The sequence below is a fragment of the Myxine glutinosa genome, chromosome 6 (assembly GCF_964187855.1).
Source record: "Myxine glutinosa chromosome 6, kmMyxGlut1.1, whole genome shotgun sequence".
In the NCBI taxonomy this organism is placed as follows: domain Eukaryota; kingdom Metazoa; phylum Chordata; class Myxini; order Myxiniformes; family Myxinidae; genus Myxine; species Myxine glutinosa.
Window position 1 is genome coordinate 33,632,896 of NC_136266.1, and position 110,904 is coordinate 33,743,799.

At 45.4% G+C, this 110,904-nt stretch overlaps 1 protein-coding gene across 1 annotated transcript; it reads left to right on the forward strand.

Moving 5' to 3' along the window:
- The first annotated feature begins 41,756 nt into the window (after positions 1-41,756).
- VPS35 (VPS35 retromer complex component) lies at positions 41,757-110,258 on the forward strand. Its single transcript, XM_068119812.2, has 17 exons — positions 41,757-41,898; positions 43,070-43,144; positions 43,358-43,454; positions 54,415-54,538; positions 54,797-54,979; positions 55,406-55,619; positions 56,661-56,744; positions 57,637-57,746; positions 60,726-60,822; positions 61,155-61,303; positions 69,524-69,731; positions 70,511-70,666; positions 71,845-71,967; positions 72,089-72,268; positions 97,191-97,430; positions 103,210-103,353; positions 108,903-110,258. The coding sequence occupies exons 1-17, from the start codon at positions 41,896-41,898 to the stop codon at positions 109,080-109,082; spliced, it is 2,367 nt and encodes a 788-aa protein (XP_067975913.1). The 5' UTR covers positions 41,757-41,895; the 3' UTR covers positions 109,083-110,258.
- Positions 110,259-110,904: the final 646 nt, after the last annotated feature.

Here is a 110,904-nt window from a genome sequence, read left to right on the forward strand (position 1 = left end):
AGACATATAACTCAGATACAGAAGAAGGTTTCTCCCCATGTATGTTCTTGTCACAGAAAACTTTCAAGACACTGCACAACACAAGTGAGACATGTCTAACTGACCTGTTGCTTCCGGTTTCAGCCATCACAGCATCACCCAACCACCCCATCACGCAACCACTCAACCACCCCTGCAGCATCACCCAACCACCCCTGCAGCATCACTCAACCACCCCATCACCCAACCACTCAACCACCCCTGCAGCATCACCCAACCACCCCTTTCACATTTCTCACATCGAATCATTAACTCTCTGTATATTTTTCCCATAAAATGCTCGACAAAACTTCTATCCTTGGAAATACTTTCAAATAGTGAATTGTAAAAGAAAATTGCTCTTACGTTTACATAAGAGCATTGCTTTTAGGTATGACGTGTTCCAGTGGCCAACTGTAAAAGCTTGCCAGGCATTCAGCATGATTAGCAAATCAGCAGTGGTTACCAGCCGTGCTAGGTGTTGCACGCCATCAATAGATGGAGCAAAAGGGTGCTAGCCGTGTGAGGTCCAGCTAGATGTTGCACTTCCATCAGAAAAACCTCGTGCGAGTAGCCCAGGTCGCCAGCTCGACTCAAAAGAGAGTTGGCAAATTCCTCTGAGTCAGGCAGGAAGACCCAAATATAACACATGCTTAATCGCAGTGAGGTTAAAACAAACAAACATTATCTTGCTGATCAAGTTAGTTAGGGTTAGCGGACTAATGAACCAGATCTGCATCCGGACATGAACCAAAATTGTAATGGCTGGTTCTTGTCACCTACCCAACTCATCCAACAAGTTTTGGCATAATCCGTCCACAACTTTTTGAGATATTGTGCTATACAGTACATATCGTTTTGGGCCCCATCTCTCAATGGTGAAGAATCACATAAAAAAATTATTGTATCCGGATCCAGATCTTCACCAAAATCGAACCAATTTGCCGTTGTCACACACCCAACATATCCAGCAAATTTCGCCCAAATCCCTCCATAACATTTCGAGATATCCTGCTCACAGAGAGTGAACGGGAGAGACACACACACACACAAATAAAGACATTGTACCAAGGAACACTCCCGGGGTTTGAGGGTAGTGGAGTAGCAGCTGAAACCCAAATCCTATCCAGGTTCCTCCTGATGGCTCCATCATTGTTCTTTACTTCTGGTTCATTGTGATGTCTCCAAGGCAGTATTTCGTTTTCCGTTTCATTACGATTGTACCATATCCTGATGCTGCGTGGACTGTGCTTCCCCGCTGACGGACCTCTGGAACCTTGTACCTGTTGCTATGTTTGAGCCTGGGGAGTAACAGCTGAAATATATCTATTTGGGTTATTTCCGCCATCTTTCTTCTTTGTTCCTTTCACACTTCTTTATACTTTTTCACATTTCTCTTTATTCATTCTAATTTTTGCTTTTTCTTTTCTTTCATCTCATTCACTCATTATTTCTCCCTTTATCTCTCTGTCCAAGGAGAAGTGAATTCTTGCTGAAAGTTTTCTGTAAGACTCACTTGGCTGCGCCTGTATGAGTTTGAGGGTCGTGGAGTAGCGGCCAAAACCCAAATCCTATCCAAGTTCCTCCTAATGACTTCATCTTTGCTCTTTACTTCTAGTTTCTTCTGATGACTCCAATGCAGTACTGTATTTGATTTTCTGTTTGATTTAAAAAACAACAAGCATAGGCCCTAAATCAGGGAAAGGTAAAATAAAAACATCGTCCTCCTCCTAGTGCAGCTATACAGTCGAGGCCAAAAATATTGGCACCTTGCACTTTTTTCAAATAACTCACAATTTTCTCGAAAAATAAGTTGAATTTGACAAAGTATTTGGTCTCCACAATTCTGTATTTCACCGTTAATATTACAGAACATTTGTTTTTGATTCAGAACTTAATATATCCTTTTAAATCAGAAAATAAAAAGAAATGGCATTGACAAAATTTTGACACCCTGGACTTAATATTTGGTAGCACACACAGCCAAAATTGACAAAATAACTGCAGTCAGGCACTTCCTATAGCCATGAATGAGCTCCCTGCACCTCTCTCCTGGCAGTTTGGCCCACTCTTCTTGTGAAAACTGCTCCAGTTCTCCCAGATTTGAAGGGTGCCTTCTCCCAGCTGCTGTTTTCAGATCTCCCCATTGGTGTTAAATGGGATTTAGATCTGGACTCATTGCTGGCCACTTCAGAACAGTCCAGCGTTTTGTCTTGAACCATTCTTGGGTGCTTTTAGAAGTGTTGTTGGGGTCATTGTACTGCTGCAAGACCCATGACCTTCGACGAAGACCCAGCTTTCTGACAATGGGTTGAACATTGCGCTCCAAAATGCCTTGATAATCTCCTGGTTTCATCATGCCATGCACACATTCAAGGTACCCAGTGCCAGAGGCAGCACAGCAACCCCAAAACATCACTGAACCTCTATGTTTGACTGTACGGAAGGTGTTCTTTCCTTTGAAGGCTTCATTTTGTTTTCTGTAAACATAGAGATGATGTGCTTACCAAAAAGCTCTAATTTGGTCTCATCTGTCCACAGGACATTCTCCCAGAAGGATTTTGGCTTGTTCAGGTTTGTTTTGGAAAACTCCAGTCAGGCTTTCTTATGTCTCTCTCTCTCTCAGCAGTGGGGTCCTCCTGGGTATCCTACCATAGAACTCCCTTTCATTGAGTTGGTGATGGATGGTGCGAGTTGAAACTGTCGTACTTTGTGTCTGAAGGTCAGCTTGAATCTGTTTGGCAGTTGCTTGAGGTGTTTTCTCCACCATTCGAACAATCCTTTGCTGCAATTTTCAATTAAGTTCTCCCTTGTGGCCACGTCCAGGGAGGTTGGCTACAGTGCCATGGGCCTTAAACTTCCTGATAACATTGTGTACGGTAGACACAGGAACATCAAGGTCTCTGGAGATGGACTTTTAGCCTTGAGATTGTCCATGCTTGGCTATAATCTTGTGTCTGACTTGAAATCTTGTGTCTGATCAGAAAATTCTCTGGTTTTCTTTCTTTTCTCCATGCTCATTGTGGTACACACAGTGACACAAAACAGCAGAATGACTCCTTTTCTCTATTCAAACTCGCTGAAAGAGTGATTTTTATATCGCAGGCACCTGTTCAATGTCACAGTGAAGGAGAATCACCTGCTTGAAATCTAATTAGCTCCAACAACTTCTAAAAGGTACCAATAATATTGTCCGGGGCATTTTAGGATTTCTGTGTGCAATAAGCTAAGATTTAGTAATTTTTGTACACCGCTCCTTTCCTATGCCATCTCCAGGCTCTGCATGACGTCATTGCCGAGCACTGAAGGCAATGACGCGCGCTGAAAGAGAGTACTCAGTTTTCACTCCGGTTTCTTTCTTGTTTGTTTGTTTTCTTGTTTGTTTGGTTGCCCGGGTGATATCTCAACCATCCTTTGAGCTAGGAAGCTTAAATATCGGCACAATCGTGAGCAAGTCCTTTGTCAAAAACGATATTTTTGGTTTTTTGATTAATCAATTAATTGAGGAGTTATTCAATTATTAGCGATTAATTAAGTACTTATTTAATTAATTAAATTTCCTTTATCTTCTGACCATTAACTCAGGCACCTTTTGAGTTATGAAGCTGATATTTGGACATGCCAATGACCAAGTGATTTGGCTGTAAAGGCTATTTTTGATCTATTGATTAATTATTTAATCGGTTAATTATTTAATTATTTGATTAATGACTTAATAAATTATTATTTTTTAAGTTACAGATTCTGATGAAACGATGGTGGTTTAGGTATTCTATTAGCCAATTGATTAAATAATTGATTATTCTATGATTATTATTTATTTATTTTCATTATCAATCATTTATTTATTTTCTTTCTCATCTGGGCAATATCTCAGTCACCTTTTGAGCTGGGAAGCTGATATTTGGACACGACTATTTTCACCCCGCCCTGCTCACCGAACTCTCCTCGTATGGTATCCATGGAAACCTCCACGCATGGCTTTTCTGGTCGCAGTCAGACCGGTCGCAGTTCGCAGTCGCAGGTCGCAGTCGCAGCTTCCTTTCTGGTCGCAGTCAACCTGACAACATCCCTTCAGCCCTGAATGGAATTCTCTCTTCTCCCCTTCCTGTTCAAACTGGAGTTCCTCAAGGCAGTGTGCTGGGTGCTGTGCTTTTTCTGGTCTTCATTAATGATCTCTCCGACTCTCTGGAAAATCCTCTCTATCTCTTTGCTGATGACTCCACTCTCTGCCGCTCCATATCCCAACCCTCAGATCCGCAGGCCTCCACACTCTCTGCAGACCTGAATAAAATTACAAGCTGGTCAAACATGTGGAACATGTATTTCAATTCCGACAAATCTCATACTCTCACTATGTCTCTCCGAAAAGACCGTCTGTAAACCCTCCAATCTACTTTCTCAACAATCCTCTCGAAGAAGTTCTGTCACTCAAGCTTTTGGGTCTCACTATCTCCCATGATCTTTCCTGGGAAAATCACATTTCCAAGCTGGCCTCCAAAGCCTGTCGCTGACTGGGCACCCTCCATCGTGCGAAGTCCTTCCTTGGCACAACTGAGTGACTCGCTACTTACAAAGCTTTCATCCGCAATTTGATGGAGTATTGCTCTCCCCTCTGGGCTGGTGCTCCTGCCTCACACCTAGCTCGGCTTCATGCTGTAGAAACTAAGGCTTTCAGAATTATTAGTATCTTCCACGATGAAGCTGATTCTGAGGGCCTTTCACTCTTTCACCGCAGGCAGGTTGGCGGTCTTTCTATCTTATACAGAACTCCTCTCCGGCCTAGCGCCCCCTTCTCTGTCTGTGCTCTGACCCCCAAATATCCCTGCAGGACGCACAAGATCTGCCAGCAACCCTCTTCTTGTGCAGCTGCCAAAATGAAGACTATCTGCTCACTGCCTTCACTCTTTCACTCATCTTTCTTCCCACTTCTAGAACAAACTTCCATGCTCTCTACAATCCCACGCCTCCCTGCAGGTCTTCAAAACAGCTGTTCACCATAATCTCACCACCATCCCCCATTCAAAACCTTGATCTTTTTTACCCCTGTCAATTCACCCCAACCCCACCTCATTCAAATTCCCTGTTTTCTTTCCTGAAATCCACTGTAGTGTCCATATTGTTTATCCTGTGTACCCAGCTCCAGCCCACTCTCTCTTTCACTTATTTCGTAATGTCCCTGTACCCTACTGTTGTTGTGCTTCCCTCTCTCTCCCCCTCCCTTTGCCATATGTTCCATGTGTTAGCTCTCATACGAGCCTAGAATAAGTATATAAAAAAGAACATGTATATAAGCTAACTAACATTCGCAATGCATTTCTATCGACATGAATATGATATACAGTACGCGATCTTACTAGTTAAATATAAAACTAAGGAATAACTGGCTTGAATCTACGTGGATGCGCTTTGTCCTCCCGGGGCTCATAACTGTGGCAATGTATACACTGTATATAATTTTATCATGGAGTATGGCAGTACTCCATATAGGATGATCATGCAAAAAAATAGCCACTGCATCAATTGTGTACAAAGTGATATGCTGAGTGGATATTATAGAGTGAGGATACAAGCCTTTTAAAAGCCATACCTTTTATTCTTGAGAATTTTCTGAAATACCACGACTTAAAAAGGAGCCAGAATACATCGCTAAAGTACATTGGGAGATGGCTAAATCGTGAAATTGTACCTCTTCTTCTACCATCTAAAAACAATGTTTTAACTTACTTTGTCCCTGGCCTATTGCATGCAACCCAAAATTTAACGAGAACAATTCGACGGCCTCCGCATAGTCCCACAATGGGTAGATGCCATTGTTCACTGTCCTAAAAATAAACAAGTTTGATTTGAATCCCTTCAGCTGTTTTCAAGGATCACATTTTCACCAGCCATGACAGGTTTCACATCGATCCGTGAAGCAGTCTCAGAGAAGGGATTTTTTATAAATATTGGCTTTCAAGCTAATATGGCTGCCACACCATGTGCCAAATTACCTTTAAAAATGTACACTCTGCATATGTATGGGTAGGGGATCTCATTTGTGAAGTTTCATGTTGATCGGATAAGGTTAGTTTTTTTATCCAATATGGCTGCCAAACCACGTGACCTATGACATCATCATTTTCGAACTATATGCAATAGTGGTGTTAGATGATATTTGTAAAATTTAGCATAGATAGGGTAAGCGGTTTCAGAGATATAATTATTTAATATTTTCCTTCAATCCAATATGGCTGCCACACCATGTGACCAATGATGTTTTCGTGATCATCTTTTAATCGCCATGCCTCGTCAATGACACACGTAAAGTTTCGAGTCAATCTATTTGGTGGTTTGGGAGAAGATATTATTTTAAAGGTTTTAGTTTAAATCCAATATGGCTGCCAAACCATGTGACCCATGATGTCATAAATTTAATATTTCAATACAAATGGGTCATAAATCATGAACATGCAATTTCAGATTTTTTGGATAAGGAATTCAATTAAAACATTTTTGGCAGGTTTACCACTTCACCTATGATTATATCATCATGCTTTTGTTCCCCATTGGGAGTACTTGACAATGTGGCAAGTTTCAAATTTTTCCATTCAGCGGTTTCCGAGAAATAATTTAATTATTTGCGTTTAATCCAAAGTGGATGCCATACCACGTGACCTATGACATCACAATTATAAAAACATTCTGCATGGGTGTCACTCCTACCCTGAAAGTTTTGTCTCAATCGGACATAAGGTTGCTGAGAAAAACGAGGTTTAGCCCGTACGGACAGACGGAAAACCTGAAAACATAATGTCTCTGGACACCTGCGGGGACGGAGGCATAAACATACATAAAACATTGAGCCAAATTTACAAAAGGCATTATAGAGTTAGACTCACGTGACATCGCTAATCGTGCGATGATCTGGGTGATTATTGATTTTTATTATTGATTACTCCCGCCAGGGAGTAATGCATTCGCTCGTGTCTGTCCGTCCGTGTGTGTTCGTGTGTTCGTGAACAAGATATCTGGAAAGGTTCTGAACGGATTTGGATGAAAGTTGGTGGGATGATTGCCCTTTGAATAAGGAAGAATTGATTAGTTTTTGGTGAAGCTCAGGATATTATTCCGGATCCAGGAATTTTTGAAGGATTTTTTTTACCATTGGAAGATAGGGCTCAGCAGCGGCCACCCACGGCGGGAGTATGCGCTCTACTGAGTGGCGTTCTAGTTATTGATGGGATTTCAAAATTAATCGGCGAACGCTGAAGAGTGTTTATCTAATACGGAAGAAAACCTAATCACAAGCGTTTAAATAACAAATAAACTTTTACACGTTGGCGATGGCATGTTTACTCCCGCAGGGAGTAATGCATTCGATTGTGTCCGTCTGTGTGTGTGTGTGTGTGTGTGTGTGTGTGTGTGTGTGTGTGTGTGTGTGTGTGTGTGTGTGTGCGTGCGTGCGTGTCCTGCAGTTTCCATAGTAATCGATAGTAGTTTATAGATTAAGGATTTGGAAACGCTCTGCGAGCTGCGACCCTCCCAAAGGTCTGCATAAGTGTTCCATAACTCAATAAGCTTGAAAAGCGTTCGTCAAGTGGCTCCCCTGATTTTAAACACTCAAGCAAGCACTCCAAAGAAACGGTTTATAAGGAACGGCTGGCTTGGCAAGCGATACCAAGCTCATTGCTAATGGCAAATACATGATGTTCCAAAGCTTGGTTGTTGTTAAGGACGCGAAGACTGCCTGGAAACGGAAAAGCCACGCCCCTCGCTGACTGCGTTTAAATCGTTAAGCCACGCCCATCGCTTTGCTTCGACTGCGTGGAAACCGATAAGCCACGCCCCTCGCTGACTACGTGGCCACCGATAAGCCACGCCCCTCGCTGACTGCGTTGAAATCGTTAAGCCACGCCCCTCGCTCAGTTGTGTTTGTAATGACTCGAAATCGATGAACCAGTGAAAGTTAGAAACGTCCAATTAATTGCTTAACTGTGAGTTGTGTCGTCCTTTAAAAGGAGCAAATATCATATGTAAACAGAGGTGGTTTGATCGAGAGGAAGGAACGAGGTCAGAATACTTTGAAGTGTTAAATGGCTGATTTGAGTCGTGATTTTAACAACTTTTGAGGCTGTTTGAAGATAATGAAAGGAAAGTTATTCGAATATTTCCTTTTGGAGAATTACACAAATAAATCCGCAATGAGAAAAACTCGAGTGAGCTCGATGTGACGCTGAACGGAGGGTTGGAGACGGTAGCCTACAGAGAGGGAAAGAAAGCACAAATGTTGGGATGGGTCAGAAGCGCATGTCCTCTACGAGGTCCGCCTCTCCGATATATAAAGAGGACATTTCAATCACTTGATTCGGGCAGTGAACGGTCACGACCTCGTTGTCTCTTGTTGTCCCGTTTGTTTTCATGTGAGATTGTGAACGGTCTGCCCCCTCTCAGGCTCGTGTAGTAGTAGAGACCTGGGTGTATAGACAGGATTTCCCTCATCCTTCCCATGGGCCTTACCTCTCACCCCCCTCCCCTCCTCTTGCACCCCCCCAAACATTCATGAAAATAAAAACAGAAAAATGAAACCTCATGGAGGTGCTCAGAATATCGTCACCATGAACCCCACATTGACTTGGTTCTCAGCACCATGAACCCCACATTGACGTGGTTCTCGGCACCATGAACCCCGCATTGACGAGGTTCTCGGCACCATGAACCCCACATTGACGTGGTTCTCGGCACCATGAACCCCACATTGACGTGGTTCTCAGCACCATTAACCCCACATTGACGTGGTTCTCGGCACCATGAACCCCACATTGACGTGGTTCTCAGCACAATAAACCCCACATTGACGTAGTTCTCAGCACCATGAACCCCACATTCACGTGGTTCTCAGCACCATGAACCCCACATTGACGTGGTTCTCAGCACAATGCACCCCACATTGACGTGGTTCTCAGCACAATGAACCCCACATTGATGTGGTTCTCAGCACCATGAACCCCACATTGACGTGGTTCTCGGCACCATGAACCCCACATTGAAGTGGTTCTCAGCACAATGAACCCCACATTGACGTGGTTCTCGGCACCATGAACCCCACATTGACGGGGTTCTCAGCACCATGAACCCCACATTGACGTGGTTCTCGGCACCATGAACCCCACATTGACGTGGTTCTCAGCACAATGAACCCCACATTGACGTGGTTCTCAGCACCATGAACCCCACATTGACGTGGTTCTCGGCACCATGAACCCCACATTGACGTGGCTCTCGGCACCATGAACCCTACATTGACGTGGTTCTCAGCACGATGAACCCCACATTGACGTGGTTCTCAGCAGCATGAACCCCACATTGACGTGGTTCTCGGCACCATGAACCCCACATTTACATGGTTCTCGGCACCATGAACCCCACATTTACATGGTTCTCGGCACCATGAACCCCGCATTGACGAGGTTCTCGGCACCATGAACGCCACATTGACGTGGTTCTCGGCACCATGAACCCCACATTGACGTGGTTCTCAGCACAATGAACCCCACATTGACGTGGTTCTCGGCACCATGAACCCCACATTGATTGGTTCTCGGCACCATGAACCCCACAATGACGTGGTTCTCGGCACCATGAACCCCACATTGACTGGTTCTCGTCACCATGAACCCCACATTGACTGGTTCTCGTCACCATGAACCCCACATTGACGTGGTTCTCGGCACCATGAACCCCACATTGACGTGGTTCTCGTCACCATGAACCCCACATTGACTGGTTCTCGTCACCATGAACCCCACATTGACGTGGTTCTCGGCACCATGAACCCCACATTGACGTGGTTCTCGGCACCATGAACCCCACAATGACATGGTTCCCGTCACCATGAACCCCACATTGACGTGGTTCTCTGCACCATGAACCCCACATTGACGTGGTTCTCGGAACGATGAACCCCACATTGACGTGGTTCTCGTCACCATGAACCCCACATTGACGTGGTTCTCTGCACCATGAACCCCACATTGACGTGGTTCTCGGAACCATGAACCTCACATTGATGTGGTTCTCGGCACCATGAACCCCACATTGACGTGGTTCTCGGCACCATGAACCCCACAATGACATGGTTCTCGTCACCATGAACCCCACATTGACGTGGTTCTCTGCACCATGAACCCCACATTGACGTGGTTCTCGGAACCATGAACCCCACATTGACGTGGTTCTCGGCACCATGAACACCACATTGACGTGGTTCTCAGCATGGTGAACCCCACATTGACGTGGTTCTAGGCACCATGAACCCCACATTGACGTGGTTCTCGGCACCATGAACCCCACATTGACGTGGTTCTCGGCACCATAAACCCCACATTGACTTGGTTCTCGGCACCATAAACCCCACATTGACGTGGTTCTCGGCACCATGAACCCCACATTGACGTGGTTCTCGGCACCATGAACCGCACATTGACGTGGTTCTCGGCACCATGAACCCCACATTGACGTGGTTCTCAGCACCATGAACCCCACATTGATGTGGTTCTCAGCACCATGAACCCCACATTGACGTGGTTCTCGGCACCATAAACCCCACATTGACTTGGTTCTCGGCACCATGAACCCCACATTGACGAGGTTCTCAGCACCATGAACCCCACATTGACGTGGTTCTCGGCACCATGAACCGCACATTGACGTGGTTCTCGGCACCATGGTCCCCACATTGACGAGGTTCTCGGCACCATGAACCCCACATTGACGTGGTTCTCAGCACCATGAACCCCACATTGACGTGGTTCTCGGCACAATGAACCCCACATTTACATGGTTCTCGGCACCATGAACCCCGCATTGACGAGGTTCTAGCCACCATGAACCCCACATTGACGTGGTTCTCGGCACCATGAACCCCACATCGACGTGGTTCTCAGCACCATGAACCCCACATTGACGTGGTTCTCGGCACCATGAACCCCACATTGATTGGTTCTCGGCACCATGAACCCCACATTGACGTGGTTCTCGGCACCATGAACCCCACATTGACGTGGTTCTCGTCACCATGAACCCCACATTGACGTGGTTCTCGGCACCATGAACCCCACATTGACGTGGTTCTCGTCACCATGAACCCCACATTGACTGGTTCTCGTCACCATGAACCCCACATTGACGTGGTTCTCGTCACCATGAACCCCACATTGACGTGGTTCTCGTCACCATGAACCCCACATTGACTGGTTCTCGGCACCATGAACCCCACATCGACGTGGTTCTCAGCACCATGAACCCCACATTGACGTGGTTCTCGGCACCATGAACCCCACATTGATTGGTTCTCGGCACCATGAACCCCACATTGACGTGGTTCTCGGCACCATGAACCCCACATTGACGTGGTTCTCGTCACCATGAACCCCACATTGACGTGGTTCTCGGCACCATGAACCCCACATTGACGTGGTTCTCGTCACCATGAACCCCACATTGACTGGTTCTCGTCACCATGAACCCCACATTGACGTGGTTCTCGTCACCATGAACCCCACATTGACGTGGTTCTCGTCACCATGAACCCCACATTGACTGGTTCTCGTCACCATGAACCTCACATTGACGTGGTTCTCGGCACCATGAACCCCACATTGACGTGGTTCTCGTCACCATGAACCCCACATTGACTGGTTCTCGTCACCATGAACCCCACATTGACGTGGTTCTCGGCACCATGAACCCCACATTGACGTGGTTCTCGTCACCATGAACCCCACATTGACTGGTTCTCGTCACCATGAACCCCACATTGACGTGGTTCTCGTCACCATGAACCCCACATTGACGTGGTTCTCGTCACCATGAACCCCACATTGACTGGTTCTCGTCACCATGAACCTCACATTGACGTGGTTCTCGGCACCATGAACCCCACATTGACGTGGTTATCGGCACCATGAACCCCACAATGACATGGTTCTCGTCATCATGAACCCCACATTGACGTGGTTCTCGTCACCATGAACCCCACATTGACTGGTTCTCGTCACCATGAACCTCACATTGACGTGGTTCTCGTCACCATGAACCCCACATTGACGTGGTTCTCGTCACCATGAACCACACATTGACTGGTTCTCGTCACCATGAACCTCACATTGACGTGGTTCTCGGCACCATGAACCCCACATTGACGTGGTTATCGGCACCATGAACCCCACAATGACATGGTTCTCGTCACCATGAACCCCACATTGACGTGGTTCTCTGCACCATGAACCCCACATTTACGTGGTTCTCTGCACCATGAACCCCACATTGACGTGGTTCTCGGAACCATGAACCCCACATTGACGTGGTTCTCGGCACCATGAACCCCACATTGACGTGGTTTTCGGCACCATGAACCCCACAATGACATGGTTCTCGTCACCATGAACCCCACATTGACGTGGTTCTCTGCACCATGAACCCCACATTGACGTGGTTCTCGGAACCATGAACCCCACATTGACGTGGTTCTCGGCAACATGACCACCACATTGACGTGGTTCTCAGCATGGTGAACCCCACATTGACGTGGTTCTCAGCACAATGAACCCCACATTGACGTGGTTCTCAGCACCATGAACCACACATTGACGTGGTTCGCGGCACCATGAACCCCACATTGACGTGGTTCACAGCACAATGAACCCTACATTGACGTGGTTCTCAGCACAATGAACCCCACATTGACGTGGTTCTCGGCACCATGAACCCCACATTGACGTGGTTCTCGGCAACATGACCACCACATTGACGTGGTTCTCAGCATGGTGAACCCCACATTGACGTGGTTCTCAGCACAATGAACCCCACATTGACGTGGTTCTCAGCACCATGAACCACACATTGACGTGGTTCGCGGCACCATGAACCCCACATTGACATGGTTCTCGGCACCATGAACTCCACATTGACATAGTTCTCAGCACAATGAACCCCACATTGACGTGGTTCTCGGCACCATGAACCCCACATTGATTGGTTCTCGGCACCATGAACCCCACAATGACGTGGTTCTCGGCACCATGAACCCCACATTGACTGGTTCTCGTCACCATGAACCCCACATTGACTGGTTCTCGTCACCATGAACCCCACATTGACGTGGTTCTCGGCACCATGAACCCCACATTGACGTGGTTCTCGTCACCATGAACCCCACATTGACTGGTTCTCGTCACCATGAACCCCACATTGATGTGGTTCTCGGCACCATGAACCCCACATTGACGTGGTTCTCGGCACCATGAACCCCACAATGACATGGTTCCCGTCACCATGAACCCCACATTGACGTGGTTCTCTGCACCATGAATCCCACATTCACGTGGTTCTCGGAACGATGAACTCCACATTGACGTGGTTCTCGTCACCATGAACCCCACATTGACGTGGTTCTCTGCACCATGAACCCCACATTGACGTGGTTCTCGGAACCATGAACCTCACATTGACGTGGTTCTCGGCACCATGAACCCCACATTGACGTGGTTCTCGGCACCATGAACCCCACAATGACATGGTTCTCGTCACCATGAACCCCACATTGACGTGGTTCTCTGCACCATGAACCCCACATTGACGTGGTTCTCGGAACCATGAACCCCACATTGACGTGGTTCTCGGCACCATGAACACCACATTGACGTGGTTCTCAGCATGGTGAACCCCACATTGACGTGGTTCTAGGCACCATGAACCCCACATTGACGTGGTTCTCGGCACCATGAACCCCACATTGACGTGGTTCTCGGCACCATAAACCCCACATTGACTTGGTTCTCGGCACCATAAACCCCACATTGACGTGGTTCTCGGCACCATGAACCCCACATTGACGTGGTTCTCGGCACCATGAACCGCACATTGACGTGGTTCTCGGCACCATGAACCCCACATTGACGTGGTTCTCAGCACCATGAACCCCACATTGATGTGGTTCTCAGCACCATGAACCCCACATTGACATGGTTCTCGGCACCATAAACCCCACATTGACTTGGTTCTCGGCACCATGAACCCCACATTGACGAGGTTCTCGGCACCATGAACCCCACATTGACGTGGTTCTCGGCACCATGAACCGCACATTGACGTGGTTCTCGGCACCATGGCCCCCACATTGACGAGGTTCTCGGCACCATGAACCCCACATTGACGTGGTTCTCAGCACCATGAACCCCACATTGACGTGGTTCTCGGCACAATGAACCCCACATTTACATGGTTCTCGGCACCATGAACCCCGCATTGAAGGGTTCTAGCCACCATGAACCCCACATTGACGTGGTTCTCGGCACCATGAACCCCACATTGACGTGGTTCTCAGCACCATGAACCCCACATTGACGTGGTTCTCGGCACCATGAACCCCACATTGATTGGTTCTCGGCACCATGAACCCCACATTGACGTGGTTCTCGGCACCATGAACCCCACATTGACGTGGTTCTCGTCACCATGAACCCCACATTGACGTGGTTCTCGGCACCATGAACCCCACATTGACGTGGTTCTCGTCACCATGAACCCCACATTGACTGGTTCTCGTCACCATGAACCCCACATTGAGGTGGTTCTCGTCACCATGAACCCCACATTGACGTGGTTCTCGTCACCATGAACCCCACATTGACTGGTTCTCGTCACCATGAACCTCACATTGACGTGGTTCTCGGCACCATGAACCCCACATTGACGTGGTTATCGGCACCATGAACCCCACAATGACATGGTTCTCGTCACCATGAACCCCACATTGACGTGGTTCTCTGCACCATGAACCCCACATTCACATGGTTCTCGGAACGATGAACCCCACATTGACGTGGTTCTCGTCACCATGAACCCCACATTGACGTGGTTCTCTGCACCATGAACCCCACATTGACGTGGTTCTCGGAACCATGAACCCCACATTGACGTGGTTCTCGGCACCATGAACCCACATTGACGTGGTTTTCGGCACCATGAACCCCACAATGACATGGTTCTCGTCACCATGAACCCCACATTGACGTGGTTCTCTGCACCATGAACCCCACATTGACGTGGTTCTCGGAACCATGAACCCCACATTGACGTGGTTCTCGGCAACATGACCACCACATTGACGTGGTTCTCAGCATGGTGAACCCCACATTGACGTGGTTCTCAGCACAATGAACCCCACATTGACGTGGTTCTCAGCACCATGAACCACACATTGACGTGGTTCGCGGCACCATGAACCCCACATTGACGTGGTTCACAGCACAATGAACCCTACATTGATGTGGTTCTCGGCACCATGAACCCCACATTGACGTGCTTCTCAGCACCATGAACCCCACATTGACGTGGTTCTCGGCACCATGAACCCCACATTGACGTGGTTCTCAGCACCATGAACCCCACATTGACGTGGTTCTCGGCACCATGAACCCCACATTGACGTGGTTCTCGTCACCATGAACCCCACATTGACGTGGTTCTCAGCACCATGAACCCCACAATGACGTGGTTCTCGGCACCATGAACCGCACATTGACGTGGTTCTTAGCACCATGAACCCCACATTGACGTGGTTCTCGTCACCATGAACCCCACATTGACTGGTTCTCGTCACCATGAACCCCACATTGACGTGGTTCTCGGCACCATGAACCCCACATTGACGTGGTTCTCGTCACCATGAACCACACATTGACGTGGTTCTCGGCACCATGAACTCCACATTGACGTGGTTCTCGCCACCATGAACCCCACATTGACTGGTTCTCGTCACCATGAACCCCACATTGACTGGTTCTCGTCACCATGAACCCCACATTGACGTGGTTCTCGGCACCATGAACCCCACATTGACGTGGTTCTCGTCACCATGAACCCCACATTGACTGGTTCTCGTCACCATGAACCCCACATTGACGTGGTTCTCGGCACCATGAACCCCACATTGACGTGGTTCTCGGCACCATGAACCCCACATTGACGTGGTTCTCGGCATCATGAACCCCACAATGACATGGTTCTCGTCACCATGAACCCCACATTGACGTGGTTCTCTGCACCATGAACCCCACATTCACGTGGTTCTCGGACGATGAACCCCACATTGACGTGGTTCTCGTCACCATGAACCCCACATTGACGTGGTTCTCTGCACCATGAACCCCACATTGACGTGGTTCTCGGAACCATGAACCCCACATTGACGTGGTTCACGGCACCATGAACCCCACATTGACGTGGTTCTCGGCACCATGAACCCCACAATGACATGGTTCTCGTCACCATGAACCCCACATTGACGTGGTTCTCTGCACCATGAACCCCACATTGACGTGGTTCTCGGAACCATGAACCCCACATTGACGTGGTTCTCGGCACCATGAACCCCACATTGACGTGGTTCTCGGAACCATGAACCCCACATTGACGTGGTTCTCGGCAACATGACCACCACATTGACGTGGTTCTCAGCATGGTGAACCCCACATTGACGTGGTTCTCAGCACAATGAACCCCACATTGACGTGGTTCTCAGCACCATGAACCACACATTGACGTGGTTCGCGGCACCATGAACCCCACATTGACGTGGTTCACAGCACAATGAACCCTACATTGACGTGGTTCTCAGCACAATGAACCCCACATTGATGTGGTTCTCGGCACCATGAACCCCACATTGACGTGGTTCTCGGCAACATGACCACCACATTGACGTGGTTCTCAGCATGGTGAACCCCACATTGACGTGGTTCTCAGCACAATGAACCCCACATTGACGTGGTTCTCAGCACCATGAACCACACATTGACGTGGTTCGCGGCACCATGAACCCCACATTGACATGGTTCTCGGCACCATGAACCCCACATTGACATAGTTCTCAGCACAATGAACCCCACATTGACGTGGTTCTCGGCACCATGAACCCCACATTGACTGGTTCTCGTCACCATGAACCCCACATTGACTGGTTCTCGTCACCATGAACCCCACATTGACGTGGTTCTCGGCACCATGAACCCCACATTGACGTGGTTCTCGTCACCATGAACCCTACATTGACTGGTTCTCGTCACCATGAACCCCACATTGACGTGGTTCTCGGCACCATGAACCCCACATTGACGTGGTTCTCGGCACCATGAACCCCACAATGACATGGTTCCCGTCACCATGAACCCCACATTGACGTGGTTCTCTGCACCATGAACCCCACATTCACGTGGTTCTCGGAACGATGAACCCCACATTGACGTGGTTCTCGTCACCATGAACCCCACATTGACGTGGTTCTCTGCACCATGAGCCCCACATTGACGTGGTTCTCGGAACCATGAACCTCACATTGACGTGGTTCTCGGCACCATGAACCCCACATTGACGTGGTTCTCGGCACCATGAACCCCACAATGACATGGTTCTCGTCACCATGAACCCCACATTGACGTGGTTCTCTGCACCATGAACCCCACATTGACGTGGTTCTCGGAACCATGAACCCCACATTGACGTGGTTCTCGGCACCATGAACACCACATTGACGTGGTTCTCAGCACCATGAACCCCACATTGACATGGTTCTCGGCACCATAAACCCCACATTGACTTGGTTCTCGGCACAATGAACCCCACATTTACATGGTTCTCGGCACCATGAACCCCGCATTGAAGGGTTCTATCCACCATGAACCCCACATTGACGTGGTTCTCGGCACCATGAACCCCACATTGACGTGGTTCTCAGCACCATGAACCCCACATTGACGTGGTTCTCGGCACCATGAACCCCACATTGATTGGTTCTCGGCACCATGAACCCCACATTGACGTGGTTCTCGGCACCATGAACCCCACATTGACGTGGTTCTCGTCACCATGAACCCCACATTGACGTGGTTCTCGGCACCATGAACCCCACATTGACGTGGTTCTCGTCACCATGAACCCCACATTGACTGGTTCTCGTCACCATGAACCCCACATTGACGTGGTTCTCGTCACCATGAACCCCACATTGACGTGGTTCTCATCACCATGAACCCCACATTGACTGGTTCTCGTCACCATGAACCTCACATTGACGTGGTTCTCGGCACCATGAACCCCACATTGACGTGGTTATCGGCACCATGAACCCCACAATGACATGGTTCTCGTCACCATGAACCCCACATTGACGTGGTTCTCGGAACGATGAACCCCACATTGACGTGGTTCTCGTCACCATGAACCCCACATTGACGTGGTTCTCTGCACCATGAACCCCACATTGACGTGGTTCTCGGAACCATGAACCCCACATTGACGTGGTTCTCGGCACCATGAACCCCACATTGACGTGGTTTTCGGCACCATGAACCCCACAATGACATGGTTCTCGTCACCATGAACCCCACATTGACGTGGTTCTCTGCACCATGAACCCCACATTGACGTGGTTCTCGGAACCATGAACCCCACATTGACGTGGTTCTCGGCAACATGACCACCACATTGACGTGGTTCTCAGCATGGTGAACCCCACATTGACGTGGTTCTCAGCACAATGAACCCCACATTGACGTGGTTCTCAGCACCATGAACCACACATTGACGTGGTTCGCGGCATCATGAACCCCACATTGACGTGGTTCACAGCACAATGAACCCGACATTGATGTGGTTCTCGGCACCATGAACCCCACATTGACGTGCTTCTCAGCACCATGAACCCCACATTGACGTGGTTCTCGGCACCATGAACCCCACATTGACGTGGTTCTCAGCACCATGAACCCCACATTGACGTGGTTCTCGGCACCATGAACCCCACATTGACGTGGTTCTCGTCACCATGAACCCCACATTGACGTGGTTCTCAGCACCATGAACCCCACAATGACGTGATTCTCGGCACCATGAACCGCACATTGACGTGGTTCTTAGCACCATGAACCCCACATTGACGTGGTTCTCGTCACCATGAACCCCACATTGACTGGTTCTCGTCACCATGAACCCCACATTGACGTGGTTCTCGGCACCATGAACCCCACATTGACGTGGTTCTCGTCACCATGAACCACACATTGACGTGGTTCTCGGCACCATGAACCCCACATTGACGTGGTTCTCGCCACCATGAACCCCACATTGACTGGTTCTCGTCACCATGAACCCCACATTGACTGGTTCTCGTCACCATGAACCCCACATTGACGTGGTTCTCGGCACCATGAACCCCACATTGACGTGGTTCTCGTCACCATGAACCCCACATTGACTGGTTCTCGTCACCATGAACCCCACATTGACGTGGTTCTCGGCACCATGAACCCCACATTGACGTGGTTCTCGGCACCATGAACCCCACATTGACGTGGTTCTCGGCACCATGAACCCCACAATGACATGGTTCTCGTCACCATGAACCCCACATTGACGTGGTTCTCTGCACCATGAACCCCACATTCACGTGGTTCTCGGACGATGAACCCCACATTGACGTGGTTCTCGTCACCATGAACCCCACATTGACGTGGTTCTCTGCACCATGAACCCCACATTGACGTGGTTCTCGGAACCATGAACCCCACATTGACGTGGTTCACGGCACCATGAACCCCACATTGACGTGGTTCTCGGCACCATGAACCCCACAATGACATGGTTCTCGTCACCATGAACCCCACATTGACGTGGTTCTCTGCACCATGAACCCCACATTGACGTGGTTCTCGGAACCATGAACCCCACATTGACGTGGTTCTCGGCACCATGAACACCACATTGACGTGGTTCTCAGCATGGTGAACCCCACATTGACGTGGTTCTAGGCACCATGAACCCCACATTGACGTGGTTCTCGGCACCATGAACCCCACATTGACTGGTTCTCGGCACCATGAACCCCACAATGACGTGGTTCTCGGCACCATGAACCCCACAATGACGTGGTTCTCGGCACCATGAACCCCACATTGACGTGGTTCTCAGCACCATGAACTCCACATTGACGTGGTCCTCGGCACCATCAACCCAAAATTGACGTGGTTCTCGGCACCAAGAACCCCACAATGACTTGGTTCTCAGCACCATGAACCCCACAATGACGTGGTTCTCAGCATCATGAACCCCACATTGACGTGGTTCTCGGCACCATGGACCCCACAATGACGTGGTTCTCGGCACCATGATCCCCACATTGACGTGGTTCTCGGCACCATGAACCCCACAATGACGTGGTTCTCGGCACCATGAACCTCACAATGACGTGGTTCTCGGCACCATGAACCCCACATTGACGTGGTTCTCGGCACCATGAACCCCACAATGACGTGGTTCTCGGCACCATGAACCTCACAATGACGTGGTTCTCGGCACCATGAACCCCACATTGACGTGGTTCTCGGCACCATGAACCCCACAATGACGTGGTTCTCAGCACAATGAACCTCACAATGACGTGGTTCTCGGCACCATGAACCCCACATTGACGTGGTTCTCGGCACCATGAACCCCACAATGACGTGGTTCTCGGCACCATGAACCTCACAATGACGTGGTTCTCGGCACCATGAACCCCACAATGACGTGGTTCTCGGCACCATGAACCTCACAATGACGTGGTTCTCGGCACCATGAACCCCACATTGACGTGGTTCTCGGCACCATGAACCCCACAATGACGTGGTTCTCGGCACCATGAACCTCACAATGACGTGGTTCTCGGCACCATGAACCTCACAATGACATGGTTCTCGGCACCATGAACCCCACATTGACGTGGTTCTCGGCACCATGAACCCCACAATGACGTGGTTCTCGGCACCATGAACCTCACAATGACGTGGTTCTCGGCACCATGAACCTCACAATGACGTGGTTCTCAGCACCATGAACCCCACATTGACGTGGTTCTCGGCACCATGAACCCCACATTGACGTGGTTCTCAGCACCATGAACCCCACATTGACGTGGTTCTAGGCACCATGAACCCCACATTGACGTGGTTCTCGGCACCATGAACCCCACATTGACGTGGCTCTCGGCACCATGAGCCCCACATTGACGTGGCGCTCAGCACCATGAACCCCACATTGACGTGGTTCTCGGCACCATGAACCCCACATTGACGTGGTTCTCCGCACCATGAACCCCACATTGACGTGGTTCTCGGCACCATGAACCCCACATTGACGTGGTTCTCGGCACCATGAACCCCACATTGACGTGGTTCTCGGCACCATGAACCCCACATTGACGTGGTTCTCGGCACCATGAACCGCACATTGACGTGGTTCTCGGCACCATGGCCCCCACATTGACGAGGTTCTCGGCACCATGAACCCCACATTGACGTGGTTCTCAGCACCATGAACCCCACATTGACGTGGTTCTCGGCACAATGAACCCCACATTTACATGGTTCTCGGCACCATGAACCCCGCATTGAAGGGTTCTATCCACCATGAACCCCACATTGACGTGGTTCTCGGCACCATGAACCCCACATTGACGTGGTTCTCAGCACCATGAACCCCACATTGACGTGGTTCTCGGCACCATGAACCCCACATTGATTGGTTCTCGGCACCATGAACCCCACATTGACGTGGTTCTCGGCACCATGAACCCCACATTGACGTGGTTCTCGTCACCATGAACCCCACATTGACGTGGTTCTCGGCACCATGAACCCCACATTGACGTGGTTCTCGTCACCATGAACCCCACATTGACTGGTTCTCGTCACCATGAACCCCACATTGACGTGGTTCTCGTCACCATGAACCCCACATTGACGTGGTTCTCATCACCATGAACCCCACATTGACTGGTTCTCGTCACCATGAACCTCACATTGACGTGGTTCTCGGCACCATGAACCCCACATTGACGTGGTTATCGGCACCATGAACCCCACAATGACATGGTTCTCGTCACCATGAACCCCACATTGACGTGGTTCTCTGCACCATGAACCCCACATTCACGTGGTTCTCGGAACGATGAACCCCACATTGACGTGGTTCTCGTCACCATGAACCCCACATTGACGTGGTTCTCTGCACCATGAACCCCACATTGACGTGGTTCTCGGAACCATGAACCCCACATTGACGTGGTTCTCGGCACCATGAACCCCACATTGACGTGGTTTTCGGCACCATGAACCCCACAATGACATGGTTCTCGTCACCATGAACCCCACATTGACGTGGTTCTCTGCACCATGAACCCCACATTGACGTGGTTCTCGGAACCATGAACCCCACATTGACGTGGTTCTCGGCAACATGACCACCACATTGATGTGGTTCTCAGCATGGTGAACCCCACATTGACGTGGTTCTCAGCACAATGAACCCCACATTGACGTGGTTCTCAGCACCATGAACCACACATTGACGTGGTTCGCGGCACCATGAACCCCACATTGACGTGGTTCACAGCACAATGAACCCTACATTGATGTGGTTCTCGGCACCATGAACCCCACATTGACGTGCTTCTCAGCACCATGAACCCCACATTGACGTGGTTCTCGGCACCATGAACCCCACATTGACGTGGTTCTCAGCACCATGAACCCCACATTGACGTGGTTCTCGGCACCATGAACCCCACATTGACGTGGTTCTCGTCACCATGAACCCCACATTGACGTGGTTCTCAGCACCATGAACCCCACAATGACGTGATTCTCGGCACCATGAACCGCACATTGACGTGGTTCTTAGCACCATGAACCCCACATTGACGTGGTTCTCGTCACCATGAACCCCACATTGACTGGTTCTCGTCACCATGAACCCCACATTGACGTGGTTCTCGGCACCATGAACCCCACATTGACGTGGTTCTCGTCACCATGAACCACACATTGACGTGGTTCTCGGCACCATGAACCCCACATTGACGTGGTTCTCGCCACCATGAACCCCACATTGACTGGTTCTCGTCACCATGAACCCCACATTGACTGGTTCTCGTCACCATGAACCCCACATTGACGTGGTTCTCGGCACCATGAACCCCACATTGACGTGGTTCTCGTCACCATGAACCCCACATTGACTGGTTCTCGTCACCATGAACCCCACATTGACGTGGTTCTCGGCACCATGAACCCCACATTGACGTGGTTCTCGGCACCATGAACCCCACATTGACGTGGTTCTCGGCACCATGAACCCCACAATGACATGGTTCTCGTCACCATGAACCCCACATTGACGTGGTTCTCTGCACCATGAACCCCACATTCACGTGGTTCTCGGACGATGAACCCCACATTGACGTGGTTCTCGTCACCATGAACCCCACATTGACGTGGTTCTCTGCACCATGAACCCCACATTGACGTGGTTCTCGGAACCATGAACCCCACATTGACGTGGTTCACGGCACCATGAACCCCACATTGACGTGGTTCTCGGCACCATGAACCCCACAATGACATGGTTCTCGTCACCATGAACCCCACATTGACGTGGTTCTCTGCACCATGAACCCCACATTGACGTGGTTCTCGGAACCATGAACCCCACATTGACGTGGTTCTCGGCACCATGAACACCACATTGACGTGGTTCTCAGCATGGTGAACCCCACATTGACGTGGTTCTAGGCACCATGAACCCCACATTGACGTGGTTCTCGGCACCATGAACCCCACATTGACTGGTTCTCGGCACCATGAACCCCACAATGACGTGGTTCTCGGCACCATGAACCCCACAATGACGTGGTTCTCGGCACCATGAACCCCACATTGACGTGGTTCTCAGCACCATGAACTCCACATTGACGTGGTCCTCGGCACCATCAACCCAAAATTGACGTGGTTCTCGGCACCAAGAACCCCACAATGACTTGGTTCTCAGCACCATGAACCCCACAATGACGTGGTTCTCAGCATCATGAACCCCACATTGACGTGGTTCTCGGCACCATGGACCCCACAATGACGTGGTTCTCGGCACCATGATCCCCACATTGACGTGGTTCTCGGCACCATGAACCCCACAATGACGTGGTTCTCGGCACCATGAACCTCACAATGACGTGGTTCTCGGCACCATGAACCCCACATTGACGTGGTTCTCGGCACCATGAACCCCACAATGACGTGGTTCTCGGCACCATGAACCTCACAATGACGTGGTTCTCGGCACCATGAACCCCACATTGACGTGGTTCTCGGCACCATGAACCCCACAATGACGTGGTTCTCAGCACAATGAACCTCACAATGACGTGGTTCTCGGCACCATGAACCCCACATTGACGTGGTTCTCGGCACCATGAACCCCACAATGACGTGGTTCTCGGCACCATGAACCTCACAATGACGTGGTTCTCGGCACCATGAACCCCACAATGACGTGGTTCTCGGCACCATGAACCTCACAATGACGTGGTTCTCGGCACCATGAACCCCACATTGACGTGGTTCTCGGCACCATGAACCCCACAATGACGTGGTTCTCGGCACCATGAACCTCACAATGACGTGGTTCTCGGCACCATGAACCTCACAATGACATGGTTCTCGGCACCATGAACCCCACATTGACGTGGTTCTCGGCACCATGAACCCCACAATGACGTGGTTCTCGGCACCATGAACCTCACAATGACGTGGTTCTCGGCACCATGAACCTCACAATGACGTGGTTCTCAGCACCATGAACCCCACATTGACGTGGTTCTCGGCACCATGAACCCCACATTGACGTGGTTCTCAGCACCATGAACCCCACATTGACGTGGTTCTAGGCACCATGAACCCCACATTGACGTGGTTCTCGGCACCATGAACCCCACATTGACGTGGCTCTCGGCACCATGAGCCCCACATTGACGTGGCGCTCAGCACCATGAACCCCACATTGACGTGGTTCTCGGCACCATGAACCCCACATTGACGTGGTTCTCCGCACCATGAACCCCACATTGACGTGGTTCTCGGCACCATGAACCCCACATTGACGTGGTTCTCGGCACCATGAACCCCACATTGACGTGGTTCTCGGCACCATGAACCCCACATTGACGTGGTTCTCGGCACCATGAACCCCACATTGACGTGGTTCTCCGCACCATGAACCCCACATTGACGTGGTTCCTCCCCCCCACCCTTGTTTATTTTTTACCATGTGCTCGCAAAGCAAAAAGCGGGGTTAAGCATTCAGCAACCTACGTGTGCCGTGTGCCATACGTGTGCCGTACGTGTCTGCATTTTAAAAATTTATTTTCTCGGCAACTGTTGGTCCGATTGACACGAAATTTTACCATCAAAGCGCCTCCGCCTGCATAATTTTTCATTCATAATTATGACGTCATGGGTCACGTGGTACGGACGACATCCTGGAAAAATCGAAAAATGTTGCACCTCCATATCTCCCAAACCGCTCAATGGAAAAAATTAAAACATGGCTCATTGTCAAGTACTCCCCTTGGGGAATAAGATATGTTAATGATGATGTCATCGGTGCCTTTGTTATGACATCATAATTCGACAAGTACAACACTTATCCGATCATTGTGTTAATTTTTCTCAGCAACTGTTGGTCTGATAGGCACAACATTTTCACCATCGGAGCACCTCCTCATGCAGAATATTTTAATGGTAATGATGACGTCATAGGTCATGTGGTACAGAAGCCATCTTGGAAAAAACTAAAAATGTTGCACCTCTGTATCTCCAAAACCGCTGCATGGAAAAAATTGAAACATGACTCATTGTAAAGAACTCTATATGGGGAATAGGTGTTGTTAACGATGACGTCATTGGTGCCATAATTATGACGTCATAATTCGACAGGTGCAACGCTTAGTCTGATCAGTTTGAAATGTATTGAGCGTGATCTATGCAACAATTATATTGGAGAATATAAATTTATGATGTCATCGCTCACGTAGTCTGGCAGCCATATTGGATCAAATAAAAAAAATGTTCAAAAACAGAAGAGTTGGCTCGCAACAAGTTGACAGTGCAGGGTAAGTATTCTATGAATACCATCTAGTTTATTAATTTTTTTCAAGAAGGGTGAACTGTTAATGTACAAATGTTATAGAAAATGTCACCAGGTTCCCAAGCTTCCACTTGGAGGGGTGGGCGTTTGTATCTTTGTGCATGAGGCCACAAATGTAGCAATCAATTAGTCAGTGTTGCATGGTGTACCATATTAAACCCATGTTTACGTGTCTACCCTCTCCTTTTATGATTATTACCACTGCCCAATCCAAACTTTGCTATCTAACTTTCCCTAGCTGTACGAGCCTGGTTTGGCTACCAGGGAATTTGTGGGTAGTATTTTTGTATGGCACATTAACATATCATGGCAGGTGGTGCGAGCCTTCAACTCACAAGCAGATTATAAAAGGGCAGCCCAGGGATGTGGTAGCAGTTGAATAAGAGAAGTACAAGTGATAACATAAGAGTTGGAGTTTGAATGTGAAGAGAGGAAGACTCCACTCTGTGCAAGAGGACAGAATAGTTGCAGAATATGAGATCGAAGAAGACAGAACAAGTTGGATAACAAGTAGAGAACATTTTTTTTCTTGCACATTCTTGCCATGTGGCGATCATAACTACCAAGTTTGATGAATATCTGCACAATCGTTTAGGAGAAGATGGCGTGAGTGACAAACAGAGCTGTTCACAATACCCCCCCGTTTTTTTTTTCATAATTAGAAGCCTGGTGTTGGCTTAGCGGTTGGGGTGCCTGATTGGGATCCTGGGATCCTGGGTTTGAATCCCGGTCGATCGCTGAATTAACGCCAGGGGGGTTGACTCAGCCTGCCATCCCTCAGGGGTCTGGAAATTGAGTACCAGTTCACTGGTAATTCCCTGTGTGTCGCAAGAGGCAACTAACAAGGTTTGCGGCAGGAAGGGCATCGGGCTGCAAAACATTGCTTCAAAAAGGGGACCACGGTGCCCGAAAAAAAGGCCAACTTCTGCTCTGCGGGGAAAAAAGATGGCCTCCAAAGGCAGTTCTTTTATTTTCTTTTTTTTCAAAATTAGTTCTCTAAGGCTCGTGGAAGATTTGTTGCACACACAAATCAAACACTCAGATGCAGAAGGAGACAGCAGACAATACAGAACTTGATATCAGAGAAACAAGGCTGTTAAACTTGGGAAAATTTACTTTCTGGAATACACTGGTGGGTGGCAGCACCATCTTGTACTACTAGCAGAGTTTTTCCCCTCTACACTCAGCAGGGCACCTTTTCAGGAGAAATCTCCCTCCCCAAGGGGACTGAACATTCTCTCTCCACCAAATGTGGAGAGTCGAGCAAAATGCAGCACGTACCATTGTGATAGTCTTTGATATGACTCGGCTTCTGGTTGGAATTGAACCACCACCCTTTGAGATTCAAAGTGGATGCACATTGTAAGGTAAGCGTATGTGGTCTGTATTGTCCTGTGGGGGATCTTTCACACCTTGTTCTTTGTTGTCGAATATAGTTGCGAGTGTATAAGTTAATTTACCTTGCTGTACTTTATTTAACGGGAGGATGGCCTAGAGATGATTGACACAGAAGATGCATGGACACAGAGGACACGTTCCTTCGAAGCTGGCCATGCGCTCACGCTTTCGAAGTTAAGTAATTTTTCACAATTGTGTTTTTGTCGTAACTGTATTTATCTTTCTGTGTGTATACTTATAGTGTATCTTCAGTAAGATTATCGGTGTTAATTTTTCATACCTGCATACAAAATCGTCGGTTAATTCGTGTCGCGTATACTGAGGCCTAGTAGGCTTCCGTGTCCAACCTTGAGGCTTTGTTTTTCTCTCAGTGGTTCGTCGATTGCGCTGCAATTACTTTCGTTCCCTGTTTGTTGTCCCAGTCTTTCACCCCATACTTCCTTGTTTAAAATCTCAACTCAGAAAAAAAAAACCCCAAAAATTATTTCCTTCTCTGCTCTTATTCGTTGTTCTTATTTGTTCGTTCGTTCTTCGACCACGTTGTTCGTGATCTCGTGATCACGTTGTTAAAGATGTTTAAACTTTCCCCTGAAGAACTGTATTCTGTCGTATATTATAACACCTTTTTCTTCTTCTTCTATAAAAGGATGCTTTCGACTTGCTCACCAAATCTATTCATTCCAAAAAAAAAATTCCATCTCTTACAGTTCCTCTTTTCTACATTCCCGAAACTCTCCTGCACTCCACCCCTCCTTCAGCGTCCTCAAACGTATTTTTGACTCGAAGGTCTCAAGAAACTCATTTTGCAATAAATGTTCATTTCCCATTAATCGTACACTTTTCAAAATCCAATCTCACCCCTCCACCCCAAATCTTCCCCATCACCCCATCCCTCCAAAACTTCCCCATCACCCCACCCCTCCAAAACTTCTCCATCACCCCTCCCCTCCAAATCTACCACCTTGCCCCTCCCCTCCAAATCTTCCCCATCACCTATCTCTTTCAAATATTCCCCCTTGCCCCTCCCCTCCAAATCTTCCCCATCACCCATCCCTTTCAAATCTTCCCCCTTGCCCCTCCCCTCCAAATCTTCCCCATCACCCCTTCCCTCCAAAACTTCCCCATCACCCCTCCCCTCCAAAACTTCCCCATCACCCCTCCCCTCTAAATCTACCCCCTTGCCCCTCCCCTCCAAATCTTCCCGATCACCCATCTCTTTCAAATATTCCCCCTTGCCCCTCTCCTCCAAATCTTCCCCATCACCCATCCCTTTCAAATCTTCCCCCTTGCTCCTCCCCTCCAAATCTTCCCCATCACCCCTTCCCTCCAAAACTTCCCCATCACCCCTCCCCTCCAAAACTTCCCCATCACCCCTCCCCTCCAAATCTACCCCCTTGCCCCTCCCGTCCAAATCTTCCCCATCACCCATCTCTTTCAAATCTTCCCCCTTGCCCCTCCCCTCCAAATCTTCCCCATCACCCATCCCTTTCAAATCTCCCCCCTTGCCCCTTCCCTCCTAAACTCCCCCCACACCCCTCCCCTCCGAGACTCTCCCTCGCTCCTCCCCTCCTAGACTCCCCTCTCACCCCTCCTCCTCAAAGCGTCCTCCCCGCTTCTTCCCCCTTCCAACTTTCACCTTCATCTCCCTCAACCTTCTGCCTCGCTCTGCCCCCTCCTCAAATAACACCTCACTGTGCCACACCCAATCACCATCAAACCTTTTGTCCGCCCCATTCTTCCCTTTCTCCAAGCTATTCTGAAATCTCTGACACACCTTCAACAGCTCTCCCTACCTCTTCCTCCTCTTCCACATCTAACCCTACCCCTCACCCCTGCTCTGTATCCGATTCTCCCCCTTCCTCTTCATTAACGGTATGGACCTCAAACATCCGGGGCCTTCGCTCAAACTTGACTGATCTCTCCATACAGGTTGCTTCTGACCAACCAGACGTGAGCTGCTTAACAGAAACTTTCCTCCTTCATGATGTCTCTGATTCCTTGGTATCTCTCCCAGGTTATTCCCTCCTCCGGTATGATAGACCTGAGCCTCGTCCTGGAGGTGGGGTTGCTATCTTTATAAAAAACTCCCTTCCCCACTCGCCCTGCACTGTCCTCTCTCCACCTCACCCCCAGGAATACCTTTGGCTACGGCTTCCCCTTCGCTCCCACCTTTTGTTCATATGTGTATTGTACCGTCCACCAAACAGTGATGAATCCATCTACATCTCGCTGTCTGATAATATGGACCAACTTCTATCTACCCATCCCAACTCTCTCTTCCTCCTATGTGGTGATTTCAATTGTCACCATGCCAGTTGGCTGGGTGTGGGTACCTCTCTCACCAGCCATGGCTCTTCAGCAAAGGACTTCTGCGACTCACTGGGGCTGACACAATTTGTCAATTTCCCGACCCGGATCTCAGTCAACGGAGCATCTTCTCTTTTGGACTTGGTTATGACTAACTTCCCTGAAAATGTCTGCTGCTCTTCTTCTGCTCCAATTGGCTCATCTGATCATGTGCTTGTTAAAGTGGACATCTCTCTGACCATCCTCAGGGAGCCTGCTCAGCGTCGACGAGTCTGGCATTTCACTCAGGCCAACTGGCACGGTCTTCAAGCAGCCATCAATCATCTGGACTGGTCTCCCATCTCTACCGCCTCTGACATCAACTCATCGTGGGAATTCTTCCAAAGTAAATTGCTCTCTCTCATGCACAGATTTATCCCATCTCGTCTTCAGTTGTCATACCCTCCCTCCCGTCTATGGTACACGGAATCTTGTGGTGAGGCTGTTGCCCAGAAACAACTTGCTTTCGTCTCCTGGAAAGCAAATCCAACGGAAGGAAATCTCATTTCATTTCACAAAGCCCGAAACAAGTGTGTGTCCACCCTCAGAAGAGCCAGGAAACAATATCTCTCCGTTCTCAAGACCGAACTCTCTTATCTGTCTCCCTCTTCCAAATCCTGGTGGCGTCTGGTCAAATCTGTTTCTGGTGTTTGTTCCCCCTCCATCCCCTCCCTCACCTCAAACGGCTACATGGCTGACTCTGCACGTGAAAAAGCTGAATGCCTCAACTCTGTGTTTGCCTCTAAATCTTGTGTCCCAAACCCATCCCTCTCTGTACCCACCGTACCCAGTTGCTCCTGGACTCTATGTCCTTTCCTCCTGACAAGGTGGAAAAGTTTCTGTCAACCCTCGATTCTGATTCTGCAACTGGACCTGACGGCATCAGCCCACGGGTCCTAAAATCCTGTTCTTCCACTCTTTCACTCCCTCTCTCTGTTCTCTTCACCCTCTCTTTTGCTCGAGGTCATCTTCCATCTGCTTGGAAATCAGCCAACATCACCGCTTTGCACAAAAAAGGTGCAAAAACAGATCCCAGCAACTACAGACCAATCAGCCTTCTCCCAATTATCAGCAAAGTCATGGAATCCATCATTGCTTCAGATATGAAATCTTTCCTCTTCTCCAATGGCTTGATCTCTGATCATCAATTTGGTTTCAGACCTGGTCACTCTACTCTGGACATGCTGCTTCTGCTTTCTCAACAATGGATGGAGGTCCTCAATGCCAAACAGGAAATTAGAGCTGTCTCCCTTGACATATCACGTGCCTTCGATACCGTCTGGCACCCCGCTCTGCTCACCAAACTCTCCTCCTTTGGCATCCATGGTAATCTCCACGCATGGCTGGCGGACTTCCTCTCTAGTCGTAGTCAACGTGTGGCCCTGAATGGGTTTCTCTCATCTCCTCTTCCTGTTCAGGCTGGAGTTCCCCAAGGCAGTGTTCAGGGCCCTGTGCTTTTTCTGGTCTTCATCAATGATCTCTCTGACTCTCTTGAAAATCCTCTCTATCTCTTTGCTGATGACTCTACTCTCTGTCGCTCCATTCCTCATCCCTCAGATCGGCAGTCTGCAGCCTCCTCACTCTCTGCAGACCTGGACAAAATCACAGACTGGGCAAACAAGTGGAACATGTCTTTCAATCCTGACAAATCTCACACTCTTATGATGTCTCTCCGAAAAGACCGAGTGGACAACCCTCCCATCTACTTTCTGAATAATCCTCTCCAAGAAGTTCTGTCACTCAAGCTTTGGGGTCTCACTATCTGCCATGATCTTTCCTGGGAAAACCACATTTCAAATCTGGCCTCCAAAGCCAGTCGCCGACAGCTCAATGGAATATTGCTCTCCCCTCTGGGCTTGTGCTCCTGCCTCACACCTAGCTCGTCTTCACGCTGGTGAAACCAAAGCGTTCAGAATCATTGGAATCTCCCACGATGAAGCTAACTCCAAGGGCCTTTCACTCACTCACCGCAGGCAGGTTGGTGGTCTTTCCGTCTTCTACCGACTCCTCTCTGGCCTTTCCCCCCAGCTCTCTCTGGGCTCTGTCCCCCAAATATTCCTACAGGTCGCACAAGATCTGCCTGCAACCCTCTTATGGTTAAACTGCCAAAATCAAGACTCTCTGCTCACCTTCACTCCTTCATTCCTCTTTTCTTCTGTCTCTGGAACAAACTCCCTCACTCTCTTCAATCCCACTCCACCCTCCAGGTCTTTAGGACAGCTGTTCACCACCATCTCTTATCTTCCCCCATCCAAAACCTTGATCTTTTCTCCCCCCGCTAATTTCACCCCAAATCCACTTTTTTGAAATACCAACTTCTGTCCTGGAAGTCCTTGTGTTTTAGTTTTATACTTCTCCCACCCCCCCCCCCCTCTATATAGATATGGTTTTTTTTTTTTACCACCCCCCCCCCCCCCACTTCCCACGCCTCCTCCCCCCAAGCCCTCTCCATCCCACACATCTCCCTGCTCTCAAATGTTATGTTTGTGTGCTTCCCATTCTCTCCCCATCTTGTCTTCCGCTCCCTCTTTTTATATATTTTGTTTGTCTGGTTGATTTCTTTGTGAAATAAATGTTAGCTCTTTCACGAGCCTCGATTCAGTATACAAAAAAAAAGAAAAAAAAAAAAGATATGCACACTCTCCTCTGAGTCAAATAGTCTGGATTTGAATCAAGATTGTGACCGTGTACGTGCACACGGGAAAAAGCACAGACATTTTAGCAAAAAGCTGGAAACTTGTACAGTTTATTTGCTAATCCATACTATAGAATGAGCCGGTCTCTAAATCCAGTCTCCATCCATCGTTCGTTCAGGGGAGAATTTATGCCACCAGCCTATCAGATATGTTCCCTCTGACGCTGGTTGAAAAGAGGCCACCATGTTGTTTATAGACGTTTTTTCATGCACGTCATCACGTATTGTTGCTGTTTCATGTTTATAGATACGCATTGGTGGCTGCATTCACTAACCGCAATACTATTGTAACTTTGAGTTGTAATAAAAAACCCATGCCTTTTAAATAGAGACTAAAGGAAATATGAAACAAGACCAAAAAGACATAAAATGTCATATTTCCACATAGAAAGTGGAACTAAAACCACCGTGGTTTTAGTAATTTTGCTGTACGGAGTTAAAGGCTGTCCGTCGGCCATCTTTGGTCGGATGACAAAACAAAATCTTCTGCATATGTATACACATAACGCATATATTGTCTTTGTGCCAAGTTTGAAGAAAATCGGTCCATGCCTGTCCGAGAAATGGATGGGAACACGATTAAGTAACAAAATGGCTGCTAGTCGGCCATCTTGGATCTGATCTCGAAAGAAAATGACGTGTGCATGTAAGCCATAATTCATTATCTGTGTGCCAAGTTTGAACAAAATCGGCAAATGCATGTCCGAGAAATGGTTGAGGACGTGTTCAACATCAAGGATTTTTTTACAACTAAAATGGCCGCCAGTCGACCATCTTTGATCGCATTGTGAAACAGAATGTGTATGCCATCATGTATTTTCTTTCTGCCAAGTATGAACAAAATCGGTCCATAGATCCCCGAGATATGGGTGCGGTCGCGTGGACGAGACCAAATCCATAAGCCCCCGTTTCGGACTAAGTCCAATGGGGACTAATAAACAGCCGTCCAGCATGGCGGGCAGATATATAAGTGCTGTATAATAATAATCACACATCTGCTATGCTGCTTCTTAAAAATTGTTATTACCTCCGTCCCAAAGGTGGATGGAGGTGATGTTTTCACCCCTGTCTGTCTGTCCGTTTGTCCGTTTGTGAACAAAATATCTCAAAAGGTTGATGACGGATATGGACGAAACTTGTTCGACAGGTTACCTGTGTGACAAGGAAGAATCGATTCAATTTTGGTGAAGATCCGGATCCGGATCCAACTCGTAGAATTTTTAAAATGTTTCTTCACCATCGAGTGATATGGCCAACCAGGCGGAGATGGAGACCAGGCAGGACGAGATGAAGCAGGACGAAGATGAAGCAGGACGAGATGAAGCAGGACGAGATGAAGCAGGACGAGATGAAGCAGGACGAGATGAAGCTGGACGAGATGAAGCAGGACGAGATGAAGCAGGACGAGATGAAGCAGGACGAGATGAAGCTGGACGAGATGAAGCAGGACGAGATGAAGCAGGACGAGATGAAGCTGGACGAGATGAAGCAGGACGAGATGAAGCAGGACGAGATGAAGCAGGACGAGATGAAGCAGGATGAGATGAAGCAGTGTTACATATTTATGTGAATGTATGTGAATTACTATTCCAGGCTTTGCTTATCAAGGTGTAGTCGATTAAAGGTTGTTGTGATTAAAGGGTCAGGAGCCCTTCTGAGAAAAAGGAGACCGGAAACGGAAGAAGAAAAGACACGAGGTCCTGGAGACGCGACGATTCTTTTTGTTCCTCGCCGAGCTCTGACGCGAGGGGTGTCGATTGAGCAACGTAAGAGAATCGGCGTTTCAAAGCCCGTCTGGCGAGAGGAGTTGCTGGGACGTGTAACTACCCTTTGACACGTCAAGTCACTGTGGGTTCGTGCACGAAACCAAGCAGCTGGCACAGTTCGCCTCGCCGTCTACAAGGCCGCGTACGGGTCGCACCAGGGGCCGCGCGCGCTGGGCAAGCCGCGTGTTGCTTTGCCTGCTTTACATTACCCGCTTTGCTTGGCCAGGAGGTGCGCACTGCAGCCGTTGTTCCCGGTACGGGACGTGCCCGGTGAAAGCACGTCAGGAAGGGTCCGTTCAACCGCCCACGTGCGGAGATCGAACTACAGGAGTACGGAGACATTGTGAGAGACATTGACCACGGAGGGAGTCGGGAGTGGGGCTCACGTGAGGAATGTATAAGATGGCCATCTTAGAGTTAATGTAGATGAGTTTACATCTTTGTACTATTGATTGCTGATTGTTGATGGTTGATTGCTCGGGGAATATATCATTGATTATTCCGGATCCTTGGTGTGGGGTTTTTTCTTGGTTGGAATTCATATTGATTGCGTTACGAAAGCGCATACATAATAAATCTTTCTGGCGGAGTTCCTCTCACGGTCCGGGGGTCACCGAGACCAGGTAGTCACCGGGAGGACCACGTAACAGAATTGGGGGCTCGTCCGGGATCTAAAATTGTATAAAATAATATTTTTATTAATTAAAATTTATTAATTAAGTATTAATTGGTAAATTTTTGGGGAAATTGGGGTAAAGTCTTGGGTGAAGGTTAACAGGTGTTAACGATAGGCACCATGGCGTTTGTGGCACAGAACTTTGCGGTAACCCCGAGTGAGGCACAGTTCCGAGCGTTACTAAAGTCGGACCTCTTGAAATTGGCCAAACATTTTAACTTGGAGGTCCGAACTAATTTGAGGAAGGCAGAGGTGCAGACCACGGTGATACAGTCTATGGTGGGATTAGGAACATGGGACGAGTTAGCCTGGCAGTGGCTACCCGAAGAACCAGAAGACGTTGAGCTCCGGAAACTGGAGTTGCAATTACGGAGCCAGGAACGGATCAAAGAAGAAGAAAGGAAAGCAGAAGAGAGGAGAGAAGAGAAACAAGCAGAGGAAAGGAGAGTGGAACGAGAACTCCAGGAAAGGTTAAAAGAAGAAGAAAGGAAAGCAGAAAAGGAAAGAGCAGAAGAAGAAAGGAAAGCAGAAGAGAGGAGAGAAGAGAAACAAGCAGAGGAAAGGAGAGTGGAACGAGAACTCCAGGAAAGGTTAAAAGAAGAGGAAAGGAAAGCAGAAGAGAGGAGAGAAGAGAAACAAGCAGAGGAAAGGAGAGTGGAACGAGAACTCCAGGAAAGGTTAGCAGAAGAAGAAAGGAAAGCAGAAAAGGAAAGAGCAGAAGAAGAAAGGAAAGCAGAAGAGAGGAGAGAAGAGAAACAAGCAGAGGAAAGGAGAGTGGAACGAGAACTCCAGGAAAGGTTAGAAGGAAGAAAAGCAGAGGAGAGGAGAGCTGCAAGGGACCTCGAAGCAGAGGAGAGAAAAGCGGAAAGGGAATTAAAGGAACGTGACATGGAGCTTCAGCAAGAAATTAAATTCAAGGAGCTGGAGTTAATGAGAGAACGGGGAGAGGGACCACCCTTGCTGACGGGGTCGACACCTAGCCAGAACACCTGGGATGTGGGCAGACATGTGAGGCTGGTTCCACCCTTCAGTGAAAAGGAAGTCGCTAAATTTTTTCCACACTTTGAGAAAGTGGCTCGACAGTTAAACTGGCCGGAGGAGGCCTGGACCATACTAGTACAAAGTGTGCTGGTGCGAAAGGCTCAAGAGATTTATTCGGCGCTACCAATGGACCAATGTGCAGATTATGAGGTATTGAAGAAGCACATCCTCAAAGCCTATGAGTTGGTTCCGGAAGCTTACCGGCAAAAATTCAGGAATGCCAGGAAGAGGGAGAGTGAGACCCATGTGGAGTTTGCCAGAGTGAAAGAAAACATGTTTGATCGGTGGTGTGAGTCAAAAGGAGTCGGGAAAGACTTCGAAACATTGCGTGACTTGATCCTGGTGGAGGAATTTCAACAGTGTGTCCACGAGGACATCAAAGTGTACCTGCAGGAAAAGAAAGTACCAAAGTTGTGGGACGCAGCCACCATGGCAGATGATTATGCCTTAACACACCGGATAGGGGTCCACAAACCTAACTCCTCACCTAGATCTCCGCAGGGGAGGTGGGGAACAGCAGGTGCGGAGAACGACAATACATGGCGGCGGCCTCGAGAGGATTATGGGGACAACGCGGATACCCCACCTGTTCGAAATCAGAGGGCTGCGGGCCCAAGACAAACTTATTTTTCGGGGGGCCCGAGGCAGACCACGAGTTTTTCCTCCGGGCCTACTTGCGCTTTTTGCAAGAAACCTGGACACTTGATGTCCAGTTGTTACCTCATGAAAAGGGAAGACCCAGGGCGGAGTCCGAGTAGTACAACTCCGAATGCAATGGCAAACGTAAGAAATCGCCCACAGAAGAGTTACCAACCATTTATTTATGAGGGGTTGGTCTCACTCCAGGGAGACTTGACTAACCCAAGACCGGTTAGGGTTTTGAGGGACACAGGAGCCCATCAATCCTTAATGCTTGAAGGCATTTTGCCATTGTCAAAGAGTACCGCAACTGGTGATAGTGTTCGGTTACAAGGGATCGGTGGCTGTGTTAGTGCCCCACTTCATGTCATCCATTTGGAATCCGATTTGGTGTCAGGACCGGTCACCGTCGGTTTACAAGCCACGCTTCCTGTAGAGGGAGTATCTGTGATTATCGGGAATGATTTGGCCGGGGGGCAAATTTATGGTAACCCGAGGGTTGGTAAAGAGCACAGCAGGGAAAATAACACCCCACCAGCTCGGGATGGCGACAAAAGTTCCAAGTTATTTGTAGGGGGACTGAACTTCAACACAGAGGAAGAAGTTCTGACCTCTGTCTTCAACAGATATGGGCCGCTGGTGGAAGTGCGGGTGGTAAAAGACAGGGAAACGCAATGGTCAAGAGGGTTCGGCTTTGTCACGTTTGCAAGCACAAGAGACGCCAGGGAGGCAGAGAAGAATTGGAATGGTAAGGATTTGGAGGGTCGGACCATAACAGTAGGGAAGGCCTTTCGTAGGCGTCGAGAGGTCTACAGAAGAGGACAACTTGGCAGTAGTTTTGGGGTTGGCAGCAGCCGATATTACTATGGAGGCTCCCAGAGTTACGGCACCTCCCGAAAGAATGAATGTCAGAGCACTGGCCGAGAAAGAGACCGCCAGTCAGGTAACGGCTGGGACAAGGGGTCCCACCGTAACGGTTAGGAGTCTGGAGAGTTGAAGCACTATATACGGGGGAGCCGCCGAGCCGGGGCTCCTACACGGACTAACCGTGAACGCCACGTGTCCAGGTAGTGAACTTTCCTGCACGGACTAACCGTGAACTCCACGTTCTTAAAGGCGTCCATGTAATGAACTTTCCTCCCCGGACTAACCGTGAACTCCACATTCCTTAAGGCGTCCATGTAGGGAATATTCCGCTGTCTCCAGAAAAAGTGCTATAGAGAGGTTTAAATTTGGGGGCTTTGGTCACCACCTCTTAACCGTCATTCCAGAGAAACTAGAAGTGGTTGACGCTTGGTCCAGAGGGAATTAATCTAGGGGATCGTGTGAAATTTTGTTGCTTTATTTTTAAGTGATGACTGTGCCCGGGGGGAACTGATGAGTTGGGGGGGGGGGGGTGAGTTATCTGGTTTGTTTATCCAAGTTGGCCGGCAAAGAAAGTTTTTGCGGGGTTCAAACTTTCTTTCTTGAAGGGGGGGAGTGTTACATATTTATGTGAATGTATGTGAATTACTATTCCGGGCTTTGCTTATCAAGGTGTAGTCGATTAAAGGCTGTTGTGATTAAAGGGTCAGGAGCCCTTCTGAGAAAAAGGAGACCGGAAACGGAGGAAGAAAAGACACGAAGTCCTGGAGACGCGACGATTCTTTTTCTTCCTCGCCGAGCTCGGACGCGAGGGGTGTCGATTGAGCAACGTAAGAGAATCGGCGTTTCAAAGCCCATCTGGCGAGAGGAGTTACTGGGACGTGTAACTACCCTTTGACACGTCAAGTCACTGTGGGTTCGTACACGAAACCAAGCAGCTGGCACAGTTCGCCTCGCCGTCTACAAGGCCACGTACGGGTCGCACCAGGGGCCGCGCGCGCTGGGCAAGCCGCGTGTTGCTTTGCCTGCTTTACATTACCCGCTTTGCTTGGCCAGGAGGTGCGCGCTGCAGCCGTTGTTCCCGGTACGGGACGTGCCCGGTGAAAGCACGTCAGGAAGGGTCCGTTCAACCGCCCACGTGCGGAGATCGAACTACAGGAGTACGGAGACATTGTGAGAGACGTTGACCACGGAGGGAGTCGGGAGTGGGGCTCACGTGAGGAATGTATAAGATGGCCATCTTAGAGTTAATGTAGATGAGTTTACATCTTTGTACTATTGATTGCTGATTGTTGATGGTTGATTGCTCGGGGAATATATCATTGATTATTCCGGATCCTTGGTGTGGGGTTTTGTCTTGGTTGGAATTCATATTGATTGCGTTACGAAAGTGCATACATAATAAATCTTTCTGGCGGAGTTCCTCTCACGGTCCGGGGGTCACCGAGACCAGGTAGTCACCGGGAGGACCACGTAACAGCAGGACGAGATGAAGCAGGACGAGATGAAGCAGGACGAGATGAAGCAGGACGAGATGAAGCAGGACGAGATGAAGCAGGACGAGATGAAGCTGGACGAGATGAAGCAGGATGAGATGAAGCAGGACGAGATGAAGCTGGACGAGATGAAGCTGGACGAGATGAAGCAGGACGAGATGAAGCAGGGCGAGATGAAGCAGGGCGAGATGAAGCAGGGCGAGATGAAGCAGGGCGAGATGAAGCAGGGCGAGATGAAGCAGGACGAGATGAAGCAGGACGAGATGAAGCAGGACGAGATGAAGCAGGACGAGATGAAGCAGGACGAGATGAAGCAGGACGAGATGAAGCAGGACGAGATGAAGCAGGACGAGATGAAGCAGGACGAGATGAAGCAGGACGAGATGAAGCAGGACGAGATGAAGCAGGACGAGATGAAGGAGGACGAGATGAAGGAGGACGAGATGAAGCAGGACGAGATGAAGCAGGACGAGATGAAGCAGGACGAGATGAAGCAGGACGAGATGAAGCAGGACGAGATGAAGCAGGACGAGATGAAGCAGGACGAGATGAAGCAGGACGAGATGAAGCAGGACGAGATGAAGCAGGACGAGATGAAGCAGGACGAGATGAAGCAGGACGAGATGAAGCAGGACGAGATGAAGCAGGACGAGATGAAGCAGGAGAGTGCCCCGTTCTAGTTCGTAAAATGCTGTTCAGACGTGTGATTACCTGTGCATGTACGACAATGTTTTTGTCACGGTTTAAGGTTTAGGATTGTTTTTGCAAGACGCTCGCTAAACAACTTTCGTAAATTTGGCCCGAAACATTTTATGAAAATAAATCAAATGCAAATGTGGACTCAACCAAAATAAGTCAGGATTGGGGGAGGTGGGTGAGGAATGGACAGAACCATTAGTCAATAAGCGACACATATCCCTCCTCCAAGATCGAAACGATTAGTCCTTTTCACACACACAACCTCTGCATCAAGTTTCATCCAAATCCATCGACAACTTTTTGAGATATCCTGCTATATGTCATTTTTGGCCAATCACTCAATGGTGAAGAATCACTCAAAAAAATTATACTGGCTGTATCTGGATCCGGATATTCACCAACATTGAATCGATTCTTCATTGTCGCACACACAACCTGTCCACCAAACTTTCGTCCAAATCCATCCATAACTTTTTGAGATATCCTGCTATATGTTGGTTTTGGCCCTTTCACTCAAAGGTGAAGAATCACTTAAAAAATTAAATAATTCTCCTATCCTAATCCATATTCAGATCTTCACCAAAATCGAATCGAATCGTCCTTGTCAGACACCCAACCGGTCCACCAAGTTTTGTCCAAATCCGTCCATAACTTTTTGAGATATCCTGCTATGTATCGTTTTTGGCCCTTTCTCCCAATGGTGAAGAATCACTTTAAAAATTCTAGTAGCCGGATCCGAATCCGGATCTTCACCCAAATCGAATCATTTCGTCCTTGTTACATACCCTACATCTCTGCCAAATTTCGTCCGATTCCGTCCACAACTTTTTGAGATATCGTTCACAACTTTTGTTCACAAACGGATAAACAGACAAACGGACAGGGGTGAAAACATTTTGTGGCGTGGAAAAAGAGGAAGAAGAGTCGGAAAGGAAGAAGAAGAGTCCGAATTCAAAGCGGACGCGGAAGGGCTTGACATTTCAGATGCTTTCTCGTATAAATTTGGTATCATTCTGCCTCCTGGTGGTGTTTTTGCTTCAAGACATCCTCTGGCGTTAAAGTATTCCGTCTAACATCCCTTTTCTCTCGTAACACACTATAAGTATAACGCGTTCTTTTCGTAAATCTCTCACAGTAATAATTTTAGACACGTGTTCACGAAACTCATTATTTTATCGTTCAAAAGACGATTCGCAGTTCTGATCTACAATTAACTCTGTTACACAGAGCATCGGTGCTGGCAAAGATCTTTGGCAAGGGTTGCCCTAGAGGGTTTGCCATTGCCTTCCCATAACAAGAGTTTAATCGACACAAAATTAAAAGAGCGGGAAATGATCTTACTTGATTTACCTGAGGGACGCTCGCCATTTATGAAGCTTCATACGACAGCCAGACGATTAAAGATGAAGAAGAGTCTTGGTAAAGAAGAGTTGTCAATCCAAAGCCAGGATGATTAAAGAAGAAGTCTTGGTAAAGAAGAGTTGTCAATCCAATGTCCACTAACTCGAAGTTTTAGTCAGGATACTAACCTATCTATATTAGTTTAATTAATAGTGCGAGTTTAACAGCATTAAAACAGTTTAAGGTCTGACTGGTTCATAAGCGAGTGCTATTATATACGTATAACGACCGTATTATTGTTAATGCGTCCCTTCTGAAGGTGCCGACGTTTCACTGCACGAAACACATTTTGGCGGGCACGATTCCTTCAGCATTTTCAGTCAGGCTCGGCCACCTTCGAGAAGAACGCTGTTTCAAGTTTTCAACTGATATAGGTTCCGCCTTACAACAAAAAAATAAATCAAATATGCAAATATAAGATTACATATTGCAAGAAAATTAAAGCGAAATTAAAAAGAACGCGAGAGTAGAATTAACACCTTCGGCGGGACATATGTGTGACGAAATTTAAAAAATAAAACTGAATAAGATGAAAATGCGGAGCAAATGTAATGAGGAAGAAGAATCTGTGTACGCTTATATAAAAAAAAAAAGCGGGACAATCGCTTGGATAGCCAATGGGTTAAGGTCGATTGGCTCCTCCTATTCTGCTTACTCCGCCTCCTCCTCTTGCTGTCACATGACGTGGTTCTGCCGCCCGAAGGCCGCTGTGGCCAGGCGAGCAGGGTAGAGTTGGTGAAAGAGCGAGAATAAGAGTGGAAAAAGAACGAAAGAAAAAAAGATAACAAAGAACTCGTGGCTATGGTACGTTAAGCGTGCGTTGATGTTATTGGTGTTCGTGCGTGTTCTGTTGGAGGCCTCCACTTTCCAGGTTCCTTTAGGCCTCGACTACATCACAGGCTTTTATGTGGGGCCTGAAGTGTAACTAGGGAGGAACGACGGGCTCGGATGGACGTGATGGGGTCACAACGACCCAGAGTCGTGTCATGGAAGGTCAACTAATCGATGCTCTCATTATTACATCTACTTTGACTTTGGTTCAAGCTTTAATAATCATTGCGGCCACTCAAGTGTGTCGAACCAGTTCTGTGAGCTGTCAAATCTAATGGATTCGCAATGTCATGTTGCAGTGAAATGAGTTTGTGTTTTATATATACTGTCTTTATGTATATATATATATATATATATATATATATATATATATATATATATATATATATATAGAGAGAGATACATATATAGATACATATATAGATACATATATAGATACATACATACATACATACAAGATACATACATACATACATACAAGATACATACATACATACAAGATACATACATACATACAAGATACATACATACATGCATACAAGATACATACATACATACAAGATACATACAAGATACATACATACAAGATACATACATACATACATACAAGATACATACATACATACAAGATACATACATACATACAAGATACATACATACATACAAGATACATACATACAAGATACATACATACATACAAGATACATACATATAAGATACATACATACATACATACATACAAGATACATACATGCATACATACAAGATACATACATACATACAAGATACATACATGCATACATACAAGATACATACATACATACAAGATACATACATACAAGATGCATACATACATACATACATACACACACACACACACACACACATGATCCTAGCCTTGTACAGACCAGGCTTATACTTAGAGAGGTAATGTTTGATTTGTGTAAGATTATGAATCCATAATCCATCAATTGTGTGCCATCCACCATCCCACAGAGCTGCTGCCATGCAATTCACCGCTTGGGTTTAACGTGTCTACGGTTGGAATTTGAATCTGTAATCAATGATTACACAACAGGGTTCCTGTCGTTCAGCTAACCCAGGCCCATGGATCGTTAAAGCCTAGTTGTCTCTAATTTTGCAGGATGATCAAGAAAAGCTTTTGGATGAGGCCCTGCAGGTGGTTAAGGTGCAATCCTTCCAGATGAAACGATGTCTGGTGAGTGGCTTGTCAACTGGGATGTCAGGAGGATGTAAACCTGTGATTGTGCTTGCCAGTTCTGGGATGTCACTTTGGGAGAACTTTCTGGTGGTGCAAATGGGAAATCCTGCTTGCACTGTATGCTGGTATAAATCTGGACATGACGTCGCCATTGTGCTTTGCATTGATTTGCTACCGATGAATAACATGCCGTTACGTCGTCGTTTGTAGGATAAGAACAAGCTCATGGATGGACTCAAACATGCTTCGAACTTGTTGGGAGAGCTACGCACATCAATGCTGTCTCCAAAAAGTTACTATGAGCTTTGTATCCTTGTCCGTTCCCACGTGCCGGAACTTTTGTCTTTGCCGACATCGGAGATGCAGCTTCGGCTTGACTGCTTTTGCATTTAATAAATTTATCAAACAGCTTAGTTTTATATACAATCGGGAGCAAATAGAAGTTGAATTGTACTCACGACCTTGCCTTCATTTAACAGTGATTTTTAGCTCACCTGGAACGAAGTTCAGGGGACCTTATGCGATGGCGAGTAGTCAGTCAGTCAGTCTGTCCGTAAACACTTGAAACTTCTTCTCCGAAACCGCTGATGGGATTGCCACCAAATTTGGCACCAATGATATTGTGTTGACTAAAGTTTGTTCACGGCATTAAAAAAATCTGGGTCTAAGGGGGTTTAACAGGGTCAAAGTGGATCCAGGTTTGACCCCCAAAATAGGAATTTACTTCTTCCTCTGAAACTACACACACAATTTCGATGAAACTTCACCACAACCTTCACCACCCGTGATGTACGAAAGTTTGTTCACGGCATTAAAAAAAAAACTGCCCCTTTGAGGGTCTATGGGGGTGTTTGCTTTCTTGTCAGAAACTTGATTATTTTAGTATGATTTTACATGCTGTCCTGTCTTCTAGCAAGCATTGAAATTGGTTTAAAATACGTTTAGTCGGTGCAGTATACTGTTTATTGTCCCCCGCCGCACAGCGGAGCGAAAGGGGGACGATGGTTTTCCCCTCTGTCCGTGTGTCCGTCCGTGCGTGCGGGCGTGCGTGCATGCGTAAGCGAATGACCGCATTCGAATTTGGTGTGTGGGTGCAACCCTCGTCAAAATCCAAGATGGCCGCCGCCATGTATGTCTGATGCCATGTATATCTGAACCTTGTGAGATGAATATCTTGAAAAATAAGCGAAGTACCAACTTCTAATTTGGTGTGTGGTTGGATCTAGGCACAAGGAAGAAGGCTATTGAAAATTGGGTCGCCACGTCAAAATCCAAGATGGCCGCCGCCATGTATGTCTGAACCTTGTGAGATGAATATCTTGAAAAATAAGCGAAGTACCAACTTCTAATCTGGTGTTTGAGTGTATCTAGGCACAAGGAAGAAGGCTATTGAAAATTGGGTCACCACGTCAAAATCCAAGATGGCCGCCGCCATGTATGTCTGAACCTTGTGAGCGGAATATCTTGAAAAATAAGCGAAGTACCAACTTCTAATCTGGTGTGTGGGTGTATCTCGGCATAAGGAAGAAGGCTATTGAAAATTGGGTCCACCTTTAGAGGTGGACCCAATTTTCAATAGCCTTCTTCCTTATGCTATTGAAAATTGGGTCGCCACGTCAAAATCCAAGATGGCCGCCTCCATGTATGTCTGAACCTTGTGAGCGAAATATCATATCATATAGCATGTTTTCTGCTTCCACTTTGTCAACTCATCACTTCACCGACGGGGGACCTCGGCGTAACGCTTGTTCTACCAGGTGAGCACCATGGGTATTGCCCTTATGTTTATTTGTCTTTCTTGTCGTATTGGTTGCTGTGAACATCTTTTCTGATTGAATATAAGTCACTGATGATTTCTGAGCTTCTCAAAAAGGGTGTGGGTGGGGTTTGCAAGTGGCAAATTGATTGGTTGTAATGCTGTAATATTTTGTCCAAGTACTGCTAAACGGAAGGGTTTTGAAATTGCCAATCGCATGATTTGTATTGTACAGTGTTCAAGTATATAAATTCAATCAAAATAAAATAAAGATTTTAAAGGTTGTTAAAAAATAATATATTTTCGGAATTTTACCGCCATTGATGCAGAATCTTTTACGCCGTTGAAAAGATATATACAGTCCTGTGAAAAAGTAAGTACACCCCATGTAAAGTTTTGACTTTTTCAACATATTTCAACATACAGCTATTTGATCTTCATTTCAACAATATTGATAGATAAAGGTGATATAATATAACAAATATCATGAAACATTTACATTTTGTAGTCCATTGTGTAATTTAAATAAACATAAATGCAAATTTCGCATGTGGAAAAAGTAAGTACACCCCTACATTTATCACTACTTCAAATACCTAAAATTAGAATCAGGTGCACCAGCTCAGGTGCAAATGATTAGATCATCGTTAGAGAGGATCTTGGAGGAACCTGTCTTATTTAAACCTCAGACATTTAGTTTGGTTTGCTCTTTCTTGTTGAAGTGTGCGGCGTCACCATGCCTAGATCAAAAGAGCTCTCTGAGGCCTTCAGAAAGAAGGTTATAGATGCCTACGTGTCTGGAAAGGGATTTAAAAAGATCTCCAAACAATTTGAAATCAATCATTCGACTATCTGGAAGATCATCTACAAGTGGAGAAGATTCCAAACAACTGCCAACTTGTTCAGTCGAGGCCGCCCCAGCAGGTTCAGCCCGAGAGCAGACCGCAAGATGCTGAAAAAAGTCTAAGAACCCCAGAATGTCATCACGGGACCTACAGGTAGCTCTTGCCACTGTTGACAAAGTGTACGAGTCTACCATGAGAAAGAGGCTGCACAAATTTTGATCTACATGGGAGGTGTGCCAGGAGGAAACCTTTGCTGTCCAGAAAGAACATCAGGGCAAGACTAAAGTTTGCCAATGAACACCTAGGCAAAGACCAGCACTTCTGGAACAATGTGCTCTGGACAGATGTGTCAAAGGGAGAGCTGTTTGGCCACAGTATCAGAAGACATGTTTGGCAAAAACCAAAGACAGCATTTGACCACAACAACCTGATACTAACTGTAAAGCATGGTGGTGGAAATATTATGGTTTGGGGCAGCTTTGCTGCATCAGGGCCTGGGCAGCTCACCATCATAGAATCCACTATGAATTCTTCATTGTTCCTGAGGGAGCTTGAGGATAATGTGAGGCCATCTGTCGGAAAGTTGAAGCTCAACCGAAGGTGGACCTTGCAACATGACAATGACCCTAAACATACCAGTAAATCCACCAAGGAATGACTGAAAAGAAAGAAATGGAGGGTTCTGGAATGGCCAAGTCAATGCCTGGATCTAAATCCCATCGAGATGTTGTGGGGGGATTTGAAACGAGCTGTGCATGCAAGAAACCCCTCAAACATCGCACAGCTGAAAGAATTCTGCATGGAGTGGTGGGCAAAAATTTCTCCCAGTCGATGTCAGAGACTGGTAGACAGTTATAAGAAAGGCCTACTTGAGGTTGTTTCTGCCAAAGGGGGCAATACCACTTCTTAGAGCCAAGGGTGTACTTACTTTTTCCACATGTGAAATTTGCATTAATGTTTATTTAAATTATACAATGGACTACAAAATGTAAATGTTTCATGATATTTGTTATATTATATCACCTTTATCTATCAATATTGTTGAAATGAAGATCAAATATCTGTATGTTGAAATATGTTGAAAAAGTCAAAACTTTACATGGGGTGTACTTACTTCTTCACGTGACTGTATATACACTCAACCCTCGGCTATCGCGCCTAATTGTTGCCGCTATCGGTCGCGTTAGCCGAAATCGTGATAGCCGAACTGAAGAACGTATGGTAATAATTCTAATTGGTGCCAGGACCCCGAAGTTGACCACATATTTCACCTATTTTTGCCACTTTTTTACCAAGTGTTTCTACCATATAAAGACCGGCCTGTGTAAACATAAAGACCTATGTTTCTACCATTTCTACCATAAAACAAGAATCACTATGTATATAAAAATAAAATGGTAAAAAAAGTACCTTTTTTACCATTTTATTTACCTTTTTGGGGACGAATGGCTTAGGTGGTTGGGTAGGTTCCGAGGCTCGGGTGGAGTCTTATTGACCACCCCTACGTGCCTCTAACTCGTCCAGGATTGCGTCAGCTGCAGCACCAGAGAAGCGCTCAACGTCAGAGGGCTCGTCAAAGACAGAGGGCTGTGCCTCGTTGCGACGCCGTAAGCAGGATCGGCATCATGGGGGGGGGGCATTCGTGGGCAATGCCCACCCAAATGAGTTATTGTGCCCCTCCCCCCCACACCCACCCGCAGGCCAAGCCTTTGGCGCCAAACCTGCACGTTGGCGTGTGTGCGTGCGTGTGCGTGCGTGCGTGCGTGCGTGCGTGCGTGCGTGCGTGCGTGCGTGCGTGCGTGCGTGTGTGTGTGTGTGTGTGTGTGTGTGTGTGTGTGTGTGTGTGTGTGTGTGTGTGTGTGTGTGTGTGTGTGTGTGTGTGTGTGTGTGTGTGTGTGTGTGTGTGTGTGTGTGTGTGTGTTTTGTTTGTTTGTTGGTTTTGTTTTGTGTGAAAGAGAGAGTCTTTGCAGCATGTTTTTAAATTGGAACTGGGTTGGTGTGTTGGTTGTTGACTGCAAACTGTTATTATCAAACGTTTAGTCACGTGAAAAAGTAAGTACACTCCATGTAAAGTTTTGACTTTTTCAACATATTTCAACATACAGCTATTTGATCTTCATTTCAACAATATTGATAGACAAAGGTGATATAATATAACAAATATCATGAAACATTTACATTTTGTAGTCCATTGTATAATTTAAATAAACATTAATGCAAATTTCGCATGTGGAAAAAGTAAGTACACCCTTGGATCTAATAGGTGGTATTGCCCCCTTTGGCAGAAACAACCTCAAGTCGGCATTTCTTATAACTGTCCACCAGTCTCTGACATCGACTGGGAGAAATTTTTGCCCACTCATCCATGCAGAATTCTTTCAGCTGTTCGATGTTTGAGGGGTTTCTTGCATGCACAGCTCGTTTCAAATCCCCCCACAACATCTCGATGGGATTTAGATCCGTGCTTTGACTTGGCCATTCCAGAACCCTCCATTTCTTTCTTTTCAGCCATTCCTTGGTGGATTTACTGGTATGTTTAGGGTCATTGTCATGTTGCAAGGTCCATCTTCGGTTAAGCTTTAACTTTCCGACAGATGGCCTCACATTATCCTCAAGCACCCTCTGGTACAATGAAGAATTCATAGTGGATTCCATGATGGTGAGCTGCCCAGTCCCTGATGCAGCAAAGCTGCCCCAAACCATAATATTTCCACCACCATGCTTTACAGTTGGTATCAGGTTCTTGTGGTCAAATGCTGTCTTTGGTTTTCGCCAAACATGTCTTCTGTTACTGTGGCCAAATAGCTCTACCTTTGACTCATCTGTCCAGAGCACATTGTTCCAGAAGTGCTGGTCTTTGTCTCGGTGTTCATTGGCAAACTTTAGTCTTGCCCTGATGTTCTTTCTGGACAGCAAAGGTTTCCTCCTGGCACACCTCCCATGTAGATCAAATTAGTGCAGCCTCTTTCTTATGGTAGACTCGTACACTTTGACATCAACAGTGGCAAGAGCTACCTGTAGGTCCCGTGATGACATTCTGGGGTTCTTAGAGACTTCTTTCAGCATCTTGTGGTCTGCTCTCGGGCTGAACTTGCTGGGGTGGCCTGGCCTGAACAAGTTGGCATTTGTTTGGAATCTTCTCCACTAGTAGATGATCTTCCGGACAGTTGAATGATTGATTTCAAATTGTTTGGAGATCTTATTAAATCCCTTCCCAGACGTGTAGGCATCTATAACCTTCTTTCTGAAGGCCTCAGAGAGCTCTTTTGATCTAGGCATGGTGGCGCCGCACACTTCAACAACAAAGAGCAAACCAAACTAAATGTCTGAGGTTTAAATAAGACAGGTTCCTCCAAGATCCTCTCCAACGATGTTCTAATCATTTGCACCTGAGCTGGTGCACCTGATTCTAATTTTAGGTATTTGAAGTAGTGATAAATGTAGGGGTGTACTTACTTTTTCCACATGCGGAATTTGCATTTATGTTTATTTAAATTATACAATGGACTACAAAATGTAAATGTTTCATGATATTTGTTATATGATATCACCTTTATCTATCAATATTGTTGAAATGAAGATCAAATAGCTGAATGTTGAAATATGTTGAAAAAGTCAAAACTTTACATGGGGTGTACTTACTTTTTCACGTGACTGTACATCATAGATTGAGGTCTCGAACGGCAGTTTGTTCCCCCCTTCTCGCGGTTACCCTAATGTCCCCCGATTAGACTTGGTCTGACGCCGAGTCGATGTAAGAATTCGGTGATCTGGCGTTGGCGGAGGAAGTTGACGTCGGCATGATACTGCTCCTCGTAACCTGCCAGTGCTGTATTAATAAAGGAGCACCTTGCTTCACTACAAAACAAACAAAACAACAGGCATTTTAAGGCCATTTTCGCTGTAAGAGCGGGGGTTAGCCTTGCGGTTCCCAAGACAATGTTCACTTCACTGTTGATTGTTAAATCTTATCTACGTTTGGACGATAATCACGGTTTTGGTAAATACCTCGCACTGTTGACTCATTTATCCCAAATTTCTTTCCAACACTTAGCTTTGTTTCACCATTGTCTATCACCTGCACAATTTCGAATTTCTTAGCGTAAGTTAAGTTCTTCCTCTTCTTGATATCCCTTGATTTCTCTTTCCCCATGCTCGGTGATGACGTAGCACCCTTTCCACCATTTCCGGTGCGCTATAGCGCGTATTTGGGGCTCAATAGTCGTGTGTTGTGCAGTTTTTTTTTAGGTAGCCGTGATAGCAGAGAAACGCGATAGCTGGGTTCGCGACAGCCGAGGGTTGAGTGTGTATATATATATATATATATATATATATATATATATATATATATATATATATATATATATATATATATCTTCAGAATTTTACCGCCATTGATGCAGGGTCTTTTACGCCACCTTATTTACCACAGCCCATTAGTTATTCATGCTTGTTGTTTGTGTCCCTTATGACGTTCCTAAAAACAGTAGGTTTCCTGTTTGGAATTAGTTTAATTTTGTTTGACTGCCACACAGGCAGAGTATTTTTTTTTTTTAATCTTGCTCCTCTGTGCATGCGCGATCGTGACTATTTCAAAACCAACATATTGTTAAACTACAGGTTTGTTTTCTGATTCGTGTTCAAAATATAACATTGAATTGAAATTAAGTTGGTCCTCGATCATAAACTGACATTTGTGGACAGAGACAGACAGAAAAAAGCTCAACAAACTACTTCACCCTGTTTTTCGCTTCACGCACATTGGGTGATTCAGAAAAAGTTAATGCTTTGTGAAATTCGGGCACAGACAAGTGTTCATGAAGTATTGTCAAAAGTCACGTGTGATCTACAAAACTTTCGTTCCAGTCAGATTGTCTCATCAGTTTTATACTCTTGGGATCGATATTATACTAGCGGTAATGGAATCACTTAAGTATACCTGATCCTATTTGAAAGCTTTAGGAAAACCACATAGATAAATCAGTGATTTTTATTGCTTTATCCATAATGCGACGTCTTGGTGAAAGCATTACCTGGTTGAGATACGCAGTCCTTGCAATGAACACTACGTATTGCATTGGTTTTATTTTTTTAAGTGTACGACTGTACGTTATTTTGAGAACGTAAAGTTTTCCTGTTCTGAATTTGTTGTTTGAACGGCAAAACTTCAACTTTTTTTTTTGCAACTTTATCTTAAGGATGCAATTATTGATTTAACCATGTGCATTCTATTAACTGAAGTACCAATTAAAGTATGTACGTACCAATCATATTTCAGTTACAAACAGCATGACGAGGCACTGTTCTTTGTTTGTATGCAGCACAGGGGTACAGGGTAGCATCTTTGGCTGTGCCACTAATCCAATGCCCTCTGGTTGGGGCAAGAATTTGGAATTTCTGAAAGGTGCCAGCGACAGCTCGCCCTACTCTTCGAGAAGGACACCATAGGATCATTAATGTCCACCAACTAATTCTGGCAGACAGGGCATCCGTTTAAAGGTCCACTGGCACAGAAAATGTCTTAAATTGTTCTGGGTATCACCTGATTTTTTTTTTTTTTTTTTTTTTTTTTTAAACCATGAATCCAGATCTGGCAATGTTTTTTTCATGATAATCATTTTCTAACATGGAAACTTGGAAAAAACCAAACTCTGTTTGGAACCCCCCTAAAAATTCTGGCCGATACCTCCAGCCAATTACGTCATATGTATGATGTATCCACAACTCGTATCGGATCGCCCTAGCTTTGTATACACAAAACGCTTACAGCCTGCAACACCACGTTAACGCTGCATGATGCAAACACTGCATTTTGGACTTCATAGAAACACGTCTGCTGGATGCTACAGCCACACACTTTGTTATTTGTTCACGAGTTATCAAACTGAGTGACCACTATATTCGTCATGGGTGTGGGTATGTCTGTCTGTCCGCAGCATAACTACCCGATGATATCATCCGATCTTGATGAAACTTGGGTGGGAGGTTGATATCATGATCTAGTTGTGTCCTGCCTAGAGTGGGCGTATTGCGCCCACGCCCGAAAAAGTTGTGTTTTTAGGGGTAATCGAGTTCAAGCTACGTCTTCTCTGAGGGAGTTGGTGGAATCTGACAGGGGTTTCGGTATTTGGTTAGGCCAATATCATGTGTCTAGCCCCATGGAGCTTGATTTTTCATTTTCGCCCCGAGGTCACAAGGTCACAAAATTTAGAAAAGTCTTTTTGATGGTTTTATTACATTGTTCGCTTCCTGATAGGGTGAAATGTCGTACATGATCTTATACTATCACATACATCATGAAATACACGTTTTCCAACAAATTTCAGAATCTTCGACCTTTGACCTTTGAAGGTCACAAAGGTCAAATTTTCAAAGTTGGCGGAATGGAACCGAATTTTCGGTATTGTGTAGCTAACTAACCTCATAACTGATTATACATTATTTTCTATCTCATTTCAAGGTCAGTAACCTTCGTTTTGACATTTCCAGGCCAGCACCACACACAATTACGTACAGCTGGCTCTTAAAGGCCTGCGCACGCAGCGCATTGGGGCCCTTTGTAAATAGGCATGTACACCGCATGTCGGGGGCCGACACCTGCCACGTGGGTCCCCGACCCCCAGTCCGGGCCTGTTTCGGTTATAGTCCGTCCTTTGTCATTGAATACCGCTCGCTCGTGAACCATCGTCGTCTCCTGACTTGTAAAATTTACAATCATGCTCGGTGGCCTAGATTAGGATTATAATCCATATTAGGTCTTGTATTAGGTTTAGGGTTATGTTTAGGATTAGAGTTAAGATTATGGATCAAATAATTTATGATGTCTTTATCTTACGGTCATGTTGATTGTTAACGTGGCGGGTATACACAGCCTAATATAAATGTCCAACGTTGTTCACACACATTGAGGTGATGTGATGTGATGACACACACATTGAGGAATCACCCTCCCTGTGAAAAACTGGGTTGACCACAGAATATTTATCGGACAACATAAGAAATAAACCTAACGTTAGACCTATAACTCGAAATCAAACTTGAAGTCTAGCTATTAGACCTTAGTCAACACTGTGTCTGTAACACTAACACATAGCAGTGGATCACTGGCACAGTAGGGTCAGGGAGGTGTAAGAGAGGTCTCGCTTTACACCTCCCTGGTAGGGTATTCTAAGTACATGTACTAGATTATACTGGACAGCCATTTGCTTCAGGATACATTTGTCATTATTACATGTAATAAACTACCCACTCACCTTAATTTTATTCCGCTTCTCCACAGCTGTTCTCCCACCTTTTTTCTTCTCGGTGTCGGTTGCACCCTGCCTTTGATTACTGGCACAGCATCAGGCTTCAATCGCCTCAGTTTCCCGATGTTAAATTCAGAATACGACTGTATAGTCCTAGTCGTCCTCTCTGAAATGTGCAGTGCATATTACACTCGAGTCGCTAGGTCCCTGCCAGTTTGCCCTCGTCAGTTTCACTTTCGCTGTCCATATTTTGCGAAGATTTCTGTCTTTAGGGAACAAGTGAAGACTCACTCCATCTTTTGTGGTGTTGTTGCAAACTGCAACAACACCTTGCGGGCATTGTTCCTGTTTATTCAATAATGAACTTTGGAAGTTGATGAGTACCAGTACGGTACTTGATCGCAATATGAATATACGTGAAAACGTCGTGCTGCAGCTGGCATCGGGCCGATCAAATTCGCTCTCGGCCGGACTTCATTGTGGATATGACGTCAGACGTCACGTGACCGTACAAACGTGAAGATCGAAGTTTTTTAGGGGGCGGGACTTAGCTGGGTTGGAAGACATGTAAAATTTGCAGATTTTTTTTTTTTTTTTAAATATTTCTGTGAATTTATTCATTCAAAAAAAATCATGATTTCATGTTGAAGAAAGTCATAGCTACTCAAATAAGTCCAAGAACATCTATTTCAGTGGACCTTTAACGTGGCCTGGTGTTGGCTTAGCGGTTAGGGTGCCGGCTTGGGATCCTTGGTTCGAATCCTGGTCGATCGCTAAATTAACACCAGGGGGGTTGACTCAGCCTGTCATCCTTCCGAGGTCGGCAAATTGAGTACCAGCTTGCTGGGATGAATGACCCCGGTGTGTACCCCGGTTTAGAATAGGTACACCGTATCCCTGCGCATCGTAAGAGGCGACTAAGGGTTGGCGCCAGGAAGGGCATCCGGCCATAAAAAAAACATTGCCTCAAAACAGGGAACCATGATTGTCATGGGGCCCGCAAGGCTAACCCCCGCTCTAGCGGGGAAAATGGCCTCAAAACGATCATTCATTCATTCTTTAACGTCCATCCGAGAGATGACACACACATTGAGGAATCGCCCTCCTTGTGAAAAACTGGGATGACAATTATTTATAGTTGGATCGGGATTCAAACCCAGGCTTGACAGCTTGGAGGCGAGTATGTGTACCTCGAGACTAGACCATCCTACAATAAATACAGTTTGTTTTGTGTTGAGCATTACCAATCACAATGCTGTTTCGTCTCGCCTCGGTTTTTGCATATCTCAATTCATTTCAGATTTAAAAAGAACTTGCAATTGCTCCCCATAATCAAAGTTTACATCAGCTGTTAAACATTTAAAGTGTAGCTTGTAGATTTACTGTGGATTGTCCCACCTTTGACATTGGTACATTCAGACATGGCAGTCACTGATGAACTTCATCATCTTGAAGTGTTTCTTCTGGATGAGTTTGCTAAGGGTCGGAAGGTGGCAGATCTTTACGAGCTGGTGCAGTATGCTGGGAATATTATCCCTCGACTGTGAGTACCACCTCAGTTGAACCTCGCTAATTGATATATTCTGCAAGCCCGTGTTTTGTATTAATACTGTAAATAGGTTGATTACTTTTATGGGTTACCTGTACTATTTGACCCTTTGGCGTTAAAGAACAGAGCATCTTTCAGGGAGTGTTAAGGTCCTTGCTCGTCTGCTAAACTGCAGTTGGACATCTGAGCCGTTTGACAAAAGGAAGTGGATGATCAAATCCTTTTGGATTGAGAGTTAAAAGGTCTGTACAGGTACCTGCTGGTGACTGTCGGAGTCGTGTACATCCGTACATACTCGCAATCACGTAAAGACATCCTGAAGGACTTGGTGGAGATGTGTCGTGGTGTGCAACATCCACTGCGTGGACTCTTCCTCCGCAACTACCTGCTGCAGTGCACACGGAATGTGCTTCCTGATGACTGCGAGAATGGGGAGTAAGTCTTCTTCGGTCTCTGTGGCCTTTGCACGTGGCAGATTATGCTCAGAGCAGTTCCGTTGCTGATATGCCCATGTTGTTTGAATATATATTTTAAACTTTCAGGATATACATTGAAATAATGAATCATTTTTGCTTACATCCACCACATTCTGATCGTGGGGAAGGAGTTGCTATCATTCACTTGGCTATCTACAAGTAAAAGTTTTTGTGTCCAGATGATTCATCCCTTGTCAAATTTATTTATCTATTTACCAAGCTGTTTGTCTTATTTATCTAGCTAAAATCAAATGCATTCTTTCATTTTGCTTTGTCATTCTGCATACTGCTTACATGCGTGTGCAATGCATTGCTTTGACATGGCATATTTATCAGACAGGTATTGCACTATCTATTTTGTATTTTGGCTTGTCCCTCGTGACAGTGAGACAGCAACGGGTGAAATTTCCGACTCGCTGGACTTTGTGTTGCTCAACTTTGCTGAGATGAACAAGTTATGGGTGCGGATGCAGCATCAGGGGCACAGTCGTGAAAAAGAGAAACGTGAGCGGGAGCGTCAGGAACTTCGGATCCTCGTGGGCACTAACCTTGTACGATTGAGCCAACTCGATGGTGTAACAGTGGACAAATTCAAGCAGGTTTGGTTTCTTTTGATTTTATTAACCATTGATAAAACTGATGTCGGTACTATAACTCGTAGTGTGTTTACTGAACACGTTTCTGGAATCCACCGGCATTTCATGCCTCTCCTCGATCTGCCATTTCATGCTTTTCGTTACCGTGTAAACATGCCCCTTGGCAACATGTCACACTTATTGGGACATTGATGACATGAGCAAAGAACCAGTCCTTGTTGATGGATGAATTCCCCATTAATTGGTATGTTTTAGTTGGACTTGTAAGACTGCCTGCTGCAGGCTTGCATATTCACATATCGAGGATTGACGTTCTCTACCTACCCCCCCACCCTACCCCTCCCCCCCCAACCCGGACTATTTCCTTTTTCTACTGACTACACCCGACCTTCCAACCATCAGTTTTCCACTTACTCTGCCCAGTGATTCAGGAGTCATACAGACACGTCAAATTATAGAATGGTTTATTTCAGCGACTCTTGTCCAGAAGTCCGCTCTTCCTCCTGAGGTTGGCTGGACAGGAAGCTTAAATATCCATGGAGTTAAACTATGGATACCTCACGTGTAGTATAAACGAGCCTTGCAACACTTGGCTATAAAAGTATTGGATTTCATGCTCACATAGGTGGTAATTGATTTCTGTTTCTTCTCTGGGTTGGTAAAAAGCAAACCAAGCTTTACCAATCTTTTATTTTTCCAATTCCAGATGAAGGAATCTTTTTCTGGCTTATGCTTAATTTCCATCGGAGGTGATGTTATAAAAGTCCATTATTAGGATTATCTACATGAGAACTGCAATCTTGGTCACTGTTTTCTTTTTAAATCTTCTAACTCCTGGAAGTGGCCAGAACGTTAAGGCAAGATCCTTTAAATGTGATTTTTCATTTATTTGATCCAGTCTCATGTGCAGCCAGAAGACTTGCCAATACACGGTACTTACCTAACAGAATTGACTGATGGCAGCCCTATTTATTTTGATGCCCTGTTAATGCTTACCTGTCCGCCCCCCATCCTCCCTCTCACCCATTTTCACTATTTTTCCAGTTTGTTCTACCTGGAATACTAGAGCAGTTGGTGAATTGCCGAGACCCAATTGCGCAGGAATATCTTATGGAGTGTATAATCCAGGTGTGTTGCATTACAGAACTGATAAATAATTAACAGTCCTCTTTGACTTTAGAAAGATGTGATTGTTACCTCTGCCATTTGAGATTGACGGAGGTTATGTTTTCACCTGTATCTGTTCGTATGCATGTGTGCAAGGTATCTCAAAAGGTTGTGGATGGATGTGGACGAAATTTGGTGGACAGGTTAGGTGTTCAACAAGGACAAAATTATTAGATTTTGGTGAAGATAGGGATATGGTTCCGGACACTATAATTTTTAAATTGATTCTTCACCATTGAGAGATAGGACCAAAAACTATATACAGCACGATATGTCAGAGTTGTGGATGGATTTGGACTAAACTTGGTGGACAAGTTGGGTGTCGGACAAGGACGAATTGATTCGATTTTGGTGAAGAACGAAATCCAGATGAGAGAATTTTTTTTAATATTCAGAAGTGAATCTTCATCATTGAGAAATGAGGCCAAAAACATTATCCAGCACGATATCTCAAAAAGTTGTGGACGGATTTTGACAAAACTTGGTGGATGAGTTTGTTAGGTGACAAGAATAAGCCGATTGCATTTTGGTTCATGTCTAGAGGTACATCCGGCCGATCAGTCGGATTCAAACCGTAAACTGTTCTACCGAGTGCCGTTGTCGTTTAATATGATTTTTCACGAATGCATTAGTACTGGGCTGGCCACTTTCTGCCTTTCGATGATGGAATTGTACAATATATAGAGAAGTTTTTATTTTATTCTATGCTTTTCTGAAATGTGGAAGAAAAGACGCTTGCTGTTTTTCGTTGTGCTCACGTGGACTTCATCCACAATTCTCTTTTTCCTGAGGTGGACGAATGCACTTGCAATCGAGTTTATTTCACCTCTATATTTTCTTTCTGAAACGCTAGGTTTTTCCAGACGAGTTTCACCTACAAACACTCAACCTCTTCTTGCGGGCTTGTGCAGAGTTGCATCAAAACGTCAATGTTAAGAATATCATAATTGCTCTTATTGACAGGTAGGCTCCATTTTTCAATCAACTTTATTGTGCTTGGGCTTGGATGGTTTGGTTTGTGCTTTTATACTTATAGCAAGGATGTAAAATATTTTTGCTTATGTATCAAGGTTAGTATTTGCAGTCTCTTCACATTTCATTTATTTTATTTTCATCCAAGGCTAACCCCCCCGCTCTAGCAGGGAAAATGGCCTTAAAATGCCTGTTGTTGTTGTCATTTTATTTTCATCCAACATCTCACAAAACATGTGGTGTTGAATCATATTTTTTCTGTTCTTTCAACATGATGCTTTCTTCTTTTTAATCCTGACTTGATATTTTCTATAATATAACATCCCTAATGTTACATTGCAAGCCATTACGTTACAAATATATTTAAACATCTACCTTTTATAAAACTGTTTGTATTTGTTCATTTGTCTGTCCCCCTTCTTGAGGACTATTTGAGTATGGTTTTAAAGGCCAATCTTTTAACACGACTGTGTTTTCACTACGGTCTATTTTTGAGGATAAAAAAACAAACTCAAAAAGCATTTTCCATAAGTGTGGTGGTGGTTCGTATGCAGCCTGTGTGTGGCTGCTAGGCTGCAACATTTTCAGGGGACACAGCTGTGCTGCTGATGCATTGCCCCCCAACCCCTCCATCACCAATAAGCTGGTACTCATTTTTCCGACATCGGAATGGTGACAGGCAACCTGCCTGTTGTTAATTCAACGGAATGACAGAGCCTCAAACTGAGGATCCTAAGATCTCAAGACGGCTACCTTAACCATTTAGCCAACACCGAGCTCATGAAAGAGTAATTACGTCTCTTCTATTGTAATGGAAGACGGTGGCTTGCAAACCGAGCCTCAAGGGTGGTGTACAGAAACGGTTTTAAAAAAACAAAAAAAACAATAAATATGACGCCAGGAGGTGAAATTTGCTGCACATGATGTGTAACATGCGCAGCGTAAAACGAGTGCTCATTTAAGTGTGGGATGTCTAATAAAGATACAGGCACACCTGACGCTCAGGCGAGACTTCAGACTTTGGCATGCTCACGAGGCTGTACCATCGAAACAAAATGTCCCAGAAGATAAAGAAAATATGGGTCACATTTGTACATGTGAGATCCGATGACACCAAGCTCCTGCCTTGCCTTGACCATATTTCCTACTCCCCTCTGTCCTCTGCCATCTCTCTCCACCCTCCAACCAACCCACCTTCCTGATATGCATCTTCACACAATCCTCCCATCTCAACCATGGTCTGCCTCTTTTCTTCCTACCTTGTTACCTCAACCTATCCACTTTTTGCCATTCTCTCTTTCCCCATCCGCACCAAATGTACATTTGTACATGTGGTGTTTTAAAATAACACTTCTTGCTTCGAAATATCATATCTTGGTGTCCTTGAATATTATGTTGCCATTTCGCACAATGAAATGTACCTGTAAATGTTCCATATAGGCCCAACCCATCATTTTTGACAGGCTTATACAGTCACGTGAAAAAGTAAGTACACCCCATGTAAAGTTTTGACTTTTTCAACATATTTCAACATACAGCTATGTTTGAGGGGTTTCTTGCATGCACAGCTCGTTTCAAATCCCCCCACAGCATCTCGATGGGATTTAGATCCGGGCTTTGACTTGGCCATCCCAGAACCCTCCATTTCTTTCTTTTCAGCCATTCCTTGGTGGATTTACTGGTATGTTTAGGATCATTGTCATGTTGCAAGGTCCACCTTCGGTTGAGCTTCAACTTTCCAACAGATGGCCTCACATTATCCTCAAGCACGCTCTGGTACAATGAAGAATTCATAGTGGATTCTATGATGGTGAGCTGCCCAGGCCCTGATGCAGCAAAGCTGCCCCAAACCATAATATTTCCACCACCATGCTTTACAATTCGTATCAGGTTCTTGTGGTCAAATGCTGCCTTTGATTTTCGCCAAACATGTCTTCTTGTACTGTGGCGAAATAGCTCTACCTTTGACTCATCTGTCCAGAGCACATTGTTCCAGAAGTGCTGGTCTTTGCCTAGGTGCTCATTGGCAAACTTTAGTCTTGCCCTGATGTTCTTTATGGACAGCAAAGGTTTCCTCCTGGCACACCTCCCATGTCGATCAAATTTGTGCAGCCTCTTTCTAATGGTAGACTCATGCACTTTGACATCAACAGTGGCAAGAGCTACCTGTAGGTCCCGTGATGACATTATGGGGTTCTTAGAGACTTCTATCAGCATCTTGCGGTCTGCTCTCCGGCTGAACTTGCTGGGGCGGCCTGGCCTGAACCAGTTGGCAGTTGTTTGGAATCTTCTCCACTTGTAGATGATCTTCCTGACAGTCGAATGATCGATTTCAAATTGTTTGGAGATCTTTTTAAATCCCTTCCCAGACTCGTAGGCATCTATAACCTTCTTACTGAAGGCGTCAGAGAGCTCTTTTGATCTGGGCATGGTGACGACGCACACTTCAACAACAAAGAGCAAACCAAACGAAATGTCTGAGGTTTAAATAAGACAGGTTCCTCCAAGATCCTCTCTAACGATGTTCTAATCATTTGCACCTGAGCTGGTGCTCCTGATTCTAATTTTAGGTATTTGAAGTAGTGATAAATGTAGGGGTGTACTTACTTTTTCCACATGCGAAATTTGCATTTATGTTTATTTAAATTATACAATGGACTACAAAATGTAAATGTTTCATGATATTTGTTATATTATATCACCTTTATCTATCAATATTGTTGAAATGAAGATCAAATAGCTGTATGTTGAAATATGTTGAAAAAGTCAAAACTTTACATGGGGTGTACTTACTTTTTCACGTGACTGTATACTAGTATAGAATATAGCTCAACTTAAGATTGTTTATTAGAAAGACACTGTTGGATTTTTGTCTCAGCAAAAGCGAAAAGTGAATGTCTGTCAAATTATCCAAATGTTATCACTCTTCTTGTACTTCCTCATCCTAACAATGGCCACACCTAATCACAGGCTTGCTTTGTTTGCTCACCGAGAAGATGGTCCTGGTATCCCTTCGGATATTCGACTCTTTGACATATTTTCCCAGCAAGTTGCTTCTGTCATACAGGTATTGCCTTTTTGGTAGTTAGAGGTTTGTGATGAAATGTTTTGGTTAGGAAGTGATCAAACTTGAGAAGGCAGAGCATTTATTGTGCTTGTTCAACTGAATTGTCATGTTGAACAAATTAGAGATTTGTATGCACGCCACATATTTCACCGACTAACTGATGTGCTCTGCTAGAAATAACATTTTGGAATGACAGAGGAAAAAAAAAAAAGATAGAAACGATGTAGCATGTACCAAGAGATTGCAGGATGGCACTTGCTATTCCTGGTATCTCTTGATAATGACCTTTTTAAACATTCATATTCATCATGTTGTGATATTATCCCCACTAGTCTCGGAAGGATATGCCCACTGAAGATATTGTATCGTTGCAAGTTTCCCTCATCAACTTGGCCATGAAGTGCTACCCAGACAGGGTGGACTATGTGGACAAGGTTCTAGAAACGACTGTGGAAATATTTGGCAGGATTAATCTGGAACGGTGAGTCAGGAACAAATGAAATGATTCAAATTTTCTTTTTGATTTTTTTGTTGTTTGTGAATGATTTACCAGTGATGTGCTAATCATTAGCCCGTTCGCCATGCAGTGCGGCATTGGGTGTGTCCTGTGCCATAAATTTTAAGCTTTTGTCATCACATTTTCAACAAACTTTTGTTGTGACAATATAGAGAAGACTGATTAAGAAATTTTACTTTTTTAATGTAATTTTGATTTTGCTGCTGTTTTCGTCAAGTTCAGTTTGAATACAAAGTGGATGCGGAGGGGCTTCACATTTTTGGATACTTCCTAGTTATCTTTGCAATCGTCCTTTGTTTTTGTTTTTGGGGGGGGGGGGGGGCTGGAACAAAGCTGCTAGTAACCAAGGGCACAATGTGGATACAGAGGCAAACTCTTGGAAAGGAAAAAGTATAAATTTTGGAGTGGGGTGGGTGGTTTAATGGAGGTGGAAAATATCAGTATCATGGTTTTGGATTGGAGATTATCTGAAATTGTGTTGAACAGCTGTCTTGAATACCTTAAAGGAAGCAGGAGATTTAAGAGAATGTGGAAGTTGGTTCCGCAGGTGAGGGCGGGGGGAGGGCGGAACAAATGAGTGGAGATGAGCAGTGAATCTGGATATTTGGAGATTCACCATGAAGGGGTTACTGGTGGACCATGTGCTCCCTGCAAAAAGCTGGGAGAAGGGAAGGAGGGTGGGAAACATGGAAAGAGTAGACGGTGCAAGACAAGAAAGGAGGTGGTAGAAGACATATACCACCGACCTGTCTGCATTAGGAAAGTGACAGACCCAGAGACTCAGCTTCATCGCGGGGGATTCCAATAATCTTGAAGGCTTTGGTTTCCACGGCGTTAAGCTGAGCAAGGTGAGGCATGGGCACCAGCCCAGAGGGGAGAGCAGTATTTCATCACGCTGTGGATGAAGGACTTGTCAGTGGATAAGAGTTCAGGTGTGCCAATTAAGGATGGAGCATAAAAAATATCTGCCCCACCAAGAATACCCCTCACCAAAAAGCCCCCCCCACCAAGCACGATGGAGGATGCCCAGTCAGCGGATGGCTTTGGAGGCCAGTTTTGGATTGTGGTTTGCCCAAGAAATACCATGGCTGATTGTGAGACTGGGGCAATGGGGCATTTGAATGACTGAACTTCCTCAGGAGGATTGTTAAGAAAGTAGATGGCAGGGTTTGCCAAATGGTCCTTTCTGAGAGAGAGGAGAGAAACATATAGAGAGGTATATAGATTTGTTTTGAAAGACATATTCCAAGTGTTTGACCAGCTTGTGATTTTTGTCAAGGTCTGAAGAGTCTGAGGATATTGCCTGTATATCTGAAGGATGTGGAATATCACAGCAGAGGATGGAGTCATCAGCAAATAAATAGAGGATTTTCCAGAGTGAGAGATCATTGATGAATATCAGGAATAGGATTAGGCCCAGAACACTGCCTTGGGACACTGAAGCATTGATAGGGAGAGGAGATGAAAGGATTCCATTGAGAGCCACATGTTGCCTATGAGAGTAGAGGAAGTCGGTAAGCCAAGAGTGGAGTTGGCCTTGGATGCCGCAGGCCGAGAGTTTGTAGAGCAAGGCAGGATGCTAGACTATCGAAAGTTCGAGATGTGTCGAGAAAGATGGCCCCGATCTCATGTCTGACATTGAGGGCTTCCATCCATTGTTGGGAGAGTAGATGCAGCATGTCCAAGGTAGAGATGTTTGTAAGGTGATTGTCTTCTCTTTGCTGAAATGATTATCATGTTTTAATGGTTTTTTGGTGAAAAAAAACCAAAACATTAAGATGTGAGATCTGGATTATTATCTCTGTTGGAAATAATGCCATATTATGTATGAAACAAGTTTTCTTTGTGTACAGTCTACGTACTGTCATGAGAGAGGGTGGAAAGTAACACGATGACAGTGGGACAGCATGTAGATGGAACAATGGGGTGAACAAATGAGAGAAGAGGGAAGGGAAAACGGCAACCTGAAACTAGACGAGAGCTCATTATGCATGGAAAAGATCATTACTGGGGAAGGAGGATGGCTTGAAGTGGTCTACTACCAACTTGATGTCCTGCAAAGAAGAATCTACCACAATAACTAGAGGTTGTTGGCTGTAGCCATGTTAATTTTCACTCGTCGATTGGCCACGGCACTGACCAATTGGGTGTCTATTGTTATTGTACCTATCCACGTCGGCAAACGATGATCCATCTAGGTCAGTGGTTCTTAACCTTTTTACAGACGCCGAAACCCACCGAACACTCGTGGAACCCCTCAAATTTGACCAAAAATTAAGAAGAATTGCATCTTAATGCGTTTTCTGTTCTTCTTTTCGGGAGGTAATCTGGGAAATGCATGGTTTTGTTTTGGCAAGGGCCACCCTCAAACCATTTTCGCATGCAAACCTGCTCCTTTTCTTTGTTTTAATGTCCACCAGTTTCGAAAACACATGCTCGCAGGGATACGTTGTAACGAACGGCGTGAGGATCTCGAGGGGAATTTTAGCGATGTGAGGATACCCTTCCATCTGGCGGCACCAAAACGTTGAGAGCGTTGTTGTGCCAAAGAGTTGTTGAGTCTGGCTCTGCTGAAGTTCGATGAGGTCGTCGAGGTATTGGTCGTTGACATCTGCCGTTGCAACGTCGAAAGTAAACGGCTGCCGCACCCATGCTGGGTATTGCTCTTGGTCGGGGAAGTAGCCGTCGAATGACTTTCCCAGCTCATCCAAGTGCGTGGCAATCGCTTGCTTCAGCTCCCCCGGTACAGCAGTGCCTCCAACTTCAGACTCATCTTCGATCCTGCTCACGCACTCGTCCAGTAGCGAAAAGTTCGTGAAGTTGTCGTTCTCTGTTCGCCGCCTCCACAACGGTAACTTCTTTCGGAAAGCGCTCAGCTTTTCTTCAGATTCAATGACATTCACTCCACCACCCTGCATCTGGCAATTGAGATGATTGAGTGCGTCGAAGATGTCAGCCAAGTATGCCAAGGTGAGGATGAACTCTGACTCTTGGAAGTGCATTGCATGGCAATGCTGGTGTTCTCGCAAAAACACGGCTCATTACCTTCCCTCGTGATAACCATCCATCAAACGTTAGAGTGGTAGAGAAGGACTTCGAATTCAGAGCCAATTTCATTGCACAGCTCTTTGAAGATGTGATGATTCAGAGCACGGCTTCGCACGTAATTCAGTTTCAATGACGATTTTCAGAACATTGGCCAGTTTTGGAGGCAGGGTTTTTGATGCCAGTGCGTGTCTGTGCAGGATGCGGTGCGTGTCAATGATGTGTGGTGCATCGGCCTTCACCAGCGCTCCAAAACCGGAGTTGCATCCCAGCATGGCTGGAGCTCCGTCCGAGCAAACTGCAGACACCATGTTCCACGAGAGGCCGTTGCTTCTGAAGAAGTCATCCACAAGCTTCTTCACGTCCGCTGCCTTCATCGTTGTTGTGAGAGGCTGGCAGAACAGAAAGTCTTCCTTGATCTCGTCTCCTTTGACAGAACGCACAAATAAGATGACCTGGCTCAAATTCGAAACGTCGGTGGTCTCGTCGAGTTGAAGGCTGAATTTCGTCGGGCTCATGACTAAATCTGCAACTACCTGAGCGAGGATGTCGTCGCTCATGTCGTTGATTCTGCATCTGATGGTGTCATTTGAGAGTGGAATGAGAGACATCTTGTTTTCAGCAGCTTTTCCCAGCATGATGTTGGCCATCTTCACCGCAGCTGGTTTGATGAGTGTCTCGCCCAACGGTGTGCGGTTTGCCCTGCTTTGCGATCAGGTACGCAACTTCATACGACGCGGTGAGGATCTGTTTGTCAATTGGAACGAAGCCGAGAGTGGGCAAGGTAGCACTTGCGTCGAATCGGACTCTCTTAAATTTGAATTCATCCAGCGTTGCGTCTTTGTACTGCCCCTCGCCATGCAGTTTTTTGAAGTGTTCCCGTAGTTTTGCTGGTGCTCGGCTGGAGTTGCTCAACTTGACATTGCAAAGCATGCATCGAGGACGCTGACCTCCGTCCCGTTCCGTCAAACACGTGAACCCGTACCGCAAGTAATCCTCCGACCACTTCCTTTTTTTGCTCGACATACTGTAAAAAAAAAAAAAAAAAGGAACAAACTGATCTTGAGTTCGGGAAAATAATTATATGACAAAAATTAAAAAAGGAACATGCTTAAATATAATCAGTACCCCTCTGAAAACTGAGAAATTTTAATGAAGAAAACATAACTTATAGTTATGATGACGGGAATCAATCCGGAATCCCTCCGAGGAATCCACAGAATCCCTCCCACGCTTCTCCCTGCTCTCAGGTGTTGTGTTTGTGTGCTTCCCTTCCTCTCCCCATCTTGTCTTCCGCTCCCTCTTTTTGTATGTTTTGGAATCTCCCGCGATGAAGCTAACTCCAAGGGCCTTTCACTCACTCACCGCAGGCAGGTTGGTGGTCTTTCCGTCTTCTACCGACTCCTCTCTGGCCTTGCCCCCCCAGCTCTCTCTGGGCTCTGTCCCCCAAATATTCCTGCAGGTCGCACAAGATCTGCCTGCAACCCTCTTATGGTTAAACTGCCAAAATCAAGACTTTCTGCTCACCTTCACTCCTTCATTCCTCTTTTCTCCTGCCTCTGGAACAAACTCCCTCACTCTCTTCAATCCCACTCCACCCTCCAGGTCTTTAAGACAGCTGTTCACCACCATCTCTTATCTTCCCCCATCCAAAACCTTGATCTTTTCTACCCCTGCTAATTTCACCCCAAATCCTACACTTTTTTGAAATTCCAACTTCTGTGTGTTATACACCTCTCCCCCCCCCCCCCCTTCCCACGCCTCCTCCCCCTAGGCCCTCTCCCTCCCGCACTTCTCCCTGCTCTCAGGTGTTGGGTTTGTGTGCTTCCCCTCCTCTCCCCATCTTGTCTTCCGCTCCCTCTTTTTGTATGTTTTGTTTGTCTGGTTGATTTGTTTGTGAAATAAATGTTAGCTCTTTCACGAGCCTCGATTCAGTATACAAAAAAAAACAAAAAAAAAAACTGTCACCTCAAATCCCATTATAATATTACATAGAAAACTGTGAATTGTTAGTTTTGAATTGCGACCAAAGGAGTTATATCACCTCCACCTAATTTTCTGAGTAATTCAATCATATTTTATAATCACCAGCCACTTTTGACTTTAATATAACTCTGAACCCACCCTGCATATCCACAAACATTTTTTTTTTCTTTTTTTCTTCTTTTTTTTTGTATACAATATCGAGGCTCGTGAAAGAGCTAACATTGATCACACAAAAAGACAAACCGACACACAAAACACAAAAAACAAGGGGAGCGGCAGACAAGATGGGGAGAGGGGGAAGGACACAAACACAACATTTGAGAGCAGGGACATCGGGAGGACTTGGGGGGAGGTGGGAGAGGAATAAAACATATGAACACTGCAAGGACTCTGGGGTGAATTACCGGGGGTAGAAAAGATCAAGGTTTTCGATGGGGGAAGATAAGAGATGGTGGTGAACAGCTGTTTTAAAGACCTGGAGGGAGGAGTGGGATTGAAGGGAGTGGGGGAGTTTGTTCCAGAGGCGGGAGAAAAGGGGAATGAAAGAGTGAAGGTGAGCAGAGAGCCTAGACTTTGGCTGTTTAACCATAAGAGGGTTGCAGGCAGATCTTGTGTGACCTGAAGGAATATTGGGGGGACAGAGCACAGAGAGAGCTGGGGGAGCAAGCTGGGGGAGTCGGTAGAAGACAGAAAGACCACCAACCTGCCTGCGGTGAGTGAGTGAAAGGCCCTCGGAGTTGACTACATCGCAGGAGATTCCAATGATTCTGAAAGCTTTGGCCTCAACAGCGTGAAGCCGAGCAATGTGTGAGGCAGGAGCACCAGCCCAGAGGGGGGAACAGTATTCCATTGAGCTGCGGATGAAAGCCTTGTATGTGGTGAGGAGCTCAGGTGTGCCAAGGAAGGACTTCGCACGACGGAGGATGCCCAGTCGGCGACTGGCTTTGGAGGCCAGCTTGGAAATGTGGTTTTCCCAAGAAAGATCATGGCAGATAGTGAGACCCAAAAGCTTGAGCGACAGAACTTCTTGGAGAGGATTGTTGAGAAAGTAGATGGGAGGGTTGTCCAGTCGGTCCTTTCGGAGAGACATTGTAAGAGTGTGAGATTTGTCAGGATTGAAAGACATGTTCCACTTGTTTGACCAGTCTGTGATTTTGTCCAGGTCTGCAGAGAGTGAGGAGGCTGCAGACTGCTGATCTGAGGGATGAGGAATGGAGCGGCAGATAGTGGTCATCAGCAAAGAGATAGAGAGAATTTTCCAGAGAGTCGGAGAGGTCATTGATGAAGACCAGAAATAGCACAGGGCCCAGAACACTACCTTGGGGAACTCCAGCCAGAACAGGAAGGGAAGATGAGAGAAATCCATTCAGGGCCACACGTTGCCTATGACCAGAGAGGAAATCCGCAAGCCATGAGTGGAGATTTCCCTGAATACCATAGGAGGTGAGTTTGGTGAGCAGAGCTGGGTGCCAGACCGTATCGAAGGCACGTGATATGTCAAGTGAGAGAGCTCTGATTTCTTGTTTGGCATTGAGGACCTCCATTGATGGTGCTGCTATCCCAGCCAATTTCCAACTTATTTTTCAATTAATCAGTAACTCCAAATTAAGGCGCGACCAATGACGCACGGCACACGGCAAGCTAATCGAGGCTATTCGCTGGAATTTCGGAACACCTGCAAAGTCCAAAATCCAGTAAGTAAGTAAGCAAGTAAGCACCATCAACAGAATAATTAGCAAGTTGCTCATTGATTCAACTTGCTTCAGTCAGTGTGAAACAACTTATCTTAAACACAGACCAGAGAAACCATGAATGGGATGGGAATACAATAATTACAAATAACATTTCCATTCGTTCATAACATACATAGCAAAATAATAATAATATTAATAATAAGCGTAATTACACATTGATTCAAAATTGATCCAAAACTAAAAACAAAAAAAACCAAATTGCAATGCGTTTCGGAGGACCTCCGCCGAACCCCTGAGACTGGCTCACTGAACCCCTGGGGTTCTGTCGAACCCAGGTTAAGAACCATGGATCTAGGTGGTATGGCAAATCGCATGCTTTCCTCACCTCGTGACTCATCCTGGTGGTTACTATATTGATGGTGCTGCTATCCCAGCCAATTTTACTTTTATTTGATTCCCCGGACACTAAGCGGCCAACTGTGTTCATTGGGCCGACACGCATACTCCGTGCCAGATGGGGGTGCCAATTAGTGAGATTGAATACTCAGGATTGAGGTAACTCGAGTTGAGCAAAAGTAACCAAGAGGGGGCCAATGAAAGAATGACTGCGTCCTGGTGGGCAAGAGCTGAGTAGAGGAGGTAGAGAATATTGTGGACATCAACCAGCTGTGCATATCAAGGTGTTTACTTCTATGTAGGTTTAATGAAAATATTTCTGTTAAGAGCCACATTCACGGTAAAGACAGATCTGTGAAGTTTTATAGTCAATCAGATTTTGAGGTAGGTTTGCCATCATCTCCAATGGTCAAATCCTGACACTGAGCATTGAGAATATCCTGAAGATACAATAGAGCTTATGAAGGTTTTTAACAATTCTATGCCTACCTCTGATTACAGTTTTTGCTGAGTCAGGTATTTGGGGGATTATGGAATACTAGTAGTTGTGCATATACCTACATTGAGCGATTACACTTTCATTTCATGATGATTTTGCATTCAGATGGCGTGCCTTTCTTTTAACACCCACGCCATCCTCTTATTAGTCCGCTACCAGTTTCTCTGGAGGGGACTACAGGTTCACTCTCTATCTGTCAATCTCTCTGTCCCACCTGTGATTTTTCCAGATTTTTTTTTCCATATCCTTCAACATATTAAACTGAAAATTGGTACATGGCTTTATTATTACAAGTTACAGAACGAGTTTAAGTTTCGGGGTGTTTCATCAATCTTTTAAAATTTATGGCTTTATGCAAAATATTGGGACTGGAAGAGGGAAATGTACTGCAAAGCAATTCTCACCCTCTTGTTGTTGTATTGTTTCCTCCAAACCAAATAATTTCATGGTCGGTTGGTTCGTTGGCCATCTTTTATTTTTCATCTTTTTGGAAAGTTTGTGTTTTTATGCTTCGTGGATATCTCTCTACTTGTGTATACATATCTCCTTGCTCGTTTGTTTCAGCGTCACCACAAGCGGTGCAGTGTCTCGGGAGCTAATGCGACTTCTCAAGATTCCCGTGGACACGTACAATGACATCCTGATGGTTCTTCAACTTCAACACTTCCGCCCACTCTTTGACTATTTTGACTACCATTCGCGCAAGAACATGAGTTGCTACCTGATAAACAATGCTCTGGAGCAGGACACAAACATTCCCACACAAGAGCAGGTGAGAACTGCCGTGCACAGGTGATTGCAATTTGTTGACAAGTACCCTTTTGCAGCATCTCCAAATGTGGCCAAGGGCCAATAAATGGAATGACATTTGCCTAAAATTAACAATCAAATGTAACAACAAACCACTAAGTGTGGCGCTTGTTTAATGGAACTAAAGTTGTTGATGGTCCTTTTTATTTTTGTTTTCCTATAAAAAAAAAATTGAAGCTCGTTTCAAGCGTGAGGTGACAGAAGGTGTTAACAATGGAGACACAGTTTAACAACAAGCAAGGGAATGAATGAATGAATGAATGAATAGGGAGAGAGGGAAGCAAACGGTAACTGGAAAGTAGTAGGGTTAGCTGAGGTGAGGTAGGGTTAATGTGAGGTTGAAAGGATTGTTGATGGAGATGGTAATGCACTGCCAGCTTTGAAACATTGGAGGGAAGAGTGTGATTTGAAGAACCTTAGGATGGGAGTTCCACAAACAGGAGGAAATGGAACAAAAAGAGTGGTGTGCAGTGAGCCTGGATTTTGGAAATTTAACAAGGACAGGTTGCTGGAAGAGTGCACATATCCTGGAAAAGCTTGGGAGGATCGGAGGGAGGTAAGGCATAGGTCCATGACCATCTGAGATGAGAGCAACAGGCCTGTAGGTTAATGTCCATAAAGGAAATGAAACTTTTTGCTGTTACAAAAAATGCATGGGACGTTTTTGTAATGAAGGGAAGTGGTCGGGTGTGGTTGGGAAAATTACTCGACATAATATTGCCTTGTGTTGTGCTTTCAAAGGTGGATTCTCTCCTGAGCCTTGTGTCCTCTCTGCTACAAGATCAGCCTGACCAAACAAGTGAGGAGCCAGACCCTGAGGACTTTGCTGAAGAGCAGGGCTTGGTTGGGCGATTTATCCACTTACTTCGGGCAGAATCACCTGACCAGCAATACCTGGTGGGATATTTTAATCCTATATTGAATAAGGCAATTCATTGTATGTATGTAACCCTAAATTCCTGGCTAACCTCCACTCTAGCAGGGAAAATGGCCTTTAAAATGCATGTTGTTGTTGTGTTGTATGTACATCTGAAAATCATAGAAATAAAACAGGGCTAGGCCTATCTCCACAAAATTTTGCATGTGGTGGTCGTATGCAGAGTCAGGTCATGGGCACAACGCCCTGCCCCACTCCCCTGCATGGGGTTGTGGGAGATGACTCCTGACTTTTGCTCTCGTATCATGTTTGTACCTGACATGGCCTCTGACCTTTGACACCAAAATGTAATCTTTTTTTTTTGCATCATATGTACTGTATCAAGTTTGGTCAAAATTCCATCATTGGTTCCCAAGTTAGTGCAGTAACATTTTTTACCTCTTGACCCCATAATCTAATATGCTTATCTTTACATCATAGCACGTACTTATCTATGTTTGATTTAAATCCCTTCCGCCATTCTCAAGTTATCCTATCACAGACGGACGGACAGCTAGATGGACAACCTGAAACCTGAAAACATCCCCACTGTTGTATCAACATTTTTGAATATGGTAAACTGCTTAAGTTTGATTTTACCCAAGTGGATTGTTTAACAAATTCACCCTGAACAAATTCTAAATTCCTGCCCAAGTTGGCATAAGCAAGTGGTCTCGTCTTCTTGGATATTCCTTGACGGAAGGATACGCTGCATGCCATGATGGATACAGTCGCCATGTGGGTTCTAGCTCCTGCACTAAACAAATTTGCGCTTCCAGGTGTTCGCATGGCGTGTGGGAACGGCTATAAAGGGAAACCTGGACAACATTTTGCTGAAAATATGTCTGTGAGTGCGAGTGTGACAAAGAAGTGGGGAGTTGTGGGATTTTAATTGAACACAAATACAAAGCTTAGTGCAAATGTGGAACTTCTGACAGGCAAAATATTGTGTGAATTTTGTCTGTTTGGCAAAACTATTCCTTGAAACTCCATATTTTGTCTGTTTGTTTTTTTTTGTAATCTGTATAAGCATCGGCAGTGAAGATCGAAAGATTTATAAACGTGACCAGTCGTTCGGATTGGATGCCAAGAATTTATTTCTACCTTTTGCAATTCTAATTGTTTTTCTTTGTTTTTTTTGTTTTTGCATTTTCTTTAGATTTTGAACACTGCCCGGAAGCATTTTGGAGCTGGAGGAAACCAGAGAATAAAATTCACACTGCCACCCCTTGTATTTGCTGCATACAGGCTCGCGTTCTGGTACAACGACTGCACGCAAAGTGTGGGTTTGCTTTTTGGAGAAATACCAGTGGAACGAATCCCTGTGCTTTGTTAATCCTTTTTACTGTTTTCATACCTGATGAGCTTTTTTGCACTTTATCAGCCCTCTTTTTTATTCATAGGATGACAAGTGGGAGAAGAAATGCCAGAAGATTTTCTCATTCTGCCACCAGACGATTAGCGCTTTAATCAAGGCTGAGTTGGCCGAGCTGCCCTTGCGTCTATTCCTGCAGGGAGCGCTTGCTGCTGGGGAAATAGCCTTTGAGAACCACGAGACTGTGGCATACGAGTTCATGTCCCAGGTAATTTATGCATTTCTTGATTATTATTATTATTATTACCCTCGAGAGGAGAGGGTATTGCATTTGAGTCTGTTTGTTTGTCTGCACAGAATAAATATGATTTTCTCTGCCACCGTTGGTCCGATTGACAGGAAATTTTCACCATATGTGCAACTCCACCTGTATAATTTTTTTTGTGATTATGACGTCATAGGTCACGTGGTTCGGCTGCCATCTTCGAAAAATCGAAAAACTTTGCATCTCTTTATCTCCGAAAGCGCTGAATAGGAAAAATTGAGACATTGCTCATTGTAAAGAACTCTCCATGGGGAATAAAATATGTTAATGATGCTGTCATAGGTGCCTCCATTATGATGTCATAATTTGACAAGTACAAAACTTCATCTGATCAAGATGAAATTTCTTGAGCATAATCTAGGAATAAATTGATTTCGAAAAAAATTATGTCATCGGTCATGTGGTTTGGCCGCCATATTTGTTTTAACACAAAAGCCTTAAAAACCACTGAAAATACATCCTGGCGAGGGTTTGCAATCTCTGCTCTTTTTCTTGTTCTTGCATTTGTCAGTATACACCAGGATTCAGAGCTGAAAGTCATCATATACTTTACAATTATTTGTACGGACTTCCTATATGACTGAAAGACCTTGTGCGTGTTTCTTCACTCTAATGTATTTGGTTGAAGTTTTATCTAGACATCACATCCTTTAACCTTTGGGCTATTGTAATTTCCAAAACAAAATTTTGGAGTCGAGGCTCGGGCAGTCGCTAGAGCACAGAATGGAGGAGAGGGAGACGGAGACAGAGAAGACACCAACATCAAGCTTGAAGGACAAAAGAGGAAGACTTCGAGAAATATGGGATGAGGTCAAGGAAGGACAAAGGAGATTAACAAGATGGAAACAGTTGCAAACTCGTGGGCTTGGGGGAAGGAGTTGGGGTGATGATGGTAGGGGTAGAGATGATCATTGTTGTGGATGGGGCATGACCTGAGATGATGGTGAGCAGCTGTCTTGAAGCCCTGGAGCGAAGAATGAGATGAAGAAACTGAAGGAGTTGGTTACACAGTTCGGGGATGAGGGAGGTTAGGGGGAGGAAAGACGAATGAGAGTAGGTGAACAGTGATTCTGGAATTTGGTAGTTTCACCAGAAGGTGCTTTCTGGCAGACCATGTATGACCTGAAGAAACCTGGGGGGGGGGGGGGGGATGGGGGGGGGGGTCGAGGACACAGCACAAAAGTTGCAAGAACAGAGGAGGCAGTGGTAGCGATGCCACTGACTTTGCAGATCATGGACAGAAAAATGGCAACACCTGGGTAAATGAGGCACACCAATCAATGACTTCCACACAGGTGTTAATAAAGCAAATAACATCCCAGCATGCTTTGGGTCGTGCAGAAAAATGCTGCACAGGCGTGATTGCTTATAATTATGGCTGCAAGAGGAGACCCTCCAATACCCCCATCCACCTCCCCATCCACAGCACATGTGGTCACCCAATTGTTTGATGAGCATGGCACTGACGTTATCCATATGTCATGGCTTTTTAAATTACCAGATCTGAACCAAATCGAGCATTTATGGGATATTCTGGAATGAAGCCAGAGTGTTTTCCACCTCCATCAAACATGTGTGAGTTGATTGAACTTCTCGTGGAAGAATGGTGCCGAATCTCTTCTGCAGCATTCCAGATGATGCTGGACTCTGCCATGGCGCATGCAATACAGGCCGTACTGGCCACACGTGGTGGCCCAACGCCCTATCAAGTGACTTTACGTTAGTGTTTCCATTTTTACGGCGTATCCCGTAGGGCCGCGGTCGGGAACCTATGGCTCGCGAGCCATATATGGCTCTTCCAGTGACGGCATATGGCTCCCAGACAATTTTGAGTTAAAAAAAAAAAAAAAAATCAGTTTGGAACTGATTTTAAAATACTTGTGATATTTCTTAATAATACTGTGTCATTTTAAAGTAAACAGAAATTAGTTTTGAAGATAAATTTCACGGGTCACCCGTGGGTCGGGTCGGGAACCAATGGCTCGCGAGCATGCCCGTGTCATTGTAAAGGTGAAGAAATCAATTTTATCAGATAGCCAACTAGTTTATCCGCTTCAACCCTTGTAACGGAAAAGATGGTGAAAAGAAAAAAAGACGATGATTACCGTGCATTCCAGGCTGCGTGGACAGAGGAATTTGCATTTGGTGAGAGAGCAGGATCTGCGGTATGTCTAATATGCAATGATAAAATTGCATCGATGAAACGGTCAAATATAAAGCGGCACTTCGATACGCACCATGCTTCATTTGCATCGAAATATCCAGCGGGGGACAGCAGGAAAAGGGCATGCGAGGAGCTACAGCGGAGAGTGCAGACGAGTCAGCAGCAACTACGTGTGTGGACCAAGCAAGGTGACGGGAATTCCGCTAGCTTTGCGGGTGCTTTGGCAATAGTAAGGAATGGAAAGCCATTCACAGATGGCGAGTATGCCAAAACATTCATGCTTGATGTGGCCAATGAACTGTTTGATGACTTCCCAAATAAAGACAAGATAATCAAACGAATAAAAGACATGCCCCTGTCAGCAAGAACTGTGCACGATCGTAGCATCATGATGGCAAATCAAGTCGAGGAAACACAAATTAAGGACATAAACGCCGGGACATACTTTTCTCTCGCGTTAGATGAGTCAACAGACGTTAGCCATCTATCTCAGTGCAGTATAATTGCCAGGTATGCTGCAGGTGACACACTGCGTGAGGAAAGCTTGGCTGTTTTGCCAATGAAAGGGACAACAAGAGGAGACGATTTATTCACGTCTTTCATGGAGTTTGCTAAAGAAAAAAAACTACCGATGGATAAACTTATTTCTGTCTGTACTGATGGTGCACCCTGTATGTTGGGGAAGAACAAAGGATTTGTAGCGCTTCTCCGTGAACATGAAAAGAGAGCCATCCTAAGTTTTCATTGCATCCTGCACCAGGAGGCGCTTTGCGCTCAGACGTGTGGCCAGGAGCTTGGTGAGGTGATGTCGCTGGTCATTCGAGTGGTCAACTTTATTGTTGCCCGAGCTTTAAATGATCGCCAGTTTAAAGCTCTGTTAGAAGAAGTTGGGAATCATTATCCCGGTCTGCTTTTACACAGCAACGTGCGTTGGTTGTCAAGGGGGAAGGTGCTCAGCCGTTTTGCAGCTTGCCTGAGTGAAATCCGGACCTTTCTTGAAATGAAAGGCGTCAAGCATCCTGAGCTAGACAACACTGACTGGCTCCTGCAGTTTCACTATCTCGTGGACATAACTGGCCATCTGAACCAGCTCAATGTGAAAATGCAAGGTATTGGAAATACAATCTCATCCCTTCAACAAGCAGTGTTTGCATTTGAAAGCAAGCTGGAAGTCTTTCTCAGGGACATTGAAACAGGTCGTCTTCTGCACTTTGAAAGACTGCAACAATTTAGAGATGCATGCTTAGCAAGTGACTCCACTCAACATCTGGATCTCCAGCAGCTAGCTGGCCTTACGTCCAATCTCCTGCAGTCATTCAAAGCACGTTTTGGAGAATTTCGTGCGTGCACTGGTCTTTTCAAGTTCATCACTCATCCACATGAGTGTGCAGTGGACAAAATCGACCTGACATGCATCCCCGGGGTCTCTATCGGAGACTTTGAGCTGGAAGTTGCTGACCTGAAGGCATCAGACATGTGGATGAGTAAGTTCAAGTCACTTAATGGAGAGTTGGAAAGTCTTGCGCGACAGCGAGCAGAGCTGGTGAGGGAACACAAGTGGACAGAAATGAAAAATCTTCAACCTGAAGACCAGCTGATTCTTAAAACTTGGAACGAGCTTCCTGTGACATACCACACAATGCAGCGTGTGAGTATTGCCGTATTGACCATGTTTGGCTCTACATATGCATGTGAGCAGTCATTCTCGCATATGAGGAACATTAAGACCAACCTACGCTCACGTTTAACTGATGGAAGCCTCAACGCCTGCATGAAGCTCAACCTCACCACGTATGAACCAGACTACAAGGCCATCAGCAAAACCATGCAGCACCAGAAGTCGCATTAAAAGTAAGACATATTTAATTTATTATACGTTAAAAATACTATATGGCTCTCAATGAAATATATTTAGAAATATTTGGCTTTTATGGCTCTCCCAGTCAAAAAGGTTCCTGACCCCTGCCGTAGGGTAATGCCGTCTGGAACAGCGTTTGGCTGTCTGTCTGGAGTAAGTATGTATTTCCTTTACAAACGCCCATCAGTCAGAGCTGAGGATCTGGTCACATGACAGGGGGGCAGCGTTTAGTAACCATTACAGTTGCATATTTCACGAAAGGAAAATATAATAACCTTTTGTGGAATGCTTTAGGGTCCTCGTGGGTGCTGTAGGGTAGATAGAAGGTTTCAGAAATTCCGCAATACAATTATGATTTTGAAATGCGATTGACACGGACCTTGCTCCCGAATCCGGAAGTGAACAGATGACGGTTCACTGGTTTGATAAAATCTCAATACAACCGTGATTTAACATTATATTTTGATATATTAATACTGTAGTATTAATTTTTTTATTGTCATGATGAATGATACTGTTTGGAATGAAAATATGGAGATGTTGAGTTTAAAGCAGAATGAGGAAATGACTGAAGGGGTTCCATCTGTGACATTCGTGGATTCTCCATTTGCAGTTTTGCTATTGACTGGGTAAAGCACCATTCAGACTGGGTACATTTTTTGTCCGTCATTCACAAACCTGCTGTCAATGTCTGGCATTCGACTGAAGGCGGCACAGGAATGTATAATTTATTGAAAAAAAAATTCATTCTTTTTTTTTTTTTTTTTTTTTTTTGTATACTGAATCGAGGCTCGTGAAAGAGCTAACATTTACTTCACAAACAAATCAACCAGACAAACAAAACACACAAAAAGAGGGAGTGGAAAACAAGATGGGGAGAGAAGGGGAAGCACACAAACACAACATTTGAGAGCAGGGAGATGTGTGGAAGGGAGAGGGCTTGGGGGGAGGAGGCGTGGGAAGGGGGGGGGGGGGGGGGTGGAGGGAGAAGTATAAAGTATAAAACACAAGGACACCAAGGACTTCCAGGACAGAAGTTGGTATTTCAAAAAAGTGGAATTTGGGTGAAATTAGCAGGGGTAGAAAAGATCAAGGTTTTGGATGGGGGAAGATAAGAGATGGTGGTGAACAGCAGTTTTAAAGACCTGGAGGGTGGAGTGGGATTGAAGAGAGTGAGGGAGTTTGTTCCAGAGGCGGGAGAAGAGAGGAATGAAGGAGTGAAGGTGAGCAGAGAGTCTTGATTTTGGCAGTTTGACCATAAGAGGGTTGCAGGCAGATCTTGTGCGACCTGTAGGAATATTTGCGGGACAGAGCCCAGAGAGAGCTGGGGGGGCAAGGCCAGAGAGGAGTCGGTAGAAGATGTAAAGACCACCAACCTGCCTGCGGTGAGTGAGTGAGAGGCCCTTGGAGTTAGCTTCATCGCGGGAGATTCCAATGATTCTGAATGCTTTGGTTTCAACAGCGTGAAGACGAGCTAGGTGTGAGGCAGGAGCACCAGCCCAGAGGGGAGAGCAGTATTCCATTGAGCTGCGGATGAAAGCCTTGTATGTGGTGAGGAGCTCAGGTGTGCCAAGGAAGGACTTTGCACGACGGAGGATGCCCAGTCGGCGACTGGCTTTGGAGGCCAGATTTGAAATGTGGTTTTCCCAGGAAAGATCATGGCAGATAGTGAGACCCAAAAGCTTGAGTGACAGAACTTCTTGGAGAGGATTATTCAGAAAGTGGATGGGAGGGTTGTCCAGTCGGTCTTTTCGGAGAGACATCGTAAGAGTGTGAGATTTGTCAGGATTGAAAGACATGTTCCACTTGTTTGCCCAGTCTGTGATTTTGTCCAGGTCTGCAGAGAGTGAGGAGGCAGCAGACTGCCGATCTGAGGGATGAAGAATGGAGCGACAGAGAGTAGAGTCATCAGCAAAGAGATACAGAGGATTTTCAAGAGAGTCAGAGAGATCATTGATGAAGACCAGAAAAAGCACAGGGCCCAGAACACTGCCTTGTGGAACTCCAGCCTGAACAGGAAGAGGAGATGAGAGAAACCCATTCAGGGCCACACGTTGACTACGACTAGAGAGGAAGTCCGCCAGCCATGCGTGGAGATTTCCATTGATACCAAAAGAGGAGAGTTTGGTGAGCAGAGCGGGGTGCCAGACCGTATCGAAGGCACGTGATATGTCAAGGTAGACTGCTCTAATTTCCTGTTTGGCATTGAGGACCTCCATCCATTGTTGAGAAAGCAGAAGCAGCATGTCCAGAGTAGAGTGTCCAGGTCTGAAACCAAATTGATGATCAGAGATCAAGCCATTTGAGAAGAGGAAAGATTTCATATCTGAAGCAATGATGGATTCCATGACTTTGCTGATAATTGGGAGAAGGCTGATTGGTCTGTAGTTGCTGGGATCTGTTTTTGCACCTTTTTTGTGCAAAGCGGTGATGTTGGCAGATTTCCAAGCAGATGGAAGATGACCTTGAGCAAAAGAGAGGGTGAAGAGAACAGAGAGAGGGAGTGAAAGAGCGGAAGAACAGGATTTTAGGACCCGTGGGCTGATGCCGTCAGGTCCAGTTGCATAATCCGAGTCGAGGGTTGACAGAAACTTTTCCACCTTGTCAGGAGGAAAGGACACAGAGTCCAGGAGCAGCTGGGTACGACTGGGTACGGTGGGTACAGAGAGGGATGGGTTTGGGACAGAAGATTTAGAGGCAAACACAGAGTTGAGGCATTCAGCTTTTTCACGTGCGGAGTCAGCCGTGTGGCCATTTGAGGTGAGGCAGGGGATGGAGGGGGAACAAACACCAGAAACAGATATGACCAGACGCCACCAGGATTTGGAAGAGGGAGACAGATAAGAGAGTTCGGTCCTGAGAAGGAGAGATATTGTTTCCTGGCTCTCCTGAGGGTGGACACACACTTGTTTCGGGCTTTGTGAAAGGAAATGAGATTTCCTTCCGTTGGATTTGCTTTCCAGGAGACGAAAGCAAGTTGTTTCTGGGCAATAGCCTCACCACAAGATTCCGTGTACCATGGACGGGAGGAAGGGTAAGACAACAGAAGACGAGATGGGATAAATCTGTGCATGAGAGAGAGCAGTTTGCTTTGGAAGAATTCCCAGGAAGAATTTATGTCAGAGGCAGTAGAGATGGGAGACCAGTCCAGATGATTGATGGCTGCTTGAAGACCGTGCCAGTTGGCCTGAGTGAAATGCCAGACTCGTCGACGCTGAGGAGGCTCTCTGAGAATGGTCAGAGAGATGTCCACTTTAACAAGCACATGATCAGAAGAGCCGATTGGAGCAGAAGAAGAGCAGCAGACATTTTCAGGGAAGTTAGTCATAACCAAGTCCAGAAGAGAAGATGCTCCGTTGACTGAAATCCGGGTCGGGAAATTGACAGATTGTGTCAGTCCCAGTGAGTCCCAGTGAGTCACAGAAGTCCTTTGCTGAAGAGCCATGGCTGGTGAGAGCGGTACCCACACCCAGCCAACTGGCATGGTGACAGTTGAAATCACCACATATGAGGAAGAGAGAGTTGGGATGGATGGGTAGATAGAAGTTGGTCCATATTCTCTGACAGCGAGATGTAGATGGAGTCATCACTGTTTGGTGGACGGTACAACACACATATGAACAAAAGGTGGGAGCGAAGGGGAAGCCGTAGCCAAAGGTATTCCTGGGGGTGAGGTGGAGAGAGGGCAGTGCAGGGCGAGTGTGGAAGAGAGTTTTTTATAAAGATAGCAACCCCACCTCCAGGACGAGGCTCAGGTCTATCATACCGGAGGAGGGAGTAACCTGGGAGAGATACCAAGGAATCAGAGACATCATGAAGGAGGAAAGTTTCTGTTAAGCAGATCACGTCTGGTTTGTCAGAAGCAACCTGTATGGAGAGATCAGACATGTTTGAGTGAAGGCCCCGGATGTTTGAGGTCCATACTGTTAAGGAAGAGGAAGGGGGAGCATCGGATACAACAGGGGGGGGGGGGGGAGCGGTAGGGTAAGATGTGGAAGAGGAGGAAGAGGTAGGGAGAGCTGTTGAAGGTGTGTCGGAGATTACAGAATAGCTTGGAGAAAGGGAAGAATGGGGCAGACAAAAGGTTTGATGGTGATTGGGAGAGGCGCAGTGAGGTGTTATTTGACGAGGGGGAAGAGCGAGGCAGAAGGTTGAGGGAGATGAAGGTGAAAGTTGGAAGGGGGAAGAAGCGGGGAGGACGCTTTGAGGGGGAGGGGTGAGAGGGGAGTCTAGGAGGGGAGGAGTGAGGGAGAGTCTCGGAGCGGAGGGGTGTGGGGGGAGATTTGAAAGGAATGGGTGATTGGGAAGATTTGGAGGGGAGGGGCAAGGGGGAAGATTTGAAAGAGATGGGTGATGGGGATGATTTGGAGGGGATGGGCAAGGGGGTAGATTTAGAGGGGAGGGGAGATGGGAAATGGGATTTTGGGGTGATGGGATTTTGAAAAATGTACGATTAATGGGAAACGAACATTTATTGCAAAATGAATTTCTTGAGACATTCGAGTCAAAAATACGTTTGAGGACGCTGGAGGGAGGATGGAGTGCTGGAGAGTTTAGGGAATGAATGAAAGATGCACTATAAGAGATGGAATTTTTATTTGGAATGAATGGATTTGGTGAGCAAGTCGAAAGCATCCTTTTATAGAAGAAGAAGAAAAAGGTGTTATAGAATATGACAGAATACAGGTCTTTAGGGGTCAGATGAGACATTTTTTAACAACGTGATCACAAACGAAACAACGTGGTCGAAAAACGAACGAATAAACGAATAAGAACAGAAGGAAATGTTTTTGGGTTTTTTTTTTTTTTTTTGAGATTTTAAAACAAGGAAGTATGGGATGAAAAGACCGTGAAAAACAGAGACCGGAAAATAATTGCAGCGTGATCAGAGAACCGCTGAGACAAAAACGAAGGCTCAAGCCAAGGTTGGACACAGTAGCCTAGTACTACACTTAGGCCTCAGAATACGCGATAAGAGAGACCGACGATTCTGTACACAGGTATGAAAAACCAACGCCAAGAATACTATTCAAGACACCCCAATTGGTACATACAAGACCAGTTTCGACAAAAACACAATTGAGAAAAGTTACTTAACTTCGAAAGCGAGCGTGCATGGACAGCTTTGAAGAGACGAGACCTCCAATCTTGCGCATGCTGCAATTGAAACCTCTCCTGCTGATGAAGATTTTGAATCGTGTGAAAACTTCCACGAGCTGAGGTCATAGGGGGTGGAGCCTCGTTCAGTCAATTATTTGCTTAGATCAAGTCAGTGCTTAGATTATTTGTTAACTTTTAAATGGTATCCCCATCCAGGTCATACTATCCTCTTCAACTAAAGTATTAAACCAGCCCGGCTACGCGGTTGTTCGACTATCGGTCTTTTGTCCACTACCTGTATCTGTGATGTGAAAGTGATAGACCCAGAGACTCAGCTTCATCACAGGAAATTCAAATAATTTTGAAGGCCTTTGTTTATACAACGTGAAGCTGCGGAAGGTGTGAGGCAATGGTGCAAGAAAAGAGGAGATAACGGTATTCATGAAACTGTTGGTGATTACCGAGGGAAAATGAGGGCGAGAAGAACAGAAAGAGGATGTGCAAGAGCAGCAGAGCAGATATTTCGGACACTTGCTGATGTAGTGCAGTCCAGTTGTACAATAAGTCTTGGGATGCAAGCAATAATCTTTTCCACCGTCTCCAGTGACGAGGACAGTGTCCTGGAGTGGTTGGGTGTAACTGGGTGGGGGGTGGGGGGTGGAGGGGGTATTACAATAGAGCAAGGGGTTAGAGACATAATATTTGGAAGCTAACACAATTTAGGCATTCGGCCTTCTTTCGATCGGTTGTCTGTGGTCCGAGATGAAGGGGAGCATACACCGCAGACAGACTCAAAGATTAACCATGCTTTTGAGGAAGGCAACAAGTTAAAAAGCTCAATCTTGAGGTTGGCCAGATATTGTTTTCTGGCTCTCCTGAGAGTGGACCCACACTTGTTCCTGGCTCTGTGGTGTGATCTGATATTGCCTTTGATCGTATTTGCCTTCCTGGAAGAGAGAAGGCGAGTTGTTTCAGGGCAACTGCCTCACCACAGGATTCAGTGCATCATGGGTGGGAGGAAGGCCATGATAACTGAAAGTGATAATTATAAAAAATAACTATAAAGCATCTGGAAATGCAAAGCCTATCCACATCCAGCTTGTATCCAGACTTCTTCTTCCATATGCTAAACATGACAAAAACCGATAAAACTAGTATGGCACTCGGTAGAGCGCATAACCTCGTCAGGCTGATTAGTTTACATTTTGGAGTCCACTGTAGGCCGCATTGGGATTCAGACCTGAACCAAAAATCGAATTGGCTTGTTCTTGTCACTGAACCAACCTGTCCACCAATTTTGTCATAACTCGTTCACAACGTTTTAAAATATCATTCGATATATCGATTTTGGCCCCATCTCCTAATTGACATTGAAGAATCACTTAGGAAAAAAAAAAAATCTCGTGTCTGGATCCAGATTCGGATATTCACCAGAATCGAATCAATTCTTCCTTGTGACACACACAACGCATCCACCAAGTTTCGTCCGAATCAGTCCCCAGCTCAGATATTGTGCTGTATATAGTTTTTGGCCTGATATCTCAATGGTGAAGAATCACTAAAAATTCTAGCATCTGGATCTGGATGTTCACAAAAAATCTAATCGATTAATCTTTGTCATACATCCAACATGTCCACCAAGTTTCTTCCAAATCCGTCCAAGTTTGAGATATCGTGCTCTCAGTCAAACAAAGCGGTGAAAATACAACCTCCGTCCACCTTTGGTGGTTGCAACAAACTTTTTATGACAATTCAACCCTTTTCTCAGGGTGTTGGCTCAATGAAATTCCTGCGCATGGATCTATCCATTGTGCCAGTTTCATTCAAACCGAAACATTCATATTTTAACATTTCCATTCCATGACTTTTTAGGACATCCTCTCGGCTTCTATGATGAGTTGCTTTCTTTCCACGCTCATCTGCAGACCTTCATTGTACATGACCGTACCAACCAAGTCTTCTCTTAACTTATTGGCTAGTATCGCTTTTTAATTTTTTTTTATAACTTCCTCATTTCTGAGCTGAGCATCTCGGTTCAGGTTCTTTCCTTTATTTTTACATTTTCAATCTGCATTACCCACATAACAGTGTTATGATTTATGGGAGCGAGACATGGGTAATGAACGTAGAGCAGCAACGAAGGCTGGAAAGGGTGGAAATGTGAATGGTTCGGTGGATGTGTGGAGTATCGTTGAGAGAGAGGAAGACAAATGATGAATTGCGAAAGATAATGGGAATAGAGCCTGTGATGGATGCTGTGAAGAGGAACAGGTTGAGATGGTTTGGTCATGTGTTGAGGAAGGATGAAAGTGACTGGTTGAGAAGAGTGATGGAAATGAATGTAGAAGGAAGTAGAGGACGGGGAAGACTGAGAAAGACTTGGCTAAAGATGGTCGAAGAAGAAATGCGGGCAAGGGGGTTAACAAGGGGAGATGCAGAAAATAGGGCAAAATGGAGAAGATTGTCATGGGGCCGCAAGGCTAACCCCCGCTCTAGCAGGGAAAATGGCCTTAAAATGCATGTTGTTGTTGTTGTTGTTGTATTACCCACATTTCGCTTCCGTACCTCAATACTAGTCAGATGCAGGCTTTATACTTTATAGCCTTGGACTTTTACCGATAATAAATTCCCATGACTATTTTTACTATTTTTTTTTCTGGTACAAGTTGCCTTGAGAGCCCATTGAACAACTGCTTTTGGCATTCAATCATGTACTTTCTCAAGGTCAACGAAAGCATGATAGTGATTTTCTTTGCCAAACACATCTCTCAAAATACAAATCGCCTCCTTTGTTCTGCCAGGCATAAAACCAAATTCGCTGTTGTCTATATTTACCACTTTTCATAATCTTATTTCAACCACCTTTTCAAAAAAAATTCAATGCTTGTGCAATTAGTTAAACTCCTCTAAGATGAGTACGTATAATAAAGGGTTCCCTTTCAGCTTGAATAAGGGCACAATATTGATATTTTCTCAATCTTCAGGGATCACTCCTCCTCCCCACAATTTTCTACACAACTTTGCCATCCATTCAAATCTTACATCTCCAGCCACCTCTATCGTTATGATTAAGAATCAATTTGCACCCATTGACTTTGCTTGCTTTAAACTTCTGAGGGCTGATTCAACTTCGTCTTTGGCATTAATCAACTTTTGGACATTCAATATCATTGCATCATCATCTTTTCTCCCATTCTTTTTTTTTTTTTTTTCATTCAAGAGCTTCTCAAAGTAAACTTGCATTCCTTAACAATATCATCTTATCTATTTTCACTGAGATGTTTGCTTTGGTTTATCAAACTAGCTTGTGCTAAGCACGGGTAGGAGCACAAGACTTAAAAAAAAACAGTTTTGAGAAATTTTATGAAAAGTCCCTCCCACTTTAGGACACATGCAGGGTCCCAAAATCTACAGAGAAATTTGTTGGGGAATTCCCCAAAACTGTGGGATTAGTACTGTGTAAAATCATTGTACGTTTAATGATTCGGATGAAGCTGATAACAATGTAGACGGTGATGGCTGGGGAGGGGGAATTGGTTCAAATGTTTCCACATGCGGTAAATGGCGAAACTACTAATGTTGAACCCATGGAGGGAGAGCAGTTTCGTTTGGGTGGAAACTCAATCATAATTGCATTGAGAAATTTATGAAACCTCCCACCCATCTTAGGAGACCTGATGGGACCCCAAAAGGTTCTACAAAAGTTTGGTGAGGCTAGATCCCAAAACTGAGGGAGTAGTTTGGGGACAGACAGATACAGTCCTGCTTTGTTATATAGGTTAACTTCTATCACATTTCTTCTATCCTTTAACATCTGCCTGGTTATTACCTCTGCCACCAAAGGTGGATGGCAGTTATGTTTTCTCACCCCTTTCTGTTTGTCTGACTTTGACCAGGATATTTCAAAATATTATGGATGGATTCAGACAAAATTTTGTGGACAGGTTGGGTTCTTCACAAGAACAAGCCAATTCAATTTTGGTTAAGGTCCGGATCCAAATCCAGCCTGTCAGTGGAATACAAAATGTAAACTGTTCAGCCTGCCGGAGGTACACTACATGACCAAAAGTATGTGAACACCCGAACATCGAACATCTCATTCCAAAATCATGGGCATTAATATGGAGTTGGTCCCCCCTTTGCTGCTATAACAGCCTCCACCCTTCTGGGAAGGCTTTCCACTAGATGTTGGAACATTGCTGAGGGGGATTTGCTTCCATTCAGCCACTAGAGCATTAGTGATGTCAGGCACTGATGTTGGGTGATTAGGCCTGGCTCGCATTCGGCGTTCCAATTCATCCCAAAGGTGTTTGATGGGGTTGAGGTCAGGGCTGACGGGTGCAGCCCAGTCAAGTTCTTCCATACCGATCTCGACAAACCATTTCTGTATGGTTTGTTTGTTTGGACCTCACTTTGTGCACGGGGGCACTGTCATGCTGAAACAGGAAAGGGCCTTCCCCAAACTGTTGCCACAAAGTTGGAAGCACACAATCGTCTATAATGTCATTGTATGCTGCAGTGTTGAGATTTCTCTTCATTGGAACTAAGGGGCTGAGCCCGAACAATGAAAAACAGCCCCAGACCATTATTCCTCCTCCACCAAACTTTACAGTTGGCACTATGCATTCAGGCAGGTAGCGTTCTCCTGGCATCCGCCAAACCCAGATTCGTCCGTCGGACTGCCAGATGGTGAAGCGTGATTCATCACTCCAGAGAATGCGTTTCCACTGCTCCAGAGTCCAATGGCGGCGAGCTTTACACCACTCCAGCTGACGCTTGGCATTGCGCATGGTGATCTTAGGCTTGTGTGCAGCTGCTCGTGCATGGAAACCCATTTCATGAAGCTCCCGACGAAGTTGTTGTGCTGACGTTGCTTCCATAGGCAGTTTGGAACTCGGTAATGAGTGTTGCAACCAAGGACAGATGATTTTTACGCGCGACACGCTTCAGCACTTGTCGGTCCCGTTCTGTGAGCTTTTGTGGCCTACCACTTCGCGGCTGAGCTGTTTCTCCTAGACGTTTCCACTTCACAATAACAATACTTACAGTTGACCGGGGCAGCTCTATCAGGGCAGAAATTTGACGAACTGACTTGTTGGAAAGGTGGCATCCTATGACGGTGCCACGTTGAAAGTCACTGAGCTCTTCAGTACGGCCCATTCTACTGCCAATGTTTGTCTATGGAGATTGCATGGCTGTGTGCTTGATTATATATACCTGTCAGCAATGGGTGTGGCTGAAACAGCCAAATCCATTCATTAGAAGGGGTGTCTGCATACCTTTGGTCATGTCGTATATGTGCTCTACAGATGGCAGTTCTGACTTAGTATTGCCATTTAATTTTATTCCCAATATCTTGCATGTATAAACTTTTGGTTAAGTTGGTCCATTATCTCTGAGACTTCCTGGAATGTTTTTCTTTGAGTGGAGATTGGTCTTATTACTTCCAGTTGAAGTGCTGGCCTCATTGCTCGGCCACACCATTACCCTGGAGTGCACTGCCTGGCATGATTTTTATTCATATGCACATATTTTACCTTCATCACTGCACCTTTGCATCACTCACGTTGATATTCAAGTTGATGTGGTCTGGAATTACCTGCCTTGTGAATTGTAATTACGCAGCTATGGCATTTGTTTTATGAGACAAATAGTTGGCTGTAAACTTCCTGCAATGGCAGAAGATCTAAGGTTATTCCTTTATTTGAAAGTGTCATAAGAACACCAAAATGTAATGACAGCCCAGTATGGGTGGAACTGGGTGGAACACTCAAGTTTGTCTAGCAATTTTGAGATTGAAGATAATTTTAGCTGTTTCATCCATTGCAATTGTCAGTGTCTGGTCAATGGGAAAAACATTTCTGCTTTAGTCCCCACTGAGTGAAGGAAGCTAACTAAATAAACTATCAGCAGATATACTGAATTAGGCTGAATTTAAAAATAAATGGGATTTTGCTTCAAGGACCAATTGTCGACCTTTCCTTCCATATGCGTATATTCAGGGTCACTACTATCTTACCTGTTTATCTGTACTTCCACCGCATTTCCTTTCGATCACTGCAAGTTGTTGGTTTCTATTCATTTAACGTTGTCAACTGAAGCTTTTGATACAAAAACTATGGAATGTGCAGTTGTGCACAAGTAAGTATATTTTGGTTGACATCCAGACATTGAAAGTGCAACTTGTAACAAGCGTTTGAAATTCTTGGACAAATGTGCACCACATTGGGAGTGCAATTTTAACAAGTGTATGAAATTCTTGGACAAATATGCACCACATTGGAAGTGCAATTTTAACAAGTGTTTGATATTCTTGGACCAATGTGCACCACATTGGGAGTGCAATTTTAACAAGTGTATGAAATTCTTGGACAAATGTGCACCACATTGGGAGTGCAATTTTAACAAGTGTATGAAATTCTTGGACAAATGTGCACCACATTGGGAGTGCAATTTTAACAAGTGTATGAAATTCTTGGACAAATGTGCACCACATTGGGAGTGCAATTTTAACAAGTGTATGAAATTCTTGGACAAATGTGTATGCATCACATTGGGAGTGCAATTTTAACAAGTGTATGAAATTCTTGGACAAGTGTGCACCACATTGGGAGTGCAATTTTAACAAGTGTTTGAAATTATTGGACAAATATGCACCACATTGGAAGTGCAATTTTAACAAGTGTATGAAATTCTTGGACAAATGTGCACCACATTGGGAGTGCAATTTTAACAAGTGTATGAAATTCTTGGACAAATGTGCACCACATTGGAAGTGCAACTTTAACAAGTGTATGAAATTCTTGGACAAATGTGCACCACATTGGGAGTGCAAAATTTGCATGCAATGACAGTCTTGAGTATAGGTGGATGGCCGAAGCTATAAAAATCCCTGAAAAAAAAAAAAAATATTTCCCCTAGCACGAAGCCTTCGTTTCGTGCACGAGATGAAAGAAGCCCACCATGCTCACTATTTTTTTTGAAAACCTTAAAATTGGATTGTACGTAATTTTCTGCAGTCATTACTATTACTGAAGCAGCACCTACTCGTTTATCCAAGCGCAAACAAACTCCAACAAGCTACCGGTATAAACTCTGCCCAATATTCCCACTGTCTTTAAATGACTAACGGATGTCAATATAATGGCCAACTATTGTGTCTTTCTCACATTTGAGTAGTCTGTATATGCAATAGTATGGATAATTGTAGTCTGTAGCCAGCAATGAGATGATCAGTAAAGTTGTCTTTTGGACTGAGTTTTACACTGAAGATGATTCCTGGCTGTCTGCAGTCCTTAATGGTACTGTCACGCAACCGCGATTAACACCACAGTTGCGGAGGCCGATTGCGAGGCTTTCAACTCCCGAGGCGCAAACTCAATAGCGGATTCCAATCAGGCACAAACGCGTGGAATGGCGGGACACAGCAAAGCTCCGCAGCCTTACCTATTAAAATGAAACAGGAAACTGCGTTCAGATATAAACAAAATAATACAAGGATTTATTCATGAAAAGTAAAGACAGTGAAAAAGCACGCGCCAGTAATAACTCTAATAAGAAGCCTAAATTGGGATCCCACACACAACATATATCAAACACGATACGAGGGAGATGAATACGAAAATAACACGTCTCGTCATGTAAAGTGTAAACGCAGAGCTCGGGCTTATCTGGCTCTAGTCGTCTTCAGTGTAACACGGCCCCGCGGCCCTCTTCGTCCGCCTCCGAGCGCCACCAGGCCTCGTCGGTTCAACTCAACGGCACACCACAAGCTCCCTTGCTCCAAAGGTCCAACGCAGGGCTGCACAAAGCAAGCGAACTCCACTCGACCAGGGAGAGGAAGGACTCTCCAAACTCGGGATCGCACCGGGACCTTCTCAAGCCGTGAACTCCTTCGAACTCCACTCACACCGGGAGTGCTGGCAGCCAACTGCCGATAATGGCGTGGCGTCCGACCGTCGATAATATCTCTGGCCGATGACGTCGCATTGGCGCACTCCTCAGCCAATAAAAGCCTCCCGGCTCGCCCAGGTCACGCCCTCTGCGGCATCACTCCACTCTCCCGTCCCCGACCCCGCGGTCCTTGTGTTATAACACGTGCTAGGCGAGGTTTGTAGGCCTTGGGGGTGTAAATGGTGGCAGCCAATTGTGGCGGTGTTTTTGGCCTGGTTTCCTGTCCGTTTGTTCCGAAGTCATTGTCAGGGAAAGGAATTATTTAATGTTGCGCTAGGGACCTAACTAATGTTTATGTGGTTTGCAGTGCCATAATGGACAAAGGTTTGACTACTAGGTGAGACTCACAGGGGCGTTATCTTGAATCCCTCACAACTTATCACACGAATCTCCTGGTAGATCCACAATTATACACTTTATCCCGACAAACGCCTAAACATCAAGAACTTATTACATGTAGAGTCCCTGTCACGACAGTCGAATACCTACCTATACAGATCTACCTAGCTCTAGATGTTGCTCTACCAAATTCATAACACAGCCCCCCCCCCCCCCCCCCTGGAACCGTAGCGCCTGCAAGGTTCACCGCAGGCGCTACCATTCCAGCCTTAACACTAGTCACACACTTAATTAACCTATGAAATAAATCAGGAAGGGCTGTGGGAAGTGAGTCGGACTACCTACCTACACTTCCTTACCATGCTAAACCCCTTAACCATCATGCAAGTATGTACATTTTCTTCATTGTTCCTGCGGAGGGAGGAAACAAACAACACACCAAAACTCATACCTTATCCACAAACTTAACCATCTTACAAAAACTCAAAACTCTATCCTTTGTACATACCCCGGTCTACAGACCGCGTCCCCCGGTGGATGCCACAAGACACAACCTTACCTGTGGGGCCATCCCAATGCACCCCCTAAATTTCCACGGGCCCTGTCCAGATGTTGCAGGTGAGTGACATGGCTCGGTGTATTTCGCCCACATTCATTCAACACAGACCCCTTAACCGCTCATCCTCATTCCAAAACTCATCATTACATTCCAAAAATCATCAAGGCATTTCGAAAGTCAACAAAGCACTTATTCCAATACACCCCCCTGCAGGACCATGGCATTGATGTCATTCGCGTGTGTGTGCATTCCCTAACTAGGCAGCGGGGAGGTACCGCACAAAAAGATGGTGGGGGCGCATCAGGCTGTGGTGCCCGCGATCCCAAAAACAAGTCAACCGACTTACAAGTTCACTGCCCCCCCCCCCCCTTTACCTCTTCGCCCCGTGACAGCCCAACAGCCCCTTTCCGCCGTTACCTCTCCGGTGAGGGTCTCCACACACACCAGGCTCCCTTGCCTCCTGTTTCCGCGCAGCAACACGGGTCACCGGGGGACTTCCTCACCCCGCGGCGCCCAACCAGACCCTCCACCGACGAGCTCCAATTTCCAGTTACCACCGGCTGCCAGGGGTAATTGCCGCAGAGGGGGGCCCGCAGGCATCGCTCCTCAGAGCTTGCTCTGTACCTGCGGACACACACACCTTCCCCACCCACAAGACCCCAAAACACACTTCCTCCCCCACTGCCATTCAATTCTCCACACAACTCAGCACAATTCCATAGATGATGGTAGTACAAAAGGTGTTTCAAAGTTTGCCATGGCCTGCTACATGTGAAATCCCATTCACAGTTCAAATCATTGAATCATTACACATTTCCATTTCCAAAACACATTTCAAAACTCAATAAGCACCACTCGCTCATATTTTTCCAACCTCACGACCACATCAAAACACATAACCACAACACAAAAACATACGCCACCCACAAGACACTGTGTGGCCCCCATTCCATCCCCTCACCGGCCATGTCATCACTCTCACCAGCCTCCCAACTCCAAATTACATGTCCCCAATTTCCAAAGCCAGTCCTGAAGCCTGGGACAGTACTTTTCTTCATTGAAGAAAGGTCTCCTGGGTACTCCTCAAAACACTCACCTCAAGTGCAGGTAGTTGCAGGTTGGTCGGGTCCAAGAGTGTCATCCACCACACAATTCCCAAAATTTCACATTGGGCCTACCAAATACTTCCAAATTTCTCTTTTGTCCCCACTACACTGGCAGGTATGTGGATCCGCATCCAACGGTGATCATCGCTACACAACTACCTGTGGCCACGACAGCTCTGCACCTCTACCGTGCAAGGGTCATCGGGACAAGGTGAGCAGTCAAAACGCCAACATGGCCCATGAGTGTCCATAAGTGTGCGACCCACCATCCTTCCTTCGGCCCCCCTGCGAGGAACACAGCTGCACCAGCCCCAGCTGGCCAATGTGGTGAGCACTTGCTGCCACAACACACACTACCGTACACACAACCTCGGCCCTGGGGGGCACGGTCGCAGTGCGTGGCATCCCTACAGCCACGTCCTCTGCACCTCCCCATCATCCCCCAGTCCGACTACAGAACTGCAGCCCCCCCAGTGCTCACCCACACTTGACCACACCAAGGTCCAGTCAACAGTCATGCTCCACCAGGAGACCCACCCAGAAGACATGGTCCACACACCTCGGACACGCACAGCACCACGTTGACCCACAGACCACACAACTGCATCCCCATGATCCCGCGTCCCAAATATCAGCACAGTTGCCCCCGCAACCAGTTGAAAGCTGTGTCTTGCTACCCTATTAATTTCATCACAGCCTCCAACTCTTTGGTCTACACACCGGGATCAATAATGGCGTCACTGTACAGTGTCCGCCATGACATTTCAAAATCCACCCTTAAGTTTGCATCTAACCCACAGATTACCCATGCCAAACATTTGTCACATTTCACTAACCTCACCAAAGAGGGATGCTTTGCCATACACATGCCAGCCGAGCATGGCCCATATGCTCAGCTCGTTCTAGTTTCCCGCACACTCTATTGCTATTGGCCCAGGCCGAGGTGGTGGTCCTCTGTCTGGCGCCTGTGGACCTACTGGGGGCCCCCTCCTTTCTGGGCTGCGAAGCCTGTCAGGAGGTGGGGGCCCATATGGTTGCCGACAATTCCTCTGACTGCCCTCTTCTCCCACATCTAAAACAAGTCCCCAAGAACGGACCCCACCGGTAGCCAGGCGGAGCACCCCTTTCTCCCAGCCCAGCCCGATAAAAATCAGGCCGTCCCGATGGCAAACCTGGACCAAACTGTCGTGACTCGCTCCCTGCAAATTTGCCCCCGGTCAAATTTGTCAGCTGGCGGCTGATTCCCCTTAACATTCGCCCTATGTCATCCTCTGGCTTTTCCTGATCCCACACCTCGGCCTGCCGTACCGTCACAGGTGCCCTTTCCGATGCGCGGTTCGACCTTCTCAAAAAGGTCAGTCTCGCCGTGCATTCCGCCGCCCGGTGCACCATGGGTGGGTCCTGTAACTCCACCAACGTCCGGACCTCGGGATCAGGAAGAGCCGCCATAAATTTTTCGATCGCCAGCTTGTCCCACGCCTGTGCTGGTAGGTCCCTGTATGCTATCCTCACAGATTGGTGTATATCCTGGGCCAGCTCCTGCAATGTCTCGTTAGGCTTTTGCCTGCGATGCAGCAGCTGTGCCCTGACCAGGTCGCACCTTGCGCCTGTCCCGTACCTGTTATTCAAGGCCTCACAGATGGCCTTGCTGGTCAATATTCCCTCTGGGACTACGTTTAACACGTCTGCGGCTGACCCCCGCAGTGTCGCCACCAGATTCCCCATGCGCTCCCGCTCTCCCCAACCATTGAGCTGAGACACGCACTCAAATTGCGTCAGGAAAGCCTCGAGGCTCCCTGATCCGTCAAAATGTACGAGGGGGATTGTTTTTCCAGAGTCTATTCCCCGATTCCTCTCTGTCCAAATCCAGTCCGGGGCCAAAACACCCCCCCCCCCCCCCAACTGGGTATTCCGTTTCGGAGCCTCTGGTGTCCAAATGTGGCTCGTGGTGAGGGTCTCCTGGGTCACCTTAATCTGATCCTGAAGATGTTTAACCGACCTACTCACCTCTTCCCTCAGGCTCTCTTGAACCCGACCAACCTCCTCCTTGATGGTATTGTCCCAGACATCCAGTCGCTCCTGCATCAAATCACTCACCCTTTCATTATCCATTTGCGGCCCCCACAGGCCTTTCTCAATTAACCCTTGCTCCTGCTCTTTTATGCAGGTTTCCAACCCTTTCACCTCCTCGGCCAATTTGCCCCCCTGTTGGTTGAGCAGTCCCCATTCCTCACTCTGCTTTTCTTTTTCTTTTGTATACTGAATCGAGGCTCGTGAAAGAGCTAACATTTATTTCACAAACAAATCAACCAGACAAACAAAATATACAAAAAGAGGGAGCGGAAGACAAGATGGGGAGAGAAGGGGAAGCACACAACCACAACATTTGAGAGCAGAGAGAAGTGTGGGAGGGAGAGGGCTTGGGGGCAGGAGGTGTGGGAAGGGGAGGGGGGGGGGGGGGGGAGAGGTATAAAACACAAGGGGACCGAAATTAGCGGGGGTAGAAAAGATCAAGGTTTTGGATGGGGGAGGATAAGAGATGGTGGTGAACAGCTGTTTTAAAGACCTGGAGGGTGGAGTGGGATTGAAGAGAGTGAGGGAGTTTGTTCCAGAGGCGGGAGAAAAGAGGAATGAAGGAGTGAAGGTGAGCAGAAAGTCTTGATTTTGGCAGTTTAACCATAAGAGGGTTGCAGGCAGATCTTGTGCGACCTGTAGGAATATTTGGGGGACAGAGCCCAGAGAGGGCTGGGGGGGGGGGGGGGCAAGGCCAGAGAGGAGTCGGTAGAAGACGGAAAGACCACCAACCTGCCTGCGGTGAGTGAGTGAAAGGCCCTTGGAGTTAGCTTCATCGTTGGAGATTCCAATGATTCTGAACGCTTTGGTTTCAACAGCGTGAAGACGGGCTAGGTGTGAGGCAGGAGCACCAGACCAGAGGGGAGAGCAGTATTCCATAGAGCTGCGGATGAAAGCCTTGTATGTGGTGAGGAGCTCAGGTGTGCCAAGGAAGGACTTCGCACGACGGAGGATGCCCAGTCGGCGACTGGCTTTGGAGGCCAGATTTGAAATGTGGTTTTCCCAGGAATGTCGCATTCTGTCGCATTCTGGCATCCACCCGGCCCCGATAGCCTTCCAGGTCCCCATTTGCTTTATCAATTCGACCCTCCAACGCTTCCCCCTTTCGGACAGCCTGGGTCACGCCCTCCTCTATTTTTGACATTAATTCTGTCCGTATCGATTCACTTGCCACCCCTATGGCTTTTTCCATCTCCCCCCTTCTAGTTTCTACTTTATCCTCCAATTCCCCCAGTCTGCCCGTAATTTGGTTTTGCACACTCCCTTCTATGCCATCAATTCGTTTCCCCAGCTGTTGTGCCATTTCCCCAATTTTTCCTTCCAATTTTTCAATTCCTCTTTCATTTGTTCATTCATTCGTTCTTTCACTTTTCCCTCCAATCCCTCAATTTTGCTGTTCATCCCTTCGATCTGTTCTTTCAAACCCTCCTTTAATCTATCCATTTGCCCCTCCATGTTTTTGGTTTGGGCATTAATTTTGTTCTCCAATTGCTCGTTCTGAGCATTCATTTCCCCTTTTAATCCATTAATTTGGTCACTCATATCCTTCATTCCTTCCCTACATTCATTCCCCTGGGATTCCATTTTGTTTTTCATTTCTCCCATCTCCTTACTCATTCCCTCCAGTCTATTTTCCAGCCCACTTTTCATTTCTCCCATATCATTACTCATTCCCTCCATTTTATTTTCCAGCCCATCAATTTTGTCATTCAATTCCCGACTGGCTCGCTCACTCTGTTCGTTCATATCTCCCATCTGCTTTCCCAATCGCTCCATAATTTGCATTAAGGCCTGGGTGTCTATGGGGGATGTCCCACTTGTTCCCGGCTCCCCGGGAGGGGAGGGGGATAAGTTGGTGCTCGGGACGGGGGAGGTTCCAAGGCTCACCTCTATATCTAATTCCCCTATTTCCGGCTCACTCCCGACGCTGACGGAGGCCTCGCTGCGTACCTCCATTTCGTCAATCTCCGACATCCGCCTTCCCGAAGATTGTTTCCCGCGCGCGTATTTATTTTAATAATTCCAGTAACAATTTAAATTTGACGAAGACGCGATATAGCGCTCCGTATGTCCAATTGACTATACAAATTTCTCCGCCTAGCCGATAAAAATTTTGCGTTCGAACGTCAGGCGCAATGTACGCCCGACCGTGTCGATGTCTCGCCGCGGACAAAAGAAAATTTGTCCGACGGGTTCGAATCCCACACTCCTGACACCACTTGTCACGCAACCGCGATTAACACCACCGTTGCGGAGGCCGATTGCGAGGCTTTCAACTCCTGAGGCGCAAACTCAATAGCGGATTCAAATCGGGCACAAACACGCGGAATGGCGGGACACAGCAAAGCTCCGCAGCCTTACCTATTAAAATGAAACAGGAAACTGCGTTCAGATATAAACAGAAAATAATACAAGGATTTATTCATGAAAAGTAAAAACGGTGAAAAAGCACGTGCCGGTAATAACTCTAATAAGAAGCCTAAATTGGGATCCTACACACAACAGATATCAAACACGATACGAGGGAGATGAATACGAAAATAACACGTCTCGTCATGTAAAGTGTAAACGCAGAGCTCGGGCTTATCTGGCTCTAGTCGTCTTCAGTGTAACACGGCCCCGCGGCCCTCTCCGTCTGCCTCCGAGCGCCACCAGGCCTCGTCGGTTCAACTCAACAGCACACCACGAGCTCCCTTGCTCCAAAGGTCCAACGCAGGGCTGCACAAAGCAAGTTAACTCCACTCGACCAGGGACAGGAAGGACTCTCCAAACTCGGGATCGCACCGGGACCTTCTCAAGCCATGAACTCCTTCGAACTCCACTCACACCGGGAGTGCTGGCAGCCAACTGCCGATAATGGCGTGGCGTCCGACCGTCAATAATATCTCTGGCCGATGACGTCACATTGGTGCACTCCTCAGCCAATAAAAGCCTCCAACTCGCCGGCTCGCCCAGGTCACGCCCTCTGCGGCATCACTCCACTCTCCCGTCCCCGACCCCGCGGTTCTTGTGTTATAACACGTGCTAGGCGAGGTTTGTAGGCCTTGGAGGTGTAAATGGTGGCGGCCAATTGTGGCGGTGTTTTTGGCCTGGTTTCCTGTCCGTTTGTTCCGAAGTCATGTCAGGGAAAGGAATTATTTAATGTTGCGCTAGGGACCTAACTAATGTTTATGTGGTTTGCAGTGCCATAATGGACAAAGGTTTGACTACTAGGTGAGACTCACAGGGGCGTTATCTTTAATCCCTCACTACTTATCACACGAATCTCCTGGTAGATCCACAATTATACACTTTATCCCGACAAACGCCTAAACATCAAGAACTTATTACATGTAGAGTCCCTGTCACGACAGTCGAATCCCTACCTATACAGATCTACCTAGCTCTAGATGTTGCTCTACCAAATTCATAACAGTACGATTGATGAATTGCACTTTAACTTTGTTTTACATTCCTTAACCCTTATAAGCATCAATTCCTTAATTTTACGCAGGCATTCTACCAAATAACAAATGAGCAGAAACTATTCCTGTGTTGTGAAACATTCATAGCTCCAACATTCAAAATGTTTCCCTGTGATTATGTCGAGTTATTATTTTGTTGGCCTCTTTTGGTGGTTGTACCACTTATAACCACCTTTAGAGGTGGTTGTACCACTTGACTTCCTGTAATTTTTGTAAATGTTCCACTTGTCCTCTTGGTACTTTTTACAGGCTTTCTCATTGTATGAGGATGAAATCAGCGACTCGAAGGCTCAACTGGCCGCCATAACATTGATCATCGGCACGCTGGAAAGGAGTCGCTGCTTCGGAGAGGAGAATCATGAACCGTTGCGCACTCAATGTGCCCTTGCTGCTTCCAAGCTGCTCAAAAAGCCTGACCAGTGCCGTGCTGTTACAATCTGCTCACATCTCTTCTGGTCAGGGCATAGTGCTGACAAAGGGAGTAACGAGGTGCGTGTTACGTTTGTTTGTTTTCTTCCTTTTGCCATATTTTACTCAGGAAAACTTGTTTGATAACCCACTTAATAGACGGGTCAATATACTGCCTGACCCCAAAAAAATTGCAAATTTTTGTTTTATGCTTATTTCTAGTAGTTTATGAAGTGGAAGACAACATATTAAAAGTTGGACAATTTTGACGCATGGGAAAGTCCCTCAGTGACGTCAGAAAACAAGATGGCTGCCGGCAGATAAAACGTAAAAAAATTGACTGATAATCATCAGACCACTAACAATTTAAAGTAAATTTTGCACCAATATTTGTATTATGATCGTTGCTGGTAGTTTATCCAGTGCTAATCCTGAGACCATTCGCAATTTAAAGTAAATATTTGCACAAATATATGTTCTTTGATTGTTTCTGCCAGTCTATGACATGGAAAGCCACATATAAAAAATTGGACAATTTTGACACATGTGGAAGTACCATATGCCTTCTAGTCTTAGATTCCAGTTTCATCGTCCTCCTCCTCCTCCTCTATGTCTGGTTCAACACTCATATTGTCACAGTTGCTGTCCTGGCAATGTCCACATGCACTGGTGCACTCTAATCCATGCTTCCTACATGAACACCTTAGTGTTTTGCACCCCCCTGAACAGTTGCAGTGAATCATCTGAAGTAGTATGTCTGGAGCAGGGCTTTTGTCTGTCATCACTGGAACAAGTTTTCCTCCTTCTACCTTCCATCCCCACTCCGTTGGCTCCATTCCACAACAAAGGCCCATCCATTCCATTACCTGGTAATAGGTCCGCAGAGAATGAAGCTTGCAGGCAGCGGATGTGGGTGGCAGTCTTTCAGGAGTGACAAATGCCTTAGCCCTTGCAACCTTTTTGCAGAGAATGTTGTATCTGATCGATGCCAATGAGTCGTTCTGATTTGCTTTAAACAATGCCACCATTGCTCTGCAGCCTGCAGTTTCAATAACATCCTGACTCTGCTGTGGTTTACAGAACACCTTTGAGCTGTCTATCAGTTCCTTTTCTTTCTTGATGATTCTTTGAAACCCTGACTTCTTTCCAATCGCAAAGACACGAGACGTTGCGTCACAGCCAGTTAATGCATGAAGGAACAATATATCTCTGCAGGCTGCATTTCCAAGTATCTGCTGAAGGACTTTGATATTGTAGACATTTGATTTTGCCTTGTCAGAACGGAAATAGAGTTCAATGCAGTTTGTCTCCACCATATAGAAGAGCAGGAGGAGAAGGAGATCTGTATCTTCTCCAATGAGGGTTGTAGATCTGGAAGCCGCATTTGCGACGGCCGCTTTTGCAATCTCAACATCAGCATCTCCCTCTGCTTGGATCACCTCACAGCCTTCCTTGTGCAACACCTCTATAATCAACAGTATCATTGCCTGCTTGTTTGAGCACTATCGCCCAGGTATTGTTCCATTCTAGCCACGAGGTCTGTAATTGTTAACTGTTCCTCATCATTGTCTTCAAGAAAAGAGCACACCTTATCGAAAGCCTCATTCTGGTCACTGTCCTTAGGCCTTCCCATTTTTCGTCTCTTGTTTGACTCAGTCGGCTTGAACCGTTGTGGAATGTCTCGCATTGTGCGGAAATTAATGTTGCAGGACTTGTGGTACACACAGTCAGCTGCATGGAGATCACCCTCAAAATATTCAATGCGGCCTTGAACAGCAAGGGCCCATTCATCGCTCCTTGTTTTGCAATGAACTGATATAGTTTTAACAAATGCGTCAGTCTTCACGTAGCCAAAACTGGCTGTTTCTGCATGGCCTCGCTTTGGGCCCTCTTCCTTAACTTCAGTGCCGCAGAAAAGGCAATGTGTTTTACTGTCATATGGTCCCAGGGAAATGCGAGCACTCCTCTTGACTGATGGACCTGATTCCGCATGATCCTTCTTGGTTAAAGCAATGTCCTTTTTGTTTATGTGATTCACTCGGCATGATTTGTGAACACTGGTACCAGCTAGAATTCTGATGTCAACACCCCTTTCGGCACTTGCACGGTTGATGCCTTCTGCTCCTTTCTCACGAACTGATACTGTTTCCTCACAGTCCAATCCCCTTTGGCATAAAGGGCAGGTCTCTTTACCATATAAAGAGTTCATTTTCTATCTCTGAAAATACAAAAATGAGATCTTTTAGAAGCATGCAGTCAATTTACATTGGCCATATACATTGAATGCCATCAGAGCATTCTCCGCCCCTGAAACTGAGATATTTATGTAAGATATATATTAGGAGGAAACATACTATGGAATAATCTGCATAGTGGTCATCCCATTGCTTTCTGCATCTGAAATGAATTATATACAAGGGCTCTGTTGCTTAGTCACAAGGTGCACCAGGAAAAGATATGTATAGTCCAGAAGAAAAACATACTGATAGAACCCCCCCCCCCCCCCCCCCGCTTCCCCCAATCAACTGGTCCCATTCCTATTAAATAAATATGCATCCCCACAACTCTAGAACCTGGAAAATAAATACCATCATACACTACAGTTGTAGGAGTACAAAATACATGTAGAATATATGGGGCAATTGTATGCATAGGCCTACCTGTCTTTTTGCTACTGCCTTGGCCTTGGTTGTATTGTATTGTATCTCCAATGTTTACCATACAACGTTGTCCAATTGAGTCCTAATTAGGTGTAATTAACTCATTCATGTGGAGTTGTTACTCAGTCAAGCTGCACAACTACCAGTGAGGAATTAGGTCATTAGCCTACATGCTGGGAGGTCATATTGTTAAAGACATGTGTCAGGTAGCAGATGTAAACATTGTTAAAGACACGAAACAAGTGTTATAAAATGTTGCCTTTGCAGCTGGTCTCAGTGGAACAAATTAATTTATATAAACAAAAAGAAACAAAAATAAAAAACCAAAGACGTTTTCGACGTAGTGAATCGTGCATGGTTTTGTGACATTTTTATCATGTCAAATTTTTTTACTTTCCCATGGTCCATTTCTGTCCAACTTTTGATATGTTCCTAAGTAAGTCTTAAAATATAAGGAAATGCAATAAAACTAAAATTTGCAATTTTTTTGGGGTACGGCTGTTCTGGTTGTATATTGACCCGTCTATAAATCATTTAGTGTACTGTACCATCAAAAATAGCGGGCGACCCTTCTGTATTTTCACACTAATCGGCCTTGAAAACTAGGGCTATATCATTTATTGTACAAATTGCCCATCCCTTTATTTGGGTGGTGTATAAGATACAGACCACTGTCGCAATCGTTCCCGAAAAGTATACATAAAGTGTAGATAGGTTATACTCCTGAAGCAAATGCATGCCTACTGCTTATGTGCATGTATAAATGTGTCATGGTTATATAGCTCAAATAATACAGATAGCACTGGACCATGGGCCCACGCCAGAGACCGAGGAGCCCTCAAAATGGTAGACCTATGATTTTTTTTCAGGTTGCAATTGTCAGTGGAGTCGGGCCAGCTGTCCCATCAATGGGTACAGAGCGTACATGCATATACCCATCCACCACAGCTCTATTATAATATGCTTCTTGGGTTGAATCACTGCATTCATGTACCATCACTGCACTGGGTAAAATCTTATGCAGTGGTGTCAGAATAGATGTTGTATCATGGAGTATGACATCTGTTTTGGAGAAATTTCTGATTGTTGTAATTTGAATATTCAAAAACATTGACGTGTACACGTGGCTGAAGTTTGAATTTGGCAATCTGCAAAACCATTCAATCCTCCTCATTTGTTAATTGTGTGATGACATTGGTTCTTTGGTCCGACAGAATAGTACAGTGGTCGTTCATTTACCTTTGAGCTGCCTTGTCTGGGCTATATCTCTGGTCAGCCAAAACAGTCGGATCAGTGATTTGCAGTCCGGGTGTTGCATCCCTTGGATAACAGACTTTTGCAGATGGCAGTTCAAAGTGGCAGACTTTCTTTGCCGTGATAACTTGTGACCGGCTGAAGGGATTTTGACTAAACTTGGCATAACTAGACTGTAATACAAAGACGAACTGATTAAATTTTGGTTTCAAAAGGTCAAACGACTTGGGTCAAGTGCCGTTTAATTGAAATCCTATGTTACTGCAACACCTTTATCTCAAATATCGAAATAAATATCCAAATATCTCCCACGATGAAGCCAATTCTGAGGGCCTTTCACTCTCACCGCAGGCAGGTTGGTGGTCTTGCTGTCTTCTACAGACTCCTCTCCGCCCTAGCTTCCCCAGCTCTGTATGTGCTCTGTCCCCCAAATATTCATGCAGGACGCACAAGATCTGCCAGCAACCCTCTTATGGTTAAACTGCCAAAATCAAGACTCTCTGCTCACCTTCACTCTTTCATTCCTCTTTTCTCCCGCCTCTGGAACAAACACCCACACTCTCTTCAATCCCACTCCTCCCTCCAGGTCTTTCAAACAGCTGTTCACCACCATCTCTCATAAGGTGGTCCATCCCCCATCCAAAACCTTGATCTTTTCTACCCCTGTTAAAACACCCCAAATCCACCTCTTTCAATCCCCAACCTCTTTCCTGAAATTCCTAGTGGTTTGCTTTGTACCGTGTACCCCTTCCCCCACCCCCTCTCTCTTCCACAGATATACTGACGTCCCTGTTCTCTACTGTTGTTATGCCTCTACGCTTTCCTCTCCCCCCCCCCCCCCCCCCTCCCCTGTCTCCCGCTCCCTTTATTACCCTCGCCTGAGGAGTGGGTATTGCATTTGAGTCAGTTTGTTTGTCCGCACAGAATAAATATGATTTTCTCTGCAACTGTTGGTCCGATTGACAGGAAATTTTCACCATAGGTGCAACTCCACCTGTATAATTTTTAATTGTAATTATGACGTCATAGGTCACGTGGTTCGGCCGCCATCTTGGGAAAAACAAAACTTTGCACCTTTATCTCCGAAAGAGCTCAATATAAAAAATTGAGACATGGCTCATTGTAAAGAACTCTCCATGGGGAATCAAATATGTTAATGATGATGTCATAGGTGCCTCCATTATGACGTCATAATTCGACAAGTACAAAACTTCATCCGATCAAGATGAAATGTCGAGCATAATCTAGGAATAAATTAGTGGAGAAAAAAATATGACGTCATCGGTCACGTGTTTCGGCCGCCATATTTGTTTTAACACAAAAGCCTTAAAAAAACACTGAAAATACATCCTGGTGAGGGTTTGCAATCTCTGATTGCTCTTTCTTGTTTATTGTATGTTTTATGGGTCTGTGCCCGTTCTCGTGTGTAATGTGTTAGCTCGTACACGAGCCTTGACTATGTATACAAAAAAAATCTAAAAACAAACTTATGAACCACTCAAGAGATTTAAACCGTACTTGATACATGTGAATTGATTCAATATTAGTTTTAAGAAGTCAATGGTCGTGTGCTCTTTGAAAATAATTTTGCAGACCATAATTCGGGAAAGAGGCATCTGATGTCTTTCTCTCTCTCTCTCCTCTGTCTGTCTCTCTCTCTCTCTTTTTGTCTTCCGATCTCTCCCTCTCTCTCATGCTCTTTCTCATGCTCTCTCTCTCTCTGTCTCTGTCTCTGTCTCTGTCTCCCTCTCCCTCTCTCTTTCTGTCTCTCTGTCACACTCTCACTCTCTTAACAGACCGTTCATTTTTCATGTGACCTTAAATTGAGATCAAACATAATGTGTTGACATGTAACATGGATGGAGGCATATATATATTGACACAAGTGTAAAATTCTACTTTCTAGTTATATTTGAAACTGTGTGCGCTCTCTCATCCCCTCTCAGCTGCATGATAGCAAGCGGGTCATGGACTGCCTAAAGAAAGCTGTGAAGATTGCAAATCAATGCATGGATGCCTCGCTACAAGTGCAGCTGTTCATAGAGATCTTGAATCGCTATGTGTTTTTCTACGAGAAAGGAAACGATGCTGTAAGTTGCCTTCGGCCTAAAAAAGCTGAATGTGTGGCTCTAAAGTTTTAGTATGATGTATTTGCTTTCTGAAGTGTGTACCATTTTGACAAACACCGACATGTCTTTCTTTCTCAGTTCGGTGCCACAATAGGTGACGTTTCATCACGACTATGTGTGCTTGTCATGTGCGCATTTATCTTTTCCTGGCCTTCCTTTTTTGCAATTTCTTCATCTAACTTAACCTGAGATTCTTTCATTGGATAGCCTGTGTATAGCAAATGACCACCCTCTGTTGTCTAAATAGTTATCTTTAAGATAAATAAGGTGGTTGAAATCTGTCTACATCAGTGGATTTTCATTGTAACAAATGGCAGTAAATTGTTTTCTTTAATTTATTAAAATATAAAGTATGTTAAATCTGTAATTGATAGGGGCTGGGGTGTCTGGAGGGGAGTGTCGTTGAAGCTGAATGGAAAGGTGTATGCTGCATGTGTGAGAAGTGTTATGAGTTATGGGAGCGAGACATGGGTAATGAACGTAGAGCAGCAACGCAGGCTGGAAAGGGTGGAAATGCGAATGGTTCGGTGAATGTGTGGAGTATCGTTGAGAGAGAGAGGAAGCCAAATGATGAATTGCGAAAGATGATGGGAATAGAGCCTGTGATTGATGCTGTGAAGAGGAACAGGTTGAGATGGTTTGGTCATGTGTTGAGGAAGGATGAAAGTGACTGGTTGAGAAGAGTGATGGAAATGAATGTAGAAGGAAGTAGAGGACGGGGAAGACCGAGAAAGACTTGGCTAAAGATGGTGGAAGAAGAAATGTGGGCAAGGGGGTTAACAAGGGGAGATGCAGAAAATAGGGCAAAATGGAGAAGATTGTCATGGGGACCTCAAGGCTGACCCCCGCTCTAGCAGGGAAAATGGCCTTAAAATGCATGTTGTTTGTTTGTTATAGGGGCTGGGGTGTGTTAGAGCCGAAAATGTTACGTCTTGTAAAAATTAGATGATTCTAAGCAACCCGTTTGAAATGATGGATTTGGCACATTCATTCACCAGTACAACACACCTTTGTGAACCTCGCCAACTTATCACCACCTGCTCCTTTGCTTCCAAAGTGCTGACTTTCACCCTGTCACCCGCAATCCACGAGTCGAAAAACTCCACGCGCTTCATTCTCACATTGAATCCTTGAGGCTGTATGTCTGCTTATAACCAATTGGTCTTGATCATTTATTACGTTGAAATGACTTATTCGTTCGTATGCAGCACAACTCATTCTCTGAGGGTGTGGCTGAGGTGCTGCTGCAATGCCCTCTGCTGGTTATGGCAGGAATTTGTAATTTGTCCATTGTGCTGGTGATAATTCGCCTTCTCTTCACGAAGGACCCCCTGGGATCTTTAAGTCCACCAACTGATACCGGTCGGGCCAGGCTAGACACGACGTACCTCTAGGGCACTTGGCCATCCTGGCGGCCTACTTTTAGACTGAGAAGAGATTAAAGACTCAACAGGAATCGTTGTCCTCCCCATTTTTCTCAATGATGAGCATCATGGTGCTTTGTTTAATCAGCAAATATGTGCCGAAGAATAGATAGCCAGCAATAAAACCATAAAGCCTTGTTTATAAAAATCAAAGTAAAGCAAATAATGTACAGCAAACAATAAGTGATTGGGCATTTGGGGCTGAATTTGACCACACATTGTCTGCCTGCAACAAAAAAAGAACAAGAAATTCACCACAGTTTTGCAAATACCGTTATGCAAAACCATTCATTTGCAAATGGTGCCCAAAATGTCAGCTTATTTTATTCACGGTGGATCCATTACCATTTAAGGTATTTTATTCCCCATTGGTACATAGCTTGTGTGTTGAAATTCGATGAAAGGCCGTGATGTTTAAGATTTACTTTCTCAGCTTCTGGGAGTTGAGCTCGTTTTAGTAGACGAGTTACCACTGCATGGGTGGTTGAAACCTATCTGGCCCATTAATGGCCTTGTAGGATGGTGATCAGTTTGTCCATATGTGATGCCATTCCACACAGCAGTTTGACTCGTAGTGCATTCCCACCGATGATCGCTTGCGACTACTAATCCGAGTTAACTGCTGTTTGCTGGACCGGGGTTTAAATAAACATTAAAAACCCATGGCAATGCAGGGCAGTCCAGTAGAGGGGGTGCGCTTCACACAAAACGATCTTTCAATAACACCACCACATTTTTGCAAATGATTCTGCACCTTCATGCCACCTGCGTATGCTTTAGTCACACAATGTAAATGACTTGGCAAACTTGCTCACTTCCTGTTTGTGATTAAAACTCAAGAACCAACCAGAACAGCACTCGGTAGAGCGCATACCTCTACCAGGCTGAACAGTTTACGTTTTGTAACCCACTGATGGGCCGGATCTGGATTCGGACCTGAACCAAAATCTAATCGGCTTGTTATTGTCACCTAACCCACCCATCCACCAAGTCTTGTCATAACTCGTCCATAACTTTGAGATATGCTATTGTACACCGCTCCTTTCCTATGCCATCTCCAGGCATTGCAAATCGTCATTGCCGGGCACCGAAGGGGGCTCGGCAGTGACGCACGCTGAAAGGGAGTACTCAGTTTTCACTCTGGTTGTTTGTTTTCTTGCTTTCTTTCTTTCTTGTTTGTTTGTTTGTTTGTCCCGGCGATATCTCAGCCATCCTTTGAGCTAGGAAGCTGAAATTTCGGCACAGTAGTGAGAAAGTGCTTTGTCAAAAACGGTATTTTTTCTTTTTTGATTAATCAATTAATTGATGAGTTATTTAATTATTAGCGATTAATTAAGTACTTATTTAATTAATCAAATTTCCTTTCTCTTCTGACCATTAACTCAGGCACCTTTTGAGTTAGGAAGCTGATATTTGGACATGCCAATGACCAGGTGATTTGGCTGCAAATGATATTTTTGATTTATTTATTAATCAATTAATCAATTAATTATTTGATTAATGACAAAAAAAAATTTTTTTTAAAGCTACAGATTCTGATGAAATGGTGGTGGTTTATGTGTTCTCTGACCGAATTGATTAATAATTTAATTTTTTTTAATGATTATTATTTATTTATTTTCATTATTATCATTTATTTATTTTCTTTCTCATTTGGCCAATATCTCAGGCACCTTTTGAGCTGGGAAGCTAATATTTGGTCATGAGTGACCAAGTGATGTGGCTATCAAGGAAATTTTTGATTTATTGATTAATCAATTAATCAATTAATCGATTAATTATTTAATTATTCGATTAATTACTAAAAAAAAAAAAAAAAAAAACAGTTACAGATTCTGATGAAATGGTGGTGGTTTATGTGTTCTGTGACCGAATTGATTAATAATTTAATTTTTTAATGATTATTATTTATTTATTTTCATTATTAATCATTTCTTTATTTTCTTTCTCATTTGGCCAATATCTCAGGCACCTTTTGAGCTGGGAAGCTAATATTTGGACATGACAGTGACCAAGTAATGTGGCTATCAAGGATATTTTTGATTTATTGATTAATCAATTAATTATTTAATTTTTTATTAATGACTTATTTCATTTAATTTCTAAAAGATACATCTTCGGATGAAGCACTAGTAGTTTAGTTATGCTATTAGCCAATTGAATAAGAAAAAGTTTTGTGATAATCTTTTATTGATTTTAATTATGCAATTAATCAATCAATTAGTGTACACCTCTCCCTCCCAATGCAGCCTCAATGAGCTGCACTGCGGTATTGCCGGGTGCCGGAGGCGCCCCGGCAATTCCGCGCTGTAGGATATTTAATTATTTGGCATGGGGGCGCGGTGTACTTTGAATGTATCTGTACTTGTATATAGTTTTTTCCTGTATGTCTCAATAGTGAAGTCACTTATATATAAAAAAAATATTTTATTTTTTATTTTTTCCTAATTTTAATATAATATTAAAGTAAATGAAAAAATAAAAATAAATAAAAAACAAAAAATCCGGATCTTCTCGTATGGATCCGGATCTTCACCAAAATCATCATTCCGTCCTTGTATCTCTCTCTTAACAGACTCAACCTCTCCACCAAATTTCACCCGAACCTGTCTACAACTTTGAGATATTGTGTTCGCAGACAAAGCCAAGGTTGAAAACAACCTCTGTCCACCTTTGGTGACGGAGGTATAAATAATGAATTTGGCTTGTTCGCCATCTTGTATCCTTCTGCAATACAATTTAGAGGGGTGTTAATGTTTCACCTGAACTCGTGTTTGTCATGATCATGCTTGCATGTATAGTACAAATATGATACAATTTTTCAGGGCGTTCTAAAGCTTTGGACCCTCGTCCTATCGTGTTGGAAGTTTCCGTGTATAATTATCTCGGACAGGTGTAGTCGGTGCACCACATCAATTCTTGATCGGCTAGTTCTTGAAAAATGAACTGGCCGATAAATAATTTGACCAGAAATGTATTTGTTCTGTTCCACCATCTTTTGCAATTCCCTTTGCCTCCCTCTGCCCCGACAATGCCGCTCTGTAGGATATTTAATTATTTGGCATGGGGGCGGTGTACTTTGAATGTATGTGTACTTGTTATATATTTTGTTTGTCTGGTTGATTTGTTTGTGAAGTAAATGTCAGCTCTTTCACGAGCCTCGATTCAGTATACAAAAAAAAAAAAAAAAAAAAAAAAAAAAAAAAAAAAAAAAAAAAAAAAAAAAAAAAAAAAAAAAAAAAAAAAAAAAAAAAAAAAAAAAAAAAAAAAAAAAAAAAAAAAAAAAAAAAAAAAAAAAAAAAAAAAAAAGGCGTGTATTAAAGGGACACGTGATTATGGGTATCGGTTACCAACATTACGATGCATTCCTCTACATGCATTATTATGTTTCTTTGTATAAAGTCGGTCAAATTTGGAGGTTGTAACCATTGTCTGGTTACCTCTGCCACCAAAGGTGGATGGAGGTTATGTTTTCACCCCTGTCTGTCTGTCTGTTTGTGAACAAAATATCTCAATGTTGTTGATGGATTCAGACGAAATTTGGCAGGTTTTTTTTTTTTTTTTTTGTATACAAGATCGAGGCTCGTGAAAGAGCGAAGTGGTGGGGTGTAGCGTATGTGACGAGGACGAAATGATTCGATTTTGGTGAAGATTCGGATCCGGCTACTAGAATTCTTTAAGTGATTCTTCACCATTGGGAGATAGGGCCAAAAACGACACATAGCAGGATATCTCAAAGTTGTGGATGGATTTGGACGAAACTTGTTGGACAGGTTCTGTTTGTCAAAAGGAAAAATCGATTCAATTTTGGTGAAGATCTGGATCCGGCTAGTAGAATTTTTTTTCGGTGATTCTTCACCATTGAGTGATATGGCCAACCAGGTGGAGGTATGCCCTCTACTGAGTGCTGTTCTCGTTGAATCATTGCATTAATCTTCAGTCTCAGCAATAAATATGGCAGATGAAGACATTTTGCTGAATGAGGGAAGCTGGCATAAATGAGCACTTTTATAATTATTTTTTTTACACTCGCTTACAAGGCCTTTCATCTGTTTAATACAAACTATGATTTCTGTGCTGGCACAGGTGAGCATCCAGTTATTAAACCAGCTTCTCCAGAAGGTACGTGAGGAACTCCCAAGTTTAGAGGCTGGTGACGAGACTGAACAACTAGGCAAGCACTTCCAGAACACAGTGGAGCACCTCCGCTTGCGGCAAGAATCGCCAGAGTCTGATGGGCCTTCCTACGATGGACTCGTATTGTAAAAGAGACTTGCCAGATTTTTCTTTATCTTCACTTTCCGTACATGTTTTTTTTTTTTTTTGGTTTTCATTCCGTCACTGAACCCTTGTATCAATTGAACATCTTGCTTTTCAAAGTGCTTTCGGTTTACTTCTCGTGCCACTTTTGCATTTCCAGTTCCGTGGCCTGCTCTTTTCTCCACGTCTTTTCTATTTCCAATGCGCGTCTCTGTCCCATCTCACCGCACACATTCTTGGTTCTTCGCTTTGTCATGTGTATTTGAATGTTGGTTGGTCCGACCATTTATCAGCCTTGAAGCACTGCTGCACAATGCCACTTGAGTCTCACATGGCTTTCCCCGTATCGCTGGTCACATTTGGAGTGTGCCTTAATTTCCTTCACTTCTTCAAGGCCAATTTTGTTTTTTCCCCCTTTCTCCTGCCAGCCTTGAATATTTTTGTTCTTCTCCTTCTCCTTTGTGAGCCTGAATTGCAGTCTTGCCATTGCATGCTGAGATGGGATGAAATGGAGCTTTATTAACCCTTTTGTTGTTGCTTTTTTGTTTGTGGATAACTTCCCCATTTTGCGACTGTTCCTTTGCATGGAAAACGTGGACGTTGCTGTGAGCATGTTTCTTCAGCTTTGTTTCAAGTCTTACTTCCTGTATAATCCACTGGTTGGAACCTCGCCGCCTCCCCCACCACCATCCTCTATCGTTTCATCTCACCTTCTGCATGTCTGGCTTGGCTGAAGGAAAATATTATTGGTGCATCGACGTACTTAACTTTATACACCTTGTCTCCATGCTTCGACACGAGGTAAGGTATCCATGGCTGTAAGTCTTTGTTTTTGTGCTTGTGCAGTGAGTAACATACCAGCTTACTCGAGCTGCAATGGTGGAATGGCCACGGCATATTCGCAGCACCTTTATTGCTCAACCTCTCTGCCTCTTCAGGACCCTCGTGGCAGCCCTAAAATTACTGATTGCCAAATCCTTCTAAAGCAATCGTGTTTATCGTTTGTTCGTCCATGAAAATTGGTAGATATTTTGTCATTACCGAAATGAAAATAAAATGTAATAGATTCTTCATTTAAACCAAGTTGTCATTTACTTCTTTTCATGAAATAGAATGTTTGCCACGATAAATGATTGTAAAAGCCCAGCTTGGCAAGGCTGTAATAAAATGTTTATCAAAGAGGTGCAGCCCCATGTTTGAAGATTTGGATGAAGGCAGTTGTTTACCCTAATTTATTTATGAATTTTGCTTTAATAACAATCTTTTCAAAAATAAGTTTCGTCTGATTGGTATATATATTTAAGGTCGTGTTTTATTTTCTATAAGTAAGCTTGTGACCGTGCACACACACTTTTATAAACGTTTACAAAGGAGCCAGCCTCTAAATCCAATCTCCATTCATCCGTCCATTCAGGGCAGGGTTTATGCCACCAGCCTATCAGATCAGTTCCCTCCGGCGCTGGGCGGGTTAAAGAGAGGTGGGACCTGCTAATTTTTTTTATTTTTTTTGGAATTGCCGCCATGTTGTTTATATACTTTTTTCATGCACGTATACATATTGGTGGCTGCATTTATTAGCTGTTGCTATTGAGTTACTTTGACTTGAATCTAAAATTCATGCTTTTTAAAAAGAGACTGAAGGAAATATGAAATAATTGTCTTGTGTACTGTGTTACGTGTTCCTCCCTGACCCCCTGGTCACGGTGTACCTCCGAATCCCGAGAGGAGCCACGGCAGAAAAATATGTTATTCTGTGTGAGAAATCAATAGTGAAACCACACCAATGATTATAAACGAACAAATGTATTAAAAATCACACACAAGAATA

Excerpts from the sequence above, each read along its gene's own strand:
- VPS35 (XM_068119812.2), top strand. Across the intron at positions 43,455-54,414 it reads AAAAAGTTACTATGAGCTTT|ACATGGCAGTCACTGATGAA; the intron begins GTATCCTTGTCC and ends TGGTACATTCAG. Across the intron at positions 60,823-61,154 it reads AAGTTGCTTCTGTCATACAG|TCTCGGAAGGATATGCCCAC; the intron begins GTATTGCCTTTT and ends TATCCCCACTAG.